The sequence below is a fragment of the Scomber japonicus genome, chromosome 2 (genome assembly GCF_027409825.1).
Source record: "Scomber japonicus isolate fScoJap1 chromosome 2, fScoJap1.pri, whole genome shotgun sequence".
NCBI classification, from domain to species: Eukaryota; Metazoa; Chordata; class Actinopteri; order Scombriformes; family Scombridae; genus Scomber; species Scomber japonicus.
The window spans coordinates 17,272,219-17,416,397 of record NC_070579.1 but is presented as its reverse complement, the minus strand read 5'-3'; the positions used below and the strand labels follow the sequence as shown (position 1 = coordinate 17,416,397).

General features: G+C 41.9%; 1 protein-coding gene across 1 annotated transcript; it reads right to left on the bottom strand.

Annotated features, from left to right (window-relative positions):
• Nucleotides 1-36,295: 36,295 nt before the first annotated feature.
• Nucleotides 36,296-130,766, bottom strand: bnc2 (basonuclin 2). Its single transcript, XM_053330924.1, has 10 exons — nucleotides 130,652-130,766; nucleotides 81,537-81,639; nucleotides 79,619-79,854; nucleotides 47,212-47,780; nucleotides 46,423-47,055; nucleotides 46,213-46,350; nucleotides 45,892-46,101; nucleotides 45,367-45,840; nucleotides 37,002-37,423; nucleotides 36,296-36,938 (listed from the first exon to the last, which is right to left on the bottom strand). Exons 1-10 carry the CDS (start codon nucleotides 130,754-130,756, stop codon nucleotides 36,601-36,603), a joined length of 3,228 nt encoding a protein of 1,075 aa, XP_053186899.1. The 5' UTR covers nucleotides 130,757-130,766; the 3' UTR covers nucleotides 36,296-36,600.
• Nucleotides 130,767-144,179: the final 13,413 nt, after the last annotated feature.

Genomic DNA, 144,179 nt, shown 5'->3' with positions numbered 1-144,179 from the left:
ACTCAGTCATTTTTCGTATTTTTTAGTATTAACATGTAAACACTAAATGCTCCAGTTTCGTGATAGGGTGGTATGGTTTGGTTAAAAGCGCAGCTATGGTATAAGCAAATCGTTTCTGTTTTTTATGTGTAATATTAGGAATTTTCAATTTATATGTTCCATTTATAGACTCTCCAGATGAAGTATTATATACAGGTTATTGTATTAGCTATTCACAAAACACCTCAGTGATATAAATATATAACCGCAGATTCACTGCTGTGACACTGGAGGCCTAAACATGATAAATGTCATTATCTTGGCATGCAATAGTTGTGTTAGTGTTGCCAGCATGTTATATGATTAAAGTTGGAAGTTGAATCAAGAATCAGTCAATTTAAATATAGAGCTGAGCCCAACAGACAGAATCTAATATCTAGATAATACAGATCATACACTCTTTTACACTAACAGCATGTTAATTTTGTCATTTTTCCAAAGTTTACATTACACATTATGTCTACAGGACATAAGCAAAGTAGATTTTTCTGCTTTCATCGATCTAATTTTTTTCTCCCTGTGTGTAATGAGTATTGTAGCCTCATAGGAACTCTTGCATGGCTATAATATTTTAGTCTTGTTTCTTTTTTCCTTCTTTCCTCCTTTTTTTTAAAATTTGCTGGTGTTTGGTGTTCATCATAATGGCATTTTATCATTTTCTCCATTCTGGTAATCTTGTATCAATAGTATTTTCTGCTGTTGTCCACTGTCATAGCACACACACACACAAACATGTAGAGACTAGACGGACACACATACACTCAGCCGCCGATGTCTTCTGACCTCAGCTTGCGGTCACTGCTGGCTGCCCAGAGCATATTAAAGGCTTAGATAAAGGGAGCTGGAAACTGGTTGGGGCTGGCCTATCGGCCCGTAGAAAGTGCTTGGAGCAGCAGATGTAGTGGCGGCTGAGGGAGCCCTTTTTCCATTAGGAGTCATTTCCAGGTCCACCCTCAGCTGGTGACAAAGTGGTCTCTGTGTCTTCATTTTCTGCTGATCCTGTGTGAGCCAGAGGGAGGGAGGGACTGTCATCAGTTACTGCTGCCGCCGCCCCCTAATTGCAGCCAACTGTCGATGCGTGCATTTGGACCTTTTTCAGGCCTACATTATTTATTGGGAGAAAAATATTGTATTGATTTTGGATGGCACAGTGAGGTATAAGTGATGTTGCTAAAGAGCTGACAAGACACTCTATAAACTTTTATAACAGTGTCATAGCTGTACTTTGCACATATAAAATTAACACGTTTGAATATAATGTAGAACAGAGGATGACTGCATTGCAGGGAATCACAAATGTGAATCTTCTGTACTGCTGCCAGATTTAAGTTCACCGTTTCTAGTCTTCACAGCACTGCTTGAGGCTAAGTCATCTGTTCTTGACCTCCTGTTGAACAAAAACTGCAGCAAACACTGACTTTCACATAAAAGCAGCTTATTTACATGATGAATGTGTCAGTCTATGGTCACAATATTGTACATAGCCTGAACAAACCTATAGGAGGAAATCTTTTGAATGTTTCTGATATAGCCAATTTGAAAATCACAAGAAAAAACCAATGACAGCCCCCCTGAGTGAGTGATGCATCAGATGTAGGAATGCATTTACAGTGTGAGTGATATCTCGGCGAAGGAGACCACTTGTCTGGCATCTTTAATTATAAAAAGTTTGCCTGCAGTGAGAACATGTTATAAGGTCATCCAACTGTTTGCAAAGTTGTTTTGGTCTAGACTCGATACAGTTACCCAAACAAATACCCACTGAGTCTTCCCTAAGCACAACGAGTGCATTAAAACTTTTGGGCCATTTTCTCCAGAGCTGCACTATAGCTCACACAGACAAAGGTTTTTGTAGTAGACTCGTCGAGCATGATACCAGGATATGCAATATTTGGAAAAGATAGATGCTCGTACGTGTATGAATGTTTCATCAAGTCTGTTTTAGTCTACTTCGAGTCTCCCATTTTTCAGGTGAAGCATGCTTACACAACAGTGAAATGGAGAGAAATGCTTGCCAGGTAGGGAGTATTCTTGACTTTGGCAGGGTCATGGAGTTATTAATTTACAAGACAGTCCAAGTTAATATAAGAATTAATAGAAAATACATCATCTTTATTTATTTTTTTAAAGCTCATCATTCTTCATTAGGGCATTTGAGTCTAAAGAGAGGTTTGTTTGCACACAATGGTGCATGAGATTGACTTTACGGCATACCATATCTAGTCATTGTATATGTAGCAGTCTCACCATTTTATCACGAGCCTGGCTGCCATTTTTATATTTTCTGAGTTCATCGTTCAACTCCTCAGCTTTGCACCTTACACTTTATGTGAATTTGTTATTATTGCATTTCAGTGTACCAATATGTCATACCATCTAATTCATTCCAGTTGGGTCACATTACAAAAATGTGTTCATGATCCTTTTCCAAAGCAGTGACCTCATTACCTGTAAAGACTCCGAGAAGATGTGTATGCACATGAGAGCTGTTCAGTGGTGGAGGGGCAATAAGGTACAAGACCTTATTTTGGCACCAGCTGTGGGCACTCCAGGAGTCCTGAGAACAACGCAAACAGCCAGAATGCTGCTCTGCATATTGAGGATCAGTCCAAGTTTATAATGAAACACATATACATGTGTGGAGCGACACATATAATCCAACTCTAATCTTTTCAGACGTTTTAACAAGGCTGACAAGTCACATAAAATCAAAGGAACCTCACCATAAAATACAGCATATAATAGTTAGCATAGCTTTGTGGCGGAAAAAAGAAAAGGAATCACATTGTTACTGAAAACACAACTGTTTGCCAAACTACCACTTTCTTTTGTTTTACAATAGTTTTCAAATAAAACAAGGCCGGCTTTCACAGGCGAGGGAGGGCAAGGACTTTGTAAACCTATTTCTCCCTCCCTTCCCCTCTTTCAATAAAGACCCTGTGCCTAGCATACCTGCAATGTTTGATTCAATGTAATTGAAACAAGGCGAGAGTGGGTCCTTGCCAGCACATGGCCTCACCATATAAGGTAATGTTTGCTCTGCTAAAGCGGCTAATGAATCCAAGTCTTTGGAGCTGGCACAGCGACTCCCCTCACCAGGGCCTGAAAGCGCCTCAGGATGCTGTCCCCTTTCCTTCCACACAGCTGTGAAAAGTTTAAAAAGCCCGACCCCATAACATGAAACGGTGAGGGCGAATACAACTACAATTAAAAAAGGGGGAAAAAATATTACTTTGGCATTCTGAGGTCATTATCCGCAGTTTATTGCCATTTGTACAGTGCTTTTATTTTGCTTTATATGAGGAGGATTGGCCTTTAATTGCAGCGTTTGCTTGTTTTTCCTTGCAGTGTTTCTAATTTCTGAATGCTTGTATGCGTCAAGGGGGAAAAACCTGTGTACCTTCAATGACCCCATGAGTTTCCCCAACAGAATGATGTGTCCTATCTTAAACACTATGCTTCTGGGTTCTCCACAAAGCTTATGACAAATAGACCCGTACACTGTGAGGTCCTAAAATGTCATTATTGGTTACTAATTTCATTTGAGGACAGACTGGGACTTTGGATGCAGTCACTTCCTTTAAAGTCTTTGTACAGTTAAACTTCATATGTTTGTCTTGTCTTTGTAGCAGGATGTGAATTTTAAGTTTGTCACATTTATGTTCAGCAGACAGGACACATTATAATTATAGCTGATAAAGATCTCTGGATCAGAAATATAACCAGTCAGGGTTAAGTGTCAGATGAGAATTATTTAATTTTCTGTAGTTTATTTGCGATGATTTATGGAGAAAAATTGGAATTCCACACATTGCATAAACATAATTACGTCCAAGAGCAGCAGTGCCATACAACTTCTTTTTACCAGCTTCTCTGTGACGAAATGTAACACAACACAGACTCGGTCCGCACAGGACCAAACCACATTCAGCCAACAGTATAACAATTACATCTGTCCTAGGAATTAGGAACACATTTGAGACCGCAAGCCACAAATACAGTTCAGAGGAAATATTCCTTTTCAGCTATGCAACCTTTCTGTGAGGCTTGCTCTATTGAGCCTTTTGAGACAGTATCTTGATCCACTAACTAGACCAGAGAGCACCCTAACTGGCCTAATCCAGAGGCTCTCTGGGGCTCTCACAGGTACTGATTGACTGATTGGTGGAGATGGATGCTATCTGGTGTAGTGCAGCTCCATTGGGCATTTAAACAACATCAACGTTGCTGGATAGACAGAGAGAGGGAGAGCATTATGAACTATGAATGATGGTCTCCTGACAAATCAGCATGTGCCATGACAAATGCACATTTTATGACACTCTCCAGTTGCTTCTGTCAGTAGGGATGACAAATGTAGCTACTGTGTTTGTGTGTGGTGGGGTTGATACATGGTTGTTGAGTGAAGTCCTTGGTAACTGGTAATTTGGTAGGTTACTGAAAGTGTAATCCAATGGAGTGGTTACATCTTATTCCAGCCTTTACAATCTTATTTTTCAGCCCTATAAATAATCGTGCAAACAGTATATATATATATATTTTAAAAAAAACAAAAACGGATAAAGTCGTAAAAAAAAAAAAGAGGATGCCCTGTTAGGTCAATGCTGTCTTGGGGCTGTAAAGATAAATGCAAACTGTGTAAAGCTTGCATTTAAACATTATACTAATAATAACAATATCCAGTGATACTACATTGGCATAGAACCCCCCCCCCCCCAGTACTTTTTTACTGCAATTCTTCAAAATCTGTGCTACTTTGATAGCAGGATGTCATGTAAAGTTTTACTTGAAACATGCATATTACAAGTATTATACTAGCCTACCTTTGAATTATTAACTGAGTTTTGAACATTGGATTTGGAGAACTAAAAACCTTTGACAAGTTCAAATGTCACGAAGGTATTTAGAGTGTGAAACAAATTCAAACTGTGTGGGATTTTACCCAGAAAAATTCCTCCCTCTGAGGTTTGAGTTCCTTGTAAAATATGTCTATATCCTTTGCTCGGACTCATTAGAAAAGTGTGTAATCGCTGGAGTGTGGAAAACCCTCTCATAGCTTGAATCTTAGGAGCAACACTGATGTAATTAGAGATTGGTTCACATAGCACATTATAGTGGTCCTTTCCTTTGTGAGCAAAGCAGTAAAAACAACTTCATCTGACATTGTAATCGAAGTGATTTTACCCCCATTTTATTCTTTTTATACATCACAATATTCGACTGTCTTGAACAACAATTTAGATAATAAAAAGGAACATGTATTGCTGTAGCATAATTGAGCAAAGCAATATTGGACCCTAATTAAATTATACTCCTCCCCTCTTTCATAGCTAAATGATAATCATCACAAAGATTCACATGCCCATTTGCTAATAGATATGTTGAAGTTATTAAAGTAATCAGCAGCAAAGGAAATCCATTCAGAATTGATTGGGGAATATGCTGATTGAGGCATGGTATTATTTGGAGGTTGAGTCCAGTGTGGGAGTGATCATTAAGAGATCCTCCAAATGAATGGGAATTATCCTTATTCTGAAGAGGGGGCTTACAGGAGTGAGGGCTTCTCACTGAAACAGGCCTTAATTAAGAGCTCCTCCAGTGTTATTATCAAGCAACAGCAAAGAGTCTCTGCTACACACTCTGAGTGAAGTTACCTGGATACAGTAATAGATAAATTAGTTTTTTTGGCAGGTAAGAAGTGAGCCCAGGCATTATTCATCAGTTTGAGCAAAGGAACAATTTTATTTTAAACTTCAAACCTCCAAGTGCAATCTGTCCTTCAGAGTCTCTTGTGTGCACTGCTTCTCATGGTTAAAATACCTTTAATTTTATTTGTATGCAGCATTTTCAATTGTCTTGATCCGAGTTAAAATCAATGTTGATTAGATCGGTAATATGATTATATGCATCTGGAATTGATGTTTACTCTTACAGAAGTCGATGCAGGTTAGGTATGAAACCATGCATGATCCTTCACACTAAATCACATTAATACCTAATCAGCCAGAATGAGGGGAGAAATTCAGTTGGTGACAAACTAAATTATTGGTTGCTTTTCCAATTTTATTTTAAATCTAAATAGCGTATTGTTGGTTCATATTTGTAGAAAAAAGAAGCCCTGCAAAAATGCCAAAATAAATTTCTGTTGTTTGCTTGAATTGCTTTTTTAAATGTTTTATTTTTTTTAGTTACAGAAATTACTCAAAAAAGTAAACCTTGAACATAATAATTCCTCTCTATGTCTCTAATATGTTAGTTTGCCTTCTTGGTTAATTGAATATTTCACACTTGAGATTTTTAATTGTAGTGGAGGAAAATTAATTTGTGATTTAAGGCAATATGTTTTTAATTTCTTTTTTACAATGTGTAAAATGATTGCGATGACTCATGAAAATCAAGATCAGGACTTAAATGTAAAATTTACCCCATTTCACTTTACATTTTTTTTTCCAAAATATCAAACAAATAACAGTAAACACACAGTTGTTGCTTTTTTTTAAACAATGGAAGCAACAGCACATCTCTTGCGCCTGTGCCTCGTTTTAATTTTACAATATACGAGTGCTGCAGAGAACACAGCAGAAAAAAAGGTACAATAGCATGTCAGATCTGCTTTGCATTACTGTACCAACAAGCACAGATGCCTTTTTAAAATTCACAGGAAGTCCAGACTAGCAAAATGCTCGGGAATGAAAAAAAGGCAAGTGTAGGCATAGAGTCCAGTCTAATGAGATCTGTTATTCTGGCCCATTTTATACCCACCTAATCACACGCTCAAATAAATGCTGTGAAATCCCATCTCCCTTTGAAGACACTCCTACCACTCATGTGATCTGATTAGTATTTTACATGAGATACCAGCCCAGGCTAATTATGAGAGCTGACCAGAATGTTCCAGTCATTTGATGGGGTGGAGATTCACTGAGGTGGAATCATAATTTAGGGCAGTTAAAGACAGACCCCTGGATCAGTGGCCCCCGTAATGCACTGGAAAAAAGGTGGCCCAATTAGTGCCTACCCAGGAGCGCTTTTAGTCTAACCTGGCTTTGCGTGCTCCAGCAAAATGATTAGTTGCCAAATCCTATATGGCAGTCTCTTAATCTTTTGTAGCCCTTCACAACTCTATGTTTCAATTCTTGTTTCTCCTCTCTTAATAGAATATAATTGCTTCAACTTGCAAAACCGTAAAATATTTAATTTCTTTTACTCTTACAGCAGAATTCTCACATTATCATATATATTCTTAGAATGTGCAGTATGCTAAAAGAGCATTCTGCACACTACTTTAGATTACATTATGCATGTAATAATGGGTGCTGTAGATCTAAACATTTGACAGAATCTTAGAGCTTTTCACCGCAAACAATGAATGACACACTCTTTATTTCTTATTCTTATAGTGAGTAAGAAAAGCAATGCAAACAATATCACATAACAATATGCTGAAGTTTTCTTCTGCTCTCTGTGGACAGGATAGTCAAAGATAGTGGGTCCAGAAGAGGGTGCCATAGATCAGAATCCAAACACACTCTGCCTTTCTTTTGCCTTCTTTTTGCTATCAACCGCGGTGCTGTCTGACAACACACACACACACACACACACACACACACACACACACACACACACACACACACAATCTCTCACACTCTCTCACACACTAACACACTAACACTCAGATCCAATCTACCAGTGTTGCACGCTCCTTGGTAGCTGTCTATTCTTCTGCAGAGTTCATAACTGTCAGCTCCTAATTCAGTACAGTAGAGCAGTGTTAATTATCATCCCGCAAGGCTGTAGAAAGGTAGGCGGGGGGCCACAAAAGGAAGAGCTTTTTCGGAAAATAGGAAAAATGTATTTTAGCTGTGAGGGAAGTAATTATGCTTTTATCCTCAACAATATTTTTTTTCTTTTCTCATTCTCTCTTCTCTCTCTCTTTCTCTCTCTCTCTCCTCCAAACCAGTGTGTGTACTCTCCCGCAGGACCTAGGTGAGGAGTTATTTCTGCATCTGGCTTGAGGTTCCACCGAGCTTTTACATAATCAAATCAATATTGCTATGATTCACCCTCTGGCAACGACTGCCTCGTGCAAGTTTCACTGGTGATGTTTGGCAGCTTACGAGATAAAAAAAGAGAGTGAGAGGAAAAAAAAAACCCTTAGTTAAAAATCTCTGGGCTATTGATTTCTTGCCTTGTTGGTCCTCTCCTTACCACCCGGCTTCTTATATCGCCCTCTTTTTCCTTCCTCTCTCCTTTTGTTGTGTCCTCCGTGTTCTAAAGCGTAATTTTTCAGGTAAATAAAGAAGTGGTCCGACAGTGAGGTGGGGTTTCGAACCAAGGAGGGGCCTGAGGTGTGGCGAGGTTTCTCTGTAAGGAAGCACGGCAACCCACTGTGTGATCCGTCTTGATAAGTTGACGGGCTATAGACAGGAGCTGCACACCAAACGGAATCCTCAATAAAAGCAAATATGACAGCCAAATGTTGAAAAGAGGGGGAAAAAAAAAAAACACACCCACCGATATCTAAAACACAAAGACAAAGCCCTTGAAAATACTACAGTGAAAGGCAGATCTCGGCGCTAGTGTTTTCACTCGTTATTGAACTGGGTGGTTGAGAAGAGGAGCAGAATGTTAGATATCATTACACAGCTCTGGAATGACATGATGAAAAGCAACAGAACCGCCCGCGCTCCCAAAAAATCAGCAGCGAGCATCAGAGGCAGACAAAAATCCAAATGCGCGTTGAAACAATTCAAAAAAAAAAATTGTGATTAAGTTTTCAGTTTGCAGTGTATATCCAGTGCAAGGCAGTCTCTGAGTGGTGAATATCACATTCACTAAAAAAGTGTGTTTTGGTTTAGTAGAATAGAGTAAGAGATATCCTTTCAGATCAAATTCACTGACTTTCTTTTTTTTTTTTTTTTTTTACTGTCTTATATCTTCATAAATCATGCCCAAATATGACTCATTTAAAAGTTCCTTGAGAGCTTGAAGCTGTTCTGGCCTTTTCATCTTAATACACTTGTGCTGTCTGGACAAGTTCAGCGCAGTCCTGTTAGTTGCCGCACCAGAGCATAAATCCTTCCTCTTTGTCACTTTGATCAGCCTCCCTTCCTTTCCTCAAGTGTCCATGAGGAATGTGAGAGGGTGGGGGACAGCGGGTGGAGAGGGAGCACGGGGTGAGGTGACAGGAGGAGGGATGAAGAGAAAGTGTGTGTGTGTGTGTATGGGGTGGGGTGTGGGGGGGGGGGGGGGGGTATATAGCACATATCGCATCGCATTGATTCGGTCCATTTGGTGGACTGAACATGAACCCAATAATCAGATCTTGCTTAAGCACGCGCTTCCTCAGTAATTGACTCTCGCGTATTGATTAAGATGTTGATGTGTCCCAGTCCTGCTCCTGTGCTAATGCAACTGAGAATGAGCCTGACCCCCCACTCCCCACCAACCCCCACCCCCACCGACTTGCACACTGACACCAACGCTGACACACAGACACATGAAACACACACACGCGTACATGCATGATCAGGCATACACAGACACAGCACAGACTTATACACAGAAGCACACACACACACACACACACACACACACACATGCACACACGCAGCCGGAACAAGGCTGTCATTGGGCTCAGTCTAATAGATAAAGCTGTCATGCCGATGCTGCAGTGTCTCACAGGGCCAGCAGACCAAATTAGCCAGTCAATAATTTATGTAGAATAAGCAAAGAGAAAGAAACACGGAGAGGAAAGTGAACAACACTGGGTGGGAATGGCAACGACATCCAAATTACTGGTGGATTTAATTGTTGCTTTTGTTCGTTTAATTTAAAAAAAATCATTTCCTTTATTCTCATAATCTAATCTTGTTCATGTGAAATTAATTCATTTGAACTGGAAAAATGTGCAGATTTTCATGCAAGTAGAAGAATATTTTAAGAGGCAAACTTGCAACATTGATATGTGTACTGTTGTGCATGTACACGTGTAGGATGCGGTTGTTGGATTTAGAGACTGAAATTTATAGGTTCATGCAAAACACACACACACACACACACACACACACACACACACACACACACACACACACACACACACACACACACACACACAAAGCCCTTATAATCAGATGATAATATTTGTGGTTAAAAATGTTTTTATTATAGATTATTGTTTTATGACTTCATAAGTATCTTGTTATCTTTCATATAAAACAATAGAAACAAACTGTTTTAAAAATGTATTAAAATTAGAAATTAGTAGTTTTAATACTTGATGCTTCATAAACCCTAAGTGCTCTAGCGTCGATATTAGATTTAAATTACGACCTTTTCAATGTTTAAGTAGTGTGCCTTGTTATTTAGAATGACTTTTAACAGCTGTAGAAACAACAATGTATTTACTTATTTATTTATTTTTTGCCACAATGAAGCGAGCCCTGATACGTGGCAACTCAGATCCTGCTGTTATTGTTTAAGATACTTTGGCACTGGTGAAGTACAATTAATGGCAGACTTGAGAAAGTGCATCCAGAGGTTACACAGACACATGTCCTTATGATGATATTCCAGCTTTAAAGCACTGGTCTTTTTAGTGTTGCAATCACATAACAAATTTTCTTTAATATGAAAACTATAGCCAAGAATATATTTCCCCTTGGCAGATAGTTAACCTCATCTATTGTCTCATCCTTTTTCAAAATCTTATGCCATCACAATAATTTCAAAGATGAAAGTAGCTTTAGGTTTTTTATTAAGGCCCTGAATTTCAAGTGTGTGCACTGTAAATTTAATATCAAAGTAAGTGTTCACATTACTTGTACGGGGTGTGTCCATATGGTTTTTGGTAACCAGGGTAGGGATCAGACGTGTAAATATGATAATTGTAATTTTCTCAACAGCCATAATAGAGTACCTGCATCTCATTAAATTGGTCTACACATTAGTTAAGAGCTTGTTGATGGCTGGTAAGGGGAACTTTTCATTGAGAGTAATACAAAATAAAGCATATTCAACTTCTCTAAGCTCAATGCTTGTAAATAAAGCAATGCAATTTTTAGTGAGTTTCACTGAGTTGGTTTCAGATACTTGCATGGAATTGCTAAATTACTAAAATGTTGACCGGATGGCAACTATTCCTTCCAAAATGTTTTGTATAACTTTTGATATGACTTTGAAGCTCTTTGACCTTTTGCACGTGAAATATCTTTCTTGCCGATAACGGAATATATTACCCTCACTCTAAGAGTTTATACAAATATTCAATGTTGATGCCCCTTAGATTTTACATATCTCCCATACGGCCATTTTGATGAGCTCTTGAATGACAGAAGCATGTGTTTTTACATTATATTGTTGTGTTGGACAGCGTAAATGATTTTTGATTTCCATCACCTTTGAATCACCTTTGAAAAGCACACACATTCACACACATATATATACAAATATTCACTCAAGTACATCTGCTCAGACTTAACTATTCAACAATGCAGGGTTACAGTGGCAAAGCATACGAGCACTCTCGTTTGATATTAACCCTTATCTTGTTGGGACTGCAAGTCCCATGACAAGAAAAAATGTTGCCAAGGATCTGGTAGAAAAGAATGTTGTGTGTTTGTGTCTTTTGAAAAGCAGAATGCAAGTGTGTATTTCTGTGTGTGTGGCCTTCAGGCCTCTCCTAGCCTGCTACTGCCCCAATGGGAGGGCTGCCTGTAGCGAGGTGAACCATCACTCTGAACCACCCACCCCCTCCCTCCTCTCTCCCTTACTCCTCCATCTCTCCCAGGAGTGGACCGACACCTCTCCGCTGGCCAGAGGGAAGACCAGCACCTCTCTTGGGCCTCCTTCTATGTCTCCAATCAGCCTGCGCTGCCATGGCCCTAGGGCTGCTGCAATGTGATAATCTCTGCCTTTTGCGTTATGCATTGCCCTGATGAATTCATCTTGTGACCACCTGGCACTCGCTGTTAGGAATTCAAGTGTTGTTTTTGCAGCAGAGGCTGGGGCGAATGCTGTGAGGGACTGTTTTCTGACTGTCAGAGAGACTCCTTCTTCTTCTTCTTCTTCTCCCTCCCCCTTCTCTTCATCTCTCCTCCTCCAACATCGGCAGAATGGTTTAACCTCTCTGAAGACCCTGGCGTATCTGCTGTTGTGGTGGCAGGAGTGGGATTCTTCACCTCAGCAAGACCTGTGTGGGAAAAAGCCCTGCTTGGTATTTAAAAACGGAAGGGCTTTTTGCTGTAAGACAAATTGAAACGCAGGAGGCTAGAGAGGAATGTGGCTGTCAGAGTCAACAGCTGCTAGTTTTTCGCTGTGAATAATCACTGAGGTTGACCCATGGAAGCTAAGGATTGTGTAACACACATTTCACAAAATTAAAGGTCAATGCAAACATATGGTGAAGCCTGTGCCCCATAAGTTTTGACTTTCTTCAAAGCCGCTTTTGTGACCTCAATTAAATTATGGAAATAGAAACTTGAGGCAGACAGAATCACTGTTGTGTTTCAGTTTCGGGTTTTATAATACAGGTTCAATCGAAATAATGAATTAATAGATGCATTTTTCATAAACCTTCAGCAAAAATGTGCGCCCCGATGCTGAAGAGTCCAAATTTGAATATGGTCTCACATGTACTGTATGTAGTCACACTGCACTTGAAATAGCTTGTGGCTCAAAACATTAGAATTTCATATTTTCTTCTTGGTTGCTTCGGTGTGTGCGTGCGAAAAAGAAAGAGGAAGAAACAGAGTGTATAAGCAAGAGTGTCTATGTCCTTGGCATCACACCAAATCTATAATTTACACTTTTACATAATTGGACTTTGCCTTTGCTGCTTATTGATTGTGCATCCTCGTCTTCTCATTTTCTCCAAGTGACAGAGCTGCATTGGTAAATATTTTAATAAACCATCTGGAGAAAAAAAAAAAAGAATGGTAGACACTTAACTGAGACTTATCCCATGTCTCAGAACGAGAAACGGCGTGAGAGACCACCAGGTGATGACATCCATATTGCAGAACCAAGGCCTGTGTCAGTTCTGTTGATTCCACATCCATTTAATCGGATTTCATTCCAACCAGGCCAGAACAATAAACAGAGACACAGTGCACATCATACAGTCCCTGAACAGGACATTTTTTCATACCCTCAGAAATGTATTTTTCCCATCAAATGAAGGTTTGCCCTGTTTATTATGCCTCATTATGTTGTACCAAAGTGGATATGATAAACTGTGCTATATACCAGGCTCGCCTGCCAGGAAAATCTGATAACAGAAATATTTACCCCTTGAGTTCTGCCCGTAAGCCCACCGATGATGAATGAGAGAAGAACAGAATGCAACATTAATTTTCCAGACATTACAATTTTCTGCTCAGAGTCTACAATGAAATTTCCTTTTTTGTTTACATTTCTAGATAAAATTGAAATGGTGTATTTGTTTAATTTCTCTCTAAACTACTGTGTTATTGAGCAGTTTTTTTTACTACATACAATATAATGAAAATCCATATTATACTGTACATTTAAAGTACATATACATACACTTATATTATTTTTATGTACAGATACATAAAATACATTACTTTAGTTATTACCATCATGTTGCAAATGTGACAAACCACAGCAACAAAAGCAGTTTTCTTTGTTGGTGAAAACATTTGACATGCTGGCAAAAAAAAAAGTTGCAAGACACAAGATTTTAAATAGGGTTGAAGTCCCTAGTTTTTGTAGTCTCAGCACTAAGTCATCTCAGACAAGTATGATACATCTTAGGGCCAAAGTTCCAAGATGAAATATTAATCAGAAAGAGGTAGCTTGCCAGGCCGCTGTCACTCTCCTATCATCCACAGGACTTTGGACTTGTTAGCCAGGTAGCTACAGGCGAGGCCCCATGGCTGAAACTATACAAGGAGTTGCTGAGTGAGCAGGTGTCTTTGTGTCAAACCTCTCACTTGTTTTCCCGGACTAACTGTTTGTATTGCTCTGCCTCTGATCATGAAGGGTAACCTTAATCGCGGTGGGTGAAGCCAATCCTTGTGAGCTGTCATTAAAATGGCCCCCGTGGGCCTGGTAGTGCGGTAGTAATTTTGCACTCAGGGCTATTGAAGTCGCCATCTAAAGAATCACTCTTTTTTTTTTTTCTTTTCAACAAGCTGGCTTCAAATCTCTCCCATCTTAATTCTCAGAACAGTGTTTGATTGAACATGACAGCACTGTAACTAAACTTGAAAGGGGGCTCAGAATACATGCTGCTGTTGTGGCTTTCTTTGGAAGTATCATCAGCTGCTTTTTCAGGAAGTTTGAGGAATGTAGAACATGATTAAGTACACCATAGCACATTTACAGAGCAGCAAGGACCACCATTTTTTACAGTCTTCTTTTAATTTACAATAGGTGCACAGGAGCTACAGTATATCATTTTTGCATGCACTGATATCCAATAGTATCTATTTCCACTATGTTTTTATTTAGGACCTTGTGTTTTTATGCCTCTTATTTCCTTCAGAGCAACTGTAGGATCTAAGAATCCAATCAACAAGGTGGAGAAAAACAAAAGTAGAAGCCTGAGACCAAACTGTGATGGACTTGGGGCAATTATAGTTAATTGGGCCCGATTGGTTCCCTCAAAGCTTGTCCACTCACGTCCCAGTTCAGAGTGACTTGGCTGAGAGTCAGGACTGGAGTGATGCCATTGCTCCTGGCATCTGGTGAACTTTCACTGAGCACCGGCTCGCATGGTTTCTCCTTAACCAACCCACAGACCGTTGTGACTACTGCCTTAATGCTGTTTAGTTCATAGTTACAGCTGCGTATCCTTGGAGATAACAGGATAGATAAAGGGATATTGCAGCAAATGTCCAATGTGTTAAGGATACACAAGATTTTAAAAAAGATTTATGAGATGTCATATATAGCTTTAAGGTCACCTTACCAAAATACTGTAGATTATTAATCTTTAATTTTTATTAACAGTGTACATTTCAAAATAATTGGTGAGTGTGTATGTATGTATAAGAATAGTACAGTCCCGGTGTGCTGTACATGTCTAGTAATCTCCCACCATGTTGTGTGTTCTCATTTAGGGTCCTCCTCCTGCTCCTCGATGCTGCTGCAGACTAATAAGCTTGTCCTGTAATCACGTTAGCCGCCCTGTCGGCCCCAGCCAGGGGACCTAATTGGGACAGAGGCTTGGACAAAGTGAAAATTAATAACTTTTGTCAAGCTCCTGGCGCATTGTCTTATGAAGCAGCGCAGGTCAATTAGAAAGCGTGATACGATAAGGTCCAAGCAGCAGAGGAGAGCTGACTCAATTAGGACAGGGACTGGACTCGTGAGCCCGGAGTCAGAGAGGGAGATAGAGAGAGATTTCATCCCTAAACTGCAGGTTAATGTGCTGCAGAAATGGACTCTTAGTTGCATTTAAATGACTTTTGTAACTTAAGTGGACATGGCATCATACAGATCCACTGGAGATATTTACTATCTGGAAACATTTTTATATCTCCACACCAAACAAGATGTAATGGTTTTAAGCAGCTGCCTTATACAGTGTGTATGTGGGTGTATGCACATGTGTGCGGGTATGTGTGTGTTTGTAAAGAGCTTGTGGAGCTGTCACTTAGATAGACTGTTCCCATGCAGGCAGTACAAGCCCCCGAAGCACGTATCAGTGATGCGCATCAAAGGAATTGTGTGAAAGCCTTTATAGTTATAATGGATGGGCAGACACCAAACTGGAAACTCTTGATGTTTTCCCTTCCCTCTTTTATTTCTCCCTTCTGAAAATGATGTGTGGGACCAAGTCCAGGAAGAATGTCAGTGAATCAGTGGCCAGGCTTACTGGAATCACTGACTTCCTCTCCTTTTTACACCACTATCATTAACCGTTTGTTTTTTGTTAGGCTTTATTATGTAGCCTGCAATAGAAACACGAAAAGCTTCAAACTTGATCTGAGCATGCAGGGCTGTCTCACACGATGGCCTCCTTCCTCCCTCTACATGTGCTAATGATTCAGAGTATCTGAGGACTGCCACAACACATGTAATTTAATTATCAGCTTTACTTTGTGTCAATAGTGTCTGCAAAACAGAACCGGCTCACCAGCAGCCAAGAAGTGCAGTGCTGCAGATAGTTTTCTCTGGAGAGGAAGAACACACTTATCTTTGATTCAACATATTGTCCCCATGTTTCCTCTTTTCCCACTACCTGCCTCCCTCGCTGCTTGCCTTTGTGCAGATAAAGATCTTAACCTGTCCTAATTTGCTCTGAATGTGACACAATTCAGCATTGTCACACTTAATTGTTGTGTTGCAGTATTCAATATGCCTTCCAGAGCCCCCCTCCCCACTTCCCTGATAGCATGTAATCTACCATGTGTGTTAGTTGATTGGCACAGGTGGCAGAGATGTGGCATGGTTGATGGTATCCAAAGCTGGGGAGAATATCTCAACTGAATCACCACTGTCATTATATGATAAATATATTTAAATTAACTTTCCATTGTCTACCAGAAAATACCTGACATCATGAATAGATTCATTACTGTTTTTTAAATTTTTTTAATTTATTTTTGCTTACCATTTGTCATAATAATTTAACCACACGTTGTTTGATTTTGTCCAACAGTAACAGAGAACAGGATCGGTTGTTTAAGCAAGTGTCCCCAAATAACAGACATTAAAGTCGATGTCAAAAAGCCCTCTAGTAAGCCATAATAATTGGATGGAGGTTGGATTGGAAGGATGGGTCAACAAACCATCAGACTTTAACACGGTTGTCCGGCAGATAAGTGCTGATAGAAGCATCAGATCAGAAAACATTTCTGGAGGGCATGGACGCATGACATTTTTGTCATTTCATTTGGAGGACTTATTGGTATTTAATGAAGTAGTATGATGTTTCCTCAGTTCTCCAACACTTGTGCTTTTTAAAAAAGGATCATAAAATAGCACTTGTGCAGACCTGCTGTCAAAGGATGTTACAAACCACTTCCTCAACCCACAAACTGTCGTGAAATGGCACTTAACATACTGTCTGAGCAAATGTGGAAACAGTGGCAGTGTATAGGGTGAGGGTGTGTGGCCAGAATAGGACAGAGCTCCTGATGCCAGGAAAAGATTTTACATTTAACCACCCACTTGGGAAATTAAATAGTGAGTTGAATTGAACTGACTAGGTGAATTCAATTGAAATTAATTGATTTGAGTAGTCAGTTAGGTAAGATAATATTGAAAATGCACTAGTATGTTGTCGTTAGGTAGTCCCAATGCTTGAGGCACTGCTGCAGCTCCTAATCCAGCACCATGAAACTGATCAAATAGACAGTACATGGTCATAAAATGTGATACTGTACGCATCACGCTGTAACATGAGGCAAATGTCTTAATCTGTACTTTCTGAGTATCCCAATTGTTAGCAATTCAATCTTGGGCTACATCTGCGTGTAACCTAGTTAGCAGTCCCTCCTGCCACTGCATTATTGTTCTCTGCCAACATGGTTCCTTCTCATGGAAGTTTCAGCTCTGTTCCATACAGGTAATGCAGACAAATGGGGCTTTAATGCTATTCACAGTCCCATCCTACATTCCCTCGCTTTGTCATCAGTTTGCCTCCCATTTAAACACATTTCTCATGCTTAAGCAGCACTTTATTGTGGCGTGTTATTTTGTCCAATTGGATTAAATGGACAGTAACTAGGAATCCATTTGAACTTGATCCTTGCTCAGGCTTCCTCAGCCAACTCCATTAACTGTCATACTTGTCCAGAAGCCCTCCTTTGCAATGGCCAAATGTGTAAGTTGATGCATCATCAATAATCATGCAGAGAGAATTGCGCAGTCTTTAAAAAGTAAAACCTTATATTTTACATCTTTCCACTGAGGCAGCAGATCAAATCAGCAACAGCACAGGCCCCACTCTAATATGTTTAAACACTGATGAGACGCAACTCTAGACTCCCCTGAATGGGACCACGGCACTCTCACTCTCAGTGTCTCAGCGTAAAGTGGTCTCATCCATGAAGTTATGAGTGTAGACACAGACACTGGTGCTAGTTTACCCACATTAGAGACTCCTTATCAGGGCTTTTGAGACCCAACCCCCTTCTCACATCTCCATCATAGAATACTTTTCTTTCCTATAGAGCTTTGAGAGGGATGAGGCAAGAGCTTGGGCATGTGAATCCCTACGGTGAATGCTCCTCTCTGGGCTTATTTCATGGATCTCCCCCTGCTGTCTGTTGGGATTCTCTCTTGATGCTGAGGAGTAAAAGGACACCAATGCCCTGAGCAGCCTTTCAGATTTATTGAAACTCCATGTCCTGTCCCGGTAGCTCATTTGTCAGGAGACCTAATTTACACTGGCCCTTAAGACTAATTGCAAATTTGCGAAAAAATGCTGATGTCGTTGGAACTGAAGAGGGTTTTCTTGCCGCTCCCTCAGTGTCCCTTGCCATCCATTCGCTAATGCATTTCATCTGTAGAGCATAAAATAGACAGTGTTTCTTTCCTGTGTGTGTATGCGAGAGTGCAAAGAGAGACAGAGGGTTTGGGTGTGTGAGAGAGAAAACGCTCCAAGATAAACCCCTAATGGGACTACTAACAAACAGGAAATCGTGACAAAAACACAAACAGTATTTACTGTTTAATTCAATTCTCGGAGACCAATGCCCTCCCATCTTCCCTATCAAGTTATCAAGGCCAGAAACAAACCCCAAGACACTGGGCCACATGGCACTGTCTATTCTTGGCAACCAGCAGATACCACATGACAATTAGCAGTACAATTATCCCAGCCACTGGGTAGCTCAATGTGCAGATGGCAATTGCTCCTAATGAGAGGACTTCTATAAGGTTGGAGATAAGCATGCAAACTACAGTGGTAACATAGTTAAGTTGCTGTAGTATACATGTTTTCCATCACATTCTATATTCCTGCATTTGCACTGCACATTGTAGCTCCATGAAATGGTATGACTGCATGTAGTTTTATGGAAATGTCTTAATCGTAGAAGGGCAGATTCCTGAGGTTTCTTTAAATATTCCCCATAAATACATAATGTTTCAAACAGTTAAAAATCAAAAGGAAGGTCTGTTGTTAAAGCCGGATCATGGTTTTACCCTGACCATGAGATTACATTTTATGTAAATAATAAAAAGAAAGAATACATTTAATTTGGACCTCACTTTTTATTCATAGTGAATAATGAAACTCAAAGCACTGCAGTATTAGTAACACAGAACACACAACATAAAGGAAATAGTAATAAGAGTAAAGATGAAAAAGCTTTATTTCTTTATGTTTTTTTTTTCTTTCATTTATACATCTTCCAACAATAATGTTTATATCCTTAAGAGGGTGTGAAGTGTTTTGGGCTGAATGGCAGAGCGGTGTGGTGTGCTGTAGATTTGAGTGTTCTGGGCAGATGTGAGTGCAGAGCACATGCTGGTTGATTTGAGGGATAATATGCAACCACATGACTCAATCAGGAGATCTCCTCCCTTCATCAGGGTTTTGACACATTCAGTATACTTTGTGGCCATTTTCACATGCAAGTATTTAGAGACTGACAGATTCTTGTCATGGAGAACGTGTTTCAGGAAATCTCCCCTGCATGTGTGCACAGTATTGAAAGTGGAGCCGTGTAAAAATTTGACTGAGGGTTTCCAGTAAAAAAATGTTTCCGTTTCTCATCGATTTACTTGTAGTCCTTGTAAAGACAGTGTACACACATACAGAAAAAAAATCCTTCCCCTTTCCTTATCATGTTTTGATGAAGCAGTTTTGGCACATTATTTCAGCAGCAACACACGTGCATCGAGAGAAAAAAAACTGTTTAGGGGGAGTTTGAAGGGTCGAGCAATTATCTGATTACGAAAAACATTATATGTCAAAAAGAACAACAACATGTAATTGGCTTGGTGTGTTCGAGCTGCAGAGGGCCAGATGTAGAAACGTGTGCATGCCTGTCAATATAATGGCTAACAGCTTGACCACACAGTCCATAAGGCCTGCACCAGGAGGGCTCAAGCAGCAATAAAATCCAATGCTAGCATTTGTTAGTACTAGACACTCCAATTTGATTGGTAAAATTCACACTCTAATGGGCTTATAAAGGATTTCTTGGGCCCAGAACAATGAGCTGGAGGGCTAGAGCAGTGCCAGGTCATGGACACCCAGCGATTCACAACATCCCCCCCTTCTGGGCATGCTTAGTTTCCTCCATATCCACCAGTTACCCTCTGCAGCTCTGTTTAAAAGCCAGTCGGGATGTTCCAAAGGTATTTAATAGTAGTGGTTGTGGAGGTGGGAGGGGGTGGGGGGGGGGGGGGATTTCTGGACCTCCCACACTCAGGTTCAACCACAGAGCCATGGCTTTTCTGTTTCGCCCCACCCCATCTTTGCCTCTCACTCTCACTCTCTCTCTCTCTCCTCGACCATATGTGCAACCGTAGAAAAAATCTCTTTAACTAGAGGCACCTTTCTCTTGCACCTTGCCCAGTTGCTCCCCTTTCTGGTGAAGACAACATAGAGGGATAGTGAGCCCACACATAGGGAACACATTTACCCAGGCAAAGGGCCAGAGCATTGCATTCCCATGGACCTGCTCGGGGGAAAGAACTGCAGAGCAGATTTTACACGTAAATATTCAGAATTGGATGTGGCACATCCCTTTTTTCTTCCCTGTCCTCTTTTCTCCTCGCTGTTTCTCACGTCTCATCCCCTTCACTCAAATCAGGCTTCCATGTTTTGACTGACCATGTTGGCCACGGTGGCCAAGACAGGAGTAAAACAAAAGCAGAGAGGGGCTTTGGATTCATTTGATTTTGATTTGTATTGCATCAGGAATTCAGACTTACATTTTATGCCTGTTGTTCACAAAAGACGGCCAACTTTACCTCATGGTTCAGATATTTGTGGATAGGCTGAAGGAAAACATGTTCAGCACTCTCTCCATGAAACCATGTGTTCTGTATGTGTTTGTTTTTCTATATTTGTGTATATGTCCATCGAACTGTCAGTGCTGACTTAAGGCCTGAGGGCTTGTGTCGTTTTGTGTATGTGCATGCGTGTGTACAATCCTTGTTGCCTCTTTAGACCATTGTATTCAGTCACATCTACATTTCCCCTTTGAAGTCCTCCGAACTGATAACAATCTTTATAACTGGCACTGATGAAAAAAACTGTGTTCTCATGTGACCACATTTGTTTTATGCTGCTTGCCTAAAACTCTCCATCAACACCTTGCATTGGCGGCCTTCTGTCTGTTGTTTGTTGTGCCTGTCAGTCTTAAGTGCTTGATGTAATACTTACTTCAAGTGCTGGCCACTGGTATTAATAAAGTTTGAATTTGAAATTCAGCTTTTACTGTTTATGTGTCTGTGTGTGTCTGTTTATAACAACAATTTAATATCATGGTTATGTTATCTCAATCACACTTTGTGTGTTTCTTTCTCTTCCCCAGTGGTGGTGATGGTGGCAGTGTGGTGGGATTATGGAGTGGGTGTTTGCTCCCTTTCAACAGTCTCTCCACATGGCCTCCTGCCTCCTTTGTCTTTTTATAGCCTCCTTCTGGGAGACGCTGCACTCTCCCCGAATGCAACACAAGCCAAAACACCTCTCAGTTCCTTCGCCAGAGCCTGTTACCCAGGGAATACTGCTATTCCTCCCCTACTTTTCTAAACACACCTTCTCTCATCCCCCCCAACCTTCAGTCCTTCTCTCTCCAGCCTGGGCTGGACACAGATTTTTGTTTTTGGAGCATGAGTATCAGGGTGATTTGTGAGTCATAGCGTTTCACTTGAAACTCAAGCCTTTGGTTTTCAAGTATGACAAGTTTAACCTTATGTGTTCCTGAATTATTACTGTCACCTTTCAGTCACAATCATTTCATCACCTTCATTTTGGAGTGGAAAGAATGTGGATCATTCTTTGCACTATGAAATCATTTGGACAACTTTGCTGATTTATCATAAACGTATGCTGACCATTATATGCTGTATACCGAGTGTTATTTAGTCTTGTCAGCTCCCCATCATTGTTTTAGAGAAAGCTTTTCTCCAAAATCATATTTATAGTGCATTTTCTCAATATGAAACTGTGGTTTCAAGGCTATTTCGATGTTTAAGAAACATACCAGCCATCTTGCCAGGTCCAGCAGAGTTTATTGTTCTACATCAATAGTACCATACCTCATGATTCTACATTGATTTCCTACTTTCTTGGCAGACTGGTTCATTTTCATTCATAGGTCATTCATCACAGTGAACAATTTGTGGCCTTTGTTTTTTATTATCTGGCAAGGCTAAATTGTCTTTGAGTGGTAATGTAGTTATGAGTGAGAAAAGATCTCTTGTAGATTTGTTCATGGATGCACTAATATCCATCTCTGATTTGTGTTATGTGTTTAAGAGCATTACATTCATGTGCTAAACTGTCAGAAAATCAAAGCTGGGCTATCTACAGAACAAACGGTAAGCAACTTAATTTTATCATTCCTTCCATTGCATTCCGTTGTTTGGAGGCCAACTCTGGAATCTAACATGTTTGGTTTAATGCACCAACAAGGGAAGTTTTCAAGAGGGACTTTTTTGCAACTGTACTAGCACTGTGAGGTAACTTCATCAAATAATAAGTAATTAGTAATCTATTTAATTTTAAGTCCCTGGAAATTAAATTTGAAACTACAAAAAAAGGGTTTGAAATCAAAGTTTGCCATCGGTATGCTGCGATAGAAAACGTATGGATAGGTGGCAAGTTCATTTTAACATCCCATCGATGTTATGGGTGCCTGGAAGGTGGCAAATCAATTTTCAAAGAAAAGAGTTATGGTTTCTGTGCAAAATTGTCAGCAGTAAAATAAAGTATATGCATGGTTAATGGACTATAACAAGCCCTTAGAGAGCAAGTCTGTAAGGTATTTTTTCTTTTTCCACACAGGCCTTATTAGCCTCATCAGCCATTGCTTAGTTTTGGTATTTCATGTGTCTACAGTTTAGATGACTTATTGCTCTTCTCTCTGTGTGCTGGCAGCTTTTCACGACTATCTCATATTCCTAACCTGCACTGGCCCTCTTACTGACTCTGTCCCACACCACACCCACCCTGCACCCCTGTGTGGCATCAGACATACAGGCGTGCCACTGCACTGACATGGTCGTTTGTCTTCTGACCGCCATGGCATATGGAGAGGGCTGGCACTGCACAGATGTCCACTAAGTGCTGATGAGGGGAGTGAGGAATGGATGGGCTGGGGCTAAAAGGATCTTTACTGGTGCTGCTGGAGCCTGGTACTGCTCTGCCCTGCTGGTGTTATTAACCTTACTATACTGAGAAGGGGGCAATGAGGCTATTCAATAAAGTATATGTTTCAGATATCTAGGAAAGTGAGTAAGCATGTGCTTGCCTTTGCTCCCTCTCTCTCTTACCCTCTGTGTGTCGGTTTCTAACTAGTATGAGTGTGCAGGCTAGTGGATGCTGTCTGGTGGAGATCTAGTGTACGGACGGGAAGGAGGGTGTGGATTAAAGCCGTAGGTAGAGCAGAGAGAGCCTGAAAAGAATAATTTGCAGCTTAAGGCCAATAGCTTCAAAGTCATGAATCCTCATGGGTGAGCCAGCCAGGCTCTGAACCTGTCAATGGTAACTTACTCCTCGGATAGCACGCCAAAGACTTCAATAATGACATCACCCAGGCATGGGGCTAGGAGAGAGGAGCTGGGGTGGGGTAAGGGAGAGCTGAGAGACGGGCCAGCTTTTTCAGGGGTGCGAGCGTGGCCCTTCACAGCACTTTGAAGTCCCGCTTGACGAGGGCTTTGCAGCTGCCTGATACCGGCCATGTTGTTTTCTGCTCGGATTGGCCACAGAAGCCACCAGGGTGGCTTATCAGATTTATTGAGGCTTAGCGGTTGACGTTCAGTGTGTGTATATGTGATGAAGTGTATGTGTGTATGGAGGAGGAACAGGGTGAATAGGGAAAGGGTCATCCCTCTAACAATCCACTCGTCCCAGTTAATTTAGACAGCACCCTGGGGTCTGACAGTGAAGAGGCAAGACTTTGCACCACCCTTACTAGAGTCCTTAGGACTTCAGCCCAGCAAAGCACTTATGTAGCTTCTCACACAAACCTCTTTTTTCTTTTAATAATGCTGTTGTGGTTGAAGTCGTGAGGTGAAATTAAATTTGACAGAACTGTATTTATCTCCCTATGTAGACCTATGGTATTGTATACTATGGGCAACATGATCAAATTCTGTTCTGCCTAATACCACAGTCTGCCTGCATCCAATTGGTAAGTTTACCACAAACTAATAGGATGTGGATATATTACCTTGAATCGCGGTGTTCTTGGAGAAGAAAGTGCGCACCGCAATCTTGTCTGTCAGATTTCCCAAGCTAAGGTTTCAGACACACACTTCAAAGTCCCTCTAATGAGTGGAAAAACATTGCCGGCTCCTGCACGACATTAAATAGTGCCATTTTTTGTGTGTGTTGTTGCTGCGTTATATTTCACAAGCTTTCCCTTCCAAATGTTAGCAACTCATTTTCACCTCCAGCACAAACAAACAGTGAAGTATCGCCTATTGTAGCCAGTATCAAAGGCAGCATTTGTTAACAATAAAATGCTGGTTTGAAATAGCTCCAACACAGATTTTTGTGCTCAAACGTTGGCCAACATTTTTTTATGCCACAGAAATCAAAAAGGGTAGAAATGGCTGGGAGAAAGAAGGCAATATATAAAGTGTGTAAAGGAATTGCCAGACAAACTACACATAACGTACTTCAGTTTTATTTAATTGCTCAATTGCAGAGGCTTTGTTCTTGCTGCTGTCATCTTTTCAGTTATTTTTCCAGTTTGATCGGCACTCTGTTGTTTGGAGAAGTTGGCCCCTATTAAAAGCATATCGAATTTGGGACGTGCTTCCCAGCCTCCGTAACAGATATGGAGAATCGATAAGAGCATTACAAGGCTGTGACAGAATGGCCCCCACCCCCGCTCCTCTCATGTCTAAAAGGATGGCGGTGTGACAATGGGTCTCGCTCACGCCCCTGAGATCCTATCCAGGACAGATCACATTATCTGTCGGGTGGCATAAGCAGTCATTAACCCTTTAATGACACTGTGGGCAAAGCATATGACTGTCAAAGACATTTGATTAAAACCTTGAAGCGATACAGTTAACTAACATACACCAAGATATGACTGTTTTTGGCCTCATCAGTGTCTGTTTCTCCACGGTCTCAGTCGCCTGAGCCACATTTAGCTCCCTCAATATCAGTACCAATTCCATGTAGGGGTAAAAATGTAAAATTCTCCCTTGACTCGTTCCCAGGTGGTGTTTGTGAGAGAGAGAAAGAGAGGAATAGTTTAGAGAGACATACAGAGAGACGGAGAGGATAAAAAATGAGCAGTGGGGTTTGTTCAGGTTCAAGATGCATTGTGTCTGTTGGCAGCTTGTTGGGCCAACATTGTTTGACGTTCTACCCCTAGTGCGTTTGTGAGCGTTTGAGGGCTTTATGGCTCGGTGTGACTCTGCCGCCAATAGGTTCCAGATGCCGCCGGTGTGGGAACCAGGGAGTAGAGCGAGAGGGGAGACAAGGAAGAAGCATAACCAGGTGTGACCCATTGCAATCTGGGATGTTCTCCATGGATATTCAGACCAATATGAGAATGCATGTGTGTGCGCCGGGGTGTGTTGAAGAAATAGGGGGATGCAATGTGTTCTCAATCTGACACTAGACAGACAGACAGGTAGACAGAGTTGTGGAAACACACAAACACTTAAATACTTTTATAAACAATCTTTTTTTGTTAACTGCGTACTTCTCTACTCGTGCAAGTAGCCCGTGCACACACCCTCTGCCAAGGCACGGAGTTCATGGTTTGAGTCGCATTGTTCAGCACATTTGCTGCTGGCACCAGTGAGATCCAACATATGGCAGCACTCTGAGCCTTCAAGCCCAGCGTCAGGGCTCCGAACAGAACCTGCCAGCTCCACAGTGGCCTGCTCTAAGGGAAAATTGTCAGCAGGACCATTTAAGGTCCCAAACCACAAGCACTGATAAATGTCTGCATTTCTCTGTGTAATTACCTTCAATCCGGTGTCCCTTTTCCAAGAGGCAAGGAAGGAAACAACAGAGCTTAGAACAGCAACACAGCTTACCTCATGAAAAAAAAGAAACAGAAATGCTCTGTATGCTGGCTAAATTAAGTATGGTTCTGCTGTGAGTGATTAAAAAAAAAGATGGGGTTGGGAAGAGGTGGGATGAGGTGGAGCTGAGTTCAGCCAATGTGTTTTCATTTAAGAAAAGGTAAAATGTACTAGAGGAGAAATTTGCATCAGCAAAAAGACATTAAAAAAAACCTATGGTCACTGAGGACAGCAGACGTTTGCAAACATGTATAAAAAGTCTGCAAACCTGACTCAGACCCCATGTAGAAAAATCATCATCATAACCTTTGATATCACATGGTGTGACTAAATATACTTAAACAAGGGTTTGGACCAGCTCACCTTACCCTTTTACTTTTACCCTTTTGTGTAAGCTAGTAAATTTATTTAAAAGGTTGCAGGGATTTTTGACTAGAATGATAACGCTGCATAGTGTGCTCTGCAGTATTAGCATTCTGGGTTGAGATAGCATTTTTTTGGATTAAAATGATTTCAGGTTTCCTTTGAGGAAAGGATCTGACTGTCTTTTTAGTTTATTTTCTGATTTTTATGAGACAAAAGGCTAAATCATGGTGTTGTAGCTCACCCAGTGTGCTTTGATTTACAATGAGGAACATTAGAATAAGAAATGTTACTGTCAAATGTCACAAGTATTCAGTCATATGAAAATTGAAATAGTTGCAGCATGCTCTCAGAAGAAAAACTTTGTCTATGTAAGGCATTGTATTGTGTCTGCTACTGTTGTCATTCAACAGACTTCTTCACCAGACTGTTGTTGATAATCTTCTCCTCTTCAATCTATCATCTGCAAAATAAACACAAGCCACCCCCACCTGTGTCTGACTTAGAGAGGTGAGGGCCCGTTAACCTGCTCACACAGGCCACCGGCTGGGGCTGCGGATTCCCCGCCTCTCTGTTTAGATTATTTCCAATGAGGCGGGTGACTCTCTTGTGTCACTGATAAGAGCTCAGTAGGGTGGTGGCAAGAGGGTCAAACCACAAGGGGAATAAAAACTCATGAAAATACCAGAAAAATATCTTTATCCCCTGGAAAAAAGTACTTTTTACCCCAAACTTCTTCACCATGGCGCAAGGCTATTACACTGATAGAAATTCTTCTCCCTGCTCGGCAGTCTGGCCCTGAGTACGCAAGGGGCCAGAGTCTTAGCCACATCTCAAGCTAATTTACAAAGATCCTGAATTATTCTCTTATCTTGGGCTTTAAAGGTTGTAAGGTTGATTAACAAGGCCCTGTCCTGTTTATCAGTTTGGGGCTGGGTGTGGAAAATAGCCTGCGATAAGTGCACAGACCATTAAACATTCTATTTCCCCTAATATTTGTCGGCAACCATCTGCTTAACTGATCTCCCTTCACTTTAATTAAAAGGGATTCCCTTCTTGTTGGGGTCATTATGTGCTGGCGGACGCCAGGAGAGGGGTTTGTGATGAGTTCAGCGTTCCCTCTGTCCCTGGGTTGCCAGAGGGCTTTTTTCATCCTCCCTTCCACCCGCTTCTGAGTTAACCCCTTCCTGTCCTGCTGCACTTCCACCTTGTTATTTAGCTGGGAAAACAGACTAAGTCCAACAATTCTAAAAGGGATCCAGTATGCGCTGGTGCAAACTTTTTTTCTTCACTAGGGAAGTGTATAGATATTCACACTATCTCCCTCAACTCCGGGGCATGAGACTCCGGCTGTAATGGTTTGATTTGCCCAACACTAGTTGGATCGATGCGGCTGTTTACAGTTTCTCCCTCTCTCATCCCTTTTGTCTTTTTTCTAATTTAGTGTTCCCAAACCATGGACAGGGGTCTGAGTCTGTCTGCTGTGCTTGCATCTTCGCCCTCCTCCCCACTCTCCATCACTGTCCATTGATGTTTTTCCCCTCTCTTTCTTTTCTCCTCTTCCTCTCTCCTTCCTTGGTTGGTCTTGGAAAAAGAGCTGCATGCCTCCACACTTCTGGACAAGACTGATGGCTCGTCAATAGCATTAGCCAGCATTGCAGGCCTCACTGGTGTAGAACCAAATCAATAAGGCCCAGTAAAAAGTCTTATATGTGTATGCGGTCCATCCCAGCCAAGGCTCATGTTACCACAGATGAGTTTTTATAGGAATTCAAGAGTCACCATCTATTTCATTGCCTTTAATTCCACATTTCCTCAGCAATTTACTAACATTTATAAATGCCCCTGTTCACAGTAATCCATTCTCTTTTAGTATAATTATGTATTGTACCCTTCAAAAAGAAGTTTCTCTGGTCATTGTTACATTAAATGTGGATATTCAAATTTAGCAACTCAAGGATAAAGTAATGTCATATAAAATCTTTTCCATCTTTCCCTCTAAATCCTGGTAATTCACACTCTAATTATAGTGTGCAATTACTATCAATTAGTCCACAGTGAAAATTGATTTCCACTGTCATTGCAGTGACTCAGTGGTGTATGCATGTTTGAAAGTTTGGATGATAAGTAGGCCTAAATCAAATTAAAAACATCTTGCATGTTATAGGTAACAGAAATCAGAGATCACATTTAAATGTAGTTTCAAAATAAACATACACAGCTTGCATACTGCAGGGCTCAAATGTCCACTTATAATTTATTGCACCAAGGTGACGTTTCAAGCACTACTGCTCTTCATTAGACTGAGTCTGATGAAGAGCAGTAGTAGATTCACTTCTATCTGATGAAGAGCAGTAGTGCTTGAAACATCACCTTGGTGCAATAAATTATAAGTGGATATTTGAGCCCTGTAGCATGCAAGCCATGTATATGTTTATTTCAATATTCGTTCATTTTCAGCCAAGCACCTGCTCTCTTCGGCTTGGAGGTGTGTATTCCTAGCAATGTACGTACAGTTTACTTACAGAATTATATCTGTGTATTTAATGTTTGACTCGCTCTCACTTTTTTCATCTGTTTTTATTGACAATTTACACAGAAACATAGTGATCTTCTTGAGACCTGAGAACTTTGCACTGTGTTGCGCTGTAGCATGTACTGGACTGAATTGCAAAACTGTTGAGTTGGTTACTGCTTCACACCTGTACTTACTGATATGTCATTTGAATATGACTTGTAGATTAGAGAAGTTTTTCTAAAGTATTGCTTAAAACCTTGTATTATTTCTACTACCAACAATACAGACGAATGGTTACACTTTACTTAAAATGTCTAAAAAGTAGATGTACTGTACCTGTCATCAACTGTACCTTCTTTACAACTATGCTTGTGTTTCCAGCCTTTTATAGCTCAGGTACTGTAGATAGCTCCTCACCGTGAAGCTTTTCACAAATAGTTTTTTTTTAAGAATATAGGAAAAAAAATCAACTCGGAGGCCCTCTCTCATCTCTTGGTTGTTGCTTGGTTACACAGTTACAATCTGTTCCTCTTAATGCAGCTGACTGAATGTAATATGTTATCTAACGATTTAGTTATTTGTGTGCAAGAAGTTCCCTGAGTATCCTGTAACTTTTCTATCAAGATAAAATATTATCAAGCTTTAGGTGCAACACCTGACATGCCTGTCTGTAGATTCTGTCTGTATTTGTTTGCCAAGATAATGACAACGGCTGATTTTGCACACTGCCAAAGCTTTTGCCTGTGCAAGACTCAAAATAAAATAATTTCCTTATAATGAAATGTAAATCAATTTGACTACAGGTATACATTGTGTGTGTAGTTATTTTAGGTGGTTAAGTACAGCAGTTGACACTATCACCTTACAGTTGGATTCTTCCATTAACCTCCTGTGATGTTTGCATGTCCTCTGCATTGTGATGGGTTTCCTTTGACTGTACTGGCTTCCTCCTACTCTGAAACAGACATGCAAGTCTGTTGAACCCGTACATACTATATGTAGAAATTTGCAGCTGAAACACTTTGCAGATACTCTTGACTTTTATTTTGAATTAAATAAAATAAGTTCTATAACATATTGCTAAATCTTCTGTATCTTATTTGTTTGTCCTACAATACATATTTACCTGCAGATATGAGGGTATATATGAGCTAGTAAAGTACTGGTGTGCACAATAATCCTCGCCACTGATATCTTATTGAAACTCTGCCATATCTGATTATCAAAGTGTAGCAGCTTGTCATTAATAGATGCAGACAGACAGTAGATTATTAATCCTGGAAACCTGTAAGGTCAGACAGACAGGTCACCACTCACACAGATAGGTTGATCGACATTTTTGCCCTGTAAACTTCTTCCCCCCTGCCCCTGGCAGCACCCTTTCCAGTTCAGACACAACAAAGCACACCCTGGCTGTGTCTTTTTGTCTGTATGTATTCTCTCTCTGCCTCTCAAAGGTCAGCGGAGGGCCAGTGTGTTTGTCAGGCCAATCGATGGCTTGCCGCCGTCAGAATCACATTTAGGTACGTAGCCGGGAGGTCAACCTAGTGGTGGACAGCGCCCAGTGCCTCCCTGGTGAGAGGTTGTCACCAAGGGAGGAAGTGTGTGTGTGTGTGTGTCTGTGTGTGTGTCTGTGTGTGTGTGTATGTGTGTGTGTGTGTGTGTGTGTGTGTTGAAAATGGGTGGCTGAGGATATCTGTAAGAAGTGGGGCAGTATCTCTTACTAACCCTGCATATAATCAATACAATCCAGTGTTATTATTCTGAAATGTGTGTGTGTGTTGTGCAGTGATCAACAATGACAGGAGATCAAGGAACTGGTGTGTGACAAAGAAGAATGGTGTCTAATTCAAGGTCAATAAGGCCTATGTTACTCCTTCACTTTCACAGAGGGGAGGGAGGGGGCATTATGTTCCTGTTGGTTACCAGAGCAAACATGACATCCCTGCTGGAGCTCATATCAATTTGTAATTTGACCCCCAGTCACAGCAAATGATGTCAGCACAGGTCATTTTTGCAACCGTACATTTGTCTGTTGTCATTGTCAGTTTCTATCTTGAGCATCACATCATTGGCCTTTTTGAGTTTAAAAAAAATGGATTCTCATATTTATAAATGCTATGTTGTTTTATGACTAGTGAACAATGAACAGATAAGTTATTTCATAAAATTCAACATGTTTTCCACACTTTCTGTGCTTTTTTCGCCTTAATTGTACTAATTAATAATACTTGATAATAACCTGCATAACCTGTTTTACATACATTTAGTACTGTACGCATCTGTCCGCAAAGCGTACTGCCTTCACAGGTGCCTTTCCAGTAATTTAATTTAAGCATATGATCAGACAAAAGTAGTGTATGTCCTACGTTTCCCTCCTTCAATGACCATCTTACTAATTTGCTAACACCAGCAGCAGATTCTCCTCATGCCAGTACATCTTTTAATAACTCTGTTAATCTAATCGTCCACTAATTGGTCAAGATAGCCTTTTCCCTAATGATTTTTATCATAGGGTAATTAAAGAGCCCAGTAAAACCTGCTGAAATCAGAGTGGAGTTTATGGTTTGATTGACACATTGTTTCTTTGCTCTGATATTTTTTTCTGCATTAACGAGAATTACATTTTCAGATACTTTCAAAAAATTGGTATAATAACACAGTTTTGTGATTATTTCAAAGACCAAAATGCCAGTGACTGATAAATCTTTAATATAAAAATTGTACAAGAATTCTGATACAAATTACAAGAGGTATTTGGACAAAATATGAATAAAATTCCATTTACATCCCAAAACCCTTATGCATTTTATGCAAAAACCATAGACAGTTATGATACAGAAACAAATACAAGAAAGGCAAAAAAGAAAGAAAAATAAGAAACAAGAGTCTTTTAAAAAGAGGACCATTTTTTTCCTCCTGTATGCGAATGGGAAACACCTGTTTAGGTAACATACAGTATTCATGAGGCTTCCAAATCACCATTTTGACACCTAAGTGATACAAGCTCCTCTGCTCTGTTTGTTCTTTGCGGTGCGACTATGTAGCCATGCAACGCTGTCGAGTGCCGGTGCCGAAACACAGGCATTTTAAGACACAGACACAAATGCATTGGATACACAAAAACAAAAATCTAAATTCACCACATCCTCAAGCTTATTTATACTTTAAGACTGTAAAATATGATTGGCACAATGGAAAACATTACGTTTTGAGCAATATGAATTTACAGTATTTTTTTTTCAGGATTGTTGACATTTCACAGGTTCCAGTTCAAATTAATGAGGGTATTTTTAACATAATACATGAGACTGAAGCATCTATACAAACCCACGAATATGTGTATTTTCCTGCATATGTTTTATGTCCCATCAAACATTTTTATCCCACTCTGTTCCATGAGCTACATTAACTGGACAGTTTGCATGCAGTGTCACCATCTCTCTTTTCACACCTATTGTGTTCACTTAATCACTCAGTGATGTGAAAAAAACGGAAAGTGATTAACAGGTCAGTTGCTTCAACCGTTTGCCATCCCCTTCTCCTTTTGTGTGCTATGTAGAATTACAGAATAATTGATGCCTGACGCTTCTCTAATCAAATATTAAAGATTCACTCCAGTAGTCTGGGCCAACGAGGCGCTCTAAGTGACGTGTTCTTCAGGATCCACAGTCTGGTCACTAGGTAGCAGAATGCACCTGGGCCCATGTGGTTGGAGAAGTAAGAAAGACAAAGATTGGATTGGGGGCTTCCTCAGAGGAGATGGGGGAATTGGTGGTCATTTCTCAGAGGAGAACAGAGTGTAGGAGGAGAGGGGTGGAAATGTGAGGGGTGACTAGATCGCTCTCCAGCAGGCAATCAAAAAGAAGCTGGCGATCCTGGGGAGTCCTGGCCCTGCTGCTCTCTTGCTCTCTCTGTTCCTCTGTTTCTCCCCTGCCTTGTTAAGTGACTGCCGCAAGGCTCCAGTCAGACCGCTTTCTAAGCCCAATCCCTTTCCACCATCTCTCTCTCTTCCCTCTTTCGCTGTCTGTCTCCATGGCTTTGCCGGACAGTTGTTTGCATGTATTCTCAGCTCTATTTCCAGCCTTTTGCAGCTCTGAGCTCTGCTGGCATAACTAGCTCCATGCAGGACTTTAGAAGCCTGTAAGAGGTAAGAGAAGGGTCTTGTAAGGGAATCTCATTTATGATATTCAGTTTTCTGTCTGGCTTGCACTGAGAGAGAGGTACTGCACTGCAGTTGCTGCTTAGGAAATGGACAGCAATAAACAGGTATGTGTAAGGGATGTGCTGGAGTATGAAAACTTGGTTTTCTCAGATCAAGAAGAACATAGAAGATGAGATTATTTGGCAGAGCACATTTATATTAAGATGACTTTTGATATGTTGTGTGTACAGCTCACTTAAATTCTAGAGAGTTCAAATCAGTCCGTGAGCTTGCCTGCCTTTTTAAAAGATGAAAACAGATTTTCCTCATTTAATCACTGCCCTCTTTACGTCAAATGTCAAATCATCAGCTGTTCAACATTTTGGTATATTTAAAATAAAATAACAGCTTCTGACTTCCCATGCCTGCCATTCCTCATACCGTAATGTAATCTTTCTATGTTGTGGCAGAGGCTGTAATGTTAATGCTAGATGGAGAGTTTCAGATCCTGTGGTGAAAATAGTGGTCCATCACTAGAGGTTAACAAGTCATCTAGTAGTTGTCATCCTTCTGGACTTTAAGCAGGAAGTATATGTCCTCTTCTCTATGTGTGTGTGTGTGTGTGTGTGTGTGTGTGTGTGTGTGTGTGTGTTGTGTATTAGAGAGACAGTTGTCAGCAGGGTTCCTGGAGTAGCACTTTTTTATTTCTGCCAGAGCGAGGGCCAGGGGGATTGAATGAGTGAATGAGGCACCAGCGCCTCAGTGAAGCCCACTCCTGGGAGAAGGCAGGGGTTCCTGTACTCAATTTTCCCTTCACTTGGGATAAACAGGCAATTACCCATCCCTTTTTCCTATGCCATGGCCATCCAGTGAACTTAAGCATACACTATTAGTGTGTGTCCCTGTAGGACCTGCGCTGTGGGGTGTGGAGGTGGTAAGTGAGTGGCGGGTTGAAGAAATGGGTAAGGCGGTTGTTAAATGACTGTGCTCTGACAGACAAAGAGAAAAATAGAATGAGAGAAAGCAACTGAATTGAACTGAATTACCAGTGACCCCGAATGAGAATAATCACAAAGAAAATGAATAGATTAATTGAATTCAACTAAATTGAATGAGTCACATTGAATTGTTCAAAGCACACTACGACTTTCCTTCTTTTTCTCTTTCTGTCAGTGTCACAGTCTTGTCAGCAACCTCGGCATCTGGCAGTGTAACAAAGTGACAAGTGAGTTATTAGACAGAAGAAGCTGGAATGGCAGGGACGCCTCCAGGTAACGGAGAAGCAGCACATTTTTAATGATCGTTGCTGTCATCCTTTCCTCCCTAGTCAGCCTTCCACCTCCGCAACCTTTCTATCAGCCTCAGCTCTCTGTCTTGCTCTCTTTATCTCTGAGAAGAGAGGACTGAAAACTGCATGTGTCATATAGGTTGAGTCTTTAAAAAAAGGCATGAAATATTTCACTAGAATAGGTCATGTCTATATTGCAAAATGGCTTAAGTATGAAACAAATGGAACTCAACACTGTTATGGATGTAAGATGTTGTGAATACTGTACAGCACACCACATAACACTGCATATTTTCCCTCTGTGTGTAGCACCAGTCAAGTAAGAGAAGATATCCTTGTATAGTAACACATGGCATTGCTAATACATTGATAAACAAGTCAAACTGAGGAACAATCTCTATTTTTTGTCTTTTTACAAAAAATATTCTCATACTGGACAAAAAATTCTCCATGAGGATATATCACCCACCAATAAATACCCCTTCCCTTGGCTACTTTGCCCAGTTTCTGGAAATATTTGTACCGTAAGACAGTCATGGACATGTTAAAAATGCCAGGAAAATGGCAACATTTTTCATAGAGTACATTTGTAGCCAACACTCAGCAATGGAAACTGATACCTAAGATATCACAGCAAAAGATTTAAGACTCAAGTGCATCATATCAATCCAATGGGGCATGATTTAAGTACAATGTCACACTGAAAGAGCTTTTCTTAGCCAAACACTTTTGATTTGGTCACAGTTGAAGGACTATTTCTTCTTTTTTTCCCACTCTACTTTCTTTTTTGTCAAATCCAAGGGACAGTCATATTTCATTATTAATTGATTATCTTGTTTGACAATGTCACAATATTTTCATGCTTTAAACAAATTACCCCACTCAACTTCTGAATTATTATTTGTGATAACTGGCAACCATACACAGATTACTCCTTAAACAAAACATGAGGAGATAATTCATCAGTATTTAAAATCTTTGTGTTTGTGAAACAGCAGTTTATATTCAGTCACACCTGGCCTAGCAATGGGGGGAAGATCTTGAGTTTTGTATGTGGAGGACATTTTCTTAATGTTTTCTGTTGTGAAACTGTGTTTGAAACTGAGCGCGTGCAAAAAGAAACTGGCACAAGTATGTTGAAGGTTCTGTCATTTCCCCTGGCGCTGTAGCCATCAATGACCCCGAACAACACCTAAACTCACCATTGCAAAAGTCCTCATTATAATAATATTACACATCCCCTTGTATAGATGCAAAGTGCAAAAACTGAATTGGTATACTAAAGCTCATAAACATAACAGACAAATAAAAATCAATAGAAATACAGAGAATGATATCAGTGTAGGAGCCTAAAAGAGCATGCCGGCAACCTCTGAATATCTAACAAGTAGATAAAACAAGTCACATGATATTCTTTTTTTTCCTAGGACTCAGTTTAAAATGTGTCTTTGAAGCTAACATAAATGAGTCAAGCTAGTAAGATGCTACCTCTTTCTTGCCTAAAGCTGGAAGTATTGTACTGGACTGTAACATAAAACCATAAAGAGAGAGAAAAAAGAAGCAAACAACCATCAACACAACTCTTTTACACCAAAAGCCTCTTGGGACATTATTTACAAATGAAGCTGTCATGCTTTTGTAAGGGGTTCATTTAAAAGCTATCATTACACAAATACAACAAGAAGATTTTCTTTTTTTTTAATACTATCATTTCTGCAGGCAAAGTCACAAATAAGAGTTTGAATAGATTCTTTGGAGACGGACATGAAAAACAAAGTGGGGAGCAGTTTGAAAGGAAAGATGGAGGGGCTTATGAAACTGGAGTTTTGTTATAAAGCAAACTCCATGCTCAAGAGTGTCATCCTGTTCCTCCAAAGAAGGAAAAGTCAAAGGTCACAATAATAAACTGTATTTAGAGTCAATTAATTTTATAGAGGGACATAGAAATGTCAGAGGATGGGCAGGAGGCATACAGGCATTTAGCTTGTATTTGATGGCTCTGGGCTGGGGTTAAAAGCTAATTTGAGGAGGAATTAAGATGAGGGATGAAGGGAGGAGCGGGCATACTGACAGGAGGATAGAATATCAAGTCATTATTTAGTCTATTATTGTAGAGAAGGGTATGTTTTTATGAAGGTTGGGGTTCTGAGAGTGTCGGTTACGGCTGCGCACAGAGCTGAACACCATGTTGCAACCAGGGATTTTGCACTTGTGCATCTCGCGCAGGTGCACAGTCTTGTAGTGCACACGCAAGGTCCCTTTGTTGCTGTACATTTTATGGCAGATGTTGCAGAGGATCCCACTGCCACTGTTACTGCCCCCAGTGGACGAAAGGAGGAATGGCGAGGAGGAAGGTTCCAATTCATCACCTTGTCCTCCTCCTCTTATTTCTCCAGTCTCATCCTGATGCCTCCCTTCACCCCGGCCCGCGGCACGCTGGGAGCAGTCCTCCCCCTCACTGTTGCCCTCCTCCTCATCCTCTTCTCCCTCCTCCTCCTCCTCCAGGTCATCCAATAGGATGCCTTCATCACTGCCCTCATCTGACTCATGTGAGGAGTGGACACTGCTGCTGGATTGAACACTAGATGTAGTGCTCAGGTCCAACACCATGTAGTCGTCTGGCTGGCCCTGGGAGAAGCCGTTGGTGTGGTGGTTTTTAAGGTGGTGGTTGAGAGGGTGATGGGGATACTCATTGCTCATGGGGGAACGGGCATCATGGTTTAGGCCGGTGGGCCCGAAGCTGGCGCCTCCGATGCCCATCCCGGTCATAGGGTCCAAGCCCATGTGGTGCCCAGCGTAGATCTTGGCCAGTATCTCGGCTCGCAGGTCCTTGGGCAGTGGCGTTAGTTGGGGGTCCAGGACAATGTCGTCCAGCTCTTTGGTCAGCAGTTTGCGGTGCAGGTTAATGTTGGAGCTGTGCCTAATGTAGGAAAACATAGTTACAGATAAGAATGCTGCCAATGTATAAAAAAAACACTTTAAAAAAAGGCTACCATGTTGCAATACAGATTCTTCATACAATTTTCTTACTTCTCTAAAATGGTATTAGACTAGAAAGATTCAATATGCAAGAACAGCTACATGTGCAACTATTGTTACTATCAGTCGAGGTACACAGACAGTCACACAGAGAGAGAAATCCACCCTGCAGCTCTCCTCAGAAAAGTGCACTAACATAGCACAGAGAGAGAGCATCCTGCTAGTGTTTACTGCTGTCAGCATGTCTGCACTGCACAGCCCTCAAATCCAATAGACTCTGACTCAATTAAATACTCCACCATATTGAATGGGAGTTTATCAATTGATTCGAGCTGTGGTAATGTGATAATCGAGGGGAACTGGATAGCATATTAGCACTAGGCCCTGACAGCATTATCGCATTCGTTCCCTATTGGAGGTGGCTTAATCGAGCACCTCAATGAACATGTCTTTATGTAGCCCTGGATTTAATTAAGATGGGCATTTTTTCCCAAACACAAGGCAAACTGTATCACACATTGTGCTACACCTGATGAAAGAAACTCAGTAACAAGTGCCATGCTTAAGCCAAGATACGATTAGTGTGGGTTTCAGTTAACATACAAAGCCATGCTAAAGGATGCAAGGTGAAATGGGCCTGAAAAATCTAATTCAATGCTTTTTCACTCCAATTTCACAGTTGCCAGGTTGGACTAAGAAAAAGGGTACCCACGCCACACATGTCACAATAAAACTGCATAACACAGAAAGGAAACTTAAGCAACTAATGACCAGCGTCATATATGACATACACAAGGCCCACTCCTCTCATATCAGGTCAGCACTTAAATCAAATAAGAAAATATGCATACACTCAGTGCCTTTTAATGTGAGGGGTTTCCATGCAGGGAGGGCACATGTGTGTATAACAAAACAAAAATTTAAAAAAAGAAAAGAAAAGGGTCATCCTGAATCAGGACGGGCAAAAATGGAGTCACAATGGATAGTAGAGCTTACCAGCAGTGGCAGGGTTGATGCAGTCAAAAAGGGTCCCTTTCCTTTAATTATTTACTTCCCTATCCGACATTGTCCTGCAAGAGGTAAAAATACATTCATTTGAGGGACCCTTTTCTGTGAACCAGGCAACCAGGAGCCCGTCCACTCGAGCATTGTCAGCATTGAGGAGAGAGAGCGTGGCAAATCGATTGGCCGTGGCTGTCACTGCATGTGTGTGTGTATTTATACGTGCTTGTGTCTGTTTGTAGGTGTGTGTGTGTGAAAAACAGAAAATATACTACTTCCATATAGTGGGACTTTGTTCAAAAAGACTATATAAATCCTTTGTTCTTCTTTATCCTTTGATAGTACAGTTGCACCCATATGGCGTTAGCTTATGGATAAAATATGGGAGTCATGATTCAATGCCTGTGGTGTTGCATCCCTGTCTAGTCAAATGCATGTGTGGACGTTTGGCTGTGGGAGGCCAGAGTGTTTCTAGGCAGTTTGAAGCATGCTGTAATCAGTATATAAAGAAATGGACATGTTTTTCCTTAATTTCCACTGCAGTGATTCCAACTACAAGGCTTTGATATCAGAGAGGCCATAGATTTGCTCAGTTAAGCCTGAATTTCAGGATGCTGTTGATGATGCTCAGGTAGGCAGGTCCTTTGCAACATGTCTCCATCTCTATAACAACACCTTCTCACTGCTAATAAGCTCTAAGTTAACCATGGCTACCTCAGTTTTAAGATATTAAAGTCAAACATGCTAAATGTCATGCAGTAAGTAGTAGTCTGCACTATAGCTACAGTAGCCATTGTAAATACTCAAAATGCACACCACATTGTTAGAATACTACAACAATATCTATGAACAATATTCACATTCATTATGATCTTGTTATCCATGTATAGATATATGCAAATAACATACAAAAATAAGTGGCAGAAAAAAAATCTATTTATCATTTTTAACCATCATTTTAAGAACTGCAGAAGAGGAAAATATCTCAATCTCTGATCATTTGCATAAACATTATAATTTAAACCTTGTGTTGGTAATATCTTCTTTCTCTAAAAAATCTAAATATGTCAGCAGAATCCAGACACAGTGGGCATAATGCACTTATCCCTTCATTTATCAGATTTAGACTTTCTGCCCCATTTCCCACTCCCCTCCATTCCTCCACTTCCATCACTCCACTTCAGTATACTCTGTCTTTCCTCCCCCAAACCCAACTCCTTAGCCGACCCCCGCCCCAACCACCGCCACCCCCCTTCCTCCATCTCCACCTCCCTGTTGGCCAGTAATGTGGCTGGCAAACCAATTTGACAGTCTCATCTTCGCCCAAAAGATGGGGGAGGCCTCCAGAGAGCCCATTTTTGTCTGTGCAGAGGAGGTAGAGCGAGAGTGTGCCTGTCCCAATTCGGCGTTAATCATCTTTAGGTTCATGTGATGGCCCTTGCCCTTGTTTTTGTGTCAGTGCGTATGTGTGTGTATACATGTGTATGTGTGTATGTTGTCTAAATGACTCATAATGTGTAAATGAGATGGAGGGTTGAGTGGTATTAAACTGACACCAGTGGTTCTTTGTCTTTTCTGTCATTTGGGGTGTGTTATGAGGTTTTGGGTGTAAGTGGGAGGACAAGAGTTTTAGTAACATTTATCACTCTCTGTCACTGCTGTATCTGCTTTGCATTGTTTCAGTCTGTTGAACAACAAAGGCTACAGTGATTTGAGGATAATCTAATAAACGAGTGGATAGATATTAAATATTCATTAAATATCACATGAATAACATTTTATGTACAAGTTATAATTTAAAATGACCTCATATTACTCAGATTTGAACTAGAATTCTATTAATGACAGTGTACTTGCAGAAGGCTCTATATGTTATTAATCAAAGTGTATAATAATTCCCCTTATTCTCCTAAAAATACATCATAGGAAAACTGTCAGTGATAAACCAAAGGGATGGAATATTTCAAGCGTGCCTATTTTTAATTAGCTTATATTTTGAACTGGGGTGAGTGGCTTTGCTAACATATTCTCTCTATGAGCAGTGTGCCCTTTGTTTATAACAGACAAACAGAGCTGATTGTCGAGTAGCGGAGCTGGGCCCACATGCAGTGAGGGGACCAAGGGAAAGGGAGGGAGACAGAGAGAGGAAGGAGAGGGAAGGAAAGAGACTCTCCAACATAATTAACCTTCACTCTCTCCATTTGCAGTGGCCCATGCCGGGATTGTGAGCTGTGCACCGCTGCAACATGGGAACGTGAACTAGGAAGGCACCTTAGTTGTAGTAGCGACATAGAGGCATCGGGTTAAAATGTTGGAGTGAAGGTTAAAAAAAAAGAAGCAGGATAGGCTGATAAAAATTAGATAAGCAAGGTAAACTCTTATCACCGATATGATTAACAAGTCTAATAATGATGATGATTACTGGTACGCGTGCCTTTCTAGCAGTTTATCATACAGCTTCTTCTGCCGACGCAGCTCACTCTCCACAATAAATATGCAATGATTCACCTCCGTGCAGCCGACGGCCAGGAGACTGGGAGAAAACACTCCACTGTAAAACCACACACACGTACTCTTGTGTTGCTCTCTGTTTTACACTTAAAAACATACACACATTATATGCTTGCTCAAGGGCACATTAAATGATCACTTCCTGTATTCCTGAGTCTGATTATGTGCAGCATTCATGCGCATAAATGTTTGTGTGTGTGCTTAGTAATCCCGCAGTTTTACACTGTAAAAGGGCAAGTATCCAAACATTTGTGATACTTTTTCCATGGCAATACATTTACAGTGTGCCCTACTATGACAATGTCATTGGCCTTTGGTTGTTTTTCTCAGTAGATCAAATGACCTCTCCTACGTTTTCTGCTTCACTTTGATACAGGAGCTTTTGATGCCACTGTCTGATGGTGTGTTTACGTGCCTTTGACTTTTCACTCAGTCAATGGACTAATCAGAAATGCAACGATACTTCCCTGTTTCTGGATGTAAACAGCTGTTTGGGAGTTATTGAGAAGAGGAAGCCAGACAGGGTTACATATTACAAAGCTGCTGTAGAATATATTAATTAGCTGTAATAAAAAGCACATCCAAAACAGATTAACCATCCCTTTATTAGTTCAAATATGGTAATTGTTTTTTAAGATTATTACTTTGTAATAATTATTATTACAATTATTATTATTTTTATCAATTCCTAATGTCTGATGTGAACCACTGGAAAGAACTGCTTATTAAACGGTTCCACCAACATTGTTGACAAGAAAATTAAATTAGGAAAAAGAATGGAGTTTGATTTACCTAATTTACTAGTAATAAACATTCTAAACATTATTTTGTGTAAAATTCTCTTTGAATGCAGTTTCTTAATCATATCAGAGCAAATGGTCTTATGAAAACAACCAAATTATATTCCGATTTTATTGCTACCATTACACTCAAACATGCATTATATCATTAGAGGATTATCCAGGGACAGATTTGATGAGAGCCCGGCTTCTGTATTGACTCGTCTCAAAGCCCAAGGATTCCTTTAGCAATGCAATGCTCTTACTTTAGTTGTTTTGTTCCCTGTTTGAACCAGCAGCAGAGTAATATGTCCCATGTGCTATCAGGAATTTATCCCCCACAGAAAAAAGTATGGAAACAATAGTGTGCTTAGGTCTCACCCACCCAGAGCTATACTGTACATCCCTGGCTGAAAGATGCATTATGTTCACAGCAGTAATTGTCCCTCCTCGCTACAAAGTTATCTCTGTCCCCCATATGTTCTGCCACTATTTGTGTTTGAATGGCATTTATATGCTAGTGTTTCTCATCATGAACTTAAACTGTTGCACACACATGTGCACATCCAAGCTGTCACAGTGAGTGAGTATATAAGAGTTCATGTTGAGGTTTTACCTTTTCTATGTGCAATGTGGTCTAATCTTTGAACTGCTCTGCCTTTCTAAAGCACTCCAGTCAACCCTTTCTTTGATGCCAAACCTCTGACTGCATATTTGTGAAAATGCACCTTCCCCACACCATATTTTTGCCCTCTTCTTTTTATATGATTTTTTCATTCTCACTCCTGCCATCTTTTAAACTGTAGTAAAGTGAAGTTTCCATGAGCCATCATTGGAGTCAGTGCAGCAGATGTCAACGCAGATAGATGATACTAATGTGAATGAAAGCTGTATTACTAGAGAAACGAGCAGGGCAGCGATCAGAATTTAACTTTATTTCACTCTGATTCACAATAACCACTAAGCATCAATTAATATCTGAACAACATCTGCTATTTCCAGTGGTGCTCTTTCCACGTGTGAGCTAGTTTCTGGAAAGGTTAGTCTTTCATTTGAGTTTAGGTGTAGCTATCATTAAAAACTGTTGTCATGTTGAATTTCTATCTTTTGAAAGTTGATAAGGTTATTCATTGTTTATATAAAACAACTGTTTTAAAGCATTAGGGGGATAATTACAAAGAGATAATGTGTATGCAAGAACATATTGTATTCTCTGTTATCTATTTGTACATGCAGCATGTGTTTATGTGTATGTGAGCGTGCGCAAGTGAGCGTGCATAATGTGTGTGCATGTGTTAAAACTGCCTTAAGCATTCTCTATTCTTAAAGTCTTGTCAAAAGAGGGGAGCTAACAAACGGTGACAGTACACCACACTGAGGCAATGCATGCTATAATAACACTTCTGCCATCTTGCTGCTGCTGGCACAGCTGCATCAGGTGAGCAGCGGGGTTGCACCTTCACTAATGCTAACTCTTTTTTTCTGTTCTGCTCCCCCTGTTCCCCTCCCAAATCCATTCTAATGGAGTCCCAGAGTCACCTGCTCTATTTACATGATGCTAATGAACAAACAGTGGTAGGAACAGATGCCACCAGAACAACAAATGTAATAAAAGGCTTGGGGTGGAAAAGGGTTTGGGCGGAGGGAGGAAGCAGTGGTGGAGGAAGAGATAATGGGGGGGCCAGAGCCATTGTGTGAGTGAGACAAAACGCAGAGGAAAAATATAGAGTTCCCTCAGGGAAGATTTGTTTGCCGATTTGAAAGCATGAAGTAAGTTGCAACTTGCCTCTTAGTTAAATTAAAGTGTCACTTGTCATGGATGTTACATGATATATTTTTTTGTTTCATCTCTAGTCTCCCTAAAAATCAAAATGAGTGAGTTCCATAAAGGAGAGTAAGCAGTAGAGGTATTTGACACGCTAGAAGTAGTGTGTATTTTAGACAGGTTTGAAGGAATTCAATTTTACACCATGTCTCTGCTGTGTTGGTTGACTAGATAACCCAGTATAACTCAAGTTAGTATTGTTGTTTAGGATGTAATATTGGACTGAAATATGAATGCATACACAGCTGTTTATTTCCTCTAATATTAATAATTGTATTGTATATCATTACCAGATATCCATCTATAAATGACAGGAACGTCCGTCTGTCTGTCTGTTATTTGCATATCTCTCGAACCGTTCAAATGTGACAGGTGCCATGCTACGGACACAAGTTTGATGTTGTTTGGATAAGAAATGTAAAAGATATAGATATATATATTGGTAAAAGAAGCACACATTTGCTATTGCCGCTCTAGACGCTGGCCACTCCCCCTCTCACACAGCGCACTGAGCACAGCGCAGGACCAGAGTTGCCCGGGATTTCCACCGGGTCCGTCACCGGCACAAAACGGCTGCGCCACGATTTTTGTTCCGTCCGTGCCCAGTGTCAACTCAAAAATGAAGCACTGTTAATACAGTAATTGCGGCAGCCCAATAAAATCCGAACGAGTGCCTTTAGGCTACCATAATTACTGTAGTAGCAGCACAACTAAAAGGCCCAATTTTGACTTTATCTGTCTGTTTTATTCGTGTTTGTTGCTGAAATACAATCGTGAGGCTGTACGGGTTGTTAAACTTTGAAAGACGGAAGTTTTATTATGCTGATTCTGTGTCTGACTTCCTGTCTGGTGCAATCTGCTCTGTTAAGCTTGACGCGATTTAGAAACGGCTCCGTCAAAAATAGAAATGCTGTGGATTGATAGCGCTGTGGCAGATTTTGCACGGGCACTGCACTAGTATATAAAATATTGTGAAAAAGAGATCCTACTCATTAAGCCTAACTGAACACTGGCCAATATAACACTTAAAAGTTACTCTCATGATGGGGGAGCCATCTGTGCTAGCCCAAGGCACTGATGATGTTATGTGTCTCCAGCATGTGTTATGGCATCAACGTGCTGCCAGCACTGCTACAGTATATATATTCAGAGGAATGAGTGTGTGGGACTGATATGTGCTAACAAGCCCAGGTGAGCATGGCTAGCCTCACCTCCTAATGCGCTAATAAATGCAGTGGTTTGACAAACCGCTGTCTATGTTAATGTATGCGCTTTCCACCTCCCTGTGACAAGGTGAGGTAGTGAGGGCAGGTAAACAACATACTACAGCTGGAGGGTTGATGGGTATGGTCTAGTGCATGTTTGAATGTGTGTGTATGTGTGTCTCATCCTGACACCCTACTCTTCTGAACATTGACATGACATGGAGCAGATGTCCCTGAATCTATTTTTTTTGTGTCTACTGTTAGCAGACATTAAGTGGTGTTATGCATATCCAGGTGAATGTAACCCTAATCAAATATTGCAGTTACATCTTATTAACATGTTATTGAAAAGCATATCTCTCTCAAAAATGCTTATATCGATTTATTAAAATATCTATTTGCTATATCCTTAAAAATAGAATATTTTGTAGACTTAAGTAGTGCTATTATTTTGATTAGAACAGATGATACAGATTGAGTCAAACATTTCCACTGAACCTACCTGCAACTGTTGTAATTACATTTAAGTAAATTGTTGACATTACAGAGTTCTAGCACTGACCTGTCTCGGCTCCGCCGGGAGGGGAAAGCCGCATTGCAGCCAGCCACAGTGCACACATGCATCTCTTTGAGATGCACATTCTTGTAGTGCAGTTTCATGCTATAGGAGCTCTTGAAGCTCTTCTTACACACATAGCAGATCTTGGGATCCGGACTTGAGCGTGGGTCTCCCTCTGGTGATTGAGAAGAAGGGAATTTGGGTGGGCTGGCCCCATAGCCCATCGAAGAGATGAAGCTCTCATGCAGAGCAGCCATGCTTGCAGCAGCAGCAGCTGCCGCTGCCATGCCTCCATTGTAGAGACCATACTGGCTCATGCAAAACATGTCATAAGTAGGATCGTTGAGTTCTTCCTTGATCTTGATAGGAGGCTGATGAGGGGAGGGTGAAGAATGGCCCTTTCCATCCATTTCCTTTCTCAAATGGCCTTCCTCACCACCCTCATCGTCCTGTTCCTTGTCCAGACCCCTTCCACCCCTACTGTGTTTTTGCTGTTCCTCCACATCCATCAGTTCATCACGATAAAACATCTTGGAATCAGAGGTTTCAGACTCATTCTCAAAGTCTCTCTCGTGGTCCTGATCCTCAGAGGTGAAGCTGTCCATGCAACGTAGCTCACTTGAGCCTTGAAGATCATTTCCACCCCTGCTGTCACTTCCAGTCCCCTCCCGGCATTCATCTTCACTTTGTCTCATCATGCCTCTAAGAGCTATGCCAGGACTCATCTCATCCTGGGAAGGGGATTGCTGCCCACTACCACCACTGTGGTTCCCAGTACCACTGCCACTGTTGTTGTTGCTGTTACAGTTTCCATTCATTTTGACATTGTTGTGAAGAAGTGATGAGTGGTGATGGTGGTGATTATGGTGGATGTCATCATCATTTTCCTCATCTTTGTCCTCGTATTCATCTGCCACATCAATCACTTCCTTCTCAATCTTCACTGGCATGCTAGATTTACGAGGCTTCTTTTTGGGCGTGGGGTCACTGCTGCCAATGGTGTGGTCATGATTAGAACTAGGTAGAGTTAAGCGGTGCGACATGAGTCCTGCCTCTGACATGTGAACATTATTGTGTGAAGCAACAGCTGCAGCAGCCAACATCTGCTGTTGCTGGTCCATCAGGGTGGTACTGTTGGTGGTAGTTGGCAGAATCGGACTGGTGGGCAGAGACACTGGAGGACTAACAAGGTCTGCAGGGGACAGTAGTGTACGGTAAAATGGGGGCACTGGTTGGACTGGCTGCACTGACTTCAGGGAGGGGAACACCAGTGGGCTTTGCAGAGGTGACTGGAGCATAGGGTCTATCGGTGGGGTTGTGAAGCCCAGCGGTGGCCTTCCAGGGCTGGTGAGTGTGAAGCCACCATTCTTGGTGCTGGAGATGACAGGTGTACCGGTGGTTGAAGTGGCACGGATGAGGTCCTTGTCACGGTTATTGCGCAGCATGGGCATGTGCAACCTTGGATTGGGATTGGCACTGTGGCGGTTGCGGCTGCGTAGTGAGCTAAAGACCATGTTGCAGCCTTCAATGGTGCAACGGTGTTTAATCTTCAAGTGTACAGCATTATAATGTATCTTAAGTGTGCCTTTGTCATAAAAGGTTTTGCCACAAGAGTTGCAGCACACACGGCCCTTGCGTGAGGTGGATCCCATGCGACGCATGCGATGCATCTTGGAAGCAAAAGAGGGGTGGCTGATGCTTTTAGAATGCTCTTCTTTTACAAAGTGGTGTTGTACCTGGTGGTCACTCAAGCTGTTGGGTTGCTGAGATTGATTTTGGGACTGCTGTTGGCCCTGCTGCTGTTGCTGCTGGAGCTGTGTCTGCTGTTGCTGCTGTTGTTGAGCCTGCTGGGTGGAAGGAGATGGCGAAATGGGGGATGCCCTGTTGTTGGGCTCTGTCTTGGGTTCAATGTTGTTCATGACTCCTAGAGCTCCACGGCTAGGGCTCTGGCCTGTGCGGAAGGGTGACAGGGACACTTCTGATTCACTGGTCTCCACCTGTTCAACTTGGTTGGGCAGGCTTGGCTCCCGCAGCCGGAGAGCAGATTGCTCCATAGGCAGGCCATTGGGGGGCAAGCCGAGCATTGGGGCAGAGACTGGGTTGATGTACTGGAAGGGTAGAAGAAAGGCAAGGCTATTGGGGATATTTTCAAAATGGTGAATGCTGGATGGGCTACTGTTTTCCAGATGTGGTAGGAGCCCTGGGCTGCGGGTCCTGTTGTTGCTTTCTATGAATGTCCTAATCCCGGAGTCTGTCTTGGAGGAGGGAACTGTAACTGCCTGACCTTCCTTCTCCTGAATGGCCATCAGCTCCACAATGGACTTGGTCTCACCAAAGCGCAGGAACTGCTGCAGGGTGATGATCTCCTCTTCTCGGGACATGATGGTCCAGCGGTCCAGCACCTTGCCTGCAGCATCCTACATGCCCCAGAAGAGACAAGAAAGAAGACAAAAATACACACCATTATTGATTGTGCATAATCAGTGTGGTCAAAGGAGAAGATAGAGCAGGGGTTAGTTTGTAAGGGCAAGCTTTTCTGCTCATGAAATTCAGAGGCCCCTGGAGCAACAAGCAACTAACAGAGCTTTGTTAAAAATCTCCCTCTTCCACTGTCCCTTTTTCCTATCCACTTTTTACTCATTCATTTTTTCTATAAATCAGCGCTGCAAATGCAATCATTAATCACATAGTGATGAGAATAGGCAAGAATTTAATTGAGTCTCAAGCAAAAAAAATCAAAAGCACTGAGGTGGGGCTATTAGCAGTTCTCTGCAACTTTCAACATTGTAGGGATGAAAAAACTGCTTTGTAAAAGATGCGAACTCTAGCTGTGTCTCCCTCTGTACACAAACTGTACCTAGGGATATTTACAAAATTGAGTGAGCCAGAGAAAAATGACTAACAGAAATAATAGAATAATTAATGCTAGCCACTAATCGCACCTAGGTTGGCATTTTTCCAGTGTGTTCTTCATCATATCTCTAAGGCAGTGAAATGCTTGAGGGAGGATGGGACTGGTACTCTGTGTATCAATGGCTTTGGACATTCAAAGAGAAAAACGCATGTTTATTTAAGGTTATGTTCGAGGGTGCCTTTATAATGGCATTTAGCTTGTGTTCTTTACATTAGCCTGGCTGTATATTTATCATGATTTTTTAAGTAAGGTTTAAGATGTGTGTATCCTATTTCACCATAATGGTGAAATACTGTAATACTGGTTATAAATAAACATGACACCTAGGAAATTGTCAACTGCATCTTCAGTACAACATATACATGTCTAAAAAGAGGTGAAATTGTAAAATACACAAATATTAAGTATCAATAATTTACATAACCTTGGGCCATTCAAATGCATTTTGGCTTAGGAATGGTGAGAAACAAATTTCCATCGTTAGAGATCCGAATTTCTCTGATGGGACTTGGAGGTTATCCCAAATAGACTTTACTTGGCTGGTGTCTTTCGAAGATGTGCTACAAATGGCTGAGAAATAAAAGCTGAGCCTTTGTGCAAATGTACACATTGTCAAACATCAAGAGATAAGAGACAAGGGATTCTGGGAAAAGAGTACTGGCAAAGCCTGTGCATTTGATTTGTGGTTGAGTTACCAGATTTGAGGCAATTTTGTCCTCATGTATGAATCCACATCTCCTTCTGCTTCACATAAGTCGTAACAAAATTATACTCATACTGCAACTACTGCCACTGCCGTTGTTATATAAGATGGTATGGGTATTTGTGTGAACAAGATATCGACAAGAGAGAGAGACAGAGAGACAGTGGTAATGGTACAGTTCACACACAGGTTCCTAGGGGACCAGACGCAAGTGACATCAAGGGAGTAACGCAAGCGATGACAATTAGTCACAGTGAAATGGTAACATTTCTTATGTGCTAGCTGCTGGCATCTATAAAAGATAAATGGTAACTCTGTTGAGTAAAAAGCTGTAAAAACCAACATCACAAAGCACAAAGGGCCTGTAAGGAGAAAACAGAAGATAAATGTTTAAAGAGAGACAGCGAAAGAGAGAGAGAACAGGAGAGACACAGAGGAAGAAGAGCAGAAAAACAGAAAATAAAAGTGTTAGTGGTTTCATATCATGCCCTCAGATATACTGGAGAAATAGATTCTTCTGAGACGAAACATCAATAGTCTCTGGGGTATTTGTTGTTAAATATACATTAAAAAACATTTTACACTTTCATTCTGTGTGCGCTCTGGAGTTTTTGCCTGGAGGTATGACTTTAAATTCTAGCCTGGGCACTATTATTTCATACTGCATGGCCATCTGGGCATTAGTACTTCCATTTGATTTAACTGAAACAAAAAATGAAAGCAAATTAGAAAGTGAATCTTTAAATAGATCTACAACCCGAACATCTCTTAAGAAATTGTAGTTCTAAGAAGTGGACCAGTCTTTTAATATTTTCTAGTGACAAAACAGGTTTATTTGTGAGTGCTAAGCTTGTAAATGCAATAAGGTTGCCCAAAATTATAACTTTGATTAGAAGCATGACACACATATACAAATACAATATGTGTATTATTTCTGTGAATAATGTCTCTGTTTTGTGAAAATTAATATAAATAGCAATAGAGAGTACTTAATGTAAATTTCCTAAACGTCCCACTTTGATGTTAGCTCTTCAAACTGAGATAAAAACAGAGATAAATAAAATTTATAAGAACAAGACGCTCTCAAAAGGGGTGTAATTTCAATTTGAGCACTATTATTAAGTGCCAGGTATTAGTGTCAACCTCTGCGGTAATATAAAGTATAACTTTGAACATTTTTACACATCCACAAGACCAAAGTCGCTCTCCAAACCAACACCCAGTTATCCAGCCCTGTCTCAATAACTGACTGAGTCAAACAGGGTTAAGACATTTATTTCATCCTCCATTAGTCCTACCCTGCCTTCACTTCCCCACTCATGAAGTCAAACAAAAGCCAAAACGCAATGACACAGGCCAAGCTGCAACCCATTAGTGTTAGGAAGGGCCAGCCAGCTGTCAGAACATGTCAGCAGTTCTGCTATGCACTGGACCCTGTCTGAGAGGAGGCTATCCAAGCACTCGTTCACTGGTCAATTGAGTTTTGGAGGCCAATCAACAAGCATTTGGGCTGGGGTCATGATTAGAGCAGAGAGTCAACCTAAATGTAAAAAAGCAGTCTAGAAAAGGATGTGAGGAGACAAACAAGATTCAGTCCATGTGGAGACCACTGCTGTTTTCTATGTCAAGCAGATTTTTGAATACATGGCTGTTTCTTAAAAGCCATTGCAGTACCTCATGTATAACACTGTACTTTGGAACACAACACCTCATAATTGCAAGTTACAATTACAGACAATAATGTTTAATGCAGATAACCCTCATAAAAAGTATTAAATAATCAAAGGTGAGAAAAATATGCATTTATTATATGAGGATGAGCATCTGAAGTATGTATTGACCCATATTTGCAGACAAACACAGGCCCCTGTAGTCCTTACTACAGTATGTCTCACAACTCCACTCCCCTGCATTAGCCTTGTGATGCTGTGAGAAAAACAAATATGCCATTAGAAGCACTTTTACAAGTAGGCACTCATCTTCCAATTAGCTTAATGTGGCCCTCTTTCCCCTATATTTTCCAGGCGCGCCCCACCTCTTTTTGTACACTCCCTCCAGTAAAATCTCATTAATCCACCCCTCCCCCATCTCCCCCAGTGCTATGACATATTAGTCTGTCATTATGCATCCCAGAGTCCTTTAAACAATACAGCTAAACCTCTGTTTGCCAGGTTAATGACTATTAGTCAATAATTACAGCAAAGAGATGATGGGGTACCCACTTTATCTGGTGGACAGCCTGCTGCTGTTAGTTTATTTTATCTGCCTGCCTCCATGTCTCTCAGAATTAATCTAGCAAAGGCTGTATTCTTTCGTCTCTCTGCTGCTGCAGTGCATTCTTAATTCATTCATTTGTCTCTAATACTGTGGTGGTGCTAGATGCTGTGTAGTGGGTGTGAAGTGGGGTATCCACCTTGCAAATTGCTGACAATGAGGATGAGCGAATGATGGCCTTGTCATGGGCCAGGGCACAACTGTCAGTTAAAACAAATCAGGCAATTATGTAATTAGCAGGTTATGTGCCATGCTGTATTAAGAGCCTGGGTGTGCAGCGTTGTTAGGTTGCATAGTGTGCATTAGGGATTAACAGCATAACATGTGTATGCTCATCACTAATCATCACCTATCATACTCAGTGACTGAGTGTATTGGCAAGCATTGGAGAGAGATGCCATGCTAGGCACATAACAAAAAGAGAAAATGTTAGCTATTGATGCAAGATCTCTGACCTTTATCAATAAGTGTCTCTTCTATTTACATGTTCTTGTTAATATGCTAAATAAAATGTGTTATGCAAAATACGTACAATACAAAGTGTAGGATGACAGCTACAATGATTCCACATTAACATAAGAGCAGTTCAACAGATCACAAGACAGTATCACTTGCAATAGGGAGGATCAGTTCTCACAATGGCAAAGTGAACCATGGGAACCACATTGATTCACCAATCACCTTGCAGTGAATGCGATCTCCACCTAGCCTCAAGGGAATCCCCATTGATCTTCAGTCCTGCTTTCAGATCCAGTTCCTTAAAAAAACTGCTGTATCCCTGTGTTCGCCACTTCAAGGGAGGTTAAGCAGAAGTTCCTTGTGATCTGAGAAGGTCTTGAACCTTGGTTCTTCCTTTTCCATATTCTGTTTCTCTCCCCACCCCATCTTCGACTGTATGAATAATGCAGAGGATCTAGTGGCGAGAGGTGCCACGGGGGATGGGTTCACGTAAAGCCCACTGCCTGGAGCCATCACATCAGAGGGCAAGAGCTCCCAAGACAGAGACTGCTCGCCCATTGGCTCCCCAGTGGCAGGTCAGAGGTCGTGTGTGAACAACCAGCTCTACTTCTTCCCCTGTGATGGACCATGGGGAAATCAGTAGCTGCGTCCAGACGTGGGTGGAGGACATTTGTAAGAATCATAGAGGTTGAAATTTGCACTCTGTGATCACGATAAACTCCTCATTTATGATCTACACATCAAAAGAATTTATTTTTGGATGTGACCCAACAGCTTGTGTCTCTGTCTTGGATCGTTGAGGCCTTACTCATGACTCATTACCTACAGCAAGATCACAATGAATATGGTTTCATAATCAACAATGTAGCAGTAAAAACATGTCGTCCTATCATCAAAGACAGATACAACAGCTTCCCACTGGACCAATCCATAATAATTCTGTCACCTTCTGCTTTCCAGGATGTGATTACACAAAACCTTTTGAATCATATGTAGGAGGGGCAAAGAAAATCTGTAGTAGATTACAGTATTCTGTGATTTACTACTGTCTTCCAAAATCAGATTGCAAGAAAAAAAATTACAAATAGCAGCCAAACAATTCTTTTTTTTCTTAAACTTTCCCACTCTATCTCTCTGGGATCTCTGCAGAGTATTGTGCAAAGAATAGCAGACTGGTGTCAGCAGACAGTCTTGATGCCTCCCTAAAAGAGTGGTCTGGTTTTAATGAGTGACAATTTGCAGTTACAATTTGGTAAGGAATGACGTACAGTAGTTCAAACAGCTGCTGAAAATGTATACTGTAGTATCTTACAGACCCTTATGCTAATTTTTTTACTTTTATTAATTTGTGCATCCCAGAAGCGTCAACAAATAAGCCAAATACAATCTCTACAATCTTTACTTACACACAATAGTCTTTGTAAGTTCCGTGCTTGATTTCTACTTTATCATTTAATTAACAACCAAGCAAAAGGCATTGTCTTGGTCAATATTATGCTCATCAGTGCCAGAGATTTCAGTTTGCTGGCCTTCGGTGTGAGTAAATGTGAGGAGGCTATAGGGCTATTTCACTGGGCTAGACTCACTGATCAACAGACAGGCTGCAAGATACCCTACCTTCACCCCTCAACCTGATTTAACTCATAGCTTTGGTTAAAAATTCATGACACTGTGTTAGTTGTTGCTAAGGGCACACTAATCGACTGGAGTGAGATTTATAGTGCAGTCCAGACTGTGAGAATGGGGAGGGGATCGAGGAGGATATTATAGAGGACTTTACCACAGATGGGTGAGTCACAATCTGGCACATCCCAGTTTCCAGGTGGCCTTTAGTAAACAGTTTCCGTTTCTTCTCCCACTGAGTTGTCTTTTTTCATTATCTGTTTTTGAGAACAAACCCGTCATTTAAAAAAAAAAAAAAAAAAAAGGTTGTCTAACCTCTGATTCATCCAACCCCCCTGACCTCCACCACTACCATCACCACCCTCTTTGTTTTAAAGCTGTCCCTCAGCATCTTTAAAAAGTGGAAAGGACAGTCTTTGGCCACAACCCAGCAGAGGTGCAGATGGGGCGGCACATGGAAACCATTTCAGGCCCTGGTGTACTGCAGAGCAAAGTCGACTGTTCTCTGAGTTCAGAACCTCTGAAGAACCACCTCGCAGCACTTACATGTGAGCAGTGTCTGGGTCTGAACTGATGTATTGATTCCCTGTCTCTTCACAAAGCATACACAATAATGTTGGCTTGCCTCACCCAACTGTGCTAAGGAACCGTAGCCATGGTCAATGTGTAAAACTCAGCAGACCTAGCACTAAGCTAGAGGGGATGCCTCAGAGAAGAGGGGTGGAGTGATAGAAGCAGCGAGGGAATGCCTGATGGTTCACATTAATTGAGGATGATTCGTGTGATCTGCTGGGTCTGGATGTAGCAGCCAGGTCTGTCGTGGGCCTGGGAGACAGATGTGGGGGCCGCTGTGCTCCCTCCAGGGCCAATAGAGAGCAGTGAGGCGGCTGAGAAATGGTCTGTCTGTCCAATGTGTGTGTATTGGTAGAGATGCAGGGGGGTGGGGGGTGGTGGGGCTGACAACCTGCTTTTCTCTCTCGCTTATATCACATCTCCTTTGTCTTGATTACTATTTTGGCAGGAGGCCGTTGCAGAAAAGGTGCATTAACATATGCTCACAATTTGCTCTTTGGCCACGTAGTTGCATGTTTGTACTGTGTCTTGATGTATCAGACATTGCTGTTCCTCTTTGGTGTAATACCCGCCCCTTATCACATTATATCATCCGACTAGTAATGGGTAGTAAAACACAGTCTTTGTTGAGCTGCAGTGCCAAAAAATAAAGTTAAACACAGAAACTAATATATGTATAAATCTGTATTTGCTACCAATGAAACCTATACACAAGAAGTTGAAATTCAATATGTGACAAGTTGTTTGTGACTATATTGTGCATAAAAGTCCAAAACTGGCAGCCCTGGTTGCAAAAATGTATTCATTTTCCTCTGTACTACCTGGAGTGTAACAGTGATCTACACACAATCAAAATAATCCACACATCACTTTCATGCTGCTGTGTAAAAGGAAATAGATGTGAATGGATAATGGATTGTAGTGTAGGTAAAACTCCCCAAGTCATTTTGTTTTGGTCTAGATGGGAACAGATAGAGGTGTCTGTAACACCCAGACACACTGCATTAGAGGAGCTTTTCAGCTTTCTCTTGTGCTTTTGCTATGGAGCATGCAGGAGGAAAGAGAATAAGCTAATGGACTCTTTACTTAATGTGATCAGAGCCATTATTGACATGCTGCCAGGAAGATGCAAGACCATTAACTCGAGTCTCTCTCTCTCTGGTACCTTCCCTCCTCTCCGCTCTTTTACGCGACTGTATTTCACTGCCTGCCTGACTCACATACGAGGGAAAGGCCACCAGGGGTCTGGGTGCCCCAAAGGAGTCTGTCTCTGTCATGTTAACCCTAAGAGACCCACTATACACCCATTCTTGTCTTTTATAAAGGGGGACAGGAGATATTTATGGGGACATAGCAGGTCAACAGCATATGCCACATAGAAGTGAAATCATTAATAAAAGTGAAAGATTAATTTGAGATGCAGCTCAGCACCGTATGTCAAGATTTTCTAGTCATAAATCTGTTATAAACATTGATCTTGGGTTAGGCGCCTATTGAAATTTTGAAAGTTTAGAGCCAATAGGGGCTTTGAACATGATGATGAAAGTATATGATGTTTTCCCATGCTCAATTATGTCTCACAAGTTTTTGCACCAATTTTTGGGCATATCATTTCTTACACAGATTTGTTGCAAAATGTAGCCATTTTTGACTATTCGAGAACTGATAAAAAAATCCCTCCAAAATACCACATTAAGACAACAAGGCTTTGAGGAAACATAGTAAAAACATTTGGGTATTTCTGTAAGTAATTGTATTTTTCGGTGATTGGATGGCAACCACTTCTGTTCTGGAAATTGCTCTGAAACTCTTCCTTATTGTCAGTACACTGTACCGAGGAAAGCCATACAACCTCTGAATGCCCCAGGTCTCTATTTGTGGTTGTATGTGATTATCCTAGAGGTCACAAGAAGTCATTTTATACAGTAAGGTAAAGTTTCAAATGGTGTCACTTTGATGAAATGGCTACTATGGGGACTGACATCATCACAAATGAATGCAATTGGGCTCGTTAAATCCACAAGGATCTCAGCGTTCCAGTCATTCCCAATATATGCAATTCCAAGACTGTTTAGGGACTTAGTATGCAGAAATATTCAAATACACCAATTTTTAGAATAGGCGAAAATTACTCATTTTACTATATGCAAAAAACGTCATGGTTGCTGCATTGGATTAGCATAAAACAGGCATGTTTGTTAAGGGGCGACTCATGGGTAGCCATAGAACCCATTTTTATTCAGATATCTTGAGGTGAGCGGTCAAATGACCCCTTTTAAAATGAACATGCTATTTTACCCTCACCAAAAGTTAGCCTAACTTTGGGGCCTTATTTAGCCTTATTTTTTTTTTTCCTGACAAACTAGCATGGCATTGTTGATACCAGTATGTGCCTAAGGTCATCTAGTTTCATCAGATATCAGTATGTTCACTCCAGCTTTAAGACTGTTATAGCCTGCTACTGAGGCCGCTACAGTCTCTGAAAGACAGTAATGACAGCCAAGGGTCCAGACTAGGCCTTGGTTTCTGAGGGTTAACCAGGAATGCGCAATATAGACTGTTTGGCGAATTGGCAACAATGTGTTGCTCAGTACTTGGTAATTGTAAATCATTCATTATGGCAGTGTATTATGTTAACTTTTGTTTTCGGAAATTACACGAGGAACAGATATATTTCAGTGAGTGCTGGACAGAGGCTATGCCCTGATAGTTTACTTGGCTCTGCAGCCTACCATGCAAATTTCAACATCTTGGGTTTTAAATCAGGCCTGTGTTACTCTGTTACATGTTTTCACTTTCCTTTTTTTCGGTTTATTGAAACTTTGAGCTGTCTAAAAAGGCAGAAGTGCCTGCAATTCATCTTTTGAAAAAACACTTTGTAAAATAAATCTAAGGGCATTTGTTTTTTTTTAAATCTGAAAACAAGTGGTAAATCTTTGGCAGTGGCATGTGCATATTTTAGCAAGTGATAAAATTAAGTCCTTGCATTTCTAACATGTTAAGTAAGGTACAGAATTGATATAGTATACTTTAATAAAGGCACAAAATAAAATACAACAAATTAACCAAGCTTCCATTTTAGGTCCTTTGTTTTAGCAAGATGCTTTTCTTTTATGTTTTACAAAAAGTCACAAATAAAAAGATAAGAGGGCAGTATTTCTGAAAGGACGGTGACAGAAATAAAAAATACAAATTTAGATATATTTCAAAATACAGGCTACAATAAAGTTTGAAAGTAAATGCAGTAAGCACAATTATTAACTGTATTTGTAAGCAAGTGAAATACATACAATTGTGGTTAGGGCCCCAATTTCTTCCAAGTGTAGCTTAGCATCTCATAAAAAATATTATTCTGGAGAGAAAAAGATGTGGTTTCTTTGTACATATCGGACAAGAAAGAAAGGTGTCTTTAGGATGAGGCTGTAAATTACTGGGCACCCATCGCTGGATTATACATGAAAGAAGTGCACATTAGTGTGTGCGAAGAATATTGTTATTTTATCAAAGTGAAATACTGCACTGAGTTGGTAAAATGGTCCCAAATTACAAACAGTGCACTCTCCCTGCTTTTAAACTGCCTCACTGGAATTGTTGCCTGGCATGTAAGTTGGCTCATTCATCTTGGAGGCGGAGGGTGCCAGTATAGCTGCAGTGTAATTTACACTACCCCAACCTATGTGCCAGAACACATCTATCCCTGTGGCCCAGGGGCTCACATCGCCAGCGGCCCAGAGGATGTACGTGTTTATGTGTGTGTGTGAGTGAATGTGTGCGTCTGTGATCATGTGGGTACAACAGGAAGTGGTGCTCGGGTCTCTCGGGGCACGGTTCCAGGTCCCTGGGCCTGTCTACTGTCATAAGTTCCAGAATGGTGATTACTTACTGCAAAAATAAACACCATTACCATCTGGTGCTGCCTCTTTGTGCTGTAACTTATACACCAAGAAAAGCTCTAGACCATCAAAACACACAGAATGAAGAACAATAACAGAAAAAAAAATCTAATCTGCACTGTAAAAATTTAATATGCTTTTTTCTACATCCCTGTACATCTTCAGCAACTCAGTTGAATATCTTTTAATTGTGCACGCTGAGTAAATTGTTAAAATGAATCAGAAGTCATGCTCATAACACGGCGAATAAAAAAAAAACTTTTGATCTATATGCGGGGGCAGATCATGAAGAACAAAAGGCTTACTGGGATGTATGGTGAGAAAGGTTGGATGATGGGGGTCATTCAAGACCGTTGAGGCCTTGCAGAGCCAGCAGATGTTTGATTCATCCACGGCACATCTGGTCCTCAACACACTCAATCCATTTCACTCGACTTGGATTTTCATTGTTCCTCATGGTCCACTAAACTCCGCATTCTCCCTTGTGGCCCACAATATTCAGTCACCATCATTCATTCTACCCACTTAGTATTTTCTAACATATAGGGTGTTGTTTTTAAAAAGATATAAATATTTGTCCCTTGTCACACATCTGTATTTTATAACCCTCTAGCTGCTAAGAGGTCCCTTCATCAAACAGGTTAAAAGATGTAATACCCAGCAAGGAACTGAAAACGCAGTGGCACTATGCAGGGAAATGAAAGCTGTCATTCTCATTGTAGTGGGCCCTGGGAGGGTAATACAGCTTCATTGTTTCTTTTATTGTTGGAAACAGAGAGGGGTGTGTACTGCACAGGTTTCTGAATTCTGGACTGCGACGTGATGAGAGGACTGTCAACTCCCTGTAACTCGCCATGCAACTTCCTTTAATAAATGTCAACTCTGTGACCCAGCAGCAAATCCCAGGCAGGCTGGGTGGCCGTGTCAGCAGGCCGGTGGGCCACACAATGTCTGAGGTTGGCCTCGGTGACATGGGGAAGTGGAGCGAACTGCTGCTCTGTTTGTTCAGAGAGGGAATGCAGGGCCACCTGGAGGCTCAGGTCCAGGATCACCAGACGAAAACATAATCTGCGCGTGTACAATCGAGTTTGTGAGGAATTTGTCTCCAAAAAGAGTATGTGATATTACATTCAAAATGAAACGTTTAGCTAAATCTGAGTGCAAATTGAATGTGTCCATGCTGCATTTGTGCATGCTGATGACACTTAGGCATGTCTTCATTTAAGCCTACATGTAATGCAATCTCCTTGTGTTTGGGTCTGACCTGGTCTGGCAGTGCTGTGCAATGCAATGCTATTGATCCCTATAGCCTTGTGGTCGGCAAGGTTCCTGTCAGTAAATGCAATGAGCCGGAGCACCTTCCATTCCCCCCTCTCTGCCCCGTGTAGCACTACAAGTTAAACAGCCATCACAGAAACTCAATACAGGCAGACTGGGCCCTCGTCGTAAGCTAGCAGCAGCAGTGCCCTACAATGTCCCGCGAGACTCCTGCTAAGTCAATTTCGTGTCAGTGTAGCATCTCACCTCGTGGACCTGTTGCCAGCCTAATATGTCGCGCTAATATGTCTCTCCATATGAATTACAAGACTGGGAGAGGAACCCAGATGCAATAAGTATGGATTAGCTAATGTCCAGGTTCTGTCTGCATCTTGTTAAGCTGGGAAGGGGGGAGCTAGCCGTAGTAATAGCCTCTAACAGGGTGTCTGGCTGTGGCTTGGAGGTGAGATAGGGGCATACAGGCTTCTGGGATTTCTAAGGAGCTCTGGGAAATAAACTTTCCTCTCCGCTGCAGAAGAAAAGAGGAAGGGGTAAGAGAGATAACATTGAGAAAATGATTAGAGAAGAACGAGCGAGATGGAAGGAGTGTGATGGGCTGTTAATGCTTTTTTTCTGACTATTGATCAACCTGGAGGGCTAGAAGTGTTTGGGTTAGAGGTCTTAAAGCCCTTATACCTTCTCTGCTGTGTGTCTGTGTGTTAATGCGTGAACCCATTGATTTGTATTGTACTTGTATAGTTGCCCTGTGTGTAGGCCAAAGCGCCTGACAGAGGAAGAGTGGGATGGGAGCAGTGCTCAGAAACAGAAGAAAACAAAAAGGTAAGAGAAGGGGTGAGCTTGTGGTCAAACGGGGGCGTAATTAGAAACCATGTTACCACTAAACTCTTTATATTGATCAGGGATAATTCACACACACCATATCTTTCCCTCAACTAATGTGCCCAGGTGCTTTAATAATTCATGTTTTTATTGACAAACACGTGTGTGGCGGATTTTATGCTACTTTTAAGAACTTAGTTAGAAAAATGAGAATTTATACTGGAAACATACTTGATTGATAGCAGTATTTGATAATCAATAACTGGGAATGCTGGGAAATGATTCCATCATTCATTATCCTGTTTTGATTGCTTTATGTTCGTAGGAATATCATAGAAAATGTTGGATTGGTGTTTTCATGGCCGTAGCTACTACAGTACCATTGAGGACACCGAGGTCATGTCCTCTCTATTTTTTTCTTGAAGTTTTGTTTCATTGTGAAGTGAAAATAGCATCAAAAATCCTGGCTACGGCCTTGGGTGTTTTGTGTAGTTGTTTTTCCAAAATGTAAAATAAATAAATAAATATTGGAACTTGTAATATATTGGATATATTGTATGATTAAAATGTATGTCGTTTTCTCCCAAGCGCTTGACGCTTCCTATTTTATTTAGGAAGGAGTTCATTAAGAAATTTTGGTTTGTACTTGTGAAAAACAAAATTGAGACTGAAGTCTTTTTTTTTTTTTTTTTAAATCTGTGCTCACAACATGTGTGGTGTGAGTAGATATAAACATTTTTGTCAGACATATATTTATATATATTTTTTTAAATATAAATGAACACACACACACACACACACACACACACACACACACACACACACACACACACACACACACACACACACACACACACACACACACACACACATAGAGGGATTGCCATTGGCAATCCCTGTAGGGTGCAGATGTGGAGCATGTGCCAGGGGCCTGCTAAGTCAGTAGGCCACTGTGCCCCTAGTTCAGTGCTGGGCACTACGCTGAGCTGCTTTGATGTATGTGTGTGTGTGTGTGTGTGTGTGTGTGCAGGGGGAGGTCGGTGAAACAGCAGAGGGACTGTGTAATCCTCTGACATGCCTGTGGAAAAATACAAGGATCCCTCTGACAGTGGCTGAAGTAAAGGCTCAGAGGGCCAGTTAGTGTGTCCACAGGTTCACGCATACAGGACTGACTGCAGGCTGTGTGGCGACACATAAATACACACCACACATACAAGTCATGCACTGACACACGATTTAGGTGCATTGCAATGTTGAGAGTCAGTCTCCCGAGTGAGGTTTCTGGCTTGGTGACACTAATTCTTAAAAGACTATGTCACTGGCAAGTCTATGGTCTAGCCATGTAAGGTGCAGTCCTGAGCAAAAATGGCAGGCTGCATTGCTAAAGGCCCTACTCATACACACACACACACACACACACACACACACACACACACACACACACACACACACACACACACAGGCGGTTACATTAACAAAAACAATTTGGTTTTGCCATTGGAATGCAGGAGGACAGGCGAAGAGTTTTGGCTCTGCCCTCTCTATACTTTGCATAATTGCATCTTACATTTCCTTTAGACTGAAGGGATGTTGAATCCTAAACAGTGATGGGAACGGAATCTGTTGATCATTATGTTTTGGCAGAGTTACCTGCTGCCATATGTGAGAGAGGTAGCAGTACAAATATGTGTGTGTACTGTATGTCTGTGCATGTGTGTGTGTGTGTGTGAATGTCTTCATCTCTACAGTATGTAGCCTCTTGAGAAAAAAACAGGGCAAATAAAAGGACATTAAGCATATGAATTAGCCACAGGTCTAATGTGAGCTCTGTGAAACAATAAGCCACAAAACAATAGTAGACATTTCATCTTCTTATTGTCTAATCGCCCATCTGACTGCTTGTATATTTCCCCTCTTAACCCTTGAGATACTCGCTAATGGCCCTCACAATGGAATTATTTACTACCCTTGGCAGGGGGGCAAATGCGTCAAATTGTGTGTGTGTGTGTGTGTGTGTGTGTGTGTGTGTGAGTAAGGGAGTGAGTGAGTGCGCACTTGTGCCCCTTGTAGTCAGAGTGAGTGAAAGGGAATGATGGAATCATTGAAGCACACAGTGACTGAGAAGACGAGAAAGGAGACGGGGACTGAAGGAGGAGTACTGAGTAGTGCTTGCTAAAGTGAAAAATCATGCCATGGTGCAGAGGGGCCCGGTTTTGTCCACTGGGAGAAGTGACTACATCTATGCTGGCACTCAAGTGCTCTTAAATACCCTCTCTTTGGCTCTCCATCTCCCCCCTGCTTCCTTCTATCTATACCCCCCCACCTCCCTCCGTCCCTCTCATTCTTTCTTCCCCAGTACTCCCTAGGTCCAGTCCAGGTACAAATGGCAATTTGCTGTACAACTCCCATAACATGTTTGTGCCTGCAAGTGCTTGTCCCTAACAGCATGTAAAACAAAAAAAGAAAATTGTTCCTTTCTTTAGTAACAAATTGTTCCCTAGAATACAAAAGACCCCTGAATGGAGATGTCAAAGTGCTATTAGAAATGTCTGCGCTGCAAGAGGCTGCACAGCTTCTTTGTCAATAGGCTTTAATTTGCCAAGGAGGAGCTGGGAATAGTCGTGTGTGTGTGTGTGTGTGTGTGTGTGTGTGTGTGTGTGTGTGTGTGTGTGTGTGTGTGTGGTGATTCAACTTGGCAATCAGTCGATCTTCATCTTACAAAGCATCTCACCACAGAGGTCAATCCATTGAAATATGAGGGAATTACATGAATTATATCATTGGTTAGTTTATTTTCAGTATCATTTTTAAATTACTGATCCTATTTTAATTTGTCAATAAGAATTGTTTTAAAAGTTTTTTTTATTTATAGCAGTGCCACTATAAGTGACTGACAAGGAGGGAAAAGGCCTTGAAATGATCATTTCACAGTTTGGTATCTTGTTCATCCCTAATTGTGTCATGTTGAGACAAAATGCTCACTTCTTGATTTAGCGCGGCTAAATCAAGAGGTGAGCGCTATGGAGATGAAGACTCTCTGTGTAAAAGGAATCAACAGTGCTGCTAACTGTCACCTGCTGGGGTTAACCCTGCGGTTGCCAACACATCCAGAACATAGATGAAACACAGTAGCAGACAAGCCTTTCATTCTTACACCTACAGTTACAGTAGGCTTTCTGTCAGCAGCGCAAAATTGTGTGTGTGTGTGTGTTTGCACAGGAGTGCATGCATCGTAGACATATTTCCCCCCTCTAATTAGCACAAGGGAGTCCTGGGGGCAATCAGAGCTGAGGTTAATGAGAGGGAGGGGGAGAGAGCGGAAGAGAAGACGTACGGGTGCGGCAAGTAAAGCGCACCATGCTGCACTGCTGCTACAGTATAATACACCCTTCTTATCACGCTGTCACCCTGAAGGGGCATCATCCTCACGGCACCCACATTGATGTTTGGGCCTGTGACATATCACAGCTCCTCTCTCTGCACACCGGTGATCCTTCTACCCTTTTTTTTTTGGTCTCGTATTATCTCTCCCTTCACTCCCTTCACATCTCTTTCTCCCTGGAAGGCCCAGATGTGACAGCATGTTTCCCAAATCAGAGTCAATTGGTACACTGGGAGGAAAAAAAAGGGAGCGAGGGAGCAAGACAGAGCTGCCACAGTGGTTTTTGGCATCTGTCTGTTCTCAATTGGTGTGCGGCGGTGCTGGTGGGGAGAAAAGCACAGTCTACCAGATGTCATTGCTGAACATTGCCCAGGCAGAGTGAGCGCTGACTCGCACAGTGAGGCAGCCTCACCAAGACAGTTCCTCCTCTCAGAAGGATTCACTTTAGAAGGATATGATTTTGATTATGTATAAAAAAAACAAAAGTGATTCTCAATTATAAAATGATGATTTCTTTGTCAGATAATGGTGATAGTTGGCTGACTACACTTCTGTCGTCCTCTTCAAACTCCTGCAACACATGCTCTCCACATGGATAGGCAGAAAATGTGTTTGGTGCTAATTTGTGGACAGCTCAATTTATGTAATATTTTTGTTGTTAAATTTTGATTTATTCATTTCTTCTTTTGGATCCGTACACAATGCTTTAAACTGGAGAATGTTTTTGCCTGGTTGGCATTATTGTGCATGTACTGTATTTTAGGAAATAAAAGCTTTCTATTTAATTTTTTTTATAAGATTCAGACTACACAGTAAAACCGTGGGATGACATGCAACAAAAGTACTGTACTTCAACAGAGAACATTTCAGTACAAATAACATCTATGCCCTCCAAAAAAATGTCTTTAATAACTAAATTATTGCAAGGAGCGAATTGTCTTTCCTCTTTGCTCTGCTTTACATCTGTCTTTTAGCTTCATATTCCCCTCCCATGGCCTTGGCATGGGTTTCCCTTTCTCTGTGTCTAGGAGGTGACCTAACTGGCTCTGGAATGGTGGCTCATGTGGCTGTCACTCTGAACATGATGTGATGGGAATAGGGAGGAGGGACAGAGAAAAGAGGATCCTGCATTATTAAAAAGAGTGCTGCCATTAGAGACATTTATACAGTAGAATGACTCGATCAAACTATAGCACAGATACTCACATATGCTGCTGTGCACATGGGTTCACAGATGCACACACATACACACTCCACCTCAACATTTTACCAGGAAGAAATGACAAGGATTTAAATCAATGCTGCTGAGAGGGCACACAATTAAACAAATCGCTGGTTTTAGACATTTCCAGGTTTTGCTGGTGACACTGTATTTATAATATTAGAGTTGTATTACAGTTTCCTTGATTTTATACAGACTTAAGGGTCTCATTCATCCAAGAAAAACACTGCTTTTATTCAAAGATTAAAGCTATTGGCTACACATGTACTTCACATTTTTCCTGTCTGTCACTATTTCATGTCACATAGCAAAACAAAAGTAATTTTCTCCCCCGATTCTGTGCAGATACCTTTCCCCTTTTAGTCCTCTGGCTTGTTTTTGTATCTCTCACCCGTTAACAATAATGAGCGGTGCGAGCACAGATGTAAGAAGTAACAGCTATGGTAGGAGAAGAAAAGATGAGCGGAAAAAGATAGAAGATGAGAGAAAGGGAAACAGACGGGTAACGCTGCTCACAAGCATCACTTGTCAATTTACAGCCGTTGCTCCCTGAACCGCACCGTATAAATTTCCAGTGTGACATCCGTTTCTACTGCTTCCAAGCCGACTCAGGCTCCGTCCCACCAGATCTCCTCCCCAGACACATACTTGGAAACCTTAAGTACAGACATTGTGCCAGATGTAGTCTGCCTTTAGTTTTATTTATTAATTTTTTCAGGTTTTGAAATGTTGACTTTTCTGTATTGGAATCACTATGGGGGATTGAGAATGGATGGGGTAATGTCTCACAGGAGTACTGCTTTAGTGTATTTGATGTGGCCGCTGCCATGCACACAGAGCACATATGTGCACACACACATGCATACAGGCACACACACACACACAGGAACGTATGACAGTAAATCATGGGTGTGATGTGTGTGCGAGTGGGTTGAGGATGAAGAGAAGGGCCAAAGAGCACCAGGGGATGTTGTGTATCCAACAGAGAGAGAGACAGAGAGAGAGAGAAACAGAGAGAGAGGAGCTTGGCACCGCTCATCTTTGAGTGATGGCAGTTCTTCAGGGTTGAGACATGGCCTCCCTTTAATCTCTCTATCCTTAGACATGAAAATGGAAGAAAAGAGTGTGGCTGAGGGGACCAAAGCAGAAACCCTTGCTGGGTCTTGTGCCAGATTGATTTTTACTTTATATCACTTTTATTTTAAGGCGGACTATAAAACTCACCTACCTGCTACAAACATGTACACAGCAGATGGCAAAAACAGAAATGATGTGTTGTGACTTACACTGGACATGACTTTCGTCTTGTCTGTGTTTTTCCTCCATCACATTAATTCTGCATTGCTTTTTGAAGTATCAACAAGGCAAGAATATCTGACCCCTAGCAAGTCCATCTTAAAATTACATCCATATCAAAATAGCTTTAACGACTCTAGTCTCTAACTCATAAGAAACAAGGTGTAGGCCTTGTAGCCAAGAAAGGAATCTGCAAAGAAAACACAGCCTCGGAGGAGTATGAGCTGAGGTGCTTGCACTAATACAAGATTGCATTATAAGTGCAACACCTGTTTCGACTTAAAAAGTGGAGGCCAGTAGCAAGATTAGCAAAACATGCCCATAAAGGGAGAAGGTGGCTGGGCTTACGCTCTGATAACAACCGGAAAAAAAAACCTGACTCTGTCCTGCGTTTATTTCAAAGAGCTGAAGGAACTGATGTGGTCATAATGCTGTGGAATTCATTCCAGTGGTACACAAAGGCGAACTTCTGTCTTTCAGCCAGAGAAAAGTGCCTGAAACTGTCTATTTTTAGCTTTCAAATCATACTGTGTTGAAAAGAGATTTTTGTAGAATACTGCTAAAAAACTCTTAAAGCATTTATAAATGGCAAGTCAACTTTTTACACCCACCCTTAGGGTTTTTAAACATATTAGCTAATAGATTTCTACTAAGATTTCACCTCACTCAACAGGCAAAATGTACATGTTGTACCCTATAACTGCTATAACCCTAAAGGTAACACTATGGGAATTTCAGTGAGCAATTACAAAGCTTTGAGGCATGTTCTGTGTTCAAACCTAGGAATTTGGGAAATCAATGGAATCCAGAGAAATTTCTTTCTTGAGGAACATTAGGTGTGCAGCTCAAAGTACTAAGGAGACTTGATCTAGGACTGATCCAAGGAATTTTACCACAGTAATTAGGTTTGTCAGCTTGGCAAAGTGAGAAAACGCTTTGTACTGTGTCACCTCAACGGGCTGGATTTTTGTCAGGGATCAAGTTGGAGACAGCACACCCCATACCTAAGTACGCCGCACTGTTTGACAAAGGTGTGATTCGGTGCTTAATGTGAGACACCAGAGCTGACAAAGTCATTGTCGAATTGTCAGGGCCCTCTGGCACATTGTTAAGTGACTTGCCGGTATTATATTGTCAGATCATTTTGAATCTGTATGCTGTGACGGCTGGTGGCAAAGATCTTGACAGGAAGTCAGAAAGGAGTTTAACACCTCACGCTACCAGAGGCAGTCTCCTGTTAAGCAGCTAACGGTGGTTAATACTGCAACACTGGCAAATGGTATTGACACACAAAACTCTGAACTGCTGTTTCAAGAACTCTGGCTCTACATAAACACAAACTTGACTGCACACACATACACACAGCCACGCGACTGTGGTCTCCCAGTAATAGCTTTGTACCTCTTGGGGCCTTGCGCTGAGCGTTCCTGCTCTTATCTTTGTTTATGTGGAGGGTAGATCATCATGTACGACTGTGTGTGAGTGCCTGTGCACAAACTCTTGCAACAAGGTTGTTTAAAGTGCACATGTGAGTAAGAATGCAAGTATGTGTGTTTGTGTGTGCGTGTATGCCGGGGAGGTGATAAGGTAGTGCCTGGCACCAAAGCACCAGTTGGCACTGAGCCTTAGATCCTGAAGATGAGAGAGAGTAATACTTAGTGGTGTGTGAGTGTACACAGGCACTCACAAATACAGAATAAACCAGAGGTTAGGTGGAGACAGCACAGATGTGCCTACGCCTGAATGTGTGTGTTTGTGTGTAGTTATCCTGCATGCATGTGTCTGTGCTCACTGAGGTCATTCACCTGTAGCAGTCTATTGATCTTCCTTCTTCAGAAGGCCCTGTTGTCTTTGTTGATTACTGCCTTTGCCTTCTGACACACACACATGTCCAAACACACACGCTCACTTTCAAGGTAGAGTTGTGGGAGGTTAGAACTTAGCTTTGCAGCTTCTGCAACAAAATCTAGGACTAGAAAAAGTCTTACAAATGCCACTGGCAGGCTGAGTGGTGAGTGCTGGGAACTGATGCATCATCGAGTGTTAAACCATAATTTCTGGTGACCCTATATCATATCCTGTCTACGCCTGCGGCACTCAGCCCGCAGAGTGCAGTGTGCCAGTGACAGCACGGCTCACTTGGTGGTCCCAGCACTCAGCCACTTAGCCATTTAATAAGACAGTCTTTAAGAGGACTGAGCCAAGCATATGCACGACGCTGGTAGAGATTTTTATTTTTTTCCCCCACTTTTACAAGAGCCCTTTTTGTAGGAGGCCCAGGGCCTGGCTTTAACCAAACCTGTGTGTGTGTGTGTGTGTGTGTGTGTGTCTGTTAGGTATCCATTTATTCATTTATTACTACTATTAGTCCCCTTTTCTTTCTCTCTCTCTCTCGCTTTCCTTCACCTTAGTGAAATTCTAATAAACAATCAGGGTAGCACCATGCTGAGATGCCCTGTAATGGGCTCCTAATTAGCCACTCCAAACACAGAGAGCGGCTGCTTCACGCCTCGTTTTCTGCATTCATCTGCGCAAAACTGGATGAATTGATTCCATTTGCTCGCCACTTAATGCACTGATTGTTTATTGGCGTGGCTGGGAATAAAAACAACAAACAAACAAAAAATGTCTTTAAGCTTGCAACGCATGCTAATACTAATCACCATTAAAAACAGGCTGACCTACAACAGAATTCAACTGACTTTGAAGTTTCTGGGGTCCTTCTCGATGAAGTGCGTGGCATTGCTTTCAAACTGAGGATTCAGGTCTCTCTCCACTTCCCCCCTAACCACTGCCTCCACCTCTCTCCCGCTCCTCAACCCTTCTGTCCACCTCTCCTCTCCTGTCTGAGGTGAAGTGAAGCCAGACCAATTGGTAGAGGAGAGGCAGTGTCTATCTTCAGAGCAGAGATGGAGGTAGAGAAAGAGTGTGAGGATGGGTAGAGGGTGGGGGTAGTCATCACCTTCTCCTCACACCTGCATGACAGGAGGTCATCCTGCTTAATAAAGGCAGTCATGCACAACACGTCAGAGAGAGAGAAAGAGAGAGAGAGAGAGAGAGAGAGGATAATGAAAGAGGAGAGAGTGGGCTTTATAACAAGCTGGTAAGGTTGTGACTTGTTTGGAAATCGCAAAAATATTGCCTGTTTAAAAAAAGGAGCCACTAAAGTATAAATCTCCGGTCCTCAGTTCTCCATCCAAACTAAAATGGAACCTCTGTATAAATGAAAGAAATGCCAACTTTTTGTTCAATTAAAAACAGCTTTTTCAAAACAAGGGTGATGATCTCTGTAAGGAGCATCAGAGGCTGTGTGGCGTAAAGAACTTTCTGTTGCATCTGACGTTCTCTATGATTGTTTTAAATGTCAGTACAGCCAAAAACACAACAGAGGTGTTGTCTCTGTTCATCTTATATTCAATATTATATTATCTTGAGTCTTACCTTTAGAGTTTGAGACCATTATTAAAACACAATATCATACTCGCCTGGTGTCTGACAACAGACACAGAAAAACTGTGAATGAGAGCAACAATTTTGTGAATTCAGATGAAATTTGGCCATGTTTCTGTTGTAAAGGTGTTTCACTGTGGGCAGACTTCTCCACGAAAACAGCATTTTAAAATTTATAGGGCTCAGTGCAGCCATTGTCGGAGAAGGCTCCATTATGTTCCAGCAACCATCTCCCCATGGTTGGCCACATTGTTTTGTAGTCTGTGGTGAACTTCTACAGGTGTCTCAGCACTGGAGTCAGTTCACAGTGGGGTCAGTTAACCTTTTAACTACTACCACACAACATGGCAGTACAGTACCAGCTCTGTCCTTTTGCCAATGACACCACAGCATCGTGTAGAAACACAGGAAGTCAAACACAGCTGGAGACATTAGTAAAAAAGCAAGACAGCGATAAACATGGTGCAAAACACAACCACAGCAGTCACCAATGTGTGGTTCACCAGTATGTGTGTGTCTATGTGTGGTCCTCCAGTGTGTGTCACACTCCTCTCTCTCCGCCAGTCTGCCTAGCTCATTTCCTCCACAGGCTGCCTCCCCGCTACTTTATGAGTGAGAGCTTCTACAGCTCTCACCTCAGGACACACTTCAGTGTCTAAATGTTTCCATTTGTGGGGGAAGTGACACACATTCACTCACACCGCAAAGCACCTACCCATAACTAACCATCTTGCATACAAGCAGCAGTGAATCATGAAAGTGATTGGTTAAAATTCTCACTCTCTACATATGTATGTATGAGGGTGTGTGTGTTTGAGCCTGTTTAGGGATGTGTGAGTGTCTGTGTGCACTTTGTGTTTTTCAAGTGGTATATTTACAGTATATATATACTTCAACTGCTATATTAAGCATCAGTCTCTATCTACCAGTGCTGTTCATTTTTTGTACCAGATTTCTACTTATTTCTGGAGGTGTTAGTCAGTATTAGTAGTAACCCCTGAGAGTGTCTACAGTCCCAAATCACCATTTATACTGCAATAGTGACTTCCACTACACTTGCAAACAATTTAGTGTGACAATCAATGCAGGACTAGAATCTCTCGTACAGATCGATACAGTGGGATGCTGCTAGACATACCAGTGCTACACAAGATCAACACCTTCCCACACCGTCATTAGTGTCGCTGACCTTGAAGTAAAATTCAATTTCCCTCTGCAACAACAAAACCCGGTAGCCCCTGAAAAGCCACTTCAGAATTCAGAAACCATTTCCTCTTTCGAGTGCAGGCGAGACAGGATATTATAACTTATGAAAAAGGATATATGGAGCGAGGGATGCCGACATAAAGAGAGGGATTCTGTTTGAGGAGGTAATTATAACATGGCCCTCTTTGAAAGTAAAGAGGGCAGAGCTTGGCTGAGGTAAATAAAAATTCCTGATAAGCAGGCTGGCAGATTCCCGGTTTCAATTAGGGTGCATGGCTGACTATGAGAGCCCTCTCCTGGGAAGCTCCAGCAGCGCCAGCTCGGCAGCAAGGACCTGTTGAAGGAATCCTCGTGGGGCATGGACACTGGGTAAAAAGAGAAAGGCAAATGTGCAGTGAGAGAACCAGAGATCCCATTACACTGATCAGTGTTGCGCATATCACATAAGCAGGGCGAGAGGGGGCAAGAACAGGGTGTTGAGAGGGGATGAGGAGAAAGCAGGCCTCGCTAATACAGGCAGAATATTCTTTTTTATTGTAATTATGACATGGCAGTGGAACTTAGAGGGAAGAAAAGCACTGGTGGCCCCTTTTCTTCTCTGAGATTTGGAGACACCATGGACAGAGATAGTTGCTTTTCTCAGATTTAAATTGAAGTGAATGGAGGGAATATGTGCTGGGGTGCAGTGGGGGCCATGGGAAGAGATGGAGCCAGTGAATCAAACCAGCATCTCGGATAAAGCTGTAGGATTGGCTACCAGGCTTTGAAGTCAGCTTTAACATGGGGATTTGAGAGAGAAATGGGTAAGAAAAGAAGGTGGCGCACAAATACTGTGTGTGTGTGTGTGTGTGTGTGTGTGTGTGTGTGTGTGTGTGTGTGTGTGTGTGTGTGTGTGTGTGTGTGTGTGTGTGTGTGTGTGTGTGTGTGTGTGTGTGTGTAGCCTTGCTGAGCGTAGTTTGATCAAACCCTAACTGGGGTCCCATGGGAGCCCCTAGACCTGACCATGTATGTTAAACATATCATTTTCACTTGCCATGTTTGCCCTGCACAGCATGTTAACTCCCCAATCAGATTTTATTAGATCACCCCCCGCACACACACATTCCTCTCACTCCCATCGTTTTGACATGGAATATTCATGATCTTTAAATTTGACCGTATACCGAGTCACCCATCCTAAGTAAAAATAACATTTTGAAATATACATGTGGCCACCAAGCATGTAATGGATGCATTAAAGGGATTTCCAAACATGGTGTAATTACTTAAGTGTCTCTCGAGGAGAAATTGCACTGTGTATTGGTACTTTATCACGTTCTGTGATACAGCATTGATGATCGGAGACCGCAGTGTATGAACTGCTACTACAGACCTGCATGTAATAATATTCAAGTCAAATGTTTTTAATTTGTGAATGAGTCTCGTAATACAAGACTAAAGTGTGCAGACTAGCAGGAATAATAACGTATACTGTATGTGTGTGTGTGTGTGTGTGTGTGTGTGTGTGTGTGTGCGTGCGCAGTTACTAAAAAGCCAGGCGATACTAAACATTTACGAGGCAGAAGGAAAATAGTTGAACCAGAGCGAGTGTTTGATTTGCGTATCAGAGCGAGAGAGAAAGAGAGAGGAGAAAAACACACCATAGTGTTGAGTGACGTTGCTGTTGCAGTGTTCTCACTTTGAAACAATAATGTAAAGATAAATAAGACAACACAGCACAGTAGTTCATAACCACTAACACCAGAGTACACATGCTGAGAAGACATCCTTTACTGTTGATAACGGAAGAAAATGACAACACAAGCGACACTGGAGACATTACAGTATATTGGATGAGCTGAGCTGCAGGAGGTGTAAAGATGGACGGAAGAGAGAGAGAGTGAAGAAGGGACAGAGAACGGTGAAAAACAAGATGGTGTTTAAAAAAAGAAAAAGAAAAAGGACAAAGAATAGTATGAACCAAAGATGGGAATGCATGATGTTCACATTCATCATGTGCACACACAGATACATGCCAAAACAAGAATATGATCATGCACCAGCAATCAGTTACTGCATAGTCTTGTCTCTGTAGTCTGGATAATATCTAAACACTGTGAAAACTATCTAAAAACTATCATTTCACAATTTTTTTCTCCCTCTGATAAACATTTTTTTTTTATGAGCCTCCACTTGATGTGCAAAGGCGCAACAAGTACATAAAAACAGACAGGCAAACTGGTTTCATGTCATTATTTTCCGCTATTTTTTTTCCTCAATTTTGAACTTGTAACCAGCTTGTGAGGCCTTGTCGAACATCTATGGTAAAATTCAGAGTACCTTCCAAATCCAATATAAGGGGAATTATTTTCCAAATTCCTGCATACAATGTAACCTACTCATAACCTTGCTTCTGCAGCTTGAATTCATTTGAGGCTCGGGTTCAGGATTCAAAAGCGAGGGACTGAGGATTTGGCATGGGCAGGACTTGTGTAAGGAGCTGGCTGTGAGCTTTGCAAGCTGTGAGAAAAGTGACAGCGAAGAGCCTAGCCTTACACTTTATGCAAACCATACATCATTTTTAGATTGTTTATTATCTTTTAATACATGCTATCTCATTATTTCTTGTTGGTAAAGCATTCACTAATCTAAATTGTGTTGTGTTATCAAAAGCTCAGTTTTTTAATGCCGAGCTGATAATGCTGTTCTAACTCTCTCTATCTGATCCTCTAATCTGAAATCACACCATTTTATCTCCATCTTACTTAGAAGTGAGCAATTGAGAATAATACGGGAGAAGACACCCTTAAGAGCACTAGGGAGGACAAGTGAGTGTGTGTGTGTTGTGTGTGTGTGTGTGTGTGTGTGTGTGTGTGTGTGTGTGTGTGTGTGTGCGGGGGTGGGGGTGGGGGGGTGGGATCACCTTGATTCAGTACACCGGTCCTCTTTGAAGTGCTTGGAGGCCAGCACGGCCAGCACAGAGCCAACCGTGAGCCTTCCAGCAAAAATCGAGCCTGACCTCCCCACCAAATCATAACCATATGAACGTAAGAATTTCCACCTTAGGAGAATGCTTTCTCCCCCGTCCATCTCCCAGGGTGAGGCATTAAGTAGTGATAACAGAAAACAGGTTCTGAGAGAAGGGGAGGCGCTGGGAGGTGATGGAGGGTGGATAGGAGGAGAGGAGGACAGAAGGAAAATAGGGGTTACAAGTGTGCCGTATGGAGGAGATTGGAGAAGGGGATTGTGTCCAAAAAATGTTGTTGCACGGAGCCTGACTACCTAAAATGGAAGTTTCTCAGGCGAGGATCAAGAGATATGGTGACCTTCACAGTTGACAGAGTGAGAGACAGAAAACTGAGAGGGGGAGTGCAGTGAGGGAGAGGGAAGGGGGAAAAAAAGACAGAAATTTTGAAATGTGACTCTAACTCAATAAATACCTTTCTCAGCCACTATAGAGAAGCCGATTGGTACCTTCATAAGGCCTCAGGACCCACCTGCAACTGGAAATGGTTTCCTGTCTTACACAAACACTGTTGCACCCTAATCCATGTAATTACATCTCATATTCCACATGTGTAAGTACACATGTACAACATTACAGTCACAAGTTTTTTTTTAATATGAGCACAGCACCCCTGTGGTCTTCTAACACACACACACACACACACACAAAAAAATCAACCTACAATGTTCATGCTGTTGTTCATTAGACACACAATACATTTACTAAACGAGTAGATAAATATTGGAAATTTAAGGAGAATCATTTAGTGCGTTAATAATTTAAACACAGCCTCATGCCCAGACTTATGCCACTGAAACAAAGCCTGTGTTGGAGGGTAGAGGAGTGTGATTTTGTGGCTGTGTGTGTGCCTGATAGTTTGAATAAGCATTCCTCCGAGTGTGTGTGCAATTAGGGTTAAGACTGTTTGTGTGTGCACTGTGTGTGTATGTGTGCACTGTGTGTGTGTGTGTGTGTGTGGTTGCGTGGTGGTGGTGGGGGTTGTTAGCGGTTCCATCTGGGTCTCCTGGAAGCCGTGTGGAGTCAGGAAAACCACATCTCATAAAAGCGGAGGCAGCCCAATGTTCTACAAGGACAGAACATTACTGAGAATGTCGCTCAGGAAAACCCTGGGCTTCAACCCATATGTTGGCTGCAAAAGGGCTGTATCTCTCTCTTTCTCCCATTCTCTTTCCACTCATTCTCTCTCTCTCTACTTATTTTTCACTTGGTAAGGGATAAGAAAGAGGAAGACAAAATAGACAGTGTGGAGTGTGGGAGACAGTGGCTGAGACAGAGAGAGAGAAGCCAGTACTGATAGCAATTCCATCTGTCTGTATCAAACAGAGAAGTGAGCAGTGACAGGCTGCGGGATGGGGTGGAGCGCGGGGTTTAGGGGGAGGGTGGGGGGGGGCATCTGGTGCACATTGGCCGTGGGTCTGTCTGGAAACAACCATGGGAGAGCAGAGAGGGATGAGTCGAAGGAGGGGGAGAGAAAAGGATGAAGGGCTGAGGAGCGGGGAGGTGAAAGTCCTGCCAAAGTGAAGGGCAAGGAATTCTGGCAATGAATAAGTGTGTCTGTGTTGTTCACATATTGCCTTGGATTGAACTTGAAGTCAGGGGGATAGGAGAGAAATAGCTGAGAAGTACAACAGTGTAAAGGGTATAAACAAAACATTACACAAAGATACACACATAACTGAGTCGTTACAGTCAAGTTCAGGTCACTGTGTTGCTTTAGTTTCATGTTTTCTGATTAAACCCTCTGCAAAAAGATGAAATTTCTCTAGTGGACTCTTGCAACCCTTTAAAAAACCTGTTTAATACTGTGAAAAACACTGTTCTTCAACCTTTCATGAAAAAGCTGACATTTTGAAAATAATGTTATTAGTTAACAGCTACATTATACTGCCTGCTACTTCTTATTTTTGGCTAGACCGCAACAGTGGGGTCAGCCCTATAAATGCAAATGTCCATGACTGAGTGACTGACTTACTAAGCTGGGTGTCGCCACATGTCTCCACTTCCTGTATCCATCTTTTTAAATTAAAAGCCTTCCAGCATTTCATACACAGTCCAGCCATATAGCTAGGTTTTGACCTAGTCTGGTTTGTGATGAGTTTTGCTGCTACATTTGCATATTTAATATGAAAATTTAATGTGCATGCAATTTTGGAAGTATGACAAATTGCTTAACTTGAACAAACAAAGGAAAACAGCAGCAGATCTTAAATCTCACTTTGCTAACTAAACTGATCCAACCAACATAACCATATTCTTTAAAAGTTGGCTGAACTTGCTGTGTGAGTTCTCAGGACAGTCTCCTTGTGGAATATTTTACAACACACAAGCCAACTAGTGGTGAGGGACATTGCAAAGGTCATTAAATAACTTTTAAACTAAAACTCTTGAAAATGTGATGACAGGGAGTTATGTTCTTCTGGCTTGTCTGGCAGCAAGAATGTGTTTACTGGGAAGTTAAAAACATCCAGACTCATTATGTTACTGTATGGATGTGTGGTTGTGTGAATACATGTGACTGGAACTGCATGCATTTGTATATGAAAATAGTAACCGACTGTGTAACTCTACTGTTATACATGTGTTTTAATGCTATAAGAGAGCAGTTTGTGGACTGAAGGTCAGACTACAAACGATTTATAGAAGGATGAAGCGAGGGGGAGAGAAAGACAATCATTCATTTTAATGGTTATTGATGTCACGTATAATTCCTCTCCTTTACAAACCAAAGTTCCAACCTCTTGATAATCCATGGAGGTTTTAATAATATTGATTAATTTCTTCAGCTTAAGGAGCCCATTACAAAGGTAAATTGCAAAGTGTACGCATATTTAGTCACACCTCTCCAGTGTATGTATTTTTGTTATGCTGCACATGACAGGCAAGCAAAGTTTGTGTCAGATGTTGACATTGATTAATTCCTTCTGTAGCGCTTCTGTAGTATTTCTTTACTGTAAAGAATATGAGTTCATTCTGCATTGGTGATAATGACAGTAATTATGTTTAAATACATTGACATTGATGGAATGATGTCAGTGTCATTATGCAAATTAGCAGGATGACTGCAATGCTTATGTTTTAAATGAACAAAGAGTGATCGTCTGTTGTGTGTATTAACATACAGTACATCCATTCCGTGAGTGTATGAAGATATGTCTGCTGTGTGAACTGAAAAAGGCCAGGTGAGTGCCATAAGAGATATCCCAAATATCCTCATCGGGAGAGAATTAAACCAGATAAATCTTGCTGATCTAATCCTGCACTGAGCTCAGCTCAATCCAGGTGGAGGCAGGACGTAAAATGGCATATAAAGATACACACGCTCGCTCTTTACATCTGTGAGAACAACTAAAGGACAAAGTTTGTATATTTGTCCAAGTGCAAGTCTGTGCGCGCATGTGTGAGCTCTGTGAATCAGATCTCAAGAACATAAATGAGGATAAGAAGCTGGCCTGAGAGGGTTTAATTGTGATCATTGCCTCAGCTTGGAGGCAGGTCAGTGGATGTCACAAACACTGGCATTCAATTCCCTACACAATAGTATTGACAATATTAGGTGGGTGTAATGCATGGATTTGACTAACACAGCCCTCTGTTTCTTCAAATTAGCCTCATGAAGAGAGAGAAAGTATTGGTCTGGCGGGGAAGCAGAATACTGACGAAAAGCTGCATCTTTGTTTTCTATGTGTTTGGTAGAACATATGTGTGTGTTTTCTTTCCCCCTGCACTGCATACATTCATTCGTCAAGCATCAGAGGAGCTGCAGGTATACTGTCAGCTCAGTGTCCTGAGCTCTCTGGCGCATCACTGACACCCATGCACACTGACACCCAGCACAATTCACCAAACACACACATACAGTACAGTACACATGATACAATTTTCTCTTAGTCTTAATTATTCCTTGTGGTCTTGACACATTGTGACATAGTGGCAGTGAAAAAAGCGGTACATAAATATGTGTTTTACGTAACCAGAGCCCTCAAACAAAATGTAAAATGTATGGCACAGAGAAACTGCATTAGGCCATAATTCAGAAACAGTGGATGTATTTGGATACTTATGGCAATTTGCTGCATATCTCATTAAAATAGAAATTAGCAAGATTACTCCTGTGACCCGAACTCTTTTATTTAAACTAGTCATTGCGAGCAGGCGTTTAACATGCTGACTGCTAGGATTACAGTAAAGTAACTTATCATCCAATAATCACCCCTGACATCAATATCAAATAGACAACTTATTATCTATCATCCGCAATACTGTTCTCCTCATTTTAGCTCTCATTTAGTGCGGCATAGTGGTGGGGAACACACCCCTGACACAAAGCTTTGCCCGGAGGCTTGGGGGAAGATGATTGAATTTCATAGCTACTTACAGGCTAATAGGGGCATACAATGACTACTTACTGTCCTTAAGTGACTGGCTGTTTCTCTGTGGCCGCGGAACCTTTGAAGCCCGTCTGAGGAGATCTAGAGGATTTAGCCAGTAGCGTGACATGAGGCTGAGCGGTTGAGCAACGGTGCTCCCACCAGCTGACTATTAGAACCAGCTGATAAAAACACAGCTAGGCTACATCTATGGGAACCGCAGGGCTCCAATGGTTACTCAATACAGAGATTTCTCACAGTGCCGATTTGGAGCATTTAGTCCCTTTTTTTTCCCAAAGAAAACTGTTGAAATGAAATTATGAAAAAGCTATTAGAGCTGAAACAGTTGAAAGAAAGTCAGTTGGATGGAATTTTGATAATTTTGATATTCTCAAGTGAATATTTGCTGCTTGACTGTAATAGATAAACAAACAAATAAATAAATGTAATATATTTTTTGTCTGGACTAAAATGCGACATTTCAAAGTGTCATGTTTGTCCTCATAACTTGTAATTTTTTTTATGTTATTTAACATGTCATAGTCTAAATCATTGATCAATTAATCAAAAACATACCCAACCATAGTTATTGATTTTAAGATAATCACTAGTCACAGCTCTTGTCTTTAAAAAAAAAATTCAAAAATTGGGAAAAAAGTTTTAATGTAGGAACATAATGCAATATATTATTATATTATATTGCTGATTGTTACATTGCCATAATATTACATATATATCATATTCCAGATTTTCATATATTTATATTTTTACATATGTATTTTTATCGTGATTTTAAAATGCACAAACTAGACATTGATTTTTAACTGTAATTCCAAATCAGAAAACAGTATTTACAATAACTATATAGTTCATTATATAAGTGTTTGTTATTATGAGCATTTCTGTGTGTGTTTGTTGTGCATTTCTATGTGTGCTCTTTAGGAGAACGAGATCTGCGAGCGCTTTACTCACAGAAGCTGTTTCCACATACAAACCACCCTCTCCTCACCATACTGTTCCACTTACACTCTTGGAACACTAAACCATATACGCATACAGATAAGCACATGTGCACACAACACACACACACACACACACACACACACACACACACACACACACACACACACACACACAGAGACACGCGCGCACACACATCCAGAGAAAACCACATGCACATGTTCTCTCGCTCTTAACTAATTCATTCAGGAACACTTTGGTTTGGGTTTCAACACCAAAACGTCCGTACCTTTGATTGAGAAATGTGTCTGACTGCAATTATATGGGGGGTGGAGGGAAGGAGGGATGGATGGATGGATAGATTGAGAGAGGAAATGCACTACAGTGGTTTTATAGTTTGCTGGCGTGACATTTTTCTCCACTTAAAAAAAAAAAAAAAAGTATTTTCCTTTTCCAGCAGAGGGGCATAGTGTTGACAGGGTAGGAAAAGGGGGCAGACTGAAGTAGAAGTAACAGCAGGGAAAATGTGAGGGAAATGGATGGGCAATGGGACTGAAGTGGCTTAGATTGTCACTATTGTGCTTTTGATCAATACCTCTCAAAATAACTGCTGTGCCAGAGAAATTTGTAGATACAGTTGGTGAGAAAGTAATGGTAGTAATCACAGTGAGCATTATCCCCACTTTGAAACATCTTCAAAATTGCAGGAATATATAAAAGCATCTGCAGGGATGCATTTATGTGTAAGCAAAACGTTTAGTACTGCTAATATTTGGTCTTGACATTTACACTAAACCCATATGACGCTTTGCATGTGTTGGTCACTGACCTGCAGTATGTAGCCCCTGACGTAGTCTCGAAGGGTCCAGCCCAGGCCATGCAGGATGTGCAGCACCTCCTCCTGCTTGAGCACGGAGAACAGGCGGTCAAGAAGGATCTTGAGCCTGACAGGTACGGCCTGGGTGCCATACAGCATCAGGCTGCTGATGTCAAACACCACATTGGACTGAACGATCTCCACCTGGGTTGGGTGGTAGAGGTGCTGGGTGCTGAGCTTGTCCAGAGCTGCATGGATGAGTGGGCGACAAGGGGAGAAAGACAGGAGGGAAATACACACAAAGAGAGACAGGCAGACGCGGTTAATGACTATCAAGTTTCTCTCTCATCTCAAATCTGCCTTAGGAAGCTACTGCAAAGTCAGCACCTGCTGATAATAACATATCTACCAGATAAAAGCAATGACATTAATGTAATTATATGCTATTCTTTCAGTTTAATCTAATCTTGTGCTCTTTCACATCTACGCTTCCCTTATATCTGCATTTTATTTGCCTCTTCTGTCTCCATGTTGACCTCAACCTCCATTTCATCCTGTTCTATCTCTAGCCTTAATTCTTTCTATTTGTGGATGATTGTTTAATTGCATCACTTCACTCACTTTCATTTACTTTTACTTACTTACAATCTAGCATTAAATGAGTTACTTTTCATTATAATGTTAGGATAGCAAGCAAAAAAAAATACAATACAATACAATAATGCAGGTTAAAATGTTTTGTTTTCTTGGTAGAGAATTGATACTTTATGTCAAATAATGTAATGTAAAGACCACTGCCCTTTACTGTCATGCATTTGCTTAATGTTCAATAGTGTGTTTTAGGAGAATATAAACTGTAAAAAAAAAAAAGAAAAAAAAAAAGCATATACTAAATCAAAAAACATGAAAAGGAGGAGAACATTCCTCTTTTTCAGACATGAGAAATATCTGCTGTGATTCTCAGGCTGATTAGTCACAACATTCCAACAATAAGATAAGTTAGAGTGTATCTGGCCAAATTGGCAAAACTCAGGTAAAAGAAATGACTCGTTGCTGCTCTGAAGGCTGAATTGTGTGTGGTAGGTAGGTTTGGTTGGTGTCCACTCTATTGCAACCTCAGTTACCTCTTTCTCGTCTTTGCGCGACACATGGTTGACTCTGTATTTCTTCCTCCCTGTCTCAATCTCTCTCTCTTCTCTTACTTCATACCTCACTTTCTCTCTCCCTCTCCCTTTCCCTGCCTGTCTGGGTGACACCTGGTTGGGTCTCTCTCTGATCCTGGGACGGCTTTTTCCTGCTGACGAGGGCTTTGCCTGACAACACAGCACAGCCAGACACGAACATAATAAAAAATGAAGAACAACTTGTCAGAGTCCCTGCCAATGCCGACATGAAATGAAAAGTGGGGGAGAGGAGAGATGGGCGCCTGACAGTTCAGAGGGAGAGATTAAAAAATAGTCAATGGGGTCCTGTGCGATTCGCTGAAGGGCCCATGGCCCACTCTTGTGCGGACGCAAGCCAAACAGGTGTTTTCTTTTATCTTTTTCCCCTCCTCCTTCTCTTTGTACTTTCTTGCCTTCTCTCCCTTTTTCTTACCCGCGTGAAAAACTCATAAAGTGTGGTCTCTCATTCTCTATCTGTCTTGTGGTTGTTTCTTTTTGTTGTTTTTTCATCTAAGGTGTAAAAACAAGACTTTGAAAGCAACAGAAAAATTCAGAAGCAAACAAAAATAGGAAAGTTACCATGAAAAATAAGTAAAAACATTGAGTTTTCAGTACATTCACATTTGCATTACTGTATTGAGAATACAGATAAGTAGGTCAAGATCTTTCACTTCTGAAGCAAGAAGAAGCAGCTGCCTGAGGGTCAGTATTTTTTATGACTTGATTAATTACACTCATCAACCCAAAATAAAGTATATTTTTCTTACCGTGAGCTACCCATCCGTGTTTGCACTGGTCACATGTTCGTAGGTGAATCTTGCCAGGCTGGAAACACTCACATGTGCAGTTCACCAGTGTGCAGCGAATGGCCTGCAGGGACACAGGACAGAAACAGACACAGAGAGAAATCCACGTCAATCACAGCTCAGGTACGCTAGAGAGATATTGAGTAGGTGAAAAGCAAAGCCAAGGAACTAATACTAAGAACTGAAAAGCAGTTATCATGAATACAATAAAAAAACAGCAGGACAAAGTATTACACAGGCTTTTGAAGGGGCAACAAATCCCTGAACAGTCATCTAGACTGTTACTTTAAAATGTAACAAAATGTATTACACATTTCTCCAGCAGGAGCCTTTTCCACAAACATTAATTCTGAAGAATGTGTCAGCCACCAAGTTTCCCAACTACTATGTCATTGAAATGTGTGAATCTGCCTATTCATACTGTAATTTCCCAGAGTTCATGTGAACCGACAAAGGACTTCCTTTCCTGAAAACACAGAAATGTAACTTGTTTTGACTAAAGCTCCATTACTCAACACTGAAGCTGCACTTAGTCTGACCCCGGAAAGCTTTTAGTAGTGAGGTTAAGTGTCCAGACGTGACGAGGGCATTTCAGTACAGCACAATGCATCGTCTGCTGAGGCTCACTCCCTCATAAACGGCTGTTAAAGAATACACAAAAACTCAGGTACTTTTTTACAGAGGGTCATTTGATCCTATAAGATGTTTCAGGTCTTTCAAACAGTAAAGAAAATGTTCAGTGTGGATAAAATATATTATATACTTTGAAATCCATGCAAATGATCATAGCTCTATCATCCAAATGAGTGCAGCAGCTGAAAGCCGTAAATTTCAAAGACATGGAGAAACAAGAGGGCAGAGTAAAAGGAACAAAAAGAAGGAGTAAAAAGAGATAAAGCAATTACAATCTTAATAAGCACTGACAGTCCTTTGTTTATCAGACATTTTTTACACTATCAAGATGAATTGATGAGTAAAGATAGTAACACTTGTGCAACCTAAACTGCCTAAAGGGAATTGGCAGCTGCACCAAACCTTGCTTATGGAAATCACAGACGTATCTTTTTTGTAAATCAAATATTGTATTTCCTTAACATCAGCATGTAATCTAAGTAGGTTGGCTGCTGATGTTAAAATAAAATAGAAAACCCCTACAAGTTAATAACTTGGCATAATAAACACAGATTCCACATCATGAGTATAATGTATTTTACATTTGGCATACATGTTGTTGAGTCAGTGCTGAAGGAGAATTTTTTCCTATGTGTTAATTCCTGATGCTGTAAAGAACAAAAATTTCAAGAATGCTGGAGGCAGGTACTTGGTTGTACTGTATAAGGTGACTGACTATTTATTTTGACAGGAGAATCTTGATGATCCAGTACTGAGGAAAATTGTCAGATCAAAAAGTGAAGGCACTATCTGCAGAGATATGTGTCTGTCAGAGAAAGGAAGAAGAAGACAACGACAAAGAAACTGCTTGTATTTGCAGCACAGCCTGACTTATCAGAGTCTGAAACTTTATGAATTTACAATCTGCACTAAATGTGCTATCTGATATTGTCTCACTGTTATGCTTATAAGACAATGGTGTGACAATTATGTGACAGAGACATGCACATGCACACAAAGGGTCGTAGGTTGGAGTCCATGTCTGTGCTAACAACCTATATTTCACAATGTCAGAAACAGTCAATCAGCACTACCAGATAGAAGAGATTCAGCAGCACAGATCAGCATTTGCGTCACACAACTGAGGTTAACACATGATCAGTAATGACACATTATTACTCTGTTTCTGATGTGCAGACACCAACCCCACCACCATTCACATTAAGTGTATGCATGCACACATAACATAACTAGACTGTGGATTAGACCAATATCCTGTAACTCAGGATATAAAATGCAGCTCACTCATACTCTACTAAGGGACCATAAAATCTATCAGAATCCCCTCTTGCTCGCCCTAAGGTGCTGTAAACCAGATTAGTAACTGGAGGTGTCAAAGTGAACATGGGTTAATCCAAGATTAAACACAAAATTACACCACTTCTAACCATGTCACCTCACTGTTTGACACCGAATGAGACAGGAGAAAGAGATTGTTTGACTTTACACAATTTTTAAGCTCTCCAGGTGCAGGCATGGCAATCCTCACAGTGTGTGAGGATTATACACCATGTGTCAGTCAGAGTGTACATACATTATGCACTGAGCTGACGTTCTTATCCAGGAGAGCTTGCAATAAGTGAGTTCAGTGTTCCCTCAAGGACACTTATGCAGCAGACATGGGTGTTCATGAACATTCATAGGCCATGGCTGGGGTCCAATTTATGACCTTTCAGATACAGGGTAGACACTTAAAACCAAAGAAAACACTGCTGTCCTAAAGTAACTTCAGCTGAAGTCAAAGACTATTTGCACTCAGAGAAATCTTTTCCTGTAAAATCAGCTCCTTCAGCTACAGTGACTCCCCCCATTGACACATCATCCTCGTTCATAAAGCTGTATTGTAAATTATGCATTCATATCATATAATTTTCTCCCTTCTGATATATTGTTGACCCCTGTAAATTGACATAAAATAATACTGTCTGTCTGTGTTTAGTCCTCTTGTATGCCTGTCATCCACATTACATTTTGAGAGTAATTTTGTGCAACATCAGATTTTTTTTTTGCCATAGAACATTTGAAGAAAATACTTGGCAGGTGATTGGATAAACCATCTGTCTATCAGCATCTATCATGAACTAATTTCTCCCTGTTGTCACACCTACACCACGCCCACAGCTGCCATTAGTTCCTCACAGGACACTGATTGGTCTGAACCACTGTTGGTTTGGCCACAAGTGCATAACAAGATGGATTTTTGCGTGATCTTGTGATCTCGCAAATCCAGCTGCCTCACGGGGTAGCATCCTATACAGATGCAGTGAACTCAAATTTAGAGTAGCCAAATTTAGCACACTGATGCCACGCAACATAGCCTTTTTCTAATTACCTCTCTGTGCAGCAGCGCTAACAGCAGTAGACGGAAATAAACAAATGGAAATATCAAATGCACCTCTGCTGTTTACGAGCTGGGGTCTGACAGCTGACAAGATAGTTAAGGGGCGTCTAATACGGCAATTAGAGCGTGCCACTGTCTGCGGGGCTGCTGCTGTGACAAGGCGCCCTCTAATCACTGACTTATTACGTTGGCTAGCAGCACCTCTCATATCTGGCCCATTAAACAGACAGCAGCATTAAGAAGCATTAAAGCAGCAAGCCTCCTCAACTGAGGAGGCACTAACGGGAGAAAGGGAAAGGGAGGGGACGTACTGTGCCTGTTATTTCTTGGGATTAATTTGTGCATTGTTCAACATTCAGTCAGGAACGTGTAAGAGAAGACTAACAGAAAAGATGTTTGTGATATGACGACATCAAAACGCAATACGATGAAAGAATAAAGACTGATTACAGAATTTTTTAAAAAAGAAACTAAGAGAAGAAACGTTACATGTGTCAAGGATGGCCATCAAAAACAAGATCTAGCGTGTCTGCGTGTGTGTGCGGTTTGTCAGAGGAAACAAGAAAAACAAGATCATAGAGACTGCTTCTTGTGAATCTCACGTACTCAGTGCTCTGTGGCCAGCATGGATTTACGTCGCATTTGGCCGTGGTTTAACCTGTCTGGCCTGGGTTGGGTCAGGGACAAGCTTGGGCCCAGATCCCACTGCTACACTCGCACATATTTGTCACAGCAGGCCGGGGGAGGAGGTTGTGTTATCTGAGGCTCGGCCAGATACACAGCATTAGTCACTGTGCTAACGTCTCGCCAGGGTTTCCTCTTTGGCTCACAACTAAAGAGGACAACGGTGAGGAAAAGGACAGAGAAGTGTGTGTGAGCGAGTATGTGTTAGACTTCGTAAATCACTAGAAAAATGACCAGCTAGAAAGTGAAAGTGAGTGGAGAAAATCCTACAATGCTGTAGCAATTAGACCCAGACAACAGTCAACACTCTCTCACAGCTGCCGTGTTACTGCTATGGTCAACAACTTAACCTAGCTGCATTGAGAAAAGCATCATTTTCAGCCCTTATCAGGCTCAAGTGTGTGTGTCTCACTGCTGGGTTTTGTTTAGCTGCAGGCTTGATGTTTCATGGATGTTTTGCTTGGCTTGCAGTCCCTGTCCCAGCCCAATTGTATAAACACTGACAGTCAGCAATGGCCAACATCAGACTGGGGAGGACTCTCAATTAAAAGAGTGTTAGTGGGACAGATGGACTGAAGAACTGCAGGAAATAGGAGTTTCAGAACAAGATGGCTTCAGCCTGGACTCTTGTACTTTGCTCAGGGATGATTTTAAACAGATAGACTGGGAAGCAGGCTACATGCAACTCCGTTCCAACCAAGCAGTGTACTTAGAGGTCAACAAAGATACTATGAAACCATGGAACTGATGGTGATCCTAAACTAATATCCTGTACAACTGTATTACTACCCTGTCATTTTTAAGGTTGACGTTGTAACTATATGCCACAGAAAACAGAGCTAAAACACCAGTTGCCGAGTCCTTTTCAGCCTCTCTGTATCCACTCTATACAGTGCACAATGCAAAGCCAACTCAGACAGCTGCTGGATGCTGGGTGGGTATTGTTCCTCCTACTTTAATTGAAACCTTTACCATGTTCAACACACAGCCACAGACCACATTTCTTGTTTGGTGAGTTAAGCAAAGCCGAGATTTAAATGAAAACCCTGTGTGTACGTGTGCATGTGTGTGCCTCGCCTTTGCAGCAGCAGCTTCAGATTTAAATTTGTCTCTGCTTAGGGTCACTGTAAAACACTGGGAGCATCTTGTCCTCTCTTCCACCCACAAGATATTATCTCATCCATGAGTTAGCTGCTGAAATCCTGTCAATTTCCTGCCAGAAATGTGCAGCCAACGTGTGTAGGAAAAGAGGCACAGCAGCTTTGCGTGTCATAAAGCCGGCCCTGGCTCCGTCAGATAGATCAGGACTTCACAATGTCCATATTGGAAACAGGTGACAAATAAAACACGCTGAATAAAGCAAGTCTTTGTAGTCAGACACAGCACGCCACAAAATACAGGGGAGTGAATACCTTATGCCAAGGCTAATTTTTGCTTGTTTGATTTTATACATTGGATTTGACTTAAAACAGAGCTCCTTGCCTCACAAAGTGGTACAAAATAAACAACGATTAATCATTTGTGCACTGACTTCAGCATAAAAAACGTATTCTGCACAGGGGGGGGAAATGTAGTCAATAGAAAAGGCTTGTGTCTTCCCTCAAATCCCCACAGTGTAGAGCCCGTCCTCCATGTCAGTTCTGGTTTTGAGCCCAGCGGCTGGCAGTCACAGAGCCAGAGGTCCCTGTCCTTTGTGCAGCTGTGCGTCTGGGCTTTGACACGGGGCAGAGCGACCAGAGCTATGCTAATGGGAACCAAATGGGGCGTGAGTCCCCGGTGGATTACAGAAGGAGAAGAGAAGCATGTGTTTTCATGTATTCATGTGGAGACCTGGGACCCCTCTCTTTTCTTCCCTTCTTTCTTCTCTCTTTAAGTCAAACAAATGGAAGAGGCCATGTCTGTTGTTTGCACGCACTCTTAATTAATGTTCCTTTCTTCTTGATGGATTGTGAGATTCATTGTCAATTATGGAGTGTATCTCAAAACTAATAAAATGTATACGAAAAGCTATTATTGTTTAGATTTAGCCCTTTATAAAGCTGTGTTAGTATTGTACTGTACTGTAAACTACTCAAATTGGAGTTGAAAAGGGCCAAGTTTGAGAGTGAGAAAGGTAAATAAACATCTAACAAAAAGTGGCAAACTATTAAGTTTATCTGAAATGCATTGTTCTGTAAACATATTGTGTGTGAAAATCTGAAACACAAGTTTCAGATGTTTGGCAGTGCTTTGCAGTCTTGGTGCACTTTGCATTCACCTGCAACTGCAGCGAAATGTGTCTTGGTGTAGTGGTGTTGGGCCAAGCCGAGGGTAAATGTTACACTTGTTGCAGATACGTATCAAGTCTGATTTAAATGTAATCAGATCACACTGGTATGAACTCAGAGTTTTGCAGTTTGCAGTCTTTTTTAATGCCATCTGTCACATCAAATGGAATTGTCTTATGTGAATACATTTGAGCTATCTGCTGGTAATTAAATTGAACCACAGTCAGTTGTTGAAAGGGATCATTAATCAGGAACATAAATCTGAAATTCATAACTGGACGATCTCAACCACTGAATTGTGAGTGATGATATCTGTCATCAATTGTCCTTCCAGATGACGTCCAGTTTCAACTTTGTCCAGGTTCAGTCTTGTCTTTTTGTGTTTTTCAGCTGTTATATATGACTCACTTTTTGCACTGCCTCGCATATACACAACACCCGTGTGATTACTCCAAAATCTGAACACACACACAACTGAGTGAAATTTCTGCTTCCAGCTTTCCTACTTCTTCACCGTATCTTGACACAGTCGCAGAAAGTAAATCTCCCAGTGATGAGCACCACCCTGAAAAATTTCAAATCGGATCAATGACGAAACTTTCAGCCCGACTCACTGGGAAGATAAATAGCTCTGCATGTACTTCAGGACAGTCATGCTTGTTTATGGGGTGGACGGATAAAGGACCCAGCTGTCTTTGATATTGTGAAACATAGAGGGAGAGCGAACATAATATCACAATATTGGACCAGAAACACAGCCCTGTGATCTTGCTATCATATGCCATGCTCTCAGTCAGTGCAGCCGATATGGATGGAGAGCGGTACTGTGCTGTTAACACTGGACTGCACTGTCAGTTCAAATATTCTAAGCATCAAGGGAGCAGCAGTTTCTCCCATATTTTGTGTAGACAGCAGGTACAGGCAGAAGCCCCTGGTCCAGGCCCCTGGCCCCTCTCAGCTCTCCTCAAAGCATTTCCCCAGCCAGAGATCAAACCATCTGCTCAGTGACAGACCTCTGGGTCCACAGACACAAGGCCAGGTTCAAAGGAGGGTGCTAGGGGAGGCAGGGAGGGATGGAGGGAGAGAAAGAGGGAGAATGAAGGGAAAGTTGGCGAAAAGGTAGAGAAGTGAGATAGCAAGGGAGGTGGGTTTGAGGGGGGGAGTCAGGCAAGCTGGTGTATCAGAAAGGTGGGGAAGAGTTGTGGAGGAGGCAGAGGAAAGCTGATGAGGGAAGTTGGGAAGGTTGAGAAAGTGCAAAAGATGTCAGACTGGATCTCCCAATTGTCTCTTCTATGACCCAACTTTTAGCTCAAGTTTAATATGTCAAATTTAAACTGGAAAACTTTGTTAGTGTTATGATTTAGCCAAACAGCTTAATAATATTGTACTCTTTTTTATTAAAGCCTAATAATATATAGTATAATATATCTGCAATATTATACCCTGATTTTACATTATGACAGACGTATTGGTGTCCACAAGACAAAATATGTTGAAGGGACAAAATCAATTTCTCAACTATAAAATGTCTCCCTATTTTATGTTGTTCATACAATTTAGGAGATCAGACTTAAATATTTACAGTCATTTAATTTTTTCAAGTATATTTTTTTTATTAAACAGTTAGTCCCTAAATTGACCAGAAATTGTAGAACTGTAAAATAGAAATCACTCCACAAGTTGTTAGGCTTATCACTGCTCAGTGTGTGTTTGGACAGGAAAGAGAAGACAATAAAAGAGTCCATTGTCGTCAGTATATACTAGACCTGCTCTGACCTTCAACCTATCAGAGGGAGCGACCAGCACTAGATAAGGACAACTCCCTGTCAGACGTGACACCTGCACTCACTGCTCTACTGAATGCAAATATCACAGTGACGGCCCGTACTGCAACAACATGCAATACCGTCTGGATACTTGAGGGAGTGACGTGACCACACAGTGTGACCAGACACATGTTTAGGTGAAGGAGGGGGAAAAAAAGGAAAGAGTGTGGGAGTGAAATGGGGACAGAACAAACTGGAAGAGTAGTGTGGAGGGGGGGGGTCGGGTTAGTGTGTATGAGGATGACCAACATCATCTGCTCTTTACTTCTCCCCCCATCTACACCCTAACACAAACAGAAAGTATTAGTCAGAGCCCAGACATACTGCCGATCCCTCTCTGCAAGGCAAAATCTCCATGGCGATCATTGGTTGGCGTGGGCGACAGGACACACACACATGCATGCTGTGCAGGCTTGACAGCAGCGTGACGACAGGAGGCCAGCACTGCAGAGACTCCCCCAAATTGACATTTAGTCATCATACTCGTCTACAGGGTGGGACTCACTCCTGAACTACACACATGCAAGCGCCCACACACTCTCCCATATTCCCACTCATGCAAGCATACACACACACACACACACACACACACACACTCACACATAGCGAATTCCCCTACTCAAACTAGCTTCCAGCCAGAGAAATCTTGGAAGAGCTCCTAGATTTAATCTTGCCAATAGCTCTTTATTTTCTTTGACCATTTTTAATGTAAAAAAGCGCTGCGCTAATTGTGTGTAAGCAATCTGCAAATTATGTATATGTGTTTTTCAGCTACACCGAACACTACTGTAGATAGATTGGCTGGTTTTCAAGACACACGACTGGGCAATAATATTTGTTTCTTTCCTCAGAGTTTTGTACAAACAGTGTGTCAGCATGGTGGTTTACTTGTAAACACCTGGGCCTGCACACCCAACAGCTGTGGAAATACAAAACTAAGTATAAACTATGCTGAACGAGGGATAATTGCTTTATTCAGATTATTTTCAACCTAGTGCCACATCCACTTGTACTTTAAGTTATTTGTTGCATATAAAGCACTGCGTCTATAAAACAGAATATCGCCAAAAGTGGCAGAACAACAAGACAAAAAAAAAAGTCAAGGCCCAGATTGTTGTTATTTACAGATATTTGAGATTTTACCTCAGCCAGCATAGTGAGTAGACTGCTCTTGATTCAGTTTTCGTAGTTCCCCGCTTTGATACAACACTCCAAGAAAATACTGCAACTTCCATTAGTATTTACAGTCTCAGTCAGCAAATGACACAGATAAATAAGACACAAAGACAGAGATACAGACAGAGAGGGGAGGGAGAGACAGAGCGAGAATTTAACCAATGGCTACATTACTGCAATGACAAGTGTGTCACTCCCAAAGCCACACAGTGAGGAGTGTCTTTGCAAGACTCTGCGTGTCAGTGTGTGTGTGTGTGTGTGCGTGTGTGGTGGGACAGGGAGGGAGGGAGACGGCAGACCAAAGGAAAGTCCATCTGGGTGCTTTAGTCTTTATCAGTCTTACAAAGTTCACAGATAGAGGGGCTGAAGTGGAGGCTAGACACTGTTCCAGAGTCACAGGTCACAAAGAAGACACAGAACAGCTCAAACAGGTGGGAGGGAGGGAAGTAAAAAAAAAAAACAACAACCTCACAATTGCATGAGGAAAGCAGTGCCAAGTCATAGTGATTGCAATTCTGCAATCGACCTGACCAAATTGCAAATTCCCTCTCAGGACCCTCTAAGTCCGCTTCATTTGGCTCAAGCCGGAATCCTTATTTCTGCAATTATAAAGCTATTGACTAATTCGACATATGTTAGCGTGTCTTCCAGCCCTTGAGTGCTGGTGTGCCATTGAGTCATTAACTTTTGACAAATTGTGACAGACTTTTTTATTGCCACCCAATCATGAGAAACAAGGCTGTGGCAGAGGAGTTAATGAGTGGCAAGTTTCTCCTCTCCCTCCTCCCCCACCACTTTCTCCCCTTTTTGTTTCTTCTCCACCCCTTCCACTTAGATTCCTGCACCCCAAACCCCCCCCCCCTCCGCCATCACCCCTCCATATTTATAATTTTACCACCACATCCTAACAATAACACGGCCGGTACTCAGCACAAAACACGCGGGCCCTGGCCTAATGAATCTCATGCCTTTACCGTGGTAAAATGGCCAGTAAGTATTACCAGCTGCGACACTCTCTCTCTCTCTCTCTCTCATTCTCCCTCTTTCTCTCTCTCCTTGGCAGTGGCATTGAGCTTGGGAGCGCAGGGGTGAGGGAGAGGGGAGAATTCAGGGGGGACCAGGCAGACACATCTGAGTGCAGCTGGACCAGGGAGAGGGGGGTGGTGGGGGGGGGGGGGGGGGTGAGGAGGAGGAAGAGAAGTGGGGGAGAAAGACCGCAAGTCTCCGTGTTTCCAGCTGCCTTTCTCAGGGGCTCGGTTTTCTCTCCCTCCTCTTGGTTTTTTCGCAAGGCCCTTCTGGTCCCAGCTTACTTGAAAACTCACAAACACACATTCACATAGACACACACGTAGACACACACACGCACGCCCCGATCCACCTCCCCTCCATCCCTCACCCCTCACATTCGGCCATCTTTGTTTGGACAGGGCTCAGGAGTTCCAGAAAAGCTCTCTCAGATGTGCTGAAGTAAGGGAAAAACAAAACAAACTGGCCCTCACACACACACACACACACACAAGTACACACACACATGCACACACACTCAAAATTTATGTGAACGCACAGACACCAACAAGTACTTTGCACTCACATACATAATACTGTGTAGTAAGATAGGTTCACACACACAAACACACACACACACACACACACACACACACACACACACACACACACACACACTCACTCACTTGCATACATGAAAAATTTCACGTGTATGAAAGCCAAAATACCAGCTTCAACCAGAGAACAAATTTGCAAAGAGAGAGAAAAAAAGTGGTATACATTTTTCTTCATGGAGGTAGGCAGCCTACCATTGAAGGCATGCATTCTTTTACACTGTGTGTGTGTGTGTGTGTGTGTGTGTGTGTGTGTGTGTGTGTGTGTGTGTGTGTGTGTGTGTGTGTGTGTGTGTGTGTGTGTGTGTGTGTGAGTATGCGTGTCCCGATCCAGGATCACAGCACCAGGGCAGGCCTGAAGCATACCTCGACATGTGTTACCTCTTTGTAATATTGACTTTGTTATAGCTATACGAGTGGGAGAGTAGAGCCAAGAGCTTGGGCCTTGCAGTAGTGGGGCCCCCGAGTTCGCCAGAAAACAAATACCCGAACGAGCCGTGAAAATAGAAAACACAGCACCACAATAGCAATCTATAAAAACAGATTCAAATAAACTACAGAACGTCCCTCACTGCTGCTAGTGACCTTTTACATTTTCACTCTCTAAATTCGGAATATGATTTGTCTGATTCCATTTCTGCAGCGTGTTGCTTACAAAGCCGTAGGATTTGGCAATGGAACGATACTTGGCCTGGCTTCCTGTCTGAGCATGTGTACTGGACCAACTGTAAAAGTCAAGAATCCTCTTTCTCTAAATCCTTGACTCACTGTATAATTTCAATTATGTCCAAAACTACTTCTAGACTATTGCAAACACACTGCCAAGCTCTCTAAAGCTGTTGCTCTTAAAATTAAATAATTAACAATTGTCATGGCAACATGGCACTTAATCAATACAATACACAATACACAAAATCAAGCTTCTAACATTTCTAGTGAGAAAAATAAAGACAAATGTTAAAGAACTCTCATATTTCAGATGGCACAAATAAAGAGAAGCAAGATAAAGGAAAAGCACACATGCTGTTTGTTTGATTGCTTTGTAAAAATAAAAGATTGATTATCATTTTCTTGTTCCTGCGAGTTTAAATCCCATCTTGCCTCTTTCCCCAGTGATGACTTTGCTTATACATTTGAATAATGAAGGCAAGTCATTTGAATATTCCCTCTGTATTAAAAAAATGATGTTTTTACACGATGCAGCAATATTAGCCATGTTAATTGGGCTCTTTGGACTTTCCCAATAGAAAGGCTAAATTAATTACTTATGTAGACAAAATGTCAAACACGCCGATCTAATAACTACAACTGTTTCCACCAGCATTGTTTCCAATGTGTGCCTTTTTCTGTCTTTGTTTGTTTGTGTGTGTGTGTGTGTGTGTGTGTGTGTGTGTGTGTGTGTGTGTGTGTGTGTGAGTGAGTGTAAGTGTGTGCGTGAATGAACTTAAAAAACATTCTGAGCGTCCACTAGCCTGAGTTAGATCTAATGAACGAGATGGGAACAAAATTCTTTGACATCCTCTCCATGTTTCATCGGTGGCTCTTGAGAGTCCTTCTCCAATATTCATCCCCTCTTCTCATACTAATCAGCCACTACGGTATTGACTGTTTGTGGTGTGGTGTGTGTGTCTGTGCTGTACACATACATTTTTTATGCCCAAACATGGCAATCGACGGTCCACTTTGTAATTAAAGTCCTAAGAAAAAGTGAATTATTTGCAGGACATTAAGTGTGTGTGTTTGTGTATGAAATGTGTGATGTGTTCATTAATGTGTGCCCACCACCGTACAGGGCTTTGAAGTTCCACATTTCTTTTTTTTTTCTTTCGTTTTTTTTTTGCTTTTGGCTGTTTTTCAGTGTTGAAAAACTGTATCAGCGCATTTTCCTCAAGTAGGAATAAACATTACACTTTAAGAGAGGAGGCGATGGGGAGACATTATGAGTATGTGTATCTGTGAATGTGAGACGATCAAGTGTGTGCGTGTGTGTATGTGTGCGTGTGTGCGTGTGTGTATGTGTGCGTGTGTTCATACAGCAAGCAAGAGCTAACAGAGAGGCCTGCTGATGCCATGTTTCAGACGACCCCTTGAAGTGGAAATGAGCTTCCCCGGTCTTATAACTAGTCTGTTCTCACAAAGTCAGCAAACTCGAAGAAATGCAGACACCTCGCCACCCCCCCCCCCCCCCACCCCAGCCCCAACCTCCCCACCCAGCCCTGTGGTCAGCATGCAGGATGAATTCACCATCAGACCTAAGAAACAGAAACATTTCATCTGCTTTGGTTTTTAAAAGTATGAAGTGGAGCGGGTTGAAAGAGGTACATCTTCTTTGGATGGCTTTTGTCATGACTCTTAACTTAGCCATGCAGTCAAGATGGGGAAAGCAAATTTGTGGTATAGTGCTATGCCGCAAGGTTAGGTCAACATGACAAATAGAAAAAAACGGTTGTTTCCTTAAGATGCAATATTCACTTTTCCCAGCACCATTTCAGCTGGCATAATTACGTTTGCAAAATTATTACTGTCTCAAATCACAGCTGCCACTGGTATTTATTTACAATTAATATATTTTCATTGACAGTAGAAATCTAGTTTTTTTACCCAAAAATGTCAGATTCAACTCATTTGAGACTGATGTTTTATTTTATCTGATCAAGGTTTTAAACATCCAAATCCAAAGAGCTTCAGTTTATTTAAGGGAGACAATTGTTGCAAGTCAGTATTTTTCATAAAAAAATTGTTGAAAATGAATCTTCAATTATCCAAAACAAAGGCAAAGATGAATTTTCTGTTGACAAAATAATCTATTGTTCCACCACTATTGTTCCACTGTTATTGAGCAGTCAGGCTGCCAAACTCCTTTGACAGATTCCTTTAGACCATTGCAAGAAATAATATTATTTAATTCAGGCCTAATGCATTTTTTTTTACATTGCAACATTATTATTTATCATCTTTGTATTTGATGGAAGATTAGCTCAGTCTCACAATGTTTTTATGATCCAGTGTTGTTGAGTGTCTCTTTTCATGTGCCTAATATAGATTTCTATTTCTCTTCTTTGTCTATATAATTATTACCATTATCATGATTACTAGTATTATTATTCCATGTGTGTGCATGCATCTCATGTAGTGTGCATGCACGTTGCTGTTTGAACCTGTGTGAGCACCTGAGGGTCCATCCCCAGCCGTCCTTAGAGCAGGGAGCGACAGCTGTACGGTGATGCTGTAGCGATAGGCATCATCGGCTTGCAAGAGACTAATTGGTCCACAGCGCTCCTCTGAGTGGCCTCGCTAATTAATTAGAAAGGCAGTGGAGCTGAAATTTTTAATCAGGACACCAGGCTCTCCAGCAAGCAGGGGAAAAAAGACACATCACCCCATCATTCCATGTAATCCACCTAACACTGAGCTCCCATGTTGTCGTATGATGTGTGTTGTGTGTTTAGGTATTCATATGATATGACCAGGGAGTAAGAAATACATTTATTACAGGGCTTGTTAAATATATTTATTTCTGAGAAATCCAGAAATTGTGTGTGTCCTAATAGAGTATGCATGACTTATATACTTATATTTGCTTTGTCCCCTAGAGATCGATCTTTAGGTGCTCTTTTCCTGTGTGTGTGTGTGCGTGTGTGTGTGTGTGTGTGAGAGAGAGTGAGAGAGAGAGAGCACATACACAGTGCATATCATGTTTTCCACTGATATGACTTGTAAGATGTGGTGACAGATAATGTGCTTCTCCAAACTGGAAAAAGGAGAGTGTTCACAGGAGGATTGGTGCAACTGACGATTTCTAGTTTCCGCACACACAACTGTTTTTTTAAACTTTTTTTATAATCCTTCTACACCGTGAAAGCAAAATATTATTTTTCCTTCTTCTCTCTATCTGTACTTAACTAATTAAAAGCAGTCACTCAAACCGACAATTTCCATCATGCTGTAAAGAAACTGTGGAAATCACAAGCTCGTTAAAAAAATAGTCCCTGGGTTTTGTGTTTCCTACTGAAAAAGGGGGGGAAATTACTCTGAGGACGATGCTTTTGCACCACTTTGGGGGCACATTTGTGTCCCAGAGCTGCACACAGCACACCACAATGATTTGTGGTGAAGGGCCAAAGTCTGGGAGGAATCAGCCAGAGACCAGAAGACAAGAGGCATGCTTAAACGAGAGCTACGCCGGTCAGCCACTTCACACAGAAAACAAGGGAAACAACATGTGTTTATCATTGCACTACTGGGATGACAAACTTGCACCACTGACTTGAGTTACAGTAACAGGAAAATCATAGTGTAAGGACATGAATCAGAAAATACTATACATAACAAGCATTGTAGTCAGAGGGTTAGCACACTTTTTTAAAATGGCAAATAATTACAGGCATGCAATCTTTTTCTTTCTTTCTTTAGCCAATTGGAAAGTTTCTGAAACTCACACGCACACATTGGCACCTTTAACTTGTGTGGTGACATTAGCTTTGTGTGCTGTCCTAATCTTTGTGACCGTCTTGGCTTTGCTTGGCGCTAATCAGCCAGTCTGTCTTATCAGTCTATTGCTTTGGCCAAAATAAACACACACCGCCTTTTTATTGCTTTGTTTTCACAGGTCATTAGGGGAAAGAGAGAAGACGCATTGATTGGTTTTCCAGACCACTGGATTATTGTTGTGTTATGACTATCATCATTAAGTTTCATTAAGCCTGTGGTTGTTCGTTTCCAGAAAATGAAGATGTTGCAGGAAAGCCAGGGATAGCTGAAGAGTAGATGGCATGCCACACTCAAGAAGGTAATACAAGTCAGTTTATTTATGTGAGATGACTTTTCCAGCATTCAAATTGTGTTTAAAAGAATCACTCCAGCCCCATCATTCATATTTTTCATGCTACACTGAAACACTGAGCTACTGTACAACATTCCACACTTATTTGAGGGGCATAAAAGAAAACTTAATGAAGCAGTGTCAGTCCCTGGCCAGGTCCACTTTACCAGCTTTGCTCTGGAGCTACACATATGCTCCCAAAGCAAGAAGAAACTGGCTCTGTCGCCAGGCTAATTAGCATGTGTTAGCTAGTTAGTGAGAGGGCGGCCCTGTGTGATGTGTACTGAAGTGGAATAAAGCGCTGGGGCAAGGACTGTACTAATGGCCCACTTCCTCCCAGTGGGGACCCTCCCTACAGCTCCGCACGTGCTGGCATCAGTGCAGCCATGGGGCACCCACAGGGCCACCATAGTGCCAGGGGCTGAGGTGGGCACACAGGAAGATGCTTGGCTTGACTGGCATCATTTTCACGCAGCACAGAGCTCTCTGGGTGTGAATGCTCTGTAATGTAACAGCAGGTGACAATGACACTCGCTAGTGCACACATGAACACACACACACACACACACACACACACACACACACACACACACAGGCAAACTGAGTGACGTGCAGGCTAACAGATTCATCAGCCTATGAAATAGTTCAGACAGCTGGGGCCGCCGTGCTAGCTAGCTGCCTGGCACTGGCAGATGCATTATTTACAGGAGGAGCTAGAGCATTAGCAAGCTATTTAGCACTTTGTTAGCATGCGTAGGTGGTGAGCACCAACGGCAAGCGAGTGTATCTCTGTCAGTGCAAATAAACAAACAGTGGGGACATGGTGTGACTGTGCAAACGGCGTGCCACCCATACACAAACGCACACAGACACATGCAAACTCATCATGGAGCCCAGGGAGAGTAGGGGGAAAAGAGGAGGGGGGTGTCATCCATATTTATAGGGCCTTTCTAGCATTTGTCCCCAGGCCAAATGCTGTGACTACACTCAGCTAATGTCAGAACAGCACTTAACCAGGCATTTCCAGTATGCCATGGGCAGTGGGGAATACATGGGATAGATACAGGACCAGAGTGAAAAAAACACAGAGAAAAACAAGGATGGCAATGAAAAGAAATGTATTTGTGTTGTGTGATAAGATTCTGCTACCTCAGAATATGTCTTAAAGCAAGTTTTTTTTTTTCCGCAGTAAAATTGAAAAAAGAATATTTCAATTGTATTGCCATTGTATTGGGTCAGTTTAAAGTTGTTAAATTTGTAGGCAGTTTTGTTAATTACATAAAGTACAGTTTACACTGTTAATTAATTTCCTCTTTATTGCTACATAAGATATTTTCATTGGGTCCTCTTATTTGATTTATCGCCTATTCTTTTCTTTTTCTTTTTTGTCATTGTTTTTGTAAAACCAGTGCTGAGGGTAGTTCTAACAATATACTTCTTGATGAATTTTAGCTGTAAAATCAGCCGGACCTGGCATTATCTGTCTGTATTTTGGATTTAGGATGTTCATCTGGCATGAAAGTTGCGGTGTAGTACACTGGCATTTGCACTCAACACTATATTAATGGTCTTTGAGAACATGCCAGATTTGATGTCGAAATAAAAAACTTGCCCTGACTGAGCCAGGCACAGAGAGAGAAAGTTGCCATTATATCATCAAAATGTCTAACCTTTATGTTTATCATTCATCATAGGTGTTGACAGCAGTGACATTGTTGACTTGTAGCATTTTCTTTTTTGGCATGTCGTTATTTATGTCGTTACTTGTCTGGTATGCGAAGAATGGCCCGCTTCTCTTTGGTCACCTGTCCCCAAGTTTATCATGTGTCAGGCAGGGCATTAGCTTGGCATTACGCCTTCTGGCACTCTGGGAGACTGAGGGGCCTCCAGGCTTCACTGGCATGTCCCTTTTTACCACAGAGACAAACTGTGTGATACTCCCAAAGAGAGCTGACTAAGTGGGTAAAGTAGCTCCTTTTAGCACAATCTGTCATTATCTCAAGTGGCACGTAATCGTTTTGTGTAGTGAGATCCATTATGCATCCACTGAGAGCAGGGGCTAATTGTAGAGGCTTACATTTATTCGTTTGTTTGCTGCCAGTTGTCCCACCATATTTTTGGGGAGGTGCAATAAATGCCAATGTTTGTGTTTCTATGTTTTTAAATGGTTAGAGCACTCATACTGATGTGGTAAAAGCCACAAGGCTCCTTTTATGCTCCCAAAGGAAGCAGACTATCAACATGAGGCAAGAGATTAAGATATTAACCAATTCCCCATTCATTTTTAACACTTTACTGACCAGGCAGGATGGTAAAAATGAACAAGAAATGGCTGCTATTGAATGAAAAGTTTATTAATTAACATTCAGTGTCAGTGTGTGTCATTATTTAATACCCTTTTCCAAAAGCATGAAGTTGTACTTTAAAGAAATTGTGTTCTCAGGGCACAGGGAGGTGAATATTGACAAGACAGAGAGAGAAAGTCAAAAAGACAGATGAAACAGATTCATTAAGTTTGTGCAGTATGTGCATACATGCATGTGGATTTATTTGTGTGTGTGTGTGTGTGTGTGTGTGTGTGTGTGTGTGTGTCAGACTGAAGGAGAGTATATGTTGTTAATCTTGATCAAAGGTTCTTTCTTTCTTTCAGTCAGTAAAGGTAATGCCGCTAAAGCCCTTGGATTTAACGCTCTGAGATAATGAAAGCAAGTGTAATTAGCAATTAGATATGACCAAGTTAAAGCAGACTAAAAATCTAGGCTACTAAACAGTATTATGGCCAAAGGTGTGCATAGCTTGTTTTTTTCTCCTTCAGGACACAAGATAAGAGGGTTAAGAGCAGACGGATGGAGAATGAGGAAAGCTGCTTCTTTTTATCTTCAAATTGAACAATAACCCTCTTTTTTGCCTAATGACACCTTTTCTACGACTTGTGAATCTGTTTTTAATCACATCCATTCTACTGTTCTGCTTTATCCATGAATGAGAAAACCATGCCATTGACGAGGCCATAGCCACACGGTTCATAGATGACCATGTTTCCTAGCCTTTGCAATTGAGGGGGAGACAGCCATTTAAACCCCCTTGCACACATATATTATTAGCTTTACCATATCTGGGCCTGACTGCAGCTAAGGGGAATAATGTGTGTCAGGAGAGTGTAAAATTAGAACCAAAACCAATACTGCTCTTTTAAATCCCAGGTCCCCACTTCCTTTACTAACAGCCAAGCTTACTTACAATGTCAAACACTAATAAGCCAGCTAATTCAATTAGGACTCCATTTCTTTCAAATTCTCGAAAAAAAGAAAGTGTGAATAGATTCCCTCACAACTCTACACAGAACACTTCATCATGAAAAAGTGGCCTTTATTCATAAGCTTCAGTGTATAAGAGAGGGAACTTACTGCTGAGCTTGTTAGCAAAATACCCTGATCTGAGGCAAGAGATGTGTGACTAAAGCTGGGTCTCTAAAGTGTCTGTCACCCTGATCTAACCCGAGGAGAGCTCTTTGTAGAGGCTGTGTTTTCTCCGTCTGTCTCTCTTGCTGAGCTCTGGAGTGACTGGGGATGAGCTCCGCCGTGTACAGTAGCTGCAGGTGACAGGGAGCCCTTTTTGTTGTCAAATCCTGATGGAGCTTCCACATGAAAAACATTTCACTTGAGCGCTGCTGCTTCTGCCGCTGCTCTCTTTCTCTTCCTTCCTCTCTCTGTCTCTCTCTGTAGATCTCAAAGGCTACAACGGCAGCAGTGATAGAGAGCAAAGGAGTCAATCTCTTGCTCCTTTTCTCCCTCGCTTTCTTTTTGTCAGAAGGCTTTCTGTCGTACTATTTCCTCCCTCCCGCTCCCTCTTCTATCGTCTCCTTTTCTGACCAGCCTTTTCTTTTCTCTGCTCCTCTAACCCGCCCCTCCCTCCCTCCCTCCCTCCCTCTGGCTTATAGATCTGAGTTGGGTCTCAGGAGGAAAATACAAGTCAAGCCATTGTCATTTCAAACAGCGTGATAACCAGACACTGGGCTGCCCACTGACAACTCTGGGGAACTGGCCCTAGCTTTGACTGTTAGCTCCCCTTTCTCTCTCTCTCTCTCTCTCTCTCTCGCTTCCTGCTCCTACTTTTTTTCCCCTGTACGCTCTATCTCTCTTGCTCTTTTTCTTCCTCTCTTCCTCTCAAGCTCACCTCCTCTCTCCTCTCCTTCCTCCTCCACCGCACCCCCCCGCAGGAGACTCGGTAGCTAGTTGTTGTTTGTTGCTTGCCGCTGCTGTGTCTTGCATCTGCTCCTCTCTTCTCTGTGCCGTGGGGGGCCGGGGGGAATAGTTGTCTTAGTGTGTGTACCAAGGTCAGTGCTCTCCACATGACAGTTCTCTGCCTCTCGACAAGGCGGGAAATCAATACTTTCGGACTTGTGGCGCTGCCCTCGGTGTAACAACAACACTGCCTGGCGCAGAGCGCGGCTCAGGCACCTGACACATCCCCATCTGCCCCCCCAGGCCTCCACCAGGGAGCCCCTTCCACTCTTATTCTGACCCCTTCATATTTCACCAAAGCCCTCTGTTCCACTTTCCTACACCTTTCCTCTCTATACTTTTTCTCTTCAGGGCCTCCAACCTACTGTATGTCAGACTTCCGTCTTTTTATATTATGCAATGCATGTTTCTATTAGATCTCTTGGAGTGAAGATCTGTTGGATGAGCTGTGTCTCTTGTGTTCTCTGCATGTGTTTTGGAGAGAGAGAGCGATATCTGTGCAGAGAACCTGGTAAATGAGAGACATGCTAATTACAGGGTAGCAGAAGATACATGCACACAGAAAGCTGAGCCACAGGCGACATTTTTAATTCGGCACTAAAACCTAACATGCCTCCTTATACTTTTTCACTGCCAGATAGACGCTCAGAGAAAAAGAGAAAACACTGGCAGAGCGCCCCACACCGATTGTTAAGCTTGCCTCTTGGCCTGCCTCTAATGACAAGAGAGAGTGTGTGTGCAAGGCCAATTACAGCTCCTGTCCTTCAGCAGTCAAACAGAGTAAAACTCCCGCTCTCAGCCCCCATGGAGAGGAGCCACAATCGACCGGAGTCCCCTGGTTTCTCCAAGGGACCCAAGCAGGCACATACTCAGCACGCATTGTGTGTGGAACTGGATGTCCATCAACAGGGCCATCTCCCTTTATCCCCTGGCTTGCTCCCTTGGTTCAGCTGGAGTAAGGAAAATGCATCAAATAAAACAGCCACTTTAATGAATTAGATATTGAGCTGTTCATTAAAAAAAATCAAATTCCCTGAAGTCAGCAGGGGAAACAGAGTGTCAGAGTGTAACCTGGGGATGAGCGCGACTTGTTTAGAGGAGTCATAAAACACAACGATCTGATGACTTCACTGAATGTCTGCCAGAAATGTCTAATGTTCAAGAATTAGGTGACTTGTTCTTGAGATCATACGTTTTTTCCATTCTCATGACAAGTTGGATGTACTTTGTTTAAACTCTATCTCACAACCCTTTCTTTTCACATTGTTGCATTCTTTGTTGTAGCTACACTCTTACTTTCTGGTGGCAAAAGTTTAGATCTGTGACTGGATTCTGTGCAAAGGAAAACAAAAGGGCTGGGTGACTTCTCAGCTTTATGTGAAGAAATCTCTGGCAAGAGTGAAATTATACATCTGTGTAGGCAGATACCTGTTTTTATTGGCTGAGAGTCCAGGTAGTACTTAAAACCTTTGCAGCAGCCTCTCCCAACACTGCTGACTACTAGTGTTTCTACATGAACTTAAAAGACAAGAAACACACTCCTGCTCTGCCAAAGTAGAGTACATTGCTTTCTGATAAAGAAAAATGAAAGTCTGATATGATTCAAATATTCAGCAGTCATTCTATGTAAGATCACTCACACAAATGACAACCCATGATCACTAATAAAGGTGGAAACAAAGAGTCTATTTTTTCTCTAGCGGTTTTATCTCTGGCAAGCCACCATCAGCCTCACACCCATTGATTGAGAGATTTAAAGGATGCTGTCCTTGCTCTCTTCTCTTCTGCTTCCCCCTGGATGAATGTGATCTAAACAGCCACATCTCCTTACTCTTTTTTTCACAGTGACAGCCTTTCTCATGAATTAAAAGAGGAACCCATTGATTTTCCCATTGCTTAAATTTGCAACTTAATCCCCCAGATATGTCTAGAATGTACTGCTCTGTCAATAGACGGCACCGCCACTGACGAAAAGCAGCACTGATGCTCAGCGGAGAGAACGGGGAAGGAAAGGATGACAAGACAAAGGAGAGGGAGAGAGGTTAGCTTAGTGGTGAGCGCAGCGGTTTCTGGCTCTAGGCTCAAATTCTACATTTATGCCACTCGAAAATGTATGTTGACTATTAACACTGACTCAGATGAATTACCACAAACATAACACATCATCTAACTGAGCCACCAAGAGAATAGGAATGAAGCACAACCCTGCCATCTTATAGCTACTTTAGTCCACTTTGCCAAAGAGGCAAACACACCACATCGTTATGTTTATAAGGCTAATAAACCAATCACCACTGTACATCTGTATAGTATAACCAGCCATCCAGCATGGCCTCCCAACGATCAAATATCGTTATATAACGTAAAGCCAACACACTGGAAATAAGTTGTCTGGAACTGAGATGGAAAAAGCACACTTGTCCCCTCTGAGTGAGGGGTTTGAGGAAGTAACGGGATATCACGACCTCTCCCCAGGAGCAAACAAGGCAGAGAGCCCATGCCCTAATTCACAATAAGCACCATAATGTTCTCGTCTGACTCCTAATGTTGTCTATAAATCTCTAGTACTCTGCTCTACGTCAGTGTAATGCTTAGTATTAATAGCCTGATTTGTACAAGAGTGCAAAGCCGAGTGTTGCTTTTTATCTCAACGTGTGATGAAAGATGAAAACAAAGTCATTATTGAAAAATGTGAGAAAGATGGAATTCTAGGAAAGCCTTTGACAGTTTTCTGAGGAATAACTGGACACTATATACAGTATAATACTGGGTGACCCTTACAGATTTCACCCTCCTACACTCCATCTCTGGTTGTAAACCCTATCCCATAAGCCTCTGGGGTGGTATGGCTCCTTGCCAGTAGCTGTGCTGTTGTTGGCAATGGATTTCCTTTGTGGCCTCACTACTCACTTGTGTAGGCCATAACATGATACACACAAAGGCCGACAAGCTGACACCAGTGTGCACACTCTCACACACACACACATGATCGGCGTATGCTACGCACTGTGTACGAACATCAACACGCATAATTATGCACAAAATCACTATTCTCACCACTCATCCAGAGAAGACCCGCAGCCTCATAGGAAACAAGGAGGGGAAAAAAGCACAATGTATCCTTGACGGGTTCATCTGTTTCCAGTTTGGTGCAGATGCTCAGGTTTTATTGCAGCAGTCTAGTATTTCATGGCAGATTTAGCCAGTGGTTTGGTTCTCCACTCGCTACAGCTCTAATGATGGCACATCTCTTGTAAATTGTGGAACACCAATAATAAAGTTTGTTCCTTGATACCACCAACTTTTATCACATGGACATTTGCACTTTTTATGTTCCTCTGTGTGATGACAAAAAAATCTGTTGGAGTATAAGCAGACATAATGCATATACAGCGGAGAACATGGAGTTAATGTACAGGTAGTGCCTGGATAAGATAATTGACCTGTTTGTTGTTCATACTGTTTCAGCAGGGTTGCTGCGGAGGCTGGAACTTGATATAAAAACGTCCACATTTACTGTTCTACTCATTTAGTGGTGAGCTTATAATGTTTTTCAGCCCTGTGGTCCTCATGTCAACACAGAGGGTCTCCATTTATTCAAAATACACAGTTTTCTCAAAAAAAAGACCACAGGGTTTAAGATTTATGCCACAAACCAAATCCAACAATGTGTTCTGAATTTGCATTTCATCCTAAATCCGACTGCGTATTGATTGCTGAGCTTGTGTTGGTGATAGTTAATGATTGTGGCAAAGTTGCAACAGCGGTACTTATTGTGTAAGTTATTTTTTGTCTTCCACTGCTTTTGCACTTACAGCACTGAAAGTGTGTTCAGGCTGACCCAAATGCTTGAAAGCTTTGATTGATGCCATGATATTTGAACAGCAAAATCAGTACTTGAATATTCATATAGGCCTCTTTCTGTATATGTATTTATACATTTTTTTCATTAAATTTTCATTTCAACCCCTCCTTATGTCTACCCACAAAACCTTGTGCGTGAAAAGAGAAAGGGAGGAACAATGGAGGCAGCAGGGGAGAGCGAGTCATGGTGCAGGTGCCTCCTCCTCCTCTCTGCCCCGCTGGCCTCACCTCCTCTGTATCTCTCGTGCTGCCAGTGTTTTGTCAGTCTGTGTTCACATTGTGCTAAAGCTGCTGCTGTGCGTCTGCTTTCCTGTTCTCAACAATATGTTGCTGCTTACAACTGTCTCTCCCTCTCTCTCTCTCTCTCTCTCTTCCTCTGTTTAAGGCTGTAATTCATTTAATTTTATTTCGGCGGTCATGTTAACAGATTAGAGCTGCCACACAGCCTGTGTGAGCAGCATGCCTCAACCTCCCCGACCTCCCCCACCCCCTGTCATAGTGAAGCTTCGAATAAAATCGAATATTTGCTGCTTAATCTTTGAAGCCAAAAAAAAAAGTTATTCAGAACAGTCCTTATTGTCTGCTAGTATTCCTGGTGGCCAGATGTTGCTACAAACTAAAGGCTGAAAATTTGCATTCGAAATTGTGGTTTGTGTAGAAATGTAGTTTTTCAATTATTGTAACATATGACTGTAACTTTTAAACTTAGAAAACTGCATTTAAAAAATGCTAAAAATGTCAGTTATTGACACACATAATATCAGTTCAAATTCAGAACACACTATTTAGAATATTATTGGCAATGGAATAACTTTATCCCATAAAATCAAAAGGAATTACACTCATGTTGAATCTTGTCGGGTTCCTCGTAAATACATTTAATAATGAACTTTCTACACACTATCAGCACACATCTATTTCCCCTTCTATGTGTGTCAGTGCCAACAGCACACTTCTCTGTCTCAAGACAGAAGTGTAGCGTTGAGTGTCTCTTAACTGGCTCGTTTAGTCCTGATGGCTTAAATGATTTCATCACTATTAATGACAGCGACCGTGGCTCCCTGCAACGCGTTGCCAGATGCTCGGGGACCGCTGAGCTTTCCACGCTCTTCTTCTCACACCCAGCCGCCTCTCCTCATCCCTCCTTCTGTGCAGTTTAATGATTGTCCTCTACATGCCCCCTACCATCTTATTCTTCCTATTTTCCTCATCCACTGTGGCCTCCTATGGATATTAAAACATGGTCGAGACACAGTGTTGGCACTCACATCGCATGAGTGCAGGGTCAGTGTGCTGCTGCTGCCGTGCACAACGCTGTAACACTGTTAACAAGTTGTCCAACCAGTATGGAATATCTGTATCGAGTAAAAGAGAAGTTCAGTAAATATATGAGATTTACAAAAACACAGTCTCCCTCTCCTTTTTCGTTGGGCTATCATCCAAGCCAACAAATCAGCTATCAGCTCAGTTCCCGAGCTGCTGCAGAGGTCAGAGGTCAGATAAAGAAGGTCAGCTGGCACCGGACCAGGCTGCCCTCTGGAGTCTTTCCTCCAAATGGAATCAAAAGCCTTTGACGGCTGCAAGCTATTGCCACACTAAGCCCCTTCCTTCATTAGCTTCATCACGTAATTGTCGAGTTAATTTTGAGACAGATGCACGGCCTTGTCTCGATGCATTGACGTGATTTTCATTCATTTGGATAATGAAAGAATTAAGTACCATTTTGGTCTCTCTTTTTCTCGTTTTTCCCTGTCTCCTCTGTCTTGTTGAGCTCCTCCATCCTAGCTAAGTAATGACATTTTAATTCTAATCATGTGAGTGTGTCTGTGTGTGTGCGCATGCATGCAAAAGAGCTTCTGTCTTTCCTGGCATTGTTACTGATAAGCTTGGTAAGGGTTACATTAAGTACACACAAGTTGCACAACACTAAATAACTGAGTCCTCAGAAATAGAAAAAGGTCGACTGCACCATCTGATGATGAATTGTACTGTTTGTGAACTGGAGCATACTACAGTACAATTAGGAATCACTCCTTCAACATGTGTTTTCACTGTGTAAAGTGCAGGTACACTTTTCCCTCTTGTATTTGGCCTTTGGATTTAATACAGTAACTGATTGCTACTTTTAAGAACTGCCAAATGTCTTGTGCTGTTTTCTGTACGGAAATTAGTTGGTAAAATTAAATTTAATTAGGTCCTTTAACCTGAAAAAAGAGACTAATGAAACAATACTACAATAATACATTTTGTGTTTTGTCTTACAGTGTGACTAGAAAACCATGCAAACTGTGTGTGTGTGTGTGTGTGTGTGTGTGTGTATCGTCCTGGATATAACCCTGTATGTTTGCATCCGTGTGTATGTGCCTGTGTATGTAGTTATAATTTCCCAGCACCTAAACCTTCATTGATTCAGATGCTCTTGTCTTACCAAGAAACAGGGAGAGGATTATGCCTTTAAAACGAGCTTTCTCATTGCAGATATTAGGTCATTAATTTCACAGGCTTACATATGAAAATATTGACTCTTCCCAGACACCCCACTATATCCTCTGTTCCAGCTGCAGCCTTGCAGAAATAAATCTTTTCAAGTATGCAACATTGATACGCCATTGATTTATTAGTTTGAGGATCTCATAAATAAGCAAATGTATTGAATTATAGTTTAATTACTAAAGTTCTTGATTGATTTGTATGGGAACATTTCAGCATTGCCTTTGCCATAGCAGAACATCCTACCTTAACTTGATGTCAATGAGAAGACAGGGAATATTATATTTCATTTCCAAACATTTCTGTTTCAGTGCTGTTTGAAGTTTGAAGGTCACTCCATTTCTTCTCTGTTAAAAGATGCTTTTTTTCCCCTTTACTCCAAATCCTGTAGCTGTTCCCATTTTGAGTTGCATAAATGATATAAATGATGTGTCTCAATGAAATGCAAAAGCGACTGTATGACACAGTTATTCTTAGAAGCCACGCAGGCTTGTTATTCCCCTAAATTAGATAAATCTCTGATTCACTGCGTAGAGGGACCCCAAAGACAAACGAGTCAACAGAAGTACAGGAAAATTATTCAGGTCACACACACAGACACAAAGAGGAAAATAGTCTCATAGTAAGACACACGGTCATCCAATGGGAGCGGGTGGGAGATGGGTGCAGCTTTCTGTCCCCACATAGCGGACGTGGGATGGGCAGGCTTCAGGGAAACAAAAGAGCGGGAGAGAGTGAGAGTGCAAAGGTTGTCGCAGACTAGTCACAGCACAGGAGGAGGGGAAGGGGAGAGGTGGAGGGGAGGGTACGTTCCAACCTCTCACATCTGTTATTCGTTTGTCCCGAGCTGGGAAGAAAATAGCAGGAAGCGTTCTAGTGGTGGCGGAAGATGAAAAGACAAGAAAATTGAATAAAAAAACATGTGTCGCATATGCACTGCGGCTGATTGGATGTGTCCCATGGATTATCCCCGGGAGGCGCTGCCAGCTTGTAAAACACGCTGCGCCCACAGACGTACATACACATGAGCAAGAAGAAGATTCCCCTCATTCATAAAGCAGCTTGGCATACACTCCTTCCCTCTGTCTACACGGCACAGTGTCAGAGTCAGATCTACGCCTGTGGCCTCGACACACTGGTGTCTAACTAAACGCCCCAGTTTTGTTTTGGCCGTCATTACACTTACTGCTGCTACAGCTCCTATTACACTGCCAACATCAGCTCACATCTGGGTTCCTGTGCTGAAATGCACTTTACTCAAAAAGCAAAAGCCTGTATCATTTGTCAGAGACGCAGTCTTTACTTAGTTCATTACAGACACACCGGGTGTGAACAACAGACGCAAAAATAGAAACAGATGCAACAGTCATCGAAAACGCGACATGACAATGCCAAGTGGCAGCCATTAAAAACTCGTCACTCGCCCACACGGTGGGATCTCCCACTGCTAACGAGCTCGAATGTGGCGGGACACAGACAGGTAGGAGTGATGCTCCACAATTATGCAAAGCGCGCGTGTGCATATGTACGTACACGCATGGGTTTGTGTGTGTTTGTGCATGTGTGCTGTGCCACTTAGGGCCCATCCCACAGCTCATTAACAGTAATAAGTGACTGCCGCCACTTCTTTTTTGTCAGTGGGGAGGCAAGCCAATCAATAGGGTCATTTCACATCATAACGGCTTACCAGAGCACATTATGGCACTTGTTCATGGCTGGGAATGGCTGCCATTAGTGGCATAGCCAGATTAGATAAGGGCTGGGTGGGTGAGAGGTGGGAGGTGGGGGGGCAGATGGAGACAGAATTAAAGAAGAGGAAAGAGTGAGGTGGATCAATATATGGATAGTTATGGAGATAACATCACAATAGGGTGTCTGCGAAAGATAGCATTTTACAGACTCCTGATTTTTTTTTCCTTGTGTGTGTGTGTGAGTGAGAGAAGGTGGAAGGTTTGCTCAAGCCTCGATGTGTATGAGTACTTGTCTATGAATGAGTCCATTGAGTGTGTGTGTGTACAAATTTGAGCATGTGTTATGAGAGAGTATGAATTACACAGCGATCTACTCACAAATCTGTACCGTGTTCTGTGCGTGTGTGTGTGTGTGTGTGTGTGTCTGGGGGCGTGGAGGTGTGTTTGTGCGTGCTTTACTTTGGCATATGCGTGTGCAATCCTGTTTAATTACAGATCAGGCTTTGAGGCAGAGGCAAACAGTGCTATAATTACAGGAAACACCTCCTTTAATATTTTATGGAAATCTACCCTGTGTGTATGTGTGTGTGTGTGTGAGTTGTAAATTGCACTTATTTATTCAGCGTGAGAGAGGAACAGAAGAAGAAAATCAGGAGAGAGAGAAGTATGTGTATGGATATTTGTTCTGAATGACTTCTGGTTCTTGCCTCATGATCTTGCACCCTTCCCTTCATTCCTCTTTTACTCTTTGCAGTCTCTCATTTCAGATTTGTGTTGCCAAATGGCTACGCTAAACGCCCTTTTTTCCCCACTTTTGAACTGCTTGCCTCTCAAATATTTATACTCCCTTTTACAGGGCTGAGAGACAGAGGGGTGAAGAAAGAGGGAAGAGACTTAGATCTATGTATTAAAGATGAGCAACATCTCAAATGCATAAAGAGGGGTGATGAACACACTTGCTTAGGGATGGTAAGGTGTAAGCTAAATGCTAAATGACGTACCATGAAGAAGGTTTACTTTCGATTAACTACAAGAAAGAGGGAGCAGGGGGAAAACAGGATATGTTGTAAAGGGGAAAAAAATAGACGGAAGCAATAGAGTAAAATAAAAGCAATACAAATACTATTTGTTTTTTGCAGATTTGAAATTAGTTCTGCATCTGTTTCACTGCATAACCTAACTGTCATCTGTCATATTTTCCAGTCGCTTCAGAATAAAAAGTGTGTATCAGCAGCACCCGAAAACAACGACAGCTGGAAGTATGTATATCACAACCACAAAAAAAAAGAGAAAAGAAAATCAGTCATGTCATCAAGTGGATGGATTTATTTATTTGTGTTATATTTATTTTTTTTAGAAGGCCAGGCAGAGGCCAAGCTGAACACATGTTCCTTCTTAGCCTGCAGTGACGTGAATGAACACACACACACAGAAACATACACACAATAGCAATATGCTATCATTCTAACACTAAGCCAGTGCCCCCTACAGTGCCTGACACACTGAGGGACTGGGAGCAGGCTTCGCTGGTAGCATGCTTTACTACTCTTTGATATGCGCCGGTCATTAAAAATAGATGGCGAGCAATCATTACAGGCATCGGAATTAATCTAATTAGCCTAGTGCACAAGGCCTCTCTGGTATGGAGGTGGGGAGTGTTGGGGGGGGGGGGGCATTCTGCAAACAGAGCCACCCGTCCGCAAATACAGTGTAAGCAGAGAAGACGAGGACGCTACGGGGCTATGGTAGAGGTGGTGGGGGGGATAATCCGCCTTGACTTATTAATACGCGCAAACAAGATTTAGCTCCTCAAAGCAAACAAATGAAGCAAGTGCTAAGAGGGACGGAGGCGGGGGAGAGGGGAAGGAGCAACAGAGAGCGACATGTAGAGAAAGTGCAAGATAGGGAGAGCAAGAGGAGGTAAATTATTTAAGCCTGTGTGGACTGTATTGAGAGCTACAGCTACTAGTGGTAAAAATGGACTGAAAATTGTGGGCTCCTTCAGTCCAGCTCTTAAATAAAAATCATCTTTTTCAGTAGTGATAAGCGGTAAAACTTCAGCAAGTCAGAACATGGATCATAAACTGTTGATCTCACAAACAACACCAACATACAAATACAAATGCACATTGCTTTCTCACTTAAATACATCAATACAAGGGTCATTGTGGACAGACATGAGTTTGTTATTGACTCTAAAGTCGATGGAGTGCTTAGTCCACAACCCTTCTTGACCCCTGTTGTGCTTAATGACTGCAGCAAGGGGGTATGGCTAATATACACTAAGGAGTGGGAAACAGTCCTTCTTTTTACATATCATGTAGCTGCCAGGACCTGTGCTCAACTGGGAAAAGTACACACTATGTACACTCATACACAAGCACAACCACTTGCACAACTCCTGATTCCACAAATCTGTTTGTTTGCTTAAGAAACGTCTTAGCAGGCTGACCAAAAATAGTACCTTGTTTAAAAAAAACTCTGGCGTAGGTGTGTTGCTACAGATACTGGTAAGAAAATAAATTATAATCATAGAGGTCCCATTTCAGTGATACATGTATGAGTTTGAAGGCTTATCAGGTGCTAAAACATCTGCCATTATGATGATGGTGAGGTTGACTGGCCAATGCATTACAGAAAAAGTTGAACCTGCTTCACAACCCTGTGTTTTTTTTCAGCTGGAGCTCTCTGTGTCAGGACCCCTGCTGTGCCAATGCAGTGGTCTCATTTAAAAGTATGAGGAAGCAGCATTTTTTGATATGGGGCTATTGTTGGTCTGAACATGGTCTTATTCAAGCATCTTTAAATGCATGCAGTATTCATTTAGCTAATTATGACCCTCTACTCAAATAATTTTCTCTCCCTTTTTCTTGGAAAGATTGTGTAGATTAAAACCTGTCAACATTTAGTCTCACTCATTAGTCTTCAGGATGTGCCAGACAGAGGTGGCAGTGGCAGTTATGTGCCCAGGCTCAACACAGTGCCAAACACTTCTCTCTCAGTGGGTTTATAGGCCATTCTTTCATCCCAGCTTCTCTAATGCTAGCAGACGGTCATTACCATCTCTTTGATAGTGGGGGTCCCAGCTGTGTGCACGGGTCTAATACCTCTCAACCTCTGCCCCAGTCTATCCCCTTCCTTTTTTCCTCCATCCATCCCTCCATCACTCCCTCACATGGCCAGTGTCAGGACAGTCTGGATGTGAATTTGAATAAAACCCACAAGAGAGGGATAGAGAGAGAAGGAGGGAGGAAGGGAGGAGAAGAGAGGGAGAACTAATACTAAATCTCAGATGACCAAACCAAACGAAAGTCTATCAAAAGCCAGCTCAGCAAACACAACTGCCATACTGATGAGGTAGTGGGGCATCGCAAGGAGGGAAGGAGGTGAGGACGGAAGACTAACTATTGGTTAACACTTTAGGGGAAACAGTTTCTATGTGGCCGCAGTGGTCACAGAGGATGGTCATCTTTAATATATCTTCATCCAGATGTTCAAAAATAGCTCACAGAAGCAAATAGTGACTATTACTATAGATGGCTGGGACTGTTTTAGCTATTTAAAACAGCAATCTCATTCATGTCACCGAAATGCCTAAAATGCCAGCAATTTGGTAAGCTAGAAAATTCTTATATATATACATTAAAAACATTAGCTTAACTTGTATTGATTTGTGAATGAGATAGAGTTCAGTATAACATACAGGAGGAGTGTTAAAGAGACACAAGACAAAAACATTTGGAAGACATAAAAACTGAGGAAAGACAGAAACAAAGACAGAGCTAGAGAGGCCAATCTATGTGTTTATGTTTGAATAGATGGTATCGCACAGCAGTCGATTGCAGTATATTTTTTCAAAATGAAGGCTCTTTTTGCTGTTGTCATTATTTATTGCAGTGTGCACGAACACACACACACACACACACACACACACACACTAAGAGAACTGTAGGTGAACTGTAACTGTAGGTGCCATGCGGAAAGACACAAACCAGAGAAAAAAATCTAGAGACAATTTCACCAGCACCTCACTCGCACGAAGGACATAATAGCGCTGAAACTCAATGAAACAGGAAAAGTGTATTTCTTGGAATCCACTTACACTCAAATTACAGTGACATTCTTGGCAGAGCTTGCAGTGCAGGGGTAACACAATGTACTGTAGCAAGAACTTTTGGGACACTTATCAGCACTGTGACACGAAAGACCTAACTATTAACATGCAAAAATAAAAATCACAGGAAGAAATCAAATCAACCAAAGAATAGAAGAAAAAAAACTGAGGGCCTGCTTTCTTTACAGCATTTGAATCCAACTTCTAATTTTTTTTTTCTTTCTTTCTTTCTCTCCCTCCTGCCCTCCGTCACCAGGTTAAGTTACAGACATGAGGCGAAGGAATGAGGGAGGCAGAGTGGTAACATACGGTACCATGAGGAGTGAGACGCCAGCCCTCCCTGACATGGCGTGCACCGAGCAACAACCCCTCCCAGCCCCCACAGGCAAGCACAGTCAAACACACATACACACACACACACACACACACTGATAGAGCATATGTACTGTACATATTCAGATCAATCTGCCAAATGCAAGCAGATGATATGATTGGGCTCTCCTGAGTGTACACACATGGTAGATACACACACACACACACACACACACACACACACACAAACACACCCACACACTTCTCGCCCCCCACCCCCTTAACTTCCTTCCTCCCTCCCACTGCGGCTCACTCTGCATGTGTCCTGTCATATCTCCTTCAGCCCATAATTGTCCCAAGTTATGGTGTTTCTTCCTGCAAGCCACAGTTTAGGGGAAGTGAAATCCTTCTAAGTGACTGTCACAATGCATCAGCCTCAGGCGAGGGACGCTTGCTCCTCTCCCCCTCCCTTCCTCCTTTTTCAGTCCCCCGGCTGACTCCCTCCATCCCCCCGCTCACTATCTCTCACTTTTAAGTGTTTTTATTGCTGAGATGCTCCACTAGTGCTCTGAGTCTGTCTCTCTGTTGCGCTGCTTAGTTTTTTTTGTTGTTTTTTGGAATGTGGTCACCCTCCCAACACTGTCCCCTTTCACTCTCTCTTTCTCTCTATCTCCACACTGCATTTAACCTGAAGGGAGAGCTGTAGTCACAACATCACACTACCATTAGACCCTGCCTGGGACCTGCTCTCCGCACAATCCCTGTTCCCCTGACTACACCAGCTCAGAGAGGCAGAAGTTGAGTATCTTCTTCCCTTTTCCTGGGAAGGGACAATCACTCCTTGACACACTTTCACACACAGAGAGGAGCTAAAGGAGATGAGTGTGTGTTCTCCAGACAGCCAGAGTGACCTTTGTGGTGACCCTGGCATGTCACAACCCTGTGATGCATGTGTCACTTCTTCTCCGCCTCTGACCTTGGTCATGCCTCTGTCACCCGGGCAGACTAGAAACACACACCCTTCCTCTTGTTGCGCCTCACTACAAGCAAAAACAGTCACTGGTCTTTCCCATCAACTAGAGATTTTTTATATTTCCTTATTTTTTAAGACCATTGTATTAGATATGTGGACTAGGGCTGCAATTAACTATTATTTCCAGTATCAATGAATCTGCCAATTAATTTCTCCATTATTGTTTGGTCCATAAAATGTTGCAAAATAGTGGAAAAATGCCCAACACAACTTCCCAAAGCCCAAGTTGACTTATTTAAATGTCTTGCTTTGTCCAAGCAACAGCACAAATCCCACAGAGATTTAGTTAGCTGTCATAAAATACCAAGAAAACCAGCAAATATTCACATGTGCAACTGCAGGAATTTTTGCGAGTATTCTCAAAAAATGGCTTGAAAGATTAATCGAGTATCAAAATAGCTGCAAATTAATTTTCTATTAATCTGCTACGTGACCCACTTGACTAATTGTTTCCTCTCTAGTATGGACAATGGACAGAAAAAAAGATTAAGATTACAATAAAATAAACTGAAATTAAAACGCCTCATATCACTCCGGCTGGAACACAAGGGGGCCTCTCTAAATGAAGCATACTTAAGAAAAGCAAATACCTGAAAAATAGCAATGTGGTTTCTCATTAAACTAGCGAGGAGATATGTGCTTATTTTGGGCCACAATGCTGTGTGTGTGTGCACTCTTGTGTACTGTATGTGTGTTTAGGTGCTTTTTCCTCTTAGGTGTTTTTCTATTAGGCCTGTCAGGACCAGGATCGGTGCTTTATTGAGCATTTTATAGGAGCTGTGGACAGATCTGTCGCCCATCAACCTTTCATCAACCAATCATGTGCAGTGAGGGGAGGGACCTGGGAGGTCTGGCAGAGATGGACACTCAGCAGGGGAGGAGGGGGTGGCGGGTGGTCACTCACTCATCACTTGGATGCAGTCCGGCACTCAGTGTGTGTATATGTCTGTGTGTGTGTGTGTGTGTGTGTGTGAGACAAGGAAAGGGTCAGGCATTGGTCACCAGATGGTAACTGTTTGGGCTGGACCACAGCAAGCAAGAAAGAGAGGGACAGTCTCTTTCCTCCCCTTCTCTCCTTTTTTCACTCACACACGCATATGAACATTGTGAGCACACACACAGCGAAACACAAACCATGAGAGTGATGGGTGATAATGGAGCAGACACTAACAAATCTGCACCTCTTGGCTAGAGGCCTTGACTCGGACTCAGAAAGCAGACAGTCTGTCCGACTCATAAGCCCAAGTACAACACACTACTACATACTCAGCAGACAGAGGGACCAGTGACCCTTACTGTACACTGCTCAGTTTCCAGAGGCACTCATTTGTTGTTAAATGACATTTACACCAGTGGAATTCAGTGCGGTTAGAAGGAAGGACTTGTAGATGTGTAAGCCATCGGCCAACACTACAGGAGTTTTGAAATACAGCGAGCTGTGCAGGACCTTGTCACTGTGTGTGGCCTTACAATGTGCAGGCTACTGCTGCTCTGGATATTAGCTCTTCTGTATGTCTGGCTATTAAATACCAATCCCCAGCCACACACACATACACATACCACTTCCCTCTCAGTCTCAAAGTCGGGGACATAACAGTTTTGGCTGGCGAATATTGTGTGGGCCACAAGAAGCAGGGGAGAAAAACCAACTGTTCTTTTAGGTGAAACCTTCCAGCTGGAGACAGAAGAGGAGGGAAAAGGGAGTTGGGCTTTTGCCAGGAAAACTAAGGGGAGCAAAATTGCTTGCTTGAAGTAGCACTTGTGACTGAGCAAAAGGTGTGTCGAAAAAGGAACTCTTGGTTTCACTTGTACAGAGAGAGGAAACAAGAAAGTGCATGTGAGCTGGAAGTGAAGCAGAAACAGAGGAAAAATCAGCATGTGAGCAAGTAGAGTAAAGCAACTAGGATGGAGTAAAAAAGAGAGTGAGTAGGAGACGTCAAGAGAGCAAAATTGTAAAATAGAGAAAAGAGGAAAGAAAGAAGAAGAAAGTAGAAGAGCCGGCAGCTGGACTGCTCCTGCTTATTCAGCACTTTAACAAATCAATGCCACTTGAGAAGTACAATCCACACCCTGAGCTCAGCTAGACGCATCAGTGAAGCTGTAGGCGTGTTTGTGTGTGTGTATGTGCGTGTGTGTGTGTGTGTGCGCCTAGAGGGTTGATGATGTTGGTGTGAGGTCGTCCACAGTAGTCCACATTAAGGTCCAGTAATGTGTTAATTTATAACTCTATCACCCCAGATTCCTGCATTATCCATCTGTGTCACATGCTAGGCCTACTATATCTATCATCCGGAGGGGAAAAATTGCCAGTCCAGTGAGATTAAGCGCCCGGTCGCACAATTTCTTCTTTTTTTCCCTTCTTTCTTTTCCCTTTAGCCTTATCTGTTGCATCCTTCCACGCTTCTCCCCCTTTGTCCTCAGCTCAGGTCAAGGTGATCAATTAGGGCTTGACAGACTTCTCAGTCTTGGGTGACCACTGGAGCTCCAGAGGGCCTGAAGACATCACTATTCACCCAGAGATGGAACTCTTACACTGGGCTTTAACAACCTCTTTCTCCTTTGGCCCTGGAGGCCTGTATGGGTGGCTGTTTGGATATCAGTGATCAGAGATTGAATTACACTTCGCCGTAACCTCTGTGAACTTAAAACGTGTTATCACTCGCAGTAGATTGACAAAACAGATTGTAATAATGAAGAACGTGTGTGTGTGTGTGTATGTGTGTGTGTGTACAGTATGTATATGTGTGTATGAGCTGAGAGAACAAAAAACTCTTCATTTGAAAACACCCCTGACGCATATAAGTCAGTGACACATAACCCAGTCTGTCATAACACTACTGGAGTTGTAATTATACAGGTTTCCACCACCAGCTCATAAGTTATTATGTAGCAGAAAAGTGTACTTTTTCCTTGTTGGTGCAATTTATTACAGTTGTCAAAACATGTAAACAACATACTGTATTTCGTGAGTAAACATTGCTCTGTCTGTGTGTGTGTGTGTGTGTGTGTGTGTACAAGTGTGTGTATGTATCTGTGCAGTGTAAGTGTATGTCAGTTTGTGTTTGTGCGGGTGGCTCATGCTCTCTTTGTCAGTAGCAGCAAGCACTAATAACACACAGGGGGAAATGATCAATACTCACCCTCTCTATTCAATTTCACAACATCATCACCGGACACACACAACAAACACTCACAAAGCCGCCCTCACATGTTCACGTAAATACACCGACATGAATGTAAAACAAAGGGCCTTCAACTAACAGATGTAGCCAGAGGGCTAGCTGAAGCAAGAGAATTGGCTTTGGTCTGAATGCGAGCGATGCATTAATATTTATTTCATTAGAAATACTCCTCTGTATCCTAGGAGAGAAGTAGTGAACATGAGCTATAGAGGGGGGTGGGGGATAGGAAAGACAAGCTGGCAATTCCACCTTTAAAGAGTGCAACAGTCATCACGAGAGTAGAAAGGGAATCTGCCCATTAAGACTAAGTGGATGTCTATTAGATCATGGAGGTAAGGAGGTGGGCATTTACCATCAGTCCAACTCACAAACAACCTTGCTTGCCCCTGGACCATGCCAACGGCCGCGAGTGTAAAACAGCCATCATGTAAAGTTTCTCATATACTTAATAGAGATATTTTTTTTCAAATAAATCACTCTCTAAACTAAATAAAATTTACTCAGTCGCTATTTACAAGAGTTTGTTCTGAGGACGTCTGCCAGGGACATCACCTCTGCGAAAATGAAGGCAATTAAAAGACTATCAAAGTCACCACCCAGTCCTATGAGATCAAACAAACCCTCTGCCCTCTTTCTACTCTCTCGGTCTGTCCCCTACAACCCCCCACCTCCTCCCCTCTTCCCGCCCTCCTCTCCCTTCTTCCCCAGTGTACTGTAAAACCCCTCATTCTTATCACTGCGGTACAGTTAATCCTCCCTCTCTCCTCCTCCTTCCATCGCGGCGCCCCTCAGGGGGTACGTGAAAGGCTAAAAGGAGGGAGCACATTTGCCACTTGCATGCGACACATAATACAGAGCAGGCAATCAACTTTGGCTTGACATGTATTTGCTCATCTGTGGGACAACCCCCCCCCCCAACACACACACACACACACACCACTGCTGGGAAATTGAGGGGTGTGGGGGGGTGGGGGTTGGAAGGAAGGGGAGCCTAAATTAACACTTGACATTCAATACGGTCAGGTCCTTAATTGGCCGGGGCCTTCCTGAGAAGGCAATTTTCTATTCCCCAAACTGCCCCCGCGCTGCGCCATGTGCCAGTGTCATCTGTGTATGTATGTCTACGTGTGTGTGTATGTCTACGTGTGTGTGTGTGTGTGTGTGTGTGAGTGTGTGAAGTAGAGAGAAATTGCATCTGTGTGTAAGTATGTGCCAGAGAAAAACTGAGACAATGTGTGCATGCATATATCTGTGTGTGTGTGTTTGAGCCCAGGCCCTGTCCTGAGAGAGGCCCTATGGTCCCTTCCCTCTCTCTAATGAGGCTGGATGAATTAGCGCTACGTGACATGATTTGAACAGCGGTGGCCCCCCCACCTCTCCCTCCTCCTCCTTATCCTCCCTCCCTCCTCTTTGTCCTTCTCCCCTCCTCATCCCCAACCCTTTTTTTTCTTGAAGCAGTGACAGGCATCTGGTGGCCAAAAAAATGCCAGGAGCAACCCCACGGCTCTCGGCTTTTATTCGCACTGCTGCTGCTTTATACCATGCACATACACACAAACGCACGCACCTAGACATTAAACAGCACACAATGAAACACTTTCGCCTTCCTACCGCTTCTTTTCCACTCACTCACGCACACGCAGACTCACTTGCACTTCCCTGCGGATCCAGTTACACTTGATGTTATTACAGCTTTCAACCTGAGAGGTATTAGGCTTCCTTTAACAGATCTGACAGCATTTACAACACAGGCAAGTCGACGCCTCTAATCGCCTCTGTGACTTCAGCCTATTACCAATTGATCTCAAAGAGAGCCTCCTCCTTACCTTCTCACTGATGCACAAGCTGTCAGCTCCTTTTCCTCTTCTTTGTCATAATGCGCTATCTTTCTTAGCTGCTGCATCCTGTAAACTTGACTGATCTTTGAGTGCTCTCATTTCACTTTTTTTTCTGCAGTAAATCTCACAGCCATTTGCTTATGATATTTTTGTTAAGGCGCTTTATCTGATCTGCCGTTGATCCAGCACCTTTGCCCCTCTTGGCTTTGTTTTAGTCACAAACAAAATGGTGAATTTATGAGCTTAATGGCTGTGCAGAAAACTAGTAGTAAATCTAGGTGATAAATCCTTTTGTTGCCACCTTTTTACAAATCCAAACTGATCAACAAGCTGTGAAGTAATGGCCTGGATAAAGGAAACAAAAGCCTCAGTTTTATTTTTTTGTATTTGGAGGAAACATATCAAATGGATTAAATGGCATGAAATATTAAATGCCAGTCAGAGTCACACACATCATGAAACGGACGGCGCTCCAACAAAAGCACTTATCGCTGAGTGTGTTTCCCGACAATGGAAGAGGCAGGTCAGGCCATTTACAGAGAAAACATCAACATAGAGAAAGCAAGCACATATGTGTGTATGTGGCTGTAAGTGTGCCTGCGAGAATGTGTGTGTCAACAACATAAAAAACATTTTCTTCCTTTAACACACATGGAAAAAAAACTGTTTTCTCCTTACAAGAATTCTCACTTTGACCCGTTGTTAAAAACCAGAGCTGTCACTTCAATCGCACAATAAATGTCACAAGAGGTGGATGGCCAACAATGTGTGGTGCCAGAGGTCATGCGTGGTGACCTCCCAACCCTGGCTGGTTGCCTCGGATACAGGGTCAAACCAATTGATGTCTATCACAGAAGACTAATTAGATCATTTGTGACTTAATTGACATTATAGATTGTTAGAAAGTGTGGTGCGGTGCTGCTTAATATGTGATCGGCTCACATACAGACTGGCTCTGTGTATGGGCCTGTCACATGTAAATGAACAGAAATGGTTCTGTCTCCTCATCCAGCCCACACACACACACAAAGTTTTATTTCATTTGACTACGTATGCACACACAACACACACTCACAAAACAAAAGCCACCCAGAGTCTCAGTTTGCCAGAAAAACACGAGCTGTGGGATGCCAAGGCAGCTGCATTTAACAGTGGCCATTAAATGTTATTAATCCAACAGCGCAAACATCTTTACAAAGTCAGCAGAGATCACAAACAAATGCTTACACATGTTGCTTTAACACTTTGCTCACAACAAAAGGTAGCTAATTAGCTTAGACTTGAGTTTAGAGGGGTTTTTTTAGAGGGTTAAAATGACAACATTGTTAGGAAGCAATTTACACAATCTGTATAAAGAAAAGACAAAATAGGAGTGTGTGAAAGCAGGTATCTATGCCTGTAGGACTGAATATCTTTGTGTGTGTGTGTGTATGTTGGCTACAAGCCTACCACAGCCTGTACCACTAGCCTCCCTTCTCCAGAACCTCCCTAAAATCCTCCCTGGGCCTCTAGCAATCAAATCTCCATGGTAAGCTGGAGACAGAACAGATAGACGGAGACTAAAACATGGGAGCAAAAAAGACTGAGGAGAGAAGATGAAACAGAAAATAGGGTTAAAAAAAAAAAATCCTCTCCTCTCCTTCTCCTCCCCCCTGCGCACACATAAGCCACAGAGTTCAACATATGCATTAAGAGATGTAACAATTTTTTTGTGCTTGGTTGCACACAAGTTCTCCTCACCTCACATGTGAACTACATGAAATCACTGTTACCTGTTAGAAAACCATTTTATTTGCCCAATTTTGATAATTTGCCATCACATTTAAAATGTACAGTACACACTCACACACACACACACACACACACACACACACGCACACACACGCACACACACTAACTCTCAGAGACACACACACACACACCTCAGACACATAGTACATGGATTAGCAGGGGAAAGAGACGGAGTCAACTGTGAGCCCTGAACAAAATTACCATCATTATCCATAACCATAAATAAGCCTGATGATGATGATGGTTTTAACAATAATAATAGCAATTCACCCTGAGTGCTTTTTCAAATAACAGTGACAGCATTAGCCACATCGCCAACAGAAAAATGAAAGGCTCTGTGTCTTGAGAGCTCTTCTTCGTTGCCACTGCTGATGGGGCAAATTGGCAGGCAGAGCGAGTAGACAGGGGTCCTTAAAGATGGATGTAAAAATAGTAGGCTGTTGATTTGCCCGTTGTGCTGGCACAGCTCCAAGGAAAACAAAATAACAGGAGTTGAGGAATAACAGGAAAAGGGAGAAGCCGTGGTGAAAGTATGCCCAAGTTCCTGTCACTTAACGCAGGTCACACCTAATGTCACCTTCCTCTGGATACAGACGGGAAAGAACAATCTTTCACAACAATGTCTGTGCCATATGGTCATGTCTTTAAATACTACATGCTACTGCAAAATATATATATTTCCTCTGAGTCCCTCTTTCGTTTCAGTTAAGTCAATTATGTGTGATGATCTTCTCCGCCTGTGTCAATGTTGAGGTCACCAAAAGCCAAAATGAGCCTCCCAACTTTCAACACCCGCATGACTCCTGGTACAGCCACTTCACACTCACACGTACACACAAGACACAACTATACTTCAACCCTTTCATAACTGCCTGGACCTTGGTGACAGCTGCTGCATTCCTGCTGTGTCAGAGTGTGTGTTTGTGTGTGTGTGTGTGTGTGTGTGTTGCTGCCCTGGCCCCGTGCTCGTGTCCCCCCTCATTAGCCAGTGGCGGGGTGGTGACATCCTGAGCGACCGGCCCTTCAAACACACATTTCCTCTTCAAACCGGCGACTTCTTCCCACTGCAGGAAACTACCCAAAGATAAATAACTAACACCCCTCTTTTGAATGAAATGTAGAAAAGAAAGAAGGAAAAAACGGAGAAGGAAAAAAACAGGTTTCAGTTACTTAAACAGGCATCAAAGAAAAACATAAGTGGATTCAAACGATCAAACTATGATATATCCAATGGATCTGCAAAATAACAAAGACATATTTCTGCAAAATTTCAAAATATTTAAAAGGCAATTCAACATCTTCCATGCTATTTGCATTTTATTAAATTTTTTGCCTTTGTTGTAAGGGTCTAATCCCAGAGGGCTGTGTTTAGTAAATCACATTCGATTGCTACACAAACACAATATTTATTTAAAACAAATCAAATCCAATTAAGTCTTTTGGTTAAACAAAACCCAACAGGCGGAAATACAACATGGATCTATTTAATGTTACATGTTGAGGTTTTCTATTCAGATTACTGGTACATTATTTATTGTCTTGTCAGAAGAAACCCACATAATAAAAACAAATAGAAAGCAACACGAGGGTATAAATACTGCATTTCTTTCCTTTTCCATACACATGCCCACACAGGACTAAAAGAAGTCCCTGGGAAAGACTCAGCTAGTAGATTTCACCACTCAGCCCCCTGATAAGAGGAGAACAGAGAGCTCTGCATTTCTATCGTTCCTCTACACACTGCATGATAAAGAAAGCCTTTTTGACTTTCATGATAGCGTCTCTACGCCGCTCTGTATCTTCCACATTATTCGGGCATTCACCATAGTGGTGAGGCGGCCGCCTCCTCAGGACAAACAAGTAACAGCTGACACGGAGCCCGTGAGTGATGCTCACATGATGCTTATTGATCGCTGGTTGCCCCGGGTCTAGCACAGCTCAGAGTCAGGGTCGGTGCTTACCCATAACACTGGTCCTGCAGGGCATTATAGCGTGGCTACTGAGGTTACTGTATGACCCCCGACACACATGATCATGGCCATATGCAGAGTAGAATATTTATTTTGGCAAGATCATGCATATGCTACAAAAATGTATGTATGAGTGAGTGATTTTGAATTAGTTTTAAAGGCGATCAGTAAAAGCAAGCTCAAGAAAAGGGAAAAAAAAGAAAGCTGAGTGAGAAGTCGTTTTGACGGATCTCTGACAATGTAATACCTCATAACAGCAAAAGCAAATCATGGATATTGAATGATACTTAAATGTCTTCAGTACATGATATATAATAAATATAACGAGGACAATAAATATATTAACAAGTTTTCAAATGTCACTTAAAATGCAACAACAGAGTTTAATCCTGTGCTTTCAAAATACTGTAATGAGTGTAAAACTACTGAAAGGTCACATTTCAACTGTATTTTTGAATGCTTTTGATGACACCCTAAATGCCACTTCTGGGTCAAAATATGTAAGGAAATTGATATATTTCAGAAAAAACCTGGCCATTGAACATATTTTCTGGATTCTTGAATTGCTTCTTTTTAGTGTAAAGAGATGTGTCATAGGAGGATTTCTGTCCCTACGGTTTCACGTTGGATTCAGAGTTTCCGGTAACTCGTGCATTTCAAGGCTATAAGCTGCTGGCTCTGGGATGAACCATTTTTTTCATATTTGGGACCCCCTTTCTTGAATATGTTGGAGATAATGGACGGGATGCAGGCCTTTCGGAGCATTGTCCGGACTAGCGTGGACTGAGATCTCAAGGTACATATGAGTCTATGTAGGTCTATGTAGGTGTAGTGTTAAACATGCCATTATCCCATCATTATGCCTGATTACCCTCGTTATATTTAATTGTACTAACCTTTGGTCTTGGTTTTTTTGTTATTAATCTTTATTTATTCTTGTTTTTTGATTGTTTTTTATTTATTTATTGTGTGTGTGTGTGTGTATGTGTGTGTGTGTGTGTGTGTGTGTGTTTTGTGAGTGTACTATGTTGAGGGTAAGTTGGAAAAGGTAGTTAATATATCTTTACTATTCCCTTTCATCCTTAATTGTCTGACTCTTTGGAAATCAATAAATATATATATTTTCAAAATTTAACTACAAGCCTGAATTAAATTACCATGATGCTCTGTGGTGCAATTTAAAAAAAAAAAGATGAAAAAAAAAAGTTAAAAGTAAAAATGCTGCGGACGTCATATCACCCTAGTTGGTGCCCGGGTAAATATAGCGGGGACCACAGCATGAATGGGACCTTGTACATCCTCTTACACTGTCAAACTAGATGGGTCCTTAATAGTCTTCACACACACATACAGTAAATATACAAGCAGCTGCAGTCACCTTCCCACTCAATCTCACTCACACATTTCTATGCTCCCTCTTGCAGAAATAATGTTGCCTTCAGGAAATATACACATCCCCACGGTTACATATGCACAAAGACTGAGAGAGATGCCAGCTGACTGAATGCCACTGTGGCCTTTCCCTCAGCGCTGCTCATGTTATCTGGACCCTTCCAAACTGGCCAATGGCACAGCAATAATTGCATTAAACCGAGTAAAAGCAGACCACAACTTTATATTATTGAAAATGTATTAAGGGATGCTGTAAGTGGGATGATTTCTGGTGTATAAGTCATAAGCCAGACTAAACAAACGAAAACCTGAAGACTGATGAAGGGACACACCTAGTCCCTTCTCCTCATTTAGTTGTTGTCCGTTTAACACTTAACGCACTGATGCTGTGCACAGCCAAGAGATCTCTTTATAAAGACAGTAGCTGGAGAGTAAAACAATTTGATTTAGCATCTGGAGGACTGGTGGTGGAGATAGAGTTTTAGGTAGGAAAGATAGTCGAGAAGAAGAGAAAGAAAAAAGGAGGGGGGGTGGTGAAGTGTGGGGGAATGAGAGGAGAAGGGAAACGAGAGTGAGAGAAGAAGAAGCAGTGAGAGACAGAGACGTAGGAGAAGAAGACGAAGAAAAAGAAAAAGTAGTAATGGGGGAAGTGGTGCGTGTCTTTTCTGCAAATCTCCTCTTTCACCTCTGCTCTCCTCCAGCTCTCCAGCCAAGGCCAGCCAAGAGACACTTCACCTCGCACCCGCACACACATGGAGCCCGAGCCAACACACAGGCACACACACACACACACACACACACATATACACACACACATACACACATGTACAGCGAGAGGGAGAGGACACACACTCTCCAAACTGCACTCACTCGCTTTCTCTCATGTACACACACACGCACAACTGGCTTATGAGTATTTAGCCACCCACTCAGAAAAATAAATGGCAAAAGCACAGACATGAACACCCAAGTGCACACATGCACACACACACATACACACACAAACCTCAGTGTCAGTGTGCACACACAAACACACATATGCACACACTTGACACCAGATACATGTACGTATAGGCATCCCATATGCTCTGTGTGCAACGACCCATCAAAGACAGACATGGAAATATAACAGTTGAGTGTAACGACACACACACACATATTCACTCACTGTGGATAATTCTACACATATGCATCAAATCACTGCCTCTCAGTCCCACACAATGGCAAGAAGCAATGCATATGCACCACATATGCAGCATGCAAACACGCCCGCACCCCACTGTGTAAAACAACATGTGCGCACACACACTCACCGCTGTTAAGTGTATCAGTGTGTTAATAGGCAGATTAGCATGTTCTGAAGAGGATAATATCAACCCCATTTCTTGACTCAGACAAAACAAAGCAGAACATGTTATTCCAAAAATATGTCTGTCATGTCCTGAGAACGAAAAGCATTCACTTTTAAAGATTTAACGTACACAGACAGGACTGCACAGGTTGCACACTTCATTTACGAAGTATATGAAATAAGGGAAAATCAACCTTTAACTTTTTGACTGCGAACAAAAAGTTATAATATGACACAAGATTGAACTTGAAGAAATTAGGCCAGGCTTTAGAATTGAGAAAGGTGGATATTTTTCAACATACTTTATGCTTGCTAAAAAACCAAATAAAATCTTATTATCTATTAAAAAGAAAAGGAAGAGAATAAAATTGTGAACTAATTACCAGACAGCTTTTATTAATGTTTAAGAGGGGAAAATTAACATTACTGCTAGAAGATATATAGAAATATAGATTTTTATTACAGTATTTTTTGAGCATAGTTTTTTTTTTAATGATCTGAAATGCATTATATGAGGAAAATGCTGCAGGAGTGCGGATTATGTTTTTTATGTAAAAGAAAAAAAATTATAATGAGGGAAATTGCATATATGGTACAAACTACAGACTGTAATAGCTCTAAATTTTAAGGAAATGTTTTTTGATTTATTTTAGTATTGTCTAAATTTCTACATTTATTTCAAATAGATCATTCTACTTTATAAAGCCCTGTATTGATATGTGGAGTTAAGCCTTCGTGTAAGATGAAGCAGGCAGAAGCCACTGTACCTCTTCCAGGTCTCGGCCCATAGTCGACCTGTCGCACTTCAAAGGAAGCCGCGTTACAGCACCCTTGCAAAAAGAAAAGGAAGAGTCTATTTTAGAGATAATTTTAGATTGAAGACATAGACTGTTTTTTTTTCTTCCTTTTTTTCCCTTTCCCCCCTTTACGAGATCTGCAGTGAGCCTGGGTGGCAGTATTAGATCCTCAGGTGGAGGTGAGGGCACATTTTTACGAGCTTCTCTAATCCTTAACTTGTTCCCACATTCCTCCGACTTGAAGCGGAGGAGAAAATAGAAAGAGGAAAAAAAAAAGACGAGGCCTACGGCTGCTGTATTGTGAAGGAATTATCCCCGATGAACCAATTAGGCTCGTAGTATCACTTAACTCCGGGGTTTTAACTTACAAGGGTCGATATTCATAGCCACGCATGTACAGTTCAGTACAGCAGCGGGTCAATTGGGCTCCAAATATTATCACTCCGTTATGCTTGGGAAATAATTCAACTCCTAATTAATGTTTGTATTTTTTTTTCCTCCATAAAAAAACAATTATGAAATCTCCCTCTTGCGGTGTTTTGTAAAATGTGAACCAATTTGAGTATTTATCGAATCCATGTCATTGATTTAATTTAAATTGCATGCTGTTTATGCTGTTTCCTGTTGACACTTCGGAGGTTTATGAAGGCTGTGAATCTCTTGCTATGTGCCTTTAAAAAACCCTTTAAGGCCTGTTATGAACGTTACGGTGTCAATTATTTGCCTTTCACTCATGCTTTTTAATCGCCACTGTTGTTAATTTTGTCAGTTTAAAGTAACACTAAATTATGATAAGCGACTGCATGCAAACATGTGATCAATTTCGCATATTAACATATTAACACGTAAGTTCATGAAACATAATGAAAATATTTAGTTTTCCTTTAAATTTTCATATGTTCCTTCAATTTGTAACAAGGTCACCTCTAGACAAATATTTTGACCATCGTCTTTAAACATCTGAGTGAATATGGAAATAAATACATTTATTAATTCTGAGATCATTATAGCCGAAATATAAAATATATTTAAATGCCTTACATGCAAGAGTCAATCAAAAAGGAAATCAATCAATTCGGAGGTGTCCTTCGATTTCAAATGGATCTATTTTTTTCCAGTAATTTTCTTTACGCAGGATGAAGCAGGTGCTGCTCTTTATGATTCAGTGTAGCTACAAAAACACCGTCAAGAGAACAAAATTGAGATTCAGTGTCAAATCTCTTAATTTGTAATTTGATCATTTAAATCGTTGCTTTACTTTCATGGGTCTCTGATGTTTATGCACCGAGATGATCAGACACCTGCTGTTAGCCACAGCTTATTTATTTAGTTTAAAGTTGGGGAGGAAAACGCCTACATTCATGTCAAAGTGATATTTTTTCTTGTTTTTAAAGTCTTGATTTATGTGTTTGTGGCTTACAAGGAATTTCAAAAGTATTGCCAAATGTTTTCTGGCTTGGTGATGCCCAGCATCTCACCACAGCTGCATCTGTCCTGAACGCACTGCGCAGAGCTGTTTTGCGTCTCTATCGATCAGATGGAAATATAATTTGGCCTAACAACGATAAAATACCGCATCCCTCGTGTCACCTAGTTGATCTTTAAGGGAGAGAGGGAAGATTTTGAAACACAAGCCCATAACGCATTCCTCCCCAACACCCCAGGGTGCGCCAGCCTCGGCAAACACAAAGTCATTATCGGTTAGATTCCAATAAGGCGAGTCTGTCAAGGAACAGGCTTCCTTCGGAGAATTTATGTCATGCCTACTAAACATGGGAAGATGTCTTCTAAGTGGTGCGAGGAAGGATAAATAACAGCGAGTCCCATAGCTGATTATATTGAAACAACGGTGCGCATTTGTAAAAAGGATTGGGGATGCAAACGTGGGGTCCCAGCAGATGCTGAGCGCAGGGGCCCATCCACCTGCTCATACCGGCAGAGGAGGAGAGGAGAGGTGCGCTCTGCTCTCTGAAACAAGGCACCCACCTCTTCCAGTTCACTTATCAATAGTTTTTATGATTGTATCTTAGGAAAAAATACAAGAAAGAGGCTGCATGACGTGCATGAAAAGTGCAATGATGCAAAGCGTGAAGTATATTAATTATTGTTTCAAACTCGAATATTTGGTGCAGATTAGGCTGAGTTAAATGTACAAAAGGGAAATATTTTATCTAGAAATACCAAACAATCTCGGGAAAACCTGCCTTAGGAAAGGTTTTATTTCAATAAGTTACATCGGGATGTGTTTCAGTGTGAGCACATCAGTTTTACTCTCAGCATTAGACCTTTGGGATTATAAAAACAAAAATAAAATGTGCCGTCAAGGCGACAGAAGAAGTTTCTCATCGTTTAGAAGACAGATCCGCTGCGAGGCTGTTGCGCAAGGATCGCTGTGGCCTGAGTGCGTAACAGCGTGTGCATGGTACGGACAGCCTTGCAGGTCCCGCTATGATTAACTGCAACCTAACAAGCATCCTCTATCTTTACTGTCTCCCCCTCACACACGTGCGCGCGAACGGACGCACACACACACATAAACGCACACATACATCCACGCCTGCACAAAACTACACTCATCTCTCCCCTCTCCTTACCTGACATTTATCGGATGAAACCACAAAAACAAAAAAACAAAACCGTCCCTTAAAAAATAACTCGCTTGTTCTAACTTAGGGACACATGGAGGGGGGGGAAAAAAGAAGCTACAAAACAAAAGAGAAATTCAGTGTAACATCCAAGATAAGAGGCGAGAGACGTCGGGAGGAAATGTGCACTTTCGTCAGCCGGTGCAGACTATCCGTTATCATCATTACTTTTCCAGGCGAGCCTGCATGTGTTCATTCACGGCTCCTCTGCTGTTCTGTAGCCGTGCAAGGGGCTTCCTGCCTCGGCCACATGAAGTCAATTAGCCGGTCCCAGAGGGGTGCCCCTTCCCGAGTCTTTATCGGCACTGAGGTTACCAAAACACTGCTATTGCCATGCTTTTAAAATCCACACCGCTCATAGACCAATTACGGAGACTTAAGCATGTATGTAACGAATCCGGACAAGGGATAATCCATCAAACGGGGAAATAAATGGTTTCTAATATTGTGCAAAATTTAGCATTAAAATGTGTTTTTTTACAAATAGTTACATTTAAAATATACTATTTTCAATGATTTTCTAGAGAAGAAAATTGTCCATGCACTGGATTAGAAAAATTTGAAGAAAAAAAAAACAAAACAAACATGAATGAGAAGACTTTCAAGCATGGTGTGTGTAAAACAACTACATCAAGTCTGAAATATTCCAGAAGTAGGAAAAAGTTGTGAGTGCCAATGAAGAGACGTAATTTTGCAATATCACAAACAAAACACTTCCCACAACAGCCACCCCCCCCCCTCAAGCCCCAAATTACACACACAGTCTGAGATGCATAACACACAAACACTCTTTTTCACACGCAGACCAAAAAGGTTGTAAGAATCATAATAGCAAACATCTGAACACGCACGAGAGGAAAAATAAAAGTTAGAATGTTGGACACGGACTGGAAAGAGGGAAGAAGAGATGAGACAGGGATGGAGAGGATGAGGGAGTGAGGCTGAGCTGACATACCTGCTGGGACATTCTGTAGAGGAGGTTGCTGTCAGTGCTCTGCTGCTGCCATGTCCCCATGAAGCCCGGCTGCTCAGCACTAGGCGGTCTGGTGCTGAACTGCATGGAGCTTTCGCCTGCTCCCTCAGCGCTGCTGCTAACGATGCTAATGCCACCCAGACCACTTCTGCTGCTGCTGCTGCTGCTGCTGCTGCTACTGGTGCTGCTGCTACTGCTACTGTGGCTACTGGAGGGGATGCTGGTGCAAATGCCAGCGGTGCCGTTGGGTCCTTTAGCCTTAACTGAAGGTGGCCTGGGTGGCTCTGGGTCTGTGCTGGGCTCTGGTGGGACTGTGTCGCACTCACTGCCTCTCACATCCAACTCTGCCTCCTTGGACTTAGACAGAGAGAGAGGGAGAGACAGAGAGGGAGGGCAGGAGGGATGTGGGAGTGTGAAGGAGGAGAGAAGAGAAAAAAAACAGTCAGTGAAGGTGGGTTCTTTTGGGGTCGTGTTGCTCTTTTTTTTCCCCCCGTCTCGCTTGGGTCCTGCTTCTCGAGGAGGATAACAGGGAGAGGGGAGTTGAGGGAGAAGATGTGTGTGAGGTTTCTTGGCAGCCCTGGTGGCAGAGGAGTTTGTGTGTGGAGTTAATTCTCGTGAAGAGAGAGAAAAGAGGGCTTGCAGTGAATTTCCTCTGGGGCCTTGTCTTGGACAGGGCAAGATGAGCGGAGCACTGGAGGTGACGAGCGGTGAGGAGAAGGATGAAGGTGAGGTGGGGGCTGATGAGAAGGTGAGCAAGAATAAAGTAAAGAAAAAAAAGAGGGGGGTTATGGGAATTAGTGTGGAGGGGTGCATGATGTTGCCCATGGCCTCAGTTTTTGCTTTAATCCATCTGTCAGTCATTTTGTACTTGGACATGGACTCAACACAAACACACTTGCACACAAACACATGCAATACAAGACATGTTTACATGCATGCAAGCATGCACACACTTAGACACTGACATACAATACTGCAATATAGCAGAAATTTACAAAAACTAAGAAAAGAAAAGTTGAAAAACAACCTGGCAACTGCCACCAGCAAACTCAACACTGAACACAAGCACAAATAAGGATAAAAGTAAATCTATTTAATTCTATGTAATTGATGTAATAGATAAATGTCTATGTAATTAATAGATCTTTCTAAATTGAAAACACAAAAGTCATACTTAATTGTGACCCAAACACAGCAAACATACAATCAAATGTGAAACGCAGTCATGTCAAGCAATTCAAAAATGTTAAGAATCAGTTTTTTTATAAATACAAAAAAAAGTCCTACTAAAAAAATACTCCATAAAAAGCAAATAGTTGAGCCAGTAAAACGCATGAACGTCTCTTACCATCAATTCTGTGCCTGTCCCAGCAAAGTGAAGATGAGGTGTGGGAGTGAGCCACCAGCTATCCAGCTCTCTCTCCCTGCCTCCCGCTCCTCTTTCTCTCTCTCTCCCTCTCTCTCTTTCTCTCTCTGTGTGATTGTGTCCCTCGCTCAACGTCCGTGCCGCCTGTCCTCTCTCTTTACCTCTCTCTCTCTGGCTCTCTCTCTCTCTCTCTCTCTCTGACTGCTCTGTACTCCGCCGCAGCCGCTGAGGAACTGAACTGAGTGCCTGAGCTTGTGTGTGAGTGTGTGTATGTGTGTGCGAGAGAGCGAGCGAGTGAGAGGGAGAGAGACGGTGTCTGAGTGAGCCTGCGTGTGTGTGTGTGTGTGTGTGTGTGTGTGTGTGTGTGTGTCGGGCCGGTGTACGCTCAACAGAGTCAACTGTGCTGCTCCACACTGAGATGCTCAATGACATCGCACTGCACGCTTCCTCACACACATACACATACACACACACACACACACACACAAACACACACCCCTCCTCTGCTAGGGGCAAGAAGGTGGGGGCAAGCGCCATTGCAGAGCAGAAGGGGAGGAGAGGTGGGTGGTGGGGGTGTTTGTCCCCCTGCCTTATTACCATTTGTGCTGCGAGCGGCCGGCACGTCTCAGAGCAACTTAGTTCTCCTGTGGGACTATCCCGCCACACACACACACACACACACACACACATACACACACACACATGCTGCTGCTTCGCAAAAGAGCTTGGTTTCTACCCTGACAAAAAAAAGGAGAAAAAAAGAAACGGAGGTTGATGAAAAGCGTCACTGTTGCTGAGTGTTATCAGGTATTTGTTTCTTTGTTTGATAAACTGAAAAATGAAGGACTGTCTTCTACAGAAAGATTGTTTGATCACTGCTGAAAATGGTTCTATTTCTGATTTGTGGGGCAATTACCAAAAAACAAACAGAAAAAGCAAAAAATTAATTAATTAATTAAAAAAAAATCAAGAGACTTGTTATATCACCAAAAAAAAAAAAAAAGATAAATAAAATCTTCTGCCTTTGTTTCACCCACTCTAATGAAAGACTAATGGAACTCAGGCAATCTGCCACCAGCATACATATGAACACACACACATGCACACACACACACACACACACACACACACACCCTCCACCCCCCCCTGCGGAGGCTCTCGGATTTTAATTAAGAAAAAAATGAGGAAGAGGTTCCATTTTAGCCAAATTGGTCCCCACAGCAGCAAAGGTAAGGGAATAAAATGAGGGATGGAGGAGTAAAGGGAGGCAGACACGGAGAAAAAGACACACAGGAGGATAAAACTAAAAAGAAAAAAGAGGAAGGAGATCTATGCTTCCTTTGACACAGCATAGGACACATTTCAAACAATGAAGACACCCCCCCCCCCATGTCCTCCTCCTCCTCCTTCCTCTCTCTCTTCCTTTTAAATCTCCCATCTCTTCTCCACCCCGTCTTTTCACCCCACCATCATTAGAGAAATGACAGACCAGGTGCCTCAGTCCGCAGCGAGAGGGAGATGTCACTGTGATCTTTCCACCGCCGAGGAACAAAAGGGAAAGGGACAGAGAGAGAACTTCTCTCCGCGGCTACATTAAACGGCTTCTGATATATAAAGTCACTTCAAATTTTGTGGTAAATTGCTGTAGACAGCTGCTTGGTTGTCTGTTAAAAGCCTTTTGTACGGTGCACTAATGGCAGTGTACTGTTAACCTTTGCTGAGATTATCACACCGGTCGTTACTGTTATATACAAGGGATTTCTGCTGGCAGAGAGAAAAGTGTACAGTGCGTCTTTAAAATGTGCAATTGTGTCTTTGTCTCAAGCTCAATTTATACCTTCACTCATTCTTCCTTCCCTGCCTACATCTGCATCATTTTGCTTCTTTTTCTCCAGTGATATTTTTTTTCCCACTTCTAGATCTCTTTACTCTCTTCATTTATCTTTTGCATAGTGGCCTGCGCCTTGTCAGAAGCTACAAGCAGCCTTGTCGTAAATGGCATAATGTGTCACCTCCAGTCCATGCAGCGCCTGCTCCACTCTTAACAACTTATTGAAAAGGTAATGCATGAGGCTCAGGCTAATTATATTAAGTGACAATTTAGCGGCCGAGGTTCCTTTTTGCTTTCCAGCTCACGCTTTCTCTTTCTCTCTCGTCTCTCCCTCCCATCTCGTCTGTAAATGTGCTAGTCTGTGGGTTTTTCGAGTGGCACTCAGTGTTTCAAGTCAAGCTGGTGGCTCAGCTTCTGACCTGGCTGGTTAATGGCTGTTATTTGTGGGAGGGAGGAGTGGACTCTGCCAATATTGCTCACTCTCCTTCCACATCTCTCCCTCTTCTCCCACCCTCCCCCCCTCCCCCCCTTTGCCTCTGCTGATAGTAATGGCCATGATGACAGGGGAAACGAAAAAGAGAAGGAGAAGTAAAAATACGGAGATGGAGAAATTTGGATTAGGAAATAGGAAGATGAAAAATGGTGGGAAGCAGGAAGGGGTAGAAAAGAGGATGCAAGGAATCCTCAGGCTCCTTTATTAAAACTATTATTGTGCAGGACTTGAGAATTCCCCCCGGGGCAGGGGTCCATGTCGAAGCCCATATAATTAACTAGAGGCTCAGCTACGGATCAATTACCAGACAAGCAAGTGATAGCCGAATCAATGGAAGATCATCAGGCTCGTTATCAGTGTTGCAACTCATTAGAGGAAAAGTGAGGTAGAGAAAGAGGGAGAGCAAAAAAGGGTGGGGGGCATTGGTGGGGGAGCGTGGGTGAGGCAAGAGAAGAGGGCAGTGTTGGTGGCTGTGTGTTAGCCCAGAGGCTGACGGGTGTGTGTGTGTGGGGTACTGGTGTGTGATGTGTTGTTGCACTCCTCCTTAGCTGCCACTGACTGGTGACAGGGAGAGCTCTGTATGACAGAGTGCAGCCGGCTCTGTAGCAACAGTCACTGAAGCTTGTACGGATCAATACAAGTGTGTGCATGAGGTTAAAGCTCTGCCATAGCATCCTTATTCCCCAGCGACTCACACGCTCAGGCTTGGGTACAATTCTGCAATCCAAGCAGTCAAAAAGGGATTGTCAAGACTGATGACTTACAGAACAGCACTGAAATTTCCAGAGTCATAATTGAAATATTACATGACTCAAAAATGCAACTCTACCTGAAATGTCACGTGTTAAATGTCACTCGTCTATACTTGGACTACATTGTAGTAAAAATCTGTGCTTTTAATCACAATTTGATGGCACTTTTTACCCTGTGCAGCAATATCTTCTGCAATAATATTTTCTGAAAAGTGCTAATGCATGTTTACACTTATCTAATAATTCATTTCTTCTTGTATTTCCTGTTCTAGCTTTTCACTTTTTTACCAATAATTTAATTGCACAGTCCAACTTTCTCCTCTGTGCATAGGACTATAAAGCTTTGAATAATGATATGAATGCAATTCATGCAAAAATGTATAATAACATAAGCCGTATCTTATATTAATGTAACATATGGGTATTCATTTTTTTTAATTGGCTTAGACGGATTTGATATGCTTCAAATAATGTATACATATGACTCCAACAGGTCAAAAATTGTATTTAGAAATAGAGATTAAGGGTAAAAAAGGATTTTAAGTAACTTATTAATGAACTAAAGGCCAAAAAGCATATCAGGCAAAAGAGAGTGAAAGAAATCGACAGACTTTAAAACATTCTTGACCTCTTAGTGCACTTTTTGTATTTTAACCGTAAGCCAAATCGTGTGTTTCAGAAGGCACCCTTCATCACTAAGCCCACATTATTATACCCATCAAACCTCTCAGCACTGCCTGTTTGCTTTCCAAACATTGACAACTAATTGGTCAAAAAGCCCAGAAATTGGTTGTGACAGCACTGAGTTGTTAGAACAGTCTCCAAGTCCCTTGCTCTTAAGTCTTGAGAGGCAAAGTACCTTGCTTTTTATTTTCTGTGCAAACTGAGAGAACCTGTTAAGACAACAATGAGTATGAAAAAGATTCAGAGGTCATCAGAAAGTCATAATTATGATGCTTGTCTGCAGTGTTATTTTTCTTGTTTTGTTTTCTTGCTTGTTCTGGGGTGGGGGGGGGGGGGGGGTGGGGGTTAATTTTTCATGGAAAGAAATCACAACTGTGCAAAACCCAACTCAAATTGGCCTTTTACACAATAAAACAAGGGTAAATGGAAGGACAGAAGCAGAGGGCAGAAAGAGAGAGAGGAGAGTGGAACAACATAATTTGTGCAGTGATGGTGATTATGTGCTGCAGAAACAAATGATTCAGGCCAGCAGAAAAAAGGCTGATGAGTGTCTCTGTGCCAAGAAGGATGCTTCTCGAACGCAGGGGGAAAAAAACAGCGGTTCACTTCAGGTTGTCACATGAAAGAACCATCTAGAGTTCATCCCGTCAGCTGTTTTGTCATTTTGACTTTTTCCATATTAAAACCTCATAGATTTTTGCCCATTCCAGGTTAAATAATCGAAAACTAAACAATAACAATCATGGTTCAACACTGGTGGGAAGTGGGATTACCAGAAGAGTGAGTGCACCCTTTGTACAGTGGAGTAGAGACATAAGCAGGAGCACATGGTTAAGGGCTGGTACTGTCGGTGACCTGATTTATGGTCGTATAAGGATGCTCACACACAGATAAACTTTAAGCATGTGTGTGTGTGTGTGGGGGGGTGCCTCCATGTGACAAGGAATGGCGTGTCGATCAGATGGCACAGGGATAGAACTGTCACTGTTCTGCTACCACTACAGGGCCACAAGACATCATATGACACCGACAGGAACAGCCCTCTACTTGTGATAGCGGGAGAGAGAGAGACGGGGAGAAAGACTTTGAGAGAAACAGACGAGGGCACCGAAAGGTCTGAGAAAGAGCCACATGATTGTCTGTGTCACTGATCACTGCAATCTGGCCTACACTAATAAGTGCACCTTTGTGGAAAAAAAAAGAGAGGACGTGAAGTGAAGCATTTTTTCCGTTGAGTCTTATGAGTTATTTATGTTTTTTTTTCCAACTGTATTCATGGTAGCACTAAGTGACAAAAGGTTAATGGTTGAGAGCACAATCTGCTAATCCCTATATTGGAGTTCATGACCTAATGACACGCGTTATGTAAAAACGTGCTAATTTTGTTCTTCCAAGAAAGGAAGACTCCACTCATGAGGTCAGGAGACAAAACTACAATTTTATCAGAACCAATACAGCAGCAGCAACTGATACGCGCGCACACACACACGCACACGCACACACACACACACACACACGCACACACACAAAATACTCATACACATGTACCCTGACTTTCCCTTTCCTCCTCCTCACTTTCACCACACACACACACACACACACACACATACACACACACGCACAATTTTTTAGCAGGGTTTGAACAGGCTCTCTGTTACCCCCCAAAAATTCTCTTTTTCTACGAAATATTCACTGCATCTCCTCAAGAGATTGTTACTGTAGGGCTCCAGCTTGTTTTTGCAGCTTGCAGTTTTCAATACCGATTAATCTGCTGACTATTTTCTCAATTAATCATTTGGTTTACAAAGTGTCAGAAAAGTAGTGAAAGAGTTCCTAAAACCAAAGGTGGCATCTTCAAATTGCTTGTTTTGTCAGATTAAACTTGAATCCAAAAATCTAGTATATAATTTACTTTCATAGTAGATTAAGAAGATCAGGAAATGTTCACATTTGAGAAGCTGGAACTGGTGAATTTCTTGCATTTTTCCTCAAAAACGACAGATGATTAATGAACTATCAACATTGTTGCAGATACGGCAACAATGTTTTCCAGTTTAACTTCTCAATTTACAGCCTGCTAGCCATAAAACATTTTTGTAGGCCTCTCTAAGTTCCCATGAAAAGAAATCTGTCATGGTTCATTTTAATGAATACAGTATTGTGTCCTTAAATGTTCTGTGAATATTATGTACAGTATGTAGCTAAGAGAGGGTGACCACGACCACGATTTTCCGCAAGCTCTTTCAGCCCAACTTCAACTACAGTTAACTTTGACCCCAAATATTGCTGACATCCACCATGTGCATCCAATGCGTTTCTGGCATTGATGGATGGTAGAATGATGGCAATAGTTTTACTGAAGAGAAGAATGGTGAAAAGGTTAATCTGGGAGTTTCTAATTTGCCGGAGTTGTGTAACTCAACTCTCGGATCCCACCAGGATCGAGTGTGGCAGAAAATATCTCAGCAAATTGATCTTGTGACAGTTCACATTCTGATGTAGTCGATAGCATCTTAGTTTCATAGGATTACCATTCTATGATTATCATGATTATTGTGATTATCTTCATAGGATTACCACTGTGATTATCATTCTTCATTGATCCTTGGGCAAACAATTTTCTTAATGTGCGTGTACAATAAGGGCGTGGTGGATTAAAGAAAGGGTTACATTCTGTATGAGGCATTGGAATATTCTATTAGAAGAATAAGATGTAGAAGTAGAAGAAGAAACAGAGGAAGAAGAAGCTGAGTTCCATCTCTGGCCTAATGACTGGGCTGGTTTCAGGGCATTTCACAGACGTGTGTACCAGGGCACTGTGCGCCCATCCTTCTGCTTTTTCTCCCTCTTCTTCCCTCCTCTAACTTAAAAGCCGTCTGAACTCACACTTGGATAATTCTCTTCTAATCATCTCTAGCTTTTCTCCTCCTTCACCCTCATTTACTTCCCTCATGCCTCACCCCTCCAGCCCCCTTATCCCCTCCCTCCTTTTCTATTCTCTCCTTCTCACCTCATCAGACAGGCCTCCACCTCACCCCTCCACTGCCTCCATCCCCTCGCTCCTGTCCTCTCTCACTGACCCGTGCTCCCCCCCAGTCACAGGGCGTTGTGTCTCTACCTGCCAGGCTCCCTGACAGCCCCACGTCCCCCCTCACCCCCTGAGAGGAGACCGCCTGCCCATCCGGAACACTGCCGTGGCAACCCTGCCAGCACCCCCACTGTACACCCCCCACCCCACCAGCCCGATCTCCACCAAACCCAGCACTGAGAGTTTGACAAAGTCCTTCTCTACAGTGTCTCCCTTCTCTTCTCTTCTCTTTGCTAACTTCCCATCACACCGTCTCTCATTATTCTCTTTTTACCCTTCCTTTCTCACGATCTCAAGACTTTTTCTCCACTGACCTGACTAATATATCTTTACCTCTTTTAGCTCTCTGCTTCCTCTGACACTCTCTGAAACACTTTCTCGACTTGCCATGGCCCAGATAAAAGAGAGTGTAATGTCAGTCCTTGTTACAGTGGCCTTTATAACTGTTTTCTTGAGGATTGCTGTTTGTTTAGTGGCACAAAATATTGACAGGAAATACAGTACCAGAAAAAATATGATTCAATTACTGAAGTAGTATAAATATTTGTTTCTGGAAATTGCATATAAGAAGGTTGGGGTCAGATTATATTCAAGGACTAAAGACAGATAGATGGTGTTACATTATGGATTGTCTGTCTTTATAGTACAGTATATGTTTATAGTTAATCATCCCTAAAAGTTTCTCAGTAGCCCAGTTTAACCTACAGGAATTTCTGATGGCTTGTGGAACATGTTTTGGGGCCGTGGAGGAAATAAATTCATGATGAAAACATGTGTTGAAAGTGTTTCCTGACGTCTTTGCTGGAGAAATGGACAGGAGAACAAGCAGCCAAGAATTACTGGTGCAACAGACAGTCATAATCAGGAACCCAAACAGACAGTCTGAAAAACTGTCACAGAAAATAATTTTGACAGCTACTAAAATCCCACCAGTAGAGTGGTTAAGTGTGTGATTGATAAGCAAGCTACACGAATGTGAGATTTGCATTTTGTTTTAATCAGTTAAAAGACTTAAAGGATGAGTATGACTAGTAGTATCAGGGGTGAAATTCTCATCAGGACTAATCTGATTGTTTCTTATTTTCAAAAAGTATTTTTCCAAAAACACATGCTGGAAAAGGAGGAGGTTCCATCCTATATGGGGGCCAGCTTGGCTTTTAAAATCACTTTCAATAAAAAAGAATCAAAAATCCAACCATTTTTTGAGCTAATGCTCATGTCTAGGTATGACTGCATATGTGTTTTGAGCAAGATCATCATTCGCCAGCTGTGTATCTGCTCAGTGGTGAGCTTGTGAAGTAATGGGAATCACACATTATATTGGTTAGCCTTTGTGAGTAACAGGGAAGTCCGCAACTGTTTTTGATATAACAAAACAAAACCAAAAAAAATTCAATGACCTCACAAAAGCTGAGACACGGTCCAAAAGACCTGTGTACCATCTGAATCCTCCCTGAAAACAAATGCTGCGCAGCGAAGGTGGTGGGAACAAAGAACATGTGGGTTACATTAGCCAGGGGAGTCTTTATTTATGGCACACACATGACAAGGAACATAACCGCTAACAACACGACAAACACACAAACACTTGTGACTCTCCTCGGCCAAAAAAAACTCCCAAATAAATGTCACACAAATCATCCTGTGGTAGTAAAACCACTTAGCAAACAAGCAACAAAGTTTTGGTTTGAGACTTCAGCTCCAAGGAAGAAATATTTCAATCACAAAAAAAAGTTGAGGTTCAATTCTCACTCGCGGCACATCTTTCTTCTCTGCCTTTCTTCTTCATCTTTTTTTCAACTGTGTGTCTGAAGAGAAGAAAAGTAGGAAGTGCAGCTTCAAAAGTTACATACAGTGTTTTTTATTTTTAAAGTTACGCGTGATGTCTGCACCATCCAAACGAACTGTGCATTCAAAAGTTGTTTGAGCTTCTCTTCCAGTGAACCCAGGGAAGGGTTGTAAGTGTAATGCCCATCACTGCCTTCCCCTCCTCCAAACTTCCTTGTAATTGAATACTATCCCGCAGCCCAGGCAAAAATCAGCTTAGTGAAATGCCGAAAGAGGAAAAAAAAATATGAAGAAACGATTATTATTCCACCATCAGGTTTCAATTACAAGGAAGAGGGGGGGTTAAGTGAACATCAAGTCATATTAAAGTATATAGGAGGCCACTGGCATTGGGAGACTTTGTTGAAAGCTCTCATGTATTAACACACATTCTTACACGTGGCCAAGTTACATTATTTGATTATTACAACCGTAGCCACAGGTTTGGCGTGCAGGCTTTGAGTTCCCGCTCTCGTCTTAGAACCACTTCCATGGAGAAGAAGAACCTATTAGTCTGAAACAGTGATGAGAGAAAGAGAGACAGAGATCTCCTGTCTACATCTGGCATACACGGGCCAGAAACCAAGCTGTGTGTGTGTGTGTTACACGTCTGTGTTGTATTTCTTTAATACATAAGACACATTGGACAGATTCAATGACAGAATGAACGTGAGGCTCTGTGTAATGAACCTGCATTGTAAAAATTAACATTCAAAAAAGTGGCTGCAGTTCATTATCTTCCAGTCACTCATAAATCACCCTGAGCATCTTTAATACTTGTCTGTTTCTGAATGTTTATTTTTGCCCTGCTGTCTGTCTCTCTTTCACAGTCTGTCTCTCTTACTTTGTCCTTACACACCACCACACCAGATTCTGTCACCTGTCTCTGCTTGTTCTATCAACCCCAGAGAGGCAGAGCGATGGCCTCCGCATTCCCAGAGGCAAGACATAAAGGGCTGTGAATGGATGGATGGATAGCGAGGGGGACGAAACCAACGACTAAATTATTAAGTGACACTTCGCTTCGCTTTGAGACACACACACACACACACACACACACACACACACCCACACACACACACACAAGGCAAGTGGGTAAACGCATTAGAACAGTTAGCCCCCTGAATGCACCCGACAACTCGACTACACGCTAACTCACGTCAAAATCATCAAACCAGGCCTGGGGCTCTTAAAATTTTTACGCTATTGCTTGAAGGGACGTCGTGGAGCCTGGGAGGCTTTTTGAGAGTGAGTGGCCCTGTCATCGCAGCCATCGCTTCCAATAAATAAGTAAATATGGGAGTGGAGTGGCTAAGCAGCATTGCCACAGAGTTGACAGCACCTATTCACTGTGGCTTTGCCCCCCATGTGTGAACATCAGCAAATAGGAATTTGCACCTGTGTATGTGTGTCTCTGCGTGTCCTTCCCCAACCTACAAGCTCCAGGGGGGCATTGCTCTTGCCACCATCACCCAAGCTAGAATGTGCCAAAGTGGGGCTTCATTCACTTAAGTTACACCTGGCCTTGATTTCCTGTGGACCAGGCTGGAGCACACTGGGAGAGAGCTCTGGTTTAATTTGGTACATAAGGAGACAAGATGATGGGCCATTTGGCCACCATGGACTCAGGCACTATAGGTCAACAGGGAGAGGAACACAGCCACTCAGTTCTTAGTTTGTGGGTTTGCAGCAGGATTACACAAGGGGCTACATGAACAAGATATTGGGCATGGGTTCCAATTTACAAATATGTATATATGTTATTTGTCTATGAGACTCTATGAGGCTGAATGAGCTTGCGTGTGTGGCACTCACAGTAGTTTTTTCACTGAAGAAAATTTTCTTCAGTGAAAAATTGTTCCTATGAAAACTGTTTACAGTGAGGTCTGCGGACTACCCAGACTAACCAGGACATTATTTGTGAAACACATACTGTTGTTAAATGTTTTAAATCTTATTTTCCAATTATTTGAAAAACGAAAAAGACATTTACCTCTGTTTTAATGGGGTGGCTGTAGAAATCCAAGAGAGAGAGAAAGATCTCTTGCAAGGATACATGAAACTAAAGATAAATGCTTTTAGTATTTGGTGAAACAATCCTCTAACAACTAAGGTATTCTTATTTTTAGCTTTAAAGAGTTTTCATAAAACTTGAAAAGTTTTGCCAGAGGGCTGACAAAGTAATTTCACTCCACTTAACTGCACAACAGGACCTTTTCACTGATGATTTTCTGTAAACAACACATGAAAAGGCAGTCTCCCTGCATTAGTATCAAGAAAATTAAATTTGGTCCTACATGATGTTTTTGAAAATAGCAGTAAAAACAGGTAAAATTATTTCACCAAACTGTCAGATTTTTAATCCACTGTTGAAAAAACAACAGGATGATTTCAGTTATCCATATCGGAAATAACGTTTTTGCACAATTCATTCAGTATTTGGTCTTCAAGTCACTGTGAAAAACACTATCATTAAACGGGATCACTATTGGACAGTGCAGACAATCCAGTATACAGTACTTGGCCTAACAACGAACTGCAATGGTATTGTGATGCTTCAGCAACCGTAAAGGGTGTTTGTGGGCCTATAAATGTGCTCACAGTTTGGATGTGTCTGTATCACTGTGTGTGTGTGCTCGTGTATGTGTCTATCTGTGGGTACGCTCATTGTAAAGCCTGCTAATTGCAGTTGAGACTCCTTTAATTAACACAAAGAGAGGTCTCTGGGGTATGTATGGGCACTGTGAGTGTGTCACGAGTTTATATCTAGCCAACCTGTGGGACACAACAGCCTAATCAGAGCCTTTTAAGTTCTGCCATGCTTACTCTGGAGGATTAACTGAAGACACACTTTAGTCGTGGAAAATGAGACAACCGAGGATCGCGTTGGTCTCACTGACAAAACAAGCAACGCATAAAAAATACCCCAAATGTGCTTAGAAAACTAACACTTTGAACTAAGTACACAATAATGCTGACAACATGAGGTGCTGTATTTTAGGTTGTAATGGCTTTATTTAGCTTGAGAGCCTTGCTCAACTGTAAACAAAATGGTTGCCCTGCTGTTGTTGTTTGCAGATTGATGGTTTGTGTATGGCAAAGGGCGCCACAAGAGACATGACACAGGATATGCCTCAATCTTTCTCTCTTCCCTTTGTCCACCCACCTCCATCTTCATTTGCTCACTCATTTCTCCTCTCTCTTTAAAAATAACTTCCTCTCTTTTTATTATTCCTGCCAATTTGGACAGGTGCCCTGGTCAAAGACAGATTACACTAAGTCGCATATCAAAGCTAATCAATCTTCAGCCGCTGGAAGGCATCACTCTCCCAATGAATAATTACAGCAATCCAGTTATGAGCTGCCAGTGCCAAAATGTTGCCACCGCCATCTTTTAGGATGCTGGAACCCCCAACTGATTCACCAGTGAACTTTGAGGGGGAAGTTTGTGAATGTGTGTGGTCCAAGG

Coding starts and splice junctions, on each gene's coding strand:
- bnc2 (XM_053330924.1), bottom strand. CDS start 130,756: ATGCAGTTCAGCACCAGACCGCCTAGTGCTGAGCAGCCGGGCTTCATG. Junction 47,781..79,618: donor TCAGGGGCTACATACTGCAG/GTCAGTGACCAA, acceptor TGGGGCATGTAG/GATGCTGCAGGCAAGGTGCT. Junction 37,424..45,366: donor TCCCGGCGGAGCCGAGACAG/GTCAGTGCTAGA, acceptor TTCCTACATTAG/GCACAGCTCCAACATTAACC.